This window comes from Chelonia mydas, chromosome 3 (genome assembly GCF_015237465.2).
Source record: "Chelonia mydas isolate rCheMyd1 chromosome 3, rCheMyd1.pri.v2, whole genome shotgun sequence".
Classification (NCBI taxonomy): domain Eukaryota; kingdom Metazoa; phylum Chordata; order Testudines; family Cheloniidae; genus Chelonia; species Chelonia mydas.
Window position 1 is genome coordinate 23,810,020 of NC_057851.1, and position 144,179 is coordinate 23,954,198.

Below are 144,179 nucleotides of genomic sequence, written 5' to 3' on the forward strand. Positions count from 1 at the left end.
CTCAGTGTCGCTCGAGGGAGGGGGCAGAAGCCGGAAAGAGGCAGGGCGGAGGCTTGGGGGAAGGGGTGGAATGGAGGTGGGGAGGGGGCCAAGCAGGGGTGGGAAGAGGTGGAACGGGGGGCTTGGGGGAACGGGTGGAGTGGGGGCAGGGAGGGAAGAGGCAGGGCATGGGCAGGGGTTTGGGGGAAGGGATGGAGTGGGGCGGGGCTGGGGCGGAGTGGGGGGTTGTCCTGGACCCTTAGCCCCCTGGGGATGGCTCTGGTGACCCCTAGTTCTTCATTATTTACTTTCTCCACACCAGTCATGATTTTATAGACCTCTATTTTATCCCCCCCTTAATCGTCTCTTTTCCAAGCTGAAAAGTCCCAATCTTATTAATCTCTCCTCATATGGAAGCTGTGCCATACCCCTACTCATTTTATTGCCCTTTTCTGAACCTTTTCCAAGTCCAATATACCTTTTTTGAGATGGGGTGATCACATCTGCATGCAGTATTCAAGATGTGGGCGTACCATGGATTTATATAGAAGCAATATGATATTTTCTGTCTTATTATCTATCCATTTCCTAATGATTCCCAAAAGTCTGTTTGCTTTTTGACTGCCACTGCACATTGAGTGGATGTTTTCAGAGAACTATCCACAATGACTCCAAGATCTCTTTCTTGAGTGGTAACAGCTAATTTAGACCCCCATCATTTTATATGTACAGTTGGGATTATATTTTCCAGTGTGCATTACTTTGCATTTATCAACATTGAATTATATCTGCCATTTTGTTGCCCAATCACCCAGTTTTGTGAGATCCCTCTGTAGCTCTTCGCAGTCTGCTTTGGACTTAACTATCTTGAATAGTTTTGTATCATCTGCAAATTTTGCCACTCACTGTTTACCCCTTCTTCCAGATCATTTATAAATATGTTGAATAGGACTGGTCCCAGTACAGATGACTGGGGGACACCACTATTTACCTCTCTCCATTCTGACAACGGAACACTTATATCTACCCTTTGTTTCCTATCTTTTAACCAGTTACTGGTCCATAAGAGGACCTTCCCTCTCCCCATACTTTGCTTAAGAGCATTTGGTGAGGGACCTTGTCAAAGGCTTTCTCAAAATATAAGTACATTACATCCACTGGATCATCTTTGTCCATGCTTGTTGACACCCTCAAAGAATTCTAGTAGATTGGTGAGACATGATTTCCCTTTACAAAAACCATGTTGACTCTTCCCCAACAAATTATGTTAATCTGTGTGTCTTATACAGAGGTAGCCTGTTCACAGTGAACCTGATCATAACTTTTCCATTAGAAACCTGATTTTTTTCTTCCCTCTCTCCTACACCTGAACTTTTCCAAAATTCAGCCTGCCTTGGTGCATAATGCCTATGATATGGAGAACAATTCTTCTGAGAACAGTGACCCTTTAGTAATCCCCTAATTATGTTTTCTTTCTTTCTTTCTTTCTTTCTTTCTTTCTTTCTTTCTTTCTTTCTTTCTTTCTTTCTTTCTTTCTATAGATTCTAAGGCCAGAATCTGTGAACATCCTCTGATTTCCTGTATAGCACAGGCCATAGAACTTCCCCAAAATGATTCCTAGAGCAGATCTTTTAGTGAAAATATCCAATCTTGAGTTAAAAAATTGTCAGTGATGGAGAATCTACCACAACGCTGGGTAACTTGTTCCACTGGTTAATTGCTCCACCGTAAAAAAATTACATCTTATATCCAGTCTAAATTTGTCTAGCTTCAACTTCCAGCCATTAGATCATGTTATATCTTTCTCTGCTTGACTAAGAGCTCATTAATACAGATTTATTTCCCATGTAGGTACTTATAGACTGTAAGCAAGTCAGTTTTCTGGCATTTCCCCAGTGCTCCAAGACATTGAAAACCATGAACCCAGGTTGCTTCATACATGAAGCAGTTGAGGGCCAGATCCTCAAGTGGAGCTCCCCCAATTTACACCAGCTAATTATCTGGCCCTTGATATGTTACACATAACTACTGTATACTCAAATTGTGAATTCAGAGCCAAATTATCTTCAGTGGAGTTGTTTTAGGTTCCAATGTAAATGAGAGCAGAATGTAGTCCTTGCCAGGGAAGGCATTATAGAAAGCAGACAAAGCAAATCAATGTAAACAACACTATTAAAGACAGCTTGAAATAAATTTCACTGTGACTTGTCAGAATTATAAAGCTGTGCCTAGTCACCCAGAAAATTCCTTTTAAACTCCCCACCTTCTAGTTGTCATATTAACCTTTTCTTCAGTACATTTGTGGCTATATGATAATGCACATTTGAATGTTACCACTGGCAGAGTTTGCTTGTCATTTTTTTGTTTTAATGACAAAAATGTGCACACATGTGTTTCCTGCCTGAGGTGAGATTCGCATCTACAGGATATGGAAAGTTAGCATGATAAATGTAATGATTGTGTAGAAGGAAGTGCACTCTGGTTAACAGGCATCCTATTGTATTGTACTGTCACCTGACACAATGTGCTGCACACCATTTCAGGGAAACACCAAAACAAGTCTGGTCATAAACTTCATGTACAGAAATTGGAAACTCTGATAGGAAAAAAAAAAATCATGGCTGGGTTTACTCCAGAAAAAGGCTATAGGCCAAATCCTTCCCTTAAATGCCAAGCATTCAGCTCCCATTGACTTCATTAGGAGCTGTGGGCATATGTCAAAGTGCAGAATTTAGCCAGAAATATTTGGCAGCAAATATTTTTTGTGCAAATGGACATGTACGCAATAATCCTCAAAAGCTGATATGGAAGAGTGCATTTGAACAAAAAATGGTTGCCCAAAACCTCAGTTAACAATGCTATTCCATAAACATATATGCATTTTAGAGTCCTGGTCTCTGCTGCTTTTATGAAATGTTTCACTTTGGGGTAAAACTCACTTATTATTCTTGTAAGGACTCCAGAAACTCTTCAGTGCCGCAGAACTGCTTAGGTTCACTGCACAGCAGGAGCAGAGATGAAGACTGGAGGATATGCATCCCCTGCACAGCTTAGCTCCCCATCAACTATCTATAGACTCATTTAGTGGGAAGCTTGTAATGGAGGGGCAAGGGTGCAGCCAATGACTCTACAATTATGTGGATTCAAAAGCCACAAGCCCCCAACATATGGATGCAGAATTCAGTTGCTGGATTACAACTCCTTTTGGAGTTGCAGGGCAAACCTATACCCTGCCTGTGGATTAGCAGTTAGATGTCCACACAAAGGAGTTTTTCAGAGAAAGGCCATTTACTTATTGAGCATATAATATTCTATTAAGACCCCTATATTTGAAAATTGGGCTGTGATTGTAACAGGAGTCACTGAAAACTGTATGAAAAATTGTTAAGCAAATCTGCAATTTTTGCATCTTGGAAGAATACCCACAAAGTGGTGAAAAGATTAATAAGGATTTGCTCAGGGTTATATGTTGTTAATATTTATTAATTTATATTTATACAGTGCCATAGGTATGCATAGTTTATACCTTTGTTTTAAATTCAAAATCACCAAAGGATGAGGTTGGATGCTGATTTTAATTAGTTGTATGGTGAACTGCCATGTGTCCTGGCTAGTGCAACTGTAGTGCACTGACTGTTTAAAGTTCTCTACAATTCTCTACTTACTCACATGCTTTTGTGTCAGTAAGCATTTGCAGGATACAGCCCTAAGTCAGTTGATGTCAATGAGCGAACTGAACTTTATATCCCCAATGGCCAGTGATGGGACTCTGAGTTACTATAGAGTGCTCTGAGTTACTATAGAGAATTCTTTCCCAGGTGTCTGGCTGGTAGGTATTGCCCACAAGCTCAGCAATTTGGGGTCGGGAAAGAATTTTCTCCTGGTTCAGACTGTTTTTGTTTTCTGCCTTCCTCTGCAGCATGGGATATGGGTCACTTGCATGTATAAACTAGTGTAAATGGTGGATTCTCCACAACTTGAAGTTTTTAAATCAAGTTTTGAGGATTTCAGTAACTCAACCAGAGGTTATGGATCTATTACAGGAGTGAGGAAGTAAGGTTCTCTGGCCTGGATATGCAGGAGGTCAGACTAGATGATCATGGTGGTCCCTTCTGGCCTTAAAGTCTATGGGCAGGTCTACACTACAGCCTAAGTCGATATAACTTACATTGCTCAGGGGTGTGAAGCCCCCCTCTCGTGAGAGAAAAGTTAAACGCTGTCCACACTAGTGCTATTTCGGCAAGAGACACTCTCCTGCCAACATGCTTCCACTTCTTGCTGAGGTGGAGTAATTATGTCAATGGGAGAGTGCATCAGCATAGTGCATCTTCACCAGACACGCTACAGCAGTGAAGCTGCATTGGTGTAGCTGTGCCAATGTAGCATTGTAGTGTAGACTTGCCCTATGAGTCTATGAGTTAGGAAATAATCTCTCCTGCCTCTAGTCTGTGATGCATGAATTGAATTCTATCTGATGATATCGGTCACTGAAACTGATCTTTTCCAGGCTGATAACAAGACTTGCTGCTGACTCAAACCCCTGAAAACAAAATTAGTTAAAGCAAAACAAAGACTTTTCAGACTGAGTCAGAGAATCAGATTAGCAAGCACTAAAAGATTATATTTATAAATTGTAAAATACAACTGAATGTGGGTGCACAAATGTTGGAAATCAGTTTAAAAGATGACAGGTGTTACAATAAAAAATGCATGAATATGAATTGATTTTTGCCACAGCTGCAGCATATAGATGTTGCTCGTTTTACAAATCTCTGGGTAGTAAAAAAGTATATTCTTGCAAAGAGCAGATGAGATGGGGAAGCTCTTAGTAAGAGCTGATATTCTCTCTGAACTTTGAAATTAATGAGCTATGTAATGCTGCTGGGTAGAAAGCTGTCACTAAGGATAGAGCTGTTTCACAGCAGAGTTGCTTTATTAAAAAAACCTCTTCCTTTCCATAGTCCTGATTCAGAAATGGAGGGAGGAGTTACACTGAACTTGACTGTTTAGCGGACAGTGAGAATGGAGCTATTGTATACAAAACTGAATATGCCTGTCTGTGCTTCTTTTCACAGAGCTGTACACAGCAATTAGCCTTGAAGAGAGAGGAACCCTCTAAAAAGCTGCTATGAGCTGACTGTCGGTGACTCAAACTCTGAAGAACAAAACCCTGAAGTCATAAAGTTCATAGGCCACAAGAGGTAAATATGCAATTTGTAATCCCATCCTCTGTTTTCTCATTAGCCTCAGGTTAAGCAACAGATTGCAAAAGCCATACAGCAAAGATCATGTCATCATCTATGCACTGTACAGCAATATGCACATTGGTGATGCTTGATTAATAATAAAGAGTGCCAGGGCAGCAGAGCTGGAAATGTTTATCTCATACTGTGACCTGAATTTGCTTATTTGAATAAAACACTCATCACTTCATGGATACTTTTGTATTAGGCATCATCGTTCAGGTGCATGGTTTCCTGGTGGGCAAAATGATAAAATGTGATTCAATCTGAAATGTGATGCATGTTGGGAAAAGTTATCTCGAGTGCAGATTTTCAATGGGAGGAAGAAACCTGCCCAGTGGTGATGAGAGATGTAGGGGCATAACGGATAAGAGATTTGAAATGACATTTGTCACTGCATAATTTACTCTTTTATGTTGTTTACTGTGGGTTTCTCCACATTTCTGACCCTTTAGTCTTCTAAGATCTCAGAAGGAAGGGCTCTCAGGAAACTTTCAGGGCAAAGAATGGGGTTTCTTATTTCTGATAGCTAAGCAGAAAAATTAAATACACAGAGTGGAACTTCATTCCTCCCCTGTCATCCCCACCCAGATGCTGAGGATGTTCTTATTTAATTTTAGTTGTTCCTGCTAGGGAAACCCTTTCTATAATGTATGCAATATAAGACCTCTGCACCACTTAAATCATGCTTAAGCCCTTGAAACAGGACAGGTCTACTATAAACTTACATCAGTATAACTACATCGCTCCAGTACGTGAAAAGTCAATGGGAGGACTTCTTCCTTGACATAGCTACTGCCTCTAAATAGGCTGACAGGAGAGCCCCTCCCACCGGCGTAGTAGGGTTGTCACTGAAGTGCTATAGCGGCACAGCTGCAGCTGCCCCGCTGCCGTATTTTAAGTGTGTGTAGCCCTGCCCTAAGTGATGCACAGGCCCCCTGAACAAGATGAATTCCATTCTCTAAGAATAGCTGAATGATACTGTGTTTCTGCAGCTTATCTGAAGATGAGAAGGGAAATGAGGCTCTCCCAGCTCATTCGTTTTCCCCATTGTCACTTTACAAACAGAAAAGCTGCCTCATTCAATGAATAAAAACTGTGGCTTCTTTTCCTGTCTTGATCCAGATGTGATTTATGATGCAATCAGCCACTCCCTGCTAAAGGCTGTCAAATTAGGCAGCAGTGGCTAATTTAAAAAGTCACAGGTGGAGCTGTAAGCAATCATCAGGAATAGAGGCAGTGAGGGTAATTCTGTTAAATAAAAGACCTAAAGAAGAGCTTGGGTTTTACTTCTGGGAAGGTAGGACAGTCTGAGGAAAGCTTCAGTTGCTGGAAACGTAGATTTTGGTGGTATTAAAGATATTATGACTCTTTATAGACTCATAGATTTTAAGGTCAAAAGAGACCATCACGATCATCTAATCTGACCTCCTGCATATCACAGGCCACAGAACTTCACCCACCCACTCCTGTAACAGACCCCTAACCTCTGGCTAAGTTACTGTAGTTCTCAAATCATGATTTAAAGACTTCAAATTACAGAGAACCCACAATTTATTCTAGTTTAAACTTGGAAGTGACCAGTGACCCATGCAGTAGAGTAAGATGAAAATTCCCCAGGGTCTCTGCCAATCTAACCCGGGGAAAAATTCCGTCCTGGCCTAAATATAGTGATCAGTTAGATTCTGAACATGTGGGCAAGACCCACCATCCAGATACATGGAAAAGAATTCTCTGTAGTAACTCAGAGCCCTCACCATCTAGTGTCCCATCACCATTGGAGATATTTGCTACTAGTGGTCACAGATTGGCTACATGCCATTGTAGGCAGTCCCATCATACCATCCCCTCCATAAACTTATCAGGCTCAGTCTTCAAGCCAGTTAAGTTTTTTGCTCCCAGTGCTCCCCTTGAAAGGCTGTTCCAGAACTTTGCTCCTCTGGTGGTTAGAAACCTTCACCTAATTTCAAGCCTAAACTTGTTGATGGCCAGTTCTTGTGTCCACATTGGTGCTTAACTTAAAATCATGAAATACTCTTGTTGGAACATTGCAACAAAACTGTTCTTTATTTCTTAGAATTCAGAATAACACATAAAAACTCAAAATCAGAGAGAGACAAAACAGGTGGCTCCCTAAAACAGAGAGACACAAATTACATCATCTAGAGTGGCTATCTACAGACTAACTGCTGCTAGGCCCAGATTGCACACTTCCCTACAGAGCCCCCTAGCCTGCAAGAAGGACCAGGAAACCCCCCTGAAATTTTTAACACAATTTTCAACACTAAAAAATTTATTCTAATGTAGTATTTGTATGTAATTCCCTAGGACTTTTTTTTTTAAGGTAAAAACAAATTATTATGTATAAATGTAACAACCTTCACATCACCAGCAGGGTTTGAACTGCAGCACAGACTTCTGCCACTTGAGCTACAAGACGAACTATCCAGAGCGGGGCCATCTGCTGGGTCTGGAGGGGCCATTAGTGAGAGCCTGGCCCAGCTCTCTTCCCCTCTTCCCCCACTGTTGTTACCAAAGCTCCCAACATTGTTGCTGCTTTGGCATCAGCATGTGTGGGCCTGGCTCTTTAGAATGTTCACGTTTAGTGAACATTCCATTACTATTCTGTCACATAGCTGTAATTTTCATGCAGGAGACAAGCAAGAAAAGGAAATAAATCTATAATTAATCCAAACCTGAACAGAGATTATGGGATGAGTGAAAGGTACATCTCTACCCATAGGGCTTTGTCCTTGCTGAATTTCAAAAGCCTGCTTGCAAACAATGGAGGTGTTCAAGCATCTTTTTTAAAAAATGCTATTATCTTTTATAATTAAAAGTGTTAAATCAACCAAAATATAGGGGTTTCTACCAGCTCCCTCTATAATACATATATAAAACACACACACACACACACACACACAAACAGTCTACAGACTGGCAGAATATTTGCTGATAAAATAACCATGGGTGAAATTCATATCTGTGCTGTAGGTTAGAAAAGGCCTATGCATCACTTAAGGTCTGTGACATAGCAGACACTGATTGAGTTAGTGTTTATAACTGGAGAGAGCAGGCTCTGTGAGACAAATACTTTTCCTTGCGAGCAAGTGGGCAGGATAGCAACGCAGAAGATGGGAAATGGGTAGAGCTTTAGTTCTGGCCCTCACCTCTGAAGTGCTGGCCAGCAGAACTATAACTATGCATGTGGGGAAATATGCTGCACAATAGTAAGAACTACAATAAATTATTTCCCACCCCACAGACAAGATAAAGGGAGTGCACGGGAGGAACTCAGACTTTGGCTAATAGTTCCTTCTCAGGGCACCACCAAGGGTGGCACACCTATGCAACACACAGGGATGAGTGTAACTTCTCAATCAAGAATCAAGCCTTCAGTTTTTATTGAGCAGGCATATTGAGGAAAATGTATAATATACCATTCTCCTAGATCCCATCTATAGCTCTTAGCTGTAAAAGTCAGCCATCTTGAATTCTCGTTATTCTTGCCGTAGCAAATCATTTGCATAAAATGAAAAGACTAAATTGTTAGGAATCTAAAAATATACTGTTGCCAGGATACATCTTGCTAGATGCAAATGTAACTGTGTTTTTGCAGACCAGCTAAAAATAGTTTGGTACTCAAAAAAATTCTTATTAACATTAGTGGTAAGTGAAACGATATATCCACACTGAGCTACTAAAATTCTGGCTATTTGTTGTGAGTAATATGAAAAATAACTTTTGCATTAGAAACATGGAACTATTTTACAAGGTAATTATAATTCCATTAATAACCTTTTTCTAGTGCAGGTGCCACTATAGAAGGATCATATTGTAAGGGTAAGTATTCTATTTCAACTTGTAGATGCACTTCCATGTACAATAGATTAGTCATTCATTAATGTTGGTTGCAAGGCAATATCCCCTCCCAAAGAAGCAGCAGCAGCAGCAACAACAAATATTTAACTAGCCGTATATAGTAATACTACTACTATATTGTCAATGCATACATATTTTGTAGAATCACAGCTGAGAATTAGTAAACAAAAGTGCTTTCCTAGGTTTTGATCCTGCACCTATTAGAGTCTATAATCAATTTTTAATGTGTTATGTCTACTTATTCCTGTTTATCAAAGAAAATCAGAAGAAATAGAATTATTTTTATTGCAAATAATATACTTTAGAAACGTTAAATGATTACAAATTGAACATGCACACAGGGGCTTACTTTAAAACCCTATACAAGTTAATTAACTGTCATTTCCATTGGGGAAATTGTTTAATTGAGCGAGAGGACTGAGCTAACACCAAATCAAAGATGAGGGCGATTGGAAATTAATGTATAAAAACATGCACACTGGTAGTGTGTACTGTTTAAATTGCCAGCATGTGGATATTGAATAAATCTTGCTGAATGAATTAGATTTTGCCATTTTAAAAACTGATGTTTTTAATATTTCAGGAAGGATTAATCTAACATGAATCTATACAGCCAAAAATTGTACTGGAATTACAATGTTAAATAAGGAATAAAGGGAGATGTTTAAATTAAAATAAAGGTGGTTAAAAATAGTATTGCCATGATTTCCAAACATGCAGAAAAACTTAAACTTAGATACTCAGCTGTATCCAGTTCTATGCTCATTCTGGCCCCAGCACACATAAGGCTGTTCTATCCTATACTGGCTGACTGAGGCCCCTGCAAGAGGCCACTGCCAACCTTGGACTGTCAGAACACACTATGGCCATGCCCCCTCCTCACCTCCTACACTGGATGCCTCAAAAGGAAGTGGCCTAGGAGTTTATTATGCTACCTTTGTGCCCACTGGGAACAACCTCATGCTGAAGGAAACCCCAGCAATGGAGATCCAGGAGCTCTCTGCTCCATTTGGGGAGCCAGAAGAGAGCTCAGGATTCACCCTTGTACTCAATAGGTTTCTTCCTTGACTGGAGAGATGGGATTTAACAAAAACACAGAAAAACCTATTCTTGAAACAGAAAAATGTATTACAGTGTTGAAAAAGGATACTAGATGGCAAAAGCCAATTGCTCCACATAATTCAGAGACATCAGAAAATGGATTCATCCCTCACATACAGTTCGTTGGTTTTGCACGGCCATAATTCCATCCATGGCTTCAGTGGACTTAGTCCTGATTTACATAAGTGGGACTGAGAAAAGAATAAAGCCCCTCCACTCCAGAAAACAGCTCTGGGCATGGGTTTTTTTTTTCAGAAAGGCTAAGCACCCACAATTCCAGCTAAGCTCACATGTGCAATGGTTGGCAGGTTCAGGCTAGATATTAGTATAATTTTTTAGCTTCTTTTTTTTTTTTTTTTGCCATTTTAACCACAAAATTACTGTCCTCACAGATTGAGGGAGTGATTAAGGATCTGATTCAGAGGTCATGACATTGATGAGAGTCTTTATATTGACCTTAATAGTCTTTGGATCAGGATCTAAATCTTTTTGTTAAAGTGATATTACTTCTTTTTGGCCTTCATGGAGAGGCAAAATGAGCATTAACTAGGTTGTCATTTTATTCCACATATTAGGTCTTGGCTGTAATGCTCAAGAAAAATACTCGATAATCTATTAGTTCTGCAACATCAAAAGCAAATAACTCAATCTCCCATCTGTTCTGGGGCCATTGTTTGCACCCAGATGGCTGTTGATGTGGTTTTGCGTAACGAAATATTTCAGCAAGTGCTACCCTCCAGACAGAAAAGGCTATGCCAGGTGAGTAGTCACTTGCCATGTTTTCAAGATGATGTTATGATTGATTCATACTCAAGAATTATTAAAGAGTCTATATTCCAGCAAATCACTAGATTTTTTAAAAAATCATGTTTTAGATTGTTTTCCAAATGTATCCTTAGTATCTTTTTATTGCTGGTCCCTTTCCTACTCTCATCAAAATCGATGGATGTCAAAACTCATATTGATATCAGGAGGAGGTATTGTTATGGCCACCTCCTGGCCAGGCCTGGTATTGTGATGGCCACCTCCTGGCCAGGATAGTGTAGCAGCTTTCATCCCATATGGTGTCCCCTGCCAATGGTCGCTCCATTGTTGCAGTAGTCTTTCTTAACGTAATTCACAGTGCTCTCTCTTCACAACTCAGCCCTCTAGCTAGGTCACTGTGTGTCCCCCTTGGTAGCCTCGCCGATCAGCTGTCCAGATGGTGCCCCTAACAGCCCTGCACCGCTTCCCACTGGCAGGCAGGGAAATGCAGCCCCCCACTTCTATGCTGGGTCCTAACCGAGGGACCCTGTGTACAGCAACTATGGTCTACTTGCTCCCAGTCCATATCGCTATTTCCCTGGACTCCTTCCTCCTTTCTTTCTCTATCTTATGGTCCTATCCCCCTCTGGGTTTGCCGACCTAAATTCCTTCCTCCCAGGGAGCAACTGTAGACTACTCCCTCCCCTGGCCCTGACTTCTTGCCAAACTCTGTAGCCCCAAACAAACCTCCCTTCTCCCAGGAAGTGACTGCAGATTACTTCCCCTGCAGTCCCCTTCTTTTCTTTTCTTTTCTTTTCTTTTCTTTTCTTTTCTTTTCTTTCCTTTTCTTTTCCAGCCTTAGCATGTGGGGGGTTCTAATCATCACCTACTGCAGTTTTCACATAAGCTAAAATCTATTTCCTCTCACCCAGTCTTGTATCCATAAAAAAGCAAAAGTAATGCTTTATTAATGCTATTAAACTTTCCCGGTACTTTCACTAATCTTTTCAGACTATATTCTTTCACCTTGAGGTATCTCAGTTCTTCATAAAGAATCTTTCTTTCTGTGTAATTCTCCTTGTATTGCCACAGCAGATACTCAACTGTTTCTTCGGCTTTGCATGTGTCGCACAACCAGTTTTTGTACTTGTTTAGTAATATAAATTACCATTCAGGTCACAGTGACCTGTTGGCAATCTAAATTGGAATTTCACTTCTTTTATCTCAGCTATTAAGTATGCCATTATCCTCAAGTTTCACAGAACCTTCATCCATGATGTAAAACTGGTCTTATTAATACCCTATATAGCATCAGCAATGTATTCTTGTCTGCACCCCAATTTTTCCCAGCAATACTTTTAAGCAGATGTATCCTGTCTTTTCATTTAGTCTTTATATGATCCTTCCAAGTTGGTTTGTTATCGAACATAACTCCTTAGAACTACATGTATTTTTTCTGTATAGAGATATAGGTTCCATTCTTCCCCAACCTTCTTTTTTGTGAAGATCTTTCCATTTGTTTTACCATGTGTCATAAAAATAAAGGGAAGGGTAACCACCTTTCTGTATACAGTGCTATAAAATCCCTCTTGGCCAGAGGCAAAACCCTTTCACCTGTAAAGGGTTAAGAAGCTAAGATAACCTTGCTGGCACCTGACCAAAATGACCAGTGAGGAGACAAGATACTTTCAAAGCTGGAGCGGGGGTGGTGGGGGAACAAAGGGTCTGTCTGTCTGTGTGATGCTTTTGCTGGGGACAGATCAGGAATGCAGTCTCAGAAACTCTGTAAGTAAGTTAGTAGGTAATCTAGCTAGAAATGCATTAGATTTCCTTTTTTTTAATGGCTGGTAAAATACGCTGTGCTGAATGGAATGTATATTCCTGTTTTTGTGTCTTTTTGTAACTAGAGGGATTCTCTATGTTTTGAATCTGATTACCCTGTAAGGTATTTACCATCCTGATTTTTACAGAGGTGATTCTTTTACCTTTTCTTTAATTAAAATGCTTCTTTTAAGAACCTGATTGCGTTTTCATGGTTCTTAAGATCCAAGGGTTTGGGTCTGTGTTCACCTGTACAAATTGGTGAGGATTTTTATCAAGCCTTCTCCAGGAAAGGGGGTGTAGGGCTTGGGGGGATATTTTGGGGGAAGACATCTCCAAGTGGGCTCTTTCCCTGTTCTTTGTTTAACACGCTTGGTGGTGGCAGCATAGGGTTCAAGGACAAGGCAAAGTTTGTACCTTGGGGAAGTTTTAACCTAAGCTGGTAAGAATAAGCTTAGGGGGGTTTTCGTGCAGGTCCCCACATCTGTACCCTAGAGTTCAGAGTGGGGAAGGAACCTTGACACCAAGTGAGAACTTAAATCTCCAAGTATATCCCCATTCTGAAATCCTCCTGAGTACCTCACTGGTTCTCTCCATAGCTATCCTACGTCTTCTATGTTTGGCCTATATAGCACGGTCATCTGCAAATAGGGTAATACTAATTCCTGCCTGTATATTCCCCAGAAAATCATTAATCATAATATTAAACAGAGTGGGCTGATAACACTCCCCTGTGGAGTGCCATTAATAAGTTTATAAATATTCGACAAAGCCTTGCATAATTCTATGACTTCAGAAGCGTAGGGGACAATTTCCTGGTGCAAGTGCTAGGGGAGCCAACTAGGGGGGGCGCTTTTCTTGACCTGCTGCTCACAAACCAGGTAGAATTAGTGGGGGAAGCAAAAGTGGATGGGAATCTGGGAGGCAGTGACCATGAGTTGGTTGAGTTCAGGATCCTGACGCAGGGAAGGAAGGTAAGCAGCAGGATACGGACCCTGGACTTCAGGAAAGCAGACTTCGACTCCCTCAGGGAACAGATGGCCAGGATCCCCTGGGGGACTAACATGAAGGGGAAGGGAGTCCAGGAGAGCTGGCTGTATTTCAAGGAATCCCTGTTGAGGTTACAGGGACAAACCATCCCGATGAGTCGAAAGAATAGTAAATATGGTAGGCGACCAGCTTGGCTTAATGGTGAAATCCTAGCGGATCTTAAACATAAAAAAGAAGCTTACAAGAAGTGGAAGGTTGGACATATGACCAGGGAAGAGTATAAAAATATTGCTCGGGCATGTAGGAAAGATATCAGGAGGGCCAAATCGCACCTTCAGCTGCAGCTAGCAAGAGATGTCAAGAGTAACAAGAAGGGTTTCTTCAGGTATGTTGGCAACAAGAAGAAAGCCAAGGAAAGTGTGGGCCCCTTACTGAATGAGGGAGGCAACCTAGTGACAGAGGATGTGGAAAAAGCTAATGTACTCAATGCTTTTTTTGCCTCTGTTTTCACTAACAAGGTCAGCTCCCAGACTGCTGCGCTGGGCATCACAAAATGGGGAAGAGATGGCCAGCCCTCTGTAGAGATAGAGGTGGTTAGGGACTATTTAGAAAAGCTGGACGTGCACAAGTCCATGGGGCCGGACGAATTGCATCCGAGAGTGCTGAAGGAATTGGCGGCTGTGATTGCAGAGCCCTTGGCCATTATCTTTGAAAACTCGTGGCGAACGGGGGAAGTCCCGGATGACTGGAAAAAGGCTAATGTAGTGCCCATCTTTAAAAAAGGGAAGAAGGAGGATCCTGGGAACTACAGGCCAGTCAGCCTCACCTCAGTCCCTGGAAAAATCATGGAGCAGGTCCTCAAAGAATCAATCCTGAAGCACTTAGAGGAGAGGAAAGTGATCAGGAACAGTCAGCATGGATTCACCAAGGGAAGGTCATGCCTGACTAATCTAATCGCCTTTTATGATGAGATTACTGGTTCTGTGGATGAAGGGAAAGCAGTGGATGTATTGTTTCTTGACTTTAGCAAAGCTTTTGACACGGTCTCCCACAGCATTCTTGTCAGCAAGTTAAGGAAGTATGGGCTGGATGAATGCACTATAAGGTGGGTAGAAAGCTGGCTAGATTGTCGGGCTCAACGGGTAGTGATCAATGGCTCCATGTCTAGTTGGCAGCCGGTGTCAAGTGGAGTGCCCCAGGGGTCGGTCCTGGGGCCGGTTTTGTTCAATATCTTCATAAATGATCTGGAGGATGGTGTGGATTGCACTCTCAGCAAATTTGCGGATGATACTAAACTGGGAGGAGTGGTAGATACGCTGGAGGGGAGGGATAGGATACAGAAGGACCTAGACAAATTGGAGGATTGGGCCAAAAGAAATCTGATGAGGTTCAATAAGGATAAGTGCAGGGTCCTGCACTTAGGACGGAAGAACCCAATGCACCGCTACAGACTAGGGACCGAATGGCTAGGCAGCAGTTCTGCGGAAAAGGACCTAGGGGTGACAGTGGACGAGAAGCTGGATATGAGTCAGCAGTGTGCCCTTGTTGCCAAGAAGGCCAATGGCATTTTGGGATGTATAAGTAGGGGCATAGCGAGCAGATCGAGGGACGTGATCGTTCCCCTCTATTCGACACTGGTGAGGCCTCATCTGGAGTACTGTGTCCAGTTTTGGGCCCCACACTACAAGAAGGATGTGGATAAATTGGAAAGAGTCCAGCGAAGGGCAACAAAAATGATTAGGGGTCTAGAGCACATGACTTATGAAGAGAGGCTGAGGGAGCTGGGATTGTTTAGTCTGCAGAAGAGAAGAATGAGGGGGGATTTGATAGCTGCTTTCAACTACCTGAAAGGGGGTTCCAAAGAGGATGGCTCTAGACTGTTCTCAATGGTAGCAGATGACAGAACGAGGAGTAATGGTCTCAAGTTGCAATGGGGGAGGTTTAGATTGGATATTAGGAAAAACTTTTTCACTAAGAGGGTGGTGAAACACTGGAATGCGTTACCTAGGGAGGTGGTAGAATCTCCTTCCTTACAGGTTTTTAAGGTCAGGCTTGACAAAGCCCTGGCTGGGATGATTTAACTGGGACTTGGTCCTGCTTTGAGCAGGGGGTTGGACTAGATGACCTTCTGGGGTCCCTTCCAACCCTGATATTCTATGATTCTATGATTCTATGATTCTAAGTCTCTTACCTGCCAGAACAGTCGTCCTTTTATTCTACTTCCTGCTAGTTTATACAGCAAGCCTTTCCTCCATAGCATGTCATATGCTTTTTCAATGTCCAGAAAGACAATTATAATAAATTCTCTGTTCCTCCTGGTTTTTTCTAGTTGTTTCTAGTCTTACAATATTATGAACTGTGCATATTCCATTCCCAAAACCAGGACACAGTTTATAATTTCATTTTTTCAAATATGCAACTAATCTCTCATTTATCATTCTTTCCATAATTTTGCCAACACACACGATGTGAGGACAATAGGTCTATATGCAGCAGGTCTTGTAATTTGCCAGATTCTCCTATTGGTATAACCACTGCTTGCTTCCTTTATGCTGGTAGTATTCCCTTTCCTCATGTCATTATATAATTTCAATTAAATTCTTAAACTCCCTTATAAGATTTCATACAACTGTCAAGCAGAAATAGTCAGCCATCCTGCATTTTGATGAGTCCCTTTTGATAACCCCAGATCTGGTCATCTAACCTAGCATCTTCTGTAACCTGTGCTCTGAGAAGATTCAAATAATCTATATTTCTCTCAGTTGACATAAACTGTCCAGTTTCCTTATTTCAAATTCTGAAGTATATATGTTTCTGTAATAAAGGATGTAGAGAACCTGTTTGGTGATAGCCACTTAATTTACACACGTCTGGGATTTCATTTGATGACAACAGAATCTGACACCTTCTATAATTACTGTACTAATAGATTACCCACATTCCACGAATAACTTGAATTGAAGGTATTTGAGGATTATATCCTTGGAATTGAAGATTTAAGATTTCTATAGTAAATTCAGTTTTCTTCCCCTTGAAATCTTCCTTTTTCAAACAGAACTATGATTGGCTCAGAAAGCTTAATGTTTATAACATATAGAGATTTAAGGCTTGTTTGGGGTGGATATCCCATTGCAGACAATTAGGATAGGTTCCTTCTTCTAACACATACTGACTACCAGAGAACTTCTTTATAATATGCAATCCAGCTGCCATCCAAACTCTTTCAAGATGTTATAGCAAATGAAACATCAATATAATTGGTGTTTTTCTCAAATATTTGACTGTAACCTTTGAATTCTGGTTATGAAAATAACTGGACGTTGAATTTCCCCATTTGGCTATTGATGGTATCCACAACTATGGACTAAATTGAAGAGATCTTACAATTTGTGGCTCGCTCAAGCCTCAGTGTTGGGATACAGTCCTCTATCAAGTATGTATTGGTCTCCTGTAAAGTCAGGATTCTCATAGACAACCCACTCTCCACTTAACACGTTTATGGATTGTGTCCTCAGCCATTCCAAGTGTCTCTCAAATTGGAAATAATTCCTAAAACATCAGTATTGTAACCTTTAGTCCCAAAGTATTTTTCACTGATCATATGGGGGTTTGTGAAATCTCCTGGAATAGGTTGCAGTGACTGTAGCTCTTCACTGTAACCACCCCAATCTTTCCATTCCTGGTACACACCTTCCTCCAGCAAATGATGACCTGCAAACTAATTTCTTGTAAGCAATCCAAATGCCCCCCAACACTTTTATGGACCCAACTGATGTCAATGGCAGTGTCTTCTTTTCTCCCAGTACTTCTTTTTGCTTTTCTTCCTCAGTAAGTGTGAGTATTTCTGATTCCAGTTTCATATATTTCCCTTCCAAGAGAGAGTTCTCATAAATTATTACCTTTGGTTCTCCAATGGATTCAACGTTGTGGCCATCCATTTTCAAGAGTCTATCTCATGGACCTAATCTATACTTTCATCTTCTCCCAAAACGCTAAATTAGGATATTCACCAGGCTCTAACATTAAAGGGACTCCCTTGAAACCAGGTTCTTCATAAATTAGCCCTATGCTCCAATTTACCTTTAGAAAACAAGTCTGCTGCCTTGTGCCAAATATACGTGTTTCCTCTCTGTCGTCAAAAAATGAAGTTATAATTCCTACCTCCTTCTGGTTCCCATACAAGTCAATTTGGCAGATCCTTTACTACATGTTTAATTTAACTAGTCATTGCAACCTTAGCAAATATACATTAATCTTTTTCTTCTGAAGTATTTTCACCCCAAATATTCGTGAGTTCCTGTTCTCCTTCTTCCAGATGAATAGAGGTCCTTCAAAATTTGGTTTCTCATACAGAATTCAGCTTTCACTATGTACCATTCTTGTGAAGGTTTGTTTCACTATATATCAGCATCTGGTCAGGTCTGGGATGGATTTTATTTTAGCTGTTTCCTGAAAATGCCTCCCCATTAATAAACCAGCAGGGATATTTGGTTCATATCAGCTAGATTTTAATGAGCTTGAGAAATTTTTGTCAGTGCTTTCATAGTTTGGCATTTGTAAATTTAGTTCTTTTTTGACATTATCTGTTTGCAAATATTTTTCCATATGACTTGGAACTTTTGAATCTGACAGCGTCTCAGACCTTTGAGGTATTTTGAATGATCTGGCTGCATCAAGTTATAAAGCAGGCATCCCTGGGGAGTAAGCTGTGAAAGTTGTTCTGATGGTGTTTACTAAGGTTACAAAGGGAGTAAATATCTTTTCTTTAGTTGTAAATATTAGCAAGCTTGAGAAGACAGTACTTTTTCTAGACGGAACCGCTTAATTTCACCATCTTTACCATCCTTGTTCTCTTTTCCATTTACTTCCTGAATCAGTGCAGGTTAATCTCTTTTGGATGACTTCAGTAATTTGAAAAGTGTACTTTGTTCTGTAGATGCACGCTTGGGTCTGACTCTGGCTTCGGTTTCTAGGCTTTGTACAGGTGAGTCGCATCATACGCGCGTTTAACTTATGTGAATTCTACTATACGCGCTCGGCAAAAAAAAAAAAAGATACTTGTAAATAGTGCGGGCGATTCTGCCCACCATTCCACTCAATGAATGTGAGTGCGCGTGAGATAGGAGACGTGAATCTGCTGTTCCCTCAGTTGGTCTCAGTTCCCGTGTGCCTCTCATAGAGTGAGCATCTCACCATGCTGATTGTAATTCTAGTCTTTAAAATTATGTATTTTTTGTACAACATGGCCCCTAAACACAAGCCAACTACTTCATCTGGTGCTCAACCGAAGAAATAGCGATCTGTTCCAACGCTGGAGGAAAAACTGGCTGTGTTGGACTTATTGAGAGATGGTATGTCGGTCTCCAACGTGGCGCATACATATGGCCGCAACAAATATATCAATAATAAAGCCTCTGGTCTAGATCCTCAACTGATGTAAATCAGCATAACTCAATTTCCTTCAAGGGAACTATACAACTTTACACCAGTTGAGGACCAAGCCCAAGTGCCTGATATTCAACAGGTATAAATTGATGCAATTATAGTAAATTACATGATCTGAGAATATGGTCCAATAGACATTACGCAGATTCTAGTTTGTGTGTTTCCATGGAAACACATTTGCATGTATAGTATATTGCTAATAATTGTCAATCATTTACCAACTCATTAAAATAACACGAGGGAAACATATTTCTCCTTTTCCTTTAGCAGGTTTATAATATGAACTGTGCAATAAACAAAATCTAAACTTTACTGTCAATATTAACAACATTTTACTTGTGGTTCTTCAGTTTTCTTCTTTACTGTTATCTCTATTTTAATTCAATTTCCAATTTAAAACAATATATATTTGTCTTCCGTTATAACAGACCCATATTACTGAGTATACATGTATATTTTATTCATCCATCTCAGTAAAAGTGCATTCAATTTCAAAATATTTTCTTTATTGTTAAAATGGCTCTAAAATATTACATTGTAAATGGAAATTGGTTTCACTAAGTCTGAAACCACTTCTGAAGCATAAAGACTTAAATGGAAAAAACGCTTTCCAGCACTGTATTGGATTTAAAATAGCCAGTATTAGGTGAGACACAAAAGGCCTGCTAGAGACAACTGGTCAGATTCAAAGTGTTTATTCTTCTCTAATACTGATATCATTTTGTATCTGTTGCTTCGCTAGGTGGTTTGAGTGTAATGTAGTGCTCTTAATGTCAAGGTCTTAAACTTAATACAGAAGAATGGTCCAGTGGTTATGGCCCTAGCCTAAGACTTGAAAGACCAGGGTTCAATTTCCTGCTTTTTGTGCGATCTTGGCCTCCCTGTGCCCTACTTTCCTGTCTGTAAAATGTGGTTAATAGTACTTTCTTGCCTCAGAAGGGTGTTGTGAGGACAAACACATTACAGATTATAAGGAGCTTAGACACTATGGTGATGGGGACCACTAAGTATGCCTTACGTGGATATCCTCTTAGTATCTATACCTATCCCCTACATTCATCTCATGTATTCTAGTTAGATACTGGAGAAATCTGGGGTTTTAAAAGAAAAGTTCACTCATGGCCATGATGTGGCAAAGCAAGTAGAACTATAGTAGCTTCAGCAAACTTAACATACTGCCTTTATGTGGATGAAAGGCTAGAGCAGGGGTTCTCAAACTTTTTTTGTTGGACTTCCCTTTGAAAATATTTCAGGCTGTGATGGCCGCACCCCCCCACCAAAAAAGTGATAGGAAATTATTGTACGTACTCATAAGAGCACTAAATGAAGCATGTAATCATTATCCCTGCAGTCAAAGATGCTGAAGCCTTTCAGAAAGTGTAAAGCAACAGTTTTCAGGAATAAATATGTGGACATTTAAGAAACATGGCGTTTTTTTTTGCAGGGGTGGGAGGGAATAGACAACAGGGCACAGTTTGGGGAGCTGGAAGCCTTTTCCTGTGATTTTGGCAATAATCATAACATTGTCCCAAGCACTGTGGCTTTATACGCAACTATATACAAACAAGTTTCTGGATACTTAATGCGAACGTGCTGCTTCTTTAAGGACACAATTATTTTAATCCAGGGAACTGATATCTTTACATTGTTTGTGCCCAGTATTTATTCTTTAAGTACATCAAAGCTGAAAAGCCAGATTTGCATAAGTAAGTGATTGGAAATGGGAGAAGCACTTTACTTGCTGCAGTTGAGATTTGGGTGTAGGCTGCTTTGAGAGAAATTCAGAAGTCAGTCAGAGGCTGGGATTGGAATTGGTGCTTCAGAATGGAATCACATGAGATGTCAATCATTTCCTCTTGAGTTTTCAAGGTGAGAGTTTTATTAGGAGACAACTGGCAGTCAAATAGATTCCTTATCCAATTAAATGTGATTAGGTCACAATCAGTAAAATATTTCAAAAACTGGACTCAGAGTGTAGAGACATGTTCAGTTACATGTTCTTGTATATCCCCAATAGTGACATCATTGGATGAGAATTCCAGGAGATTGTTCAGTGTTGAAAATATTTGAAAATGTTTGTTGTTGACTTGTGACTTCCAGAGATCCAGTTTTTTAGTAAAGGCATTAATTTTGTCATTGAGTTTGAGAATGTTAGTTTATTTTCCTTGTAGTGACTCATTCAATGAATTTAAACAATCAAAAATGCCTGCTAGATATGCGAGTGTTACCAACCATTTGGTAGCACTTAAATGCTTCGTCAGAGAGGAATCCACTTCAGTCAGAAAAAAACGCACTGCATCTCTCAATTCAAACAGATGAGTTAGAACCCTTTCCTGTGTCAGCCAGCAAACCTCTGTGTGCAGTAATAAGTGCTGATGCTCCAATCCCATTTCTCCAAAGAGACTTTTTAAAAGGTCATGAATTCAGTGGCTTTGCTTTAATAAAAATAACAACTGTTACATCTTGATTCAAAATTGATTTAAGATAAGGATCCATGTTCATGCTAGCAAGAGCCTCCCTGTGAATCATTCAGTGTCCACTAGGCTTCTGGGGCCACTTCTGTAAGTCTGCCTAGAAGTCCATGCTTGGTACCAGGCATAGCTTTTGCAGCATCAGTGCAGATTCCTACAGAGCTGTTCCAGTTAATGTGTTACCCCATCATAAAGGCAGTGCCTTGCAGAAGAGAAAGTCTTCTTTACCTGTGTTTTCTCCAATGTACCGAACATAGACCAGTAACTGTGCTGCTCCTGAAACATCGGTGGATTCATCAGTCTGTAAGGAAAAGAACTGCTCTTGTTAATCCTTTCCATCACTCGCTCTCATATGTCATTGGACATATTGTCAGTATGACAACTCATTGTATCATTTCATAGTGGAATAGAGCTCAGCTGAGTGGCAGAATCTTTGCCAATCATAATCTCACATATTTGTTTAGCTGCAGGAAGAATAAGAGAGGCTTTTTTGCCCTGGTGATTAAAAGTGAAACACCATAAGATGTCTCCAGAGTTTTGGCTGTCACAGTTGCTGATTTATGTATAACAGTTTTTCGTTGCTCAAGTTCATGAAGGTTTCTTTTAAAAAATTCAACATACATAAGTCACTGAATTTCATTTGGTTTTAGGCTGTTATTGCCCAAAACTTCACTGCACAAAACACGCTGGGGACTTGAATATCTTCTGAGCCAGTGTAAGTAAATCCAAATGCCAAAGAAAAACGAGCATTTTCTGTTTTTTGGGCTTTTTTACCGCTCAGAGTGGTTTCCTTTGTCAGTGAGGACCCTGGGGTTCAGAGGTGCATATGTATGTCAGTTCAGCTCTCACCCAAGGAAAAGGGCACCTTGCTTGCTCTGCCAGCTGAGCACTTGCTCTGGCTCACTGCCTGGCCACCTCGCCAGCCCACTGTCAGTCACCTTCTGCTGCCACTGGCCTCTCTGCTGTGACCTCTGCAGGTCAGTTTCTTAGTGATTTTCAGCTCTTTGCAGGCTGGGCAGAAACACTGCCCTATCAGAAGCAATTTCACCTCTCATCTGAGCTCATTTACATAACAAAAATGCTCCTCATAAAGCCTATTTAGCTCTATCTTTGAACAGTGGGGAGGAATAGGTTAAACCAGGCTGGGGACCCTTCGGGAGTGTCCACATTTCCTGGCTAGGACACCTGTCCCCACCCCTCTTACTTTCACAGGGCTCTGGCATTCAAGCCCCTGGCTTAACAAGGTTCTTTCAGCTGAAGGTGACCCCCCTCATTTGGGACAAGTTAAGCATAGTTCTGCTCCCCTTTATTCATACAATACCGACAACAGCAACACTGATAACAGCATTTCACTACCCCTGCAAGTGATTTGTAACCCAACACCAGCCAAAGTTGATTACTTTGAGCAACACTGCTCTATCTGCTGGATATCTAAGCAGAGTAGATGTGTTTATGTAAATACAGTCTGCTCCTGAAGTCTCTCCCCCGCTCCTGAAATCTCTCCCCTACCCAGCTAGCTGTCAGGGGAGAATTCATTCAAACCCTGCTTACAAATGTGTTACAAAAGGGTCACATTCCATGACAACAAGGCCATTGCTTAGGGAAGTGACACAATCAAAATGGCCTTGTTGTCATGGAATGCCCAGCTCTGAAGGCAGAGCCACCGCCACCAGCAGCACAGAAGTTAGGGTGGCTTGTTATGCAATTGCCACCTTTACCTCTGTGCTACTGCTGGTGGCGGCGCTGCCTTCAGAGCTGGGCACCTGGCCAGCAGCTGTCACTCTTGCAACCCCCCTTTTGGGCTGGGACCACCAGTTTGAGAAACGCTAGGCTAGAGAATCCATTTAGCAGCAGATCAGACCTTCCTGCCCCACCATCATACACAGACCCAAAATAGGCATCCCAAATCTTGCCTTCCCTTATCCATTAGAACTACTCCAGTACCAGCCATAGGTCTTGTCTTCACTACAGTTTTTATCGGGTTAGAATACAACTGTGACATTTGTAAAGTCTGTGCAACAATATGAATATCTTGGTTCAGTGTTGAGCTCTGATGGAAATCTGACTGCGGATGTTAGAAGTCACAGGAACAGCACTGGATGGAAATGGAGGGAGCGGATGGGAATTCTCTGTGGCAAGAATATGCAAAGAAAACTAAAAAATAATAATAAATAATAATAATAATTAATAATAAAAAAGGTTAGGTCAGCCGTGATGTATGGGTCGGAATGATGGCCAATGAGGCAGAGAGAAGAACAACTGCTTTGCGCTGCCAGAATGGGAATGCTCTGTGGGTGCTGGGTGAGATGAGGTGATAAGCTATGCAATGAAATGGTACCAGCCATGATGCAGGTAGCCGCTATTATGGAAAAGCTGAGGGAATATTGACTGAGAAGGCTGGGTCACTGCATGGTTTACTCCTCCGCTTACACTGGGCCTGAGGGGTCCCAGTGCCTGTTTCTACACCTTACACTGGGATTGGGGGGGTCCCAGGGCTTGTCCCCCCTTTACACTGGGGTTTGGGGTTTCCAGTACCAGTTCCCGCCCTTGCACTACAGTTGGGGGGAGGGGGGATCTCAGAGCTTGTTCTGCTCCCTTACGCTGGGTTTGGGGAGGGTCCCAGGGCCTGTTCTTCACCCCCCACCCCCCGGGTTTGGTTGGTCCCAGTGCCCAGTGTCTGCCCGTTAGCTCGGTGAGTGGGGAGGTGGGAACCCGCGGCCCCGTCTGTCAGGCGCGAGGAGGCGGGGCTCGGGGCGAAGTGCCCGCCCATCGCCGGCTGGGAGGCTGTGATAGGCCACCCGGCGGAGAGGGTGGAGCAGTGTGTGCCGCGCCCCCTTGGCTGGGCGGGCGCTGGGGCTGCTGTCGCGCGCGGGGGAGGCGTTGGTGCGGGTCCTTGCTGCCGGCGGAGCACCGCGGCTCAGGTAAGGGGTGAGGGGGCGGCGTCCGGGCGAGGTCCCTGCGCCCCGCGCGGGGAGAGGTGGCCTTGGGCCCGCGTCGCCGCTTGCGTTGCCCGGGAGACCGTGCGGGTGGGCGCTGGGACATGTGGGCGCACACCAGGCTACGGCTGCACTCTTCCCTGCGAGCTGCCCCCGCCACGAGCTGCCCCCACCCCCCCGAATGAGGTGGGGGTCCTGCTGGCTCCGGGCTTCCCCCCCACCTCATTCGCTGTGGAGGCGGGTGGTAACCAGCGTACTGGGCTGCTACCCTCCCCCTCCCCCCCCGCCACTTCACTGGGCTTTGGGTGGGGAATGCGGGGCTAACCCGTGTCTTTCCCCCCGGTACATTCGGGGTGGGGCGGGGGGCTGCAGGGCCCAGTCAGCTCCCCCTCCCCGCGTACGCGGGGGCCGCAGGGCCTGGTCTGCTCTCCTGGAGCACCTGCGGGGCTAGCACCGCACAGACACTTAAGCAAATAGGTGGGCAGTCACATCCCCAAAGCGTGGACACGGTTATTTCAGACTATAGCAGGTGGATGAGGCAAGCAGAAGTGGAGGAGGGGGGGAGGGAATAACGCACACGTATTTGGGTGGTTGAAGGAGTGGGTCCTTCATGTCCACTGGGCTCTGTGTTGGTGTCCTTTCCCCCCTTTATTATAGTTTGTGCATCCAGCACACTGCAAAATGTATTTTAGGCTTTGAACTCACCATTTGCCTATAAATAAGGCGAGGCAGTACCAAGCTGAGACTCCATTCATCCTCTTTTCTTTTAAAAACAAAATGTACTTTGTTTTTATTGTCCCCCTGTGATCATTGAGACTGCTCAGGCCTCACCAATGCAGGAAAGTTTTACCAGTTACATTGGGATAGTTATCTGTCTAAGCCCTATGAGGACATTCCTATTCTGGTATAAGGGTGCTTTTCTTTTTTTAGCTTAAACCTCTTTCCAAGTAACGTAAACTAAACCAAAAACTGCCTCTTATACCTGTAGTACACTCCATTCTGGTACAACTACTGGTTTTAATTCATTCTCAGGTTATACTGAAAAAAACTTTTTCTTCTAGCTGCTGTGACATCTGACTGTAAGGTGTCTTGAGAAGGCTTTTCCTAGGCTAAACATGAAAATACTGAAGTTAGTTATGAGGATGGGTGGAAAAGACTTCTGTAACATTGACTCCACCCTCCTGGTTGAATCCCTAAACACCTCTCCATATTGTGATGTATCTGATGTTGAACTGATACCACACTTGATTTTACTCATTTTTCTAATTTAGCTTTAAGGCAGTCTTCCTTTTATTTTATTGATCTGGCTTTCAATATGCTAAGCTCTCAGCATTCCTGTTTTATGTACTGACATTGTGTGTATGTTCCATAAAGCACTAGAAAGACTTTCTTTGCACTTTTTTCCCTTTTTTTATTTTTGTGTTGTCCTGTTTTTTTTATTATTATTATTTATTATTATTTTATTTTCCCCCTTCCCTTCTCCCAGCATCTCTCCATCTGCTTAGTTAGAAATGTATAATAATCTAAACCTCATTTTCACTGTGAGCTCCTACCTGGAGGAATGAAATGCATTTGTCACATAAGACTGGAGAAAAATAAAGCTAATTCCTTGCCTGTTCTGTAAGGTGTGATGTTATTAAATTTTCCTTTTTGGTAAAGTATAGAGAATACTTGTACACCAGCAGTTTTATCATTTTTCTCTTAGACATGATTTCTGTGTGATGACAAAGTTTCTTTCCTAACTCCCCATATGTTTAGTTTAAATAAATAAAACTATGAAACCCTGTAGAGACCAGGAATTTCTTAACCCTCCCAAGGCTAAACTGTAATTTGTTCGTGGGCATAAAAGAAAATTACAGATTACATGAGAGTAACATTAAGAGCTTGATTTAAACCCACAAAAGTGGAAACTAACAGTTAAGGCTAAAATTCTTCCAAACATTACATTTTTGCCTAACTACTGCAGCACATCTGGTTTATAAGATTGTACCTAAATGCAGCTAACGATATCTAAGAGTTTTAGGATTGCTTATTAATTTCTTTGCATTCTGAGTACTTCATATTTTAATTTCCTTTTATGCTACCCTCTTGTATCCTTTATGTAGTAACTCTTGAATTCCTGTTTCCTTCCACCCTCAATTTAAAAAAAGAAAAATGGAAACATTAGAAGCCATTAAAAAGTCAGTACTTGTTAGTCAAAAGAAAAAATAAAGGTAACACATAGGGGGAAACTGTAGTGATGTTGGATTAGTTGGATACCATTGCGTAGTAACCGTTGGCAAATATTGACACTGTAATGGCCATCAGAGTAGCTGTAATTGTCATAGTGCTGGGGAGATTCTTTATGGTCAGTGTGCTGAGGTTTAGAATGTCTTCATAACACTGCTTTATATGCTCTGCTTTTGTCAGGCCCAAAAAAACATGTTGTTTAAAATTAGTGTTTAAAAATACATCTCCAAAGTATCTGGGCTAAACAGTGAAAATCATTTAGACTAGAATGAAAATTTCCACCTTAAAATAGAAATCCTTTTTTGCTTATGTACGAATAACTTCTGACTGGTTAGTCCTCTCCTATCAGTCACATTTATATGTATATCTGAATATCCTGTAATAATAGCTTTTAATTTAATTTGTTTGTGTTGGGCATGATGCAGAATGCTAGTGGCCTTCTTTAAAACCGTTTTAAGACTACATTCAGAAACTCCCTTTCTGCTACATACATAAAGTTTGATCATTCATTTGCTAATTAATATTTTTCTGTTTTGCAATATTCAAAATCACAAGATTTCACTTTTCACAACTTAATCAGATTATTTAGCTGTAATTCTGATGATCTGATATTAAAATCCTGAAAATAAATTTATTATGCTAATGTTAACCCTTAACTTTAATGTCCCAAGTGGACAATAAAACATATAGTAAATATATGGGGATTTGGGGGCCAGAACCTGCTAGTGCTATCTATGTATGTAGTTCTACTGACTTCACTGCATGTCATGGTTTTGGCCCATTATTAACACTCTGCTAGTAGTAAATTTCATGAAACTCATTCCGTTTTACTCTTATTCCTGGGTATGGTGAATAGAGAAAATAATTTGAAATGGGTGAGTTAAAATATTCTATACTGAACTAGTCCAAAAGCTAAGGAAAAATGGGGTAAAATGGAATTTCTCTGAAATTATACGTATGGTGCAGGCTATTGGGTTTTTATTTGTAGTTATAAAATTCAAACTATGATAGACAATAGTTTCCATAGAAAAGGGTGAAGGACATAATACTGCGAGCCACTGAGTGACCTCCATTTCAGTGAAAATGGAGAGCATGCTTTTATTTTTCTATATGTTTGTGTAGTGCCTAATCCTAACTGGAGTTTTTTGATGCTACCACAATACAAATGATTTATTTACATAGGACAGTTTTTTGGGGGCCATATCTGATTGACTATGGGGACACTCATACTCAATTCAGGTGTTTTTAACTGTTTGTAAAGTTTTGTTAATTTTGAGTTCTAGAAATGGCCAAAACAGGGGTAATTCTTATTTTAGCCTAAATAAATATCAGTCAATCCCAGTGAGATTCATATGAATAATCAGTTTTATTTCACAAACTGCTTTAATAATATGCAAATCAGTAAAGCACTTTAGAAACTGCTGAGGTATGATTATCTAACTTTTGCTCCTGAGTTATATTGATTACAGTCATTTCTCTGGGATTTCACTGTTTGTTCGCTCTCCTAGTTTATAGTTCTGTGTGTCTCCATGCAAATCAGCTTGCAGGATTAGGGGCCTTAGTCAATAGGAATAGTCACTGTGCTTGAAGTGAAGTGCACAATAAATCTTTGCCAGGTTGAGCCCTAGATGTTTGAGAGATTTCTTTTTGTGTGTGTGCAATTGTCTATGGCAGAGATTCTCAAACTGTGGTCCATGGACCACAAGTGGTCCGCGAGCTCCATTCAGGTAGTCCGCGGATAGTTCCCTCTAAGGTGCACGCCTGGGCAGTTGCACACAGAAGAATCAAGGGCCACCCACCTAATTAGTGGAGCCGTGCAGGTGTGGCTCCACTAATTAGAGGCCTGGACCATGGAGAAGAAGCACATGTAAGGGGAGGTGGTGGCCCTGGGGGGAATAAGGGATAGGTGGGAGGGGGCAGTGGGGTGAGAAGAGGGGGTGGAGGGAATGTGGGATGTGTAGGGCTGCGGCGGCCAGAGAAAGAGGCGACTTTCCCCAGCTGCAGGGCTGTGGCTGCCGGGGAGAGACAGCCCTCCTTCCCAGCCTCAGCTCTGTGGCTGCCGTGGCAGGGGAGAGACCCCCTCCTTCCCAGCCCCAGCTCAAAGGCTGCTGCAGTGTGGGAGGGGGGAAGAGGGAGAGACCCCATCCTTCCTAGCCCCAGCTTGGAGGCTGACGCAGCACGGGGGAGAGGGAGAGACCCCGCCTCGTTCCCAGTCCCAGCTCGGGGGCTGCCTCAGCGGGGGAGAGAGGGCACATCTGTCTTATTAGAAAGATAAGATTACTGATATTAAAATATGAGTTGTGCACTTTTATTTGTAGACCAAAAAATGTTAAAGGTTTTTTTTCTCTCTATATAGAGCTTTTATCCAAAGTGCTTACAATAGTTAACTGGTGGTACAAACGACATTTGGAAAGATCATTAAGTGGTCTGCTGAGACCCTCAGAAATTTTCAAGTGGTCCGCCAAAAAGAAAGTTTGAGAACCACTGGTCTACGGTACAATTCTGCTAGTATTGTAGGCCATTCTACCCAAAACTATCAGCAGTCCTGTTTGTTGTGGCACTTTATTGTGGGAATAAATATTGGCTCAGTTTGTGAATGTATTCCTCCTTCAGGGGTGGCCAACCTGAGCCTGAGAAGGAGCCAGAATTTACCAATGTACATTGCCAAAGAGCCACAGTAATATGTCAGCAGCCTCTCATCAACTCTCTTTCCACCCCCACCCCCGCTCCTAGAAAGTCCCACCCACTGGTAGCCCTGCCAATCAGCGCTTCCCCCTCCCTCCCTCCCGATCAGCTGTTTCATGGCATGCAGGAGGCTCTGGGGCGGGAAGGGGAAGGAGCGAGGGCATGGCAGGCTTGGAGGAGGGCGCAGGAAGGGGTGGAGTGGGGACAGGGCCTGTGGCAGAGCCAGGGGTTGAGCACTGAGCACCCCTTGGCACATTAGAAGTTGGCACCTGTAGCTCCAGCCTCAGAGTCGGTGCCTGTACAAGGAGCCGCATATTAACTTCTGAAGAGCTACATGTGGTTCTGGAGCCACAGGTTGGCCACCCGTGTCCTACTTTGATCTGGAGGACAGTATTGATGTGGCATGAGAATGATTGATTGTATAGGTTGTGGAGTGTGTTTATCAGATTCCTGGGTTTAGTTCTCTAGCGCTCTGTGGTGACTTGTCAATTAATGAGTCCTAATTGGGCCTTAGATTTTGCATTCATAAACCTTCCTACTCCATTTGCTCCTGGGGGAATTCTGCACCTAAAAATTATTTTTATATATATATATATATATATATATATATATATAATTTTTATATATTTTAAAATTCTGCATATTTTATTTGTCAAAATAACACAATATAATCATGCCGGTTTCAATTATTTTGGTAATTTATTTCAAAATATCTTTCAGCAAATATGTTCATAACAATACCGACCAAATAAAAAGTTTCTAGTAATATTTTTTTTTGACAGATTTCTTACTAGGCACATTAATACAGAACTTTTGAGTAATTTAAATTACAATACATAACTGTATTTCCTTCACCTGTCAGAAGCAGTGCAAAGGCTTGGGGGAGTCAGGGGTAATGGAGGACCTCAGAGAGGGAGAAGGAGCCTGGAGTGAACCTGGAGGGTTGTTGGGTAGGGGTGGGAGAAGTATGGAACAGGTTTTTTTGGGGGGGGAGAGAGAGGTGGGATTGTGAGGGAGTTGGGAAGCCTCCCCTATGCAGACCCTGGCTGAGCCCAAGCCGCTCCCATTCAGTCAGGCACATGTGCCCCAGTTCCCACACCCCCATGGGTCTCTGCAGCCTCCTCCCCTATTACCATGTGTCCCTGCAGCCCCCCCCCCACCATGTGACCTTGCACTCCCACTCCCATTCAGCCCCTGGCTCAACGCTGTCACCCCACAGGCTCCTGAGCCTATGCCCCAATGTGTTCTCCCCCCCCCCCCCCGCCCCAGCCATTCTGAACCCCAGTCCATGACCTCCCACAGCAGCCCTGTGTGCCCCACTCTGTCTGTCGTAACCTGGCTCAATGGGCAAGGTGCTGTGATGAACTTCTACTCCTGGGAGAATTCTGTGCAACTGTGCGCACACAGATTATTTTTGCCCAGAGAAAATACATTCTGCCCCAGAAGTGCTGCAGTTCTTCCTTTTGCTAACTAGAGGCCGCTGTGGTGCCAGAACAGCTGGCTGAGTTCATGCTGCTGGCTGTTCCGATGCCAGAGCAACTTCTGGTGGGCAAAAGACAGAAAGGAACTGCAGCACTTCTTGGGCAGAATGTATTTTCTGTGCGGAAAAATATTGCAGGACAGATGAATTCTGCACATGCGCACTGGTGCAGAATTCCCCCAGGAGTATCCATTATACTGTTGTGGTGTTTCAGTGTTCTTAAGGGGGGGATTGTAGGCATACATTGGCGTTTTAGGACATAGAAGGTCCATGGTATACTGTAGTTCCCTGATGCTTTCATTTTGAAGCAAATTTATGTGTAATGCATGGTTTGGAGGTTTTCTTAGTAGGAGTTTTTTGTGGAAAACATGGCATTTTTTCTCTCTCTCTAGATTACCTTGTAGGGGCATTGTGCTTCAGTAAGTCTAAGGCAAGACTTGGCCAGATTATGACAAGATCATTTGTATATCAACTGACTTCTTTTTTTTTTTTTTCCTTGAAATTTGTTTTTAGTGAGAGCTCTGGGTAAGAGCACAGTTTGAGCAGTGTAATTCAATCATTGATGTGTAGGTTGAACATGGCTGTTTGGATTGATACCATGGTCCTTTCTCCTATGTGTCACTTGAAGGCATGTGTTTGAACATGTAGTATTTTGTTTCACAGAGAATGAATTGGTAATATGCTAATTAATCCACCATCATTTCCATTTTCCAGAAGCCCAAAGGTCCATCTAGGTTGTCACATTGAAGAAAAGCTCTGTGTAAGCTCAAAAGCTTGTCTCTCTCACCAACTGGCACTGGTCCAATAAAATATATTGCCTCACCCACCTTGTATCTCTGATATCCTTGGACCAACACAGCTACGACAACACTGCATAGATTGAATCAAAGGCTTTTTGGGGGAAAGAGAAACTTGAAATACACTTCCTGATTTCATCTTTTTTTTTTTTTTATATATGTTGATTACCATTCTGTAGTGCAAAGATAGGGAGAATCTATTCTGGGTTTTGTGTAGTCCGATGATACTGGCTAGTCTTTTGATGATGATCAAGTAACTTGAATCTCTTACTGACATTTCTTCTAATACAGAAGAATCTGTTTTTGAGGGCTGAAGCAGTCCCAGCATGGTGGTTAGCCTGTCTCAGATAAATGGACTCCAGAACTATGTTGAAACAGTTCCTATAAGTCTTCTAGGTGTGCACAGTAATAAGATTGAATTTTTCCTTTGATATATTATTTTCTGTGGATTTTATTTGAAATAATAGATTGCAATGGAAATGTCTGAGGACAGGTTACATAGGCTCCAAGGCCAGAAGGGACCATTATGATAATCTAGTTGGACCTCATGTATAACATAGGCCACAGATCTTCTCCCAAATAATTCCTAGAACATATCTTTTAGAAAAACATCCAATCTTGATTGAAAAATTGTCAGTGATACAGAATTGAATATGAACCTAGGTAATTTGTTCCAGTGGTTAATTACCCTCACTGTCAAAAATTTACACCTTATTTCCAGTCTGAATTTGTCTAGCTTGCAGCTACAAGCCTTTGGATTGCATTATATCTTTCTCTGCTAGGCTGAAGAGCCCATTATTATATATTTATTTCTCATGTAGATATTTATAGTCTATAGTCAAGTTACCTGTTGTCCTTCTCTTTGTTAAGTTAAATAGATATGCTCCAGGAGCTCAATTGCTATAAGGCATATTTTCTAATCCTTTAATCATTCTCATGGCTCGTCTCCGAGCCCTCTCCAATTTATCAACATCCTTCTTGAATTATGGGCATGAGAACTTGACACATTATTCTGGCTGTGGTTGTACTAGAGCCAAATGCAGAGGTAAAATAACCTTTGTACTCCTACTCCAGATTCTCCTGTTCATGCATCCCAGGATGGCATTAGTTCCTTTGGCTACATCAAAAAAGTTATCAAGTTAGACAAGATCTATTTTTCCATAAACTCATGTTGATTACGTTAATTCCATTACTCTCCTTAAATTCTTATTAATTGAGTCCTATTATCTTGCTGGGATTGATGTCAGGCTGATGGGCCTATAATTACCGAGGTCATCCCATTTACCCTTTATAAAAATTGACACAATATTAGCTTTCTTCCCGTCTTCTGGAACTTCTCCAGTGCTCCAAATCTGTTTGAAAATCATAATTAATCTTCCAATGACTTCCTCAGCTAGCTCTCTTAAAATTCTTGGATGCAAGTTATCTGGACTTGCTGATTTTAAAAATGTGTCTTTATTAGCTTTTGTTTAATATCCTCCAGAGGTACTAGGATGAAGGATGTAGGATGAAGAGTATTTTTCTTATATGATGAAACTACATCATCTTTTCCCTCAAATAGAGAACAGAAATATTTACTGAACACTTCTGCCTTTTTTGCATTATTAATAATAATGTAGTGTTGTTATGGACCCATATTATTGTCAGGTTTCTCTTGTTCCTAATATATATATATATATATATATATGTATATATATATATATATATGTATATATATATATATATATATATTTTTAAAAACCTCCTTATTGTCCTTAACTCTGCTGGTCATAGACTTCTTCTTGTGTCCCTTGGCTTCCATAATCAGTTTTCTATAATTTTCTAACTTCTGGTTTATATTCCTAACAATGAGCTTTCCCTTTCTTTTGTTATATATTATTTTTAATTTTTTTGTAGCTGTCTTCACTTCCCCTCTAAGCCAGATTGGTTTTTTAACCAGCGCAGTCTTCTTCCTTAATCATTGGATTGTGGCTTTTTGGGAATCTAGTAAGGTGTTCTTAAATGATTCCCAATTATCATTCACATTGTTCTGAGTCAGTTCTTCCTTCTAGCTATTCGGCTCATGATTGTTTTCAGCTTTGTGAAATTGGCCCTGTTAAAGCAAAATAAATAAATAAATATAAAAATTAATTACTGGGTTGGACTCATTCTGCTTGTACATTATAAATATGATTTATACCAAATTATGATTACTTGTACCTAAGCGAACATTAATTTTTTGTTCTGTGATCATCTCCTTGTTAGGACAAGTTCTACACTAATACATTTTTTTCCCCATGTTGGCAGTACAATTTTGTAGTTGGGAAATTTGTAATCTGTAATGTTTAGAAGTTCCGAAGAAATTTTAGTACTGGCAGCATGAGACCTCCAACATATATCATTTAAATTGAAGCCCCCCATGATCACATACCTTTTCTCCTATGTATTATGGATAGGGTGCATAAGGTGGCGGTTAGCCTTTTCCCTATTGCGATTTGGTGGTCTGTTAGAACATTGATGCATAAGCATTCAAGATCATTTTCTTTTGAGTTATCAGTGACTTGGAAACAGGGAGGAAGGATTTTCTCATAGTATTTAATATTATTTATTTAAATGGCTTGTTTCTAGATTGGATCCTTTACATAAAATCTGGAAGTTGAAATTGCTAGGATTGTTTCTCTTCTGAGTTGTCATTATTTCTAGAAACTATTAGTGGCTAATGCTTCTTCAGCCTGATAATCCCCTCCTTCAGTGTAACTTGATTTCCTCTATTAGTGTATCATTATTATGTAATTTTGTAGTTCTGCAGTTCTCAAACTGTGGTGTAGAGTAGACTGCTGGTGGTTTCCATAGAGGACGTTCTGTGCTGCTTCAGCCTTGTTTTCAGATCTGAAGGGCTGGAACAGCTGGAAACAAGGCAGAGCCACCATAACGGATTCCAGTAGAGGCTTGTCATAAATATAAAGGGAAGGGTAAACCCCTTTAAAATCCCTCCTGGCCAGAGGAAAACTCCTCTCACCTGTAAAGGGTTAAGAAGCTAAAGGTAACCTCGCTGGCACCTGACCAAAATGACCAATGAGGAGACAAGATACTTTCAAAAGCTGGGAGGAGGGAGAGAAACAAAGGGTCTGTGTGTCTGTCTTTATGCTGCCTTTGCCGGGGATAGACCAGGAATGGAGTCTTAGAACTTTTAGTAAGTAATCTAGCTAGGTACATGTTAGATTATGATTTCTTTAAATGGCTGAGAAAAGAACTGTGCTGAATAGAATAACTATTTCTGTCTATCTTTTTTGTAACTTAAGGTTTTGCCTAGAGGGGTTCTCTATGTTTTGAATCTAATTACCTTGTAAGGTATCTACCATCCTGATTTTACAGAGGGGATTTCTTTATTTCTATTTACTTCTATTTTTATTAAAAGTCTTCTTGTAAGAAAACTGAATGCTTTTTCATTGTTCTCAAATCCAAGGGTTTGGGTCTGTGGTCACCTATGCAAATTGGTGAGGCTTTTTATCCAACATTTCCCAGGAAAGGGGGGGTTGTTCATTGTTCTTAGGATCCAAGGGTCTGGGTCTGTAGTCATCTAGGCAAATTGGTGAGGCTTTTTACCAAACCTTGTCCAGGAAGTGGGGTGCAAGGTTTTGGGAAGTATTTTGGGGGGAAAGACGCGTCCAAACAGCTCTTCCCCAGTAACCAGTATTAGTTTGGTGGTGGTAGCGGCCAATCCCAGGACAAAGGGTGGAATATTTTGTACCTTGGGGAACTTTTTTGACCTAAGCTGGTAAAGATAAGCTTAGGAGGTTTTTCATGCAGGTCCCCACATCTGTACCTTAGCGTTCAGAGTGGGGGAGGAACCTTGACAAGGCTCCTCCTGCATAGAAGAGGAAATGGGAGCTGTTTTATGTTCATCTACATTACATCTTTAATATCAATGATGTAAGCTCTAGTATAGACCATGCTTAGGCATTTTCAGCACTGTCTCAGAGTTGGGTTTCACAACATGGTACTGAAAATGTCAGACGCTGTCTACTCTAGTGCTGGTACTGCTGCTATCACCAGTGCAACTGTATCTGTGCTGGAGAGTGTGTATGAAATTCTGTAGTGTAGACAAGGCTTCAGGGACAGGAACTGTCATCTACCAGCTAGAATGGAGCTACCAATTGTCTCAGGAGCTCTCAGTGAGACAGGAACAACCCCTACCACTACATAACTCTCTTGTGGCAGTCCCCTTCTTCCTGCACATAGTTCTGGGTGTGGCAGGTTAGTATTGCAAGGGAGTGGAGGAAGAATCAATGAGTTTGGAGAGAAATAGTTGCACGTAGCAAGGGGAAAAAGTGTGACTTCCCTCCAATAAAAGGACAAAATAACAAACATAGCAAACACAGTAAACAATATCTAAATACTTTCCTAATGTTACATTTCCATATAAACAATCGTAATTACCACAAGGACAGTTAGTGATTACAAATAAGATCAGGACTGGGATATTGGAAAACAGGGTCCATGAGACTCTCTCAAAGGTAGTCCATTTGAGAACCCCTGTTAGTGTGATCAGTATTGAACAGATTAGTGTCTATATGGTATATGTCTTGAGGTTCTTTATCTTTTTCCTTTATATTGTTGCATCAAATATTACCTCTTTTTTTAAAAAAAAATTTCTGTTGTGTGCTTTTAATCATTTATGTTGGTTGATTTCAGATCTTGAGGTGAGTTTAGGCTATATTGTTTGATTAACTGATTAAATTTTCTATGAGTAGAGAGGCTCATGGTTTGAATATTTTCCTTTTAATTGTATAGGTTTTGTGAACAGATCATAAAGGTTTTAGGTGTGTGGCTAGTTGCTTATCCATTAATATAATGGGTGTAAAACCATTTAGTTACATTTTGACAAGCATGGTTGGGATTGGACTATTTATTTGTTCATTATGTCATAGATAGTTGCACAGGTCTTTTACTGAACTTAAAGTAAATCTACCTAAAAAAATTCCTTTTGTTCTGCTACTGAAGAACGCTGTGGGCTGCCAAGTCCTTGCAGTCACCACAATTGTAGTAAATGTTTATACTTTTGTGAAAGCAGTTATTCAGTATGATCTGTTTTATTTATAAATCAAAGGGTTACTGTCAGGTTAAAATTCACATTTTAAGAAGCATATTCCTTGCTTATGTTTGAAATAATATTTGATTATCAAAACAAAATTAAAAACACTTGTCACTATTTATGCTGCTAAATGCAAAGAGCAAATCCTATGGCTATAAAAATTAGACTAGTAAGTTTTCTAACAAATTTCACTTTTAGGTTCTCATGTACTAGCAGTGATAGGCTCGCAAAAAAACCCAAAACCAAGTTGTTTAAAAATGGTCACATAACCCTGCATTTTGAATCGTATTTGACCCAACAGTGTCCCTTGTTAAAAGTTTGCATTTCTTTCAGTTAGTTTTAAGGCTGTTATTTCAAATGCTTACACATGTTCTTAACTTGGCCTGTGATCCTGCAAACACTTACACTTGATTAACTTTGTTTGCTGCATCAGTGCCCAAGAAAGCAGAGACAGCTTAGTTACAATATTAAGTGAAAATAGCTGAGTCACAACAGGTGGATTTTGGATCTGAGTCTGCAGCTGACATCCTATGGGGCTGGTGAGTAGGTTGGACCTAGAAGTAATCTGTATAAGCAGCTGTAGTTATGCAAATGTGTGCATGTCAGGTGCATCATCTTATGAGTTGGGCCAGGCTTCCTAATTGTTGTATGAGTTACTGAGGCCCCAAACTGAACTTTGGCTTGTTAATAATGCAGAACAACAACACTCATTGAAGGCATGCTACAACAATGTGGAAAGGCATTTGCCTTTCTACAGTTTGGAGCCTTAAGAGGTTGACAGTGTTTTCTAGAAGGCCAAAGTTTTGTAACTTACATTATTAGTCTCTTTTCTGGTCCTTTTTTGTTGAGCTGCATTTGTTCAACAAGAGGATGTGGAGGTAGACTCCAAAACATTATAGAACACATATAGGAATGTAGCCTAGTAAATACTGTATTACACAGTTTTGTATTTTACTTGCAGTTCTGAATCATTGTCAGTACATTTGACTCCAAAAGATAAATTCATATACTAGTGATATGGCAAATACAAATAAATGTCCTGCATCTTTTAGTTCTTTAAAGTGTAGCCCAGAAACCATGATATATTTTGTGACAAGTAACTGCGTATGTATTAGCAAAAATGTTGATTTTTGTGTTCTACGTTTGTGCTTTCAGTGTATGCACTTATTTTTTTTTTTTCCACTGAGATAAGGATGAGTGAATAGGAGAGCAGCTCACAACATCCTTTTTTCATATGTCGGTGCTGAAGGGAGCAGCTCTTGTAGTGGTGCTGACTTCCTTCTATTCTTTTGACCATAAAAGGAGAAAAACGCTACCATATGATTTGCACTGGAGAGAATCACAAGGCAAAAAATGCATGTTTTAAAAATCGCTTTAGGAAGTTTATTCTGTTACATTGCTTGCTGTATTCTATTTCATGTTTCTACTTTAGTAAAAATGTCTAAAGTAACTCAGATCTGAGGTCTTTTTATACTCCTCTTCCCTTCCCCTCCCCCCCCCCCCAGGTTTTGTGCATCTCAGTTCTTAACAATTTTTTTAAAAATAGAAAGGCCATATTACTGGTAAAGTGAAGAACAGCTTTAATTCTTCCTGGGAATATTTGATAGTAACATCTTCAATGAACATCTGCAGAATTGAAATATATTTTGTTGTTCTGATGAATTTTTTTGTTTTTTGTTAAACAACTTTGAACTGAGGCCCCAATTGTTCTTTCTTTCCCTTGATGAGAGAAGATTCTGATGGGGAGCTGGGTGTAAAGAGGGTGGGAGGTAAATTCCAGCTCTTTCACCAACCCATTTCTAAACCTTGCAGAAACATTTCTCCTGGGGCTGAAAAGAAAAGCTTTCCAGAGCATTTTCCCATCCTGTGTCAGTGACTACACACACAATCGCTCAAGAATCACTTGGATTTTACAGCGTACCATACAGTTTTGTCAATAGCATTGTTGTTTTGGCTACTTTAAGCTAAAATAGACCAGCAATTTGAAAATATGTAGCAAAAAGCTGGGATTGTAGATTGGCAGCTGTAGAAAATCCTTCCATTGTGTGAATATTTGTATACTGTCAAAAAATTGCACATACGTTGCACAGTGGGGACCAGATTCTTTGCTGCCTTGCAACCCTGTGTAATCATTTACACTTATGCAAAGTGGGTTAAAGCATGTTTTTTTGACTAGGCCAATGATACTCAGACCTCTGTGGTTCAGGAGCCAAATTAATGATCAACATTACCCAAAAGAGCTACAGTAGTGTGAATTCATTGTTTCATTTACTTTAGTAGTATATATTTAGTGTGTGTATAATAAAAATTCTCAAAGTAAAATGACTGACCAAGTATTATTATTTTAATCACTTACAATTGGTTAATAACATAGTAAAAGCATCCTGATCGGTTAATAAAATCACCCAGAGTTTGAATATCACATGCTGCAAATAGCCGCAGGAGATGCATTGAAGAGCCTCTCACTTAGTCTGAGTATCTCTGAAATAGGCAGCATTTGATACCCACTTTGTACCTTGTGTAGCCATTTATGTAAACCACTGGAAAATCACACCACTGGTGATTAAAGAGCCATTGTTTTGTTTCTTTTAATCACAATCGAGGGGAAACTATTGTATTAACTATGAAATTAAAATCTTAAAAATCTTGAGGTTGGTGCCTTTTCTTTAGGGGGAAAAACGTTCTTTAACAAATTGATATTAACAAACAGTTCAGACTAGATAATCCTCTTTAACTGCTATTGTCTACATTTAGTAATCTGTTTTTGAAACAAGTGAAAACATAAGTAGATGTCACCCCCGCCCCATTATTCATAAACAGTAGCAAACATACAACCTCCTAAAAATTGGTGATTTTATTTTACATTCTCATTAGCTTCTCAAAGAGATCAAGTGTCCACTCCAGATCCCCACATAACAACCAGCCATCCTAATGAGTGGCAATGGAAGGCCACACGGTCAGCTGCTCTGTATTGGCGTATCTTCATTGAAGCTAGTGGACCTATGCCAATTTACAGCAACTGACAATTTGGCCCAGAGTCTCTTCTGGTATTGGAAGCAATCCAAGGTGATTAGAATGAGGAGTCAGATGCTCAGATACAATAGAGGTGGGCACACTAGTTATTTTTATTATTAAACAGAGATTGAGAATTTCCAGGCTTCTAGGATAGAAGATGTACTTAAAATTCCAGATATTCCCCAAAGTGCCAAAGAGAGACTGTTGCCTTTGATCACTGCAATATGTGGATTGATATACACTCGCTGAGGATCAGGACCTTTTAACTTTTATTATCTAACAAAATATAGCAAACCTCTAATAACACTTTTGACGAAATGTAAAAAGGAGCTGCTGAGTACCCCTGTGATATACCTGGAAACTCAAAAAGATACTGTCTGCCGTGTCCCTGGTTAATTTTCAGAATTGTTGCTTCTGGAAAGCAGTGTCTCCAGAAATGGAATTGCAGCAACCCCCACTCAAGAGTATTAAAATCACACTTTTCAGGAAATTGTGATTCACAAACTTCCCATTGATGCTGTGGGGTAACCTATGACCGGTTTATCTTTAGACTTCTCAAACGATTGGCTATAGGCATCCAGCATGCCGACTATGGCTATTGGAGGAGGCCTTCTAGATAATTAAATTGAAGGCCGCAGCTTGGCAGCAAGGTGATAAGTACACTCATAATCAGCTGAAGCGAAAATTTAACACCTTACGCTCCACAATCGCGAGGCATATTATAACCAAGTGGCGGATGATGTCGAATTTGGCTTAGCCGGGGTGACTTGAAGCCAGCATTCTGTGCCATTTGCAACCTCAGCGGTCAGGATGTAGTCACTACAAACTGCATCCTGAATGACAGCCAAGGCCACCCATGTAAATCGGATGATGACCGTCTCTCACGGTGGGTGGAACATTATCACAGCGTCCTGAACCATCTTCCAGCTGCTGCTTATTCAGAGTTGGATGATCTGGCAGTCACTGCTGTTCCAGATCCAGACATTTGTACTGATGCATCAACATTGGATGAAGTGAAGTGTGCCATCTCTAAACTGAAAAACAGACATGCAGCCAGTGCTGATGGCACCCCCTCAGAGCTGCTAAAATGTGCTATTGCTTCTATAGCAGAATCACTTCTGGCCATCTTTCGTCTGGTGTGGAGAACTGGAACCCTGCTAACTGCCTGGAAGGACAGTTTTATGATTTCACTCTATAAGGGCACATGTTTGTCTGGGGAACTAGATGTCAGCACCTTTTACATCAGTGTCTGGTGTTAGGCAGGATTGTGTTCTGGCCTCTGCACTCTTTTGTCAGGCAATGGATTTCATAATGCAGCATTCTGTCAGGTCCATAGCCACTGAGATCGGTGATCTCTCGCTCATAGACCTTGACTACGCTGATGACGTTGTTCTTTTAGTACAGAGCCCTGACAGGTTTCATGAGGCACTCCAGCATATGGAAGAGGAGTCAGCGAAGATAGGTCTCCATGTTTCGTGGTCAAAGACAAAACTGAAAAATCTAGGACCAGGTCGACATGCGACTCCAATCTCTTTGAACAACGAAACCATAGAATCAGTTTCTAGCTTTTGCTATCTGGGTTCTGTACTTACCAGCTCCTCCAATTCTCACGTGGAATTTCTCCATCGGATTGGCATCACAGCATCTGCCATGGGCCGTTTACAATGGATATGGAATCAGCATCTTCATCTTAGTATGATGACCAAATTCAGTATGTATTTGAGCTGTATCCTTCCCATACTGTTGTTCGAGTGCATGGCACAGTGTCCATGTTTCGCAGACTGGACAAACCTGGAGACTTTCCACACAAAATGTCCATGTCGTATACTGGGCATAAAGTGGAATGACTTCATCTGTAATGCAGATGTTTGTTTGTTTGAGTCTACAGACTGCTGGGACTATTGTCAGCGGGCGACACCTTATGCTTTTCAGACGTGTCGCAAGGATGCCACAAGACGTTCCAGTGAATGCCATTCTCCAGGTAACTTGTAACATCTGGGATAAAATTCCACCAACTGTGGGGTGGAGGCAGAAGCAGACCCCCTAGTACTTGGGTTCATCAAGTCAGTTCTGATGTTGGACTCAGGCTGTCAAGCCTTTGTTGTTGCACAGGAACGGACCAAATGGCGAATGATTGCTACGGCCAATTGGCTAAGCGTTGAAGAGAAGAAGCCGGCTGTAGGAGGGATTCTAGCCACATTTAGAAAGTAAGAAGTGTTATCTGGAAAAAAACTGTTAGTATTAAAAATAATTTGAGGGACTCAGTATTGTGTAAGTGGTCTCTTTTGGGGCATGTTTTATGTACAGCCAGCCTTTTGAAAAAGGTTTCTCATTTAAAAACCAAAACACTACTAGTCACTTCGAACTTTTAAATAAAAATCTGTTAGCAGATGAGATTTTTACCCTGCTCTGTGCAGAGGATATGCATGCTGGCTAGAGTCCAAATTTATCCCCATCTTCAGGTTTGCTTTGTAGTTAGTTAAAATAACAGCACCAACACACAAACGTAACCTTAGTGTGGCTGTTCCTAGGGTTTCCTCTGCAGAATCTCACTGCTTTTTGGAGATGCTCTTACCCCTTTTTATTATACTAAATTTAAACCAACTGGACAAGCTTACCTAACCTCAAAGATTTGGCAAAAATACCTCTACTTCTTTAAGTAGGGTTCATGCTGTTGGTATCCAAATGACTTAACAGAAGACCCCTAACGACAGGTGCAGGATCTCCCCTACGTTCCTTTACATAATAGTTAAATAATACATGTCTGGTACGGCCAAATCCTTACCTTATTGAAACCATAAATCTTTACAACTTCAACATACCCTTAAGAGCTTCTATCTTTTTGTTTTCTGAAATCAAAATACAGAAAATGTAACTTGTTTTTAGACCATGAAACTTGGTACCTTAAGTAATGAAATTCTGAATTTTGAGGTAATTTTGTAGTGCCCTTATTCAGAATCTGGTGTTTTCTTTATATTGCATACTACCTTATTTAACCATTCTGTTTTGTCTGTGGTCTGCAACAGTCAAATTTTGCAGTCCTGTGTTTAATCTACTTTGCTTTGCTCTGTACATGTAAGTACTTCACTATTTATGCTCTGCTGAATACTGATCATATGGCTTTCGTTATTTCTTAAACAGTGGGAAACTTTCATTGTAGCAGCTGTGTATTGCCTTAAGTTAAACTGGGTGCAGAGTAAGACTGTTCAGAAATCTGTGTGTAATAAGCTTGGCTCCAGGCAGGTTCACTTGACTGTTCTGCTGAAGATACTGAACTGATTCCTCCTATGCTTCATTTTAAAGTGCATTTTAACCAGCATTAAATTGAGTTGCTAGGTGGCACCAAAATAGTAACAAAACTAATGTGTGATGTTTGTCCTCTTTGAGTTACCCTTAATTTGGCATAATGCTTTTGCTAAATTTGAAAGTGTAGTGATATTGCATTGTACTGGCCTTACAGTGAAAGAGAAACCTACAAGTACATGGCAGCTGTGAGAGAGGTTTCAACATACTCTGATGTATGAGTCTGATGTAACAGTTACTTGTACATATCTTTTGCTCATTCCTACTTAGGACAGAATACTACAGAAAGGGTAATAATTTTAATAACATACTTTAACTATTTTCTTGTTTCTTTGTAATCTATCTGGGGCTCCACTGCAGCCACTTTTAAAGTTGTATTGAAAGTTTATTTACAATTTTGTATGTAAAGAAGACTATTATGTTAAAAGTACTCTGCTTTAATTGACAACATAAGAATCTTTGAGGAATATTCAGTTCTTAGAGATTTTGCTCCCCTCTCTCACTGTGCAGTTTCCCAATGGTTGGCATTTTTCTCTCAAACAACCCAAATGTTACTCCGTGGGGAATTCTGCACCACTGGACAATGCAGAATTTTGCAGAAATTCATGTTGTGCATGCAGAATTTCCTCTTTCCTCCCACAGAAATGGGTTGCAGAGCTGCTGGCCAACACTAGGGGCCATTGGACCTGGCAGAGCCCCGCTCGTAAATAAAAGACACTATTGGGGGAGAGCAAGGGAGCTGGCGGGTTCCCGGCAGCTGTAGGTCCCAGCATGACCCGAAGGAAGGAGGCAGCGGCGCGCAGGAACCTTTGTGCAAGCCTGGGACCAGGATCAGGCTGTTTCTCCCTCTGAATCTCTTGGCTCTAGGAGGGTAGGGGGTGTGGGTGTCTGAGTGGGACAGATGGAGCTCTGCAGCTGGCCTCTGGGAAGTAGAGGGTGTGAGCGTCTGGGCCAGGGGCCTGCAGCTGGTCTCTGGGGGGAAGGGGGCTGTGAGTGTCTGGGCGAGGGGAAGGGGTGGCTGGGCTCTGCGGGGGAAGGGGCGTAAGTATCTGGCTCCCCAGCTGGGCTCTGTGGGCGAGGGGGAAGCAGAAGCTGGGTTGTCCTAAGGCAGGGGTGGGCAGACTTTCTTTTTGAGGGCCACCTCGGGGTGCGAAATTGTATGGAAGGCTGGGTAGGGAAGGCTGTGCCTCCCCAAACAGCCTGGCCCCCGCCCCCTCCCACTTCCCGCCCCCCTCAGAACCTCCGACCCATCCAACCCCCCCTGCTCTTTGTCCCCTGACTGACCCCCCCCCCCCCTCCTATTACCCCCCACCACTCTCTGACCCCCATCCACACCCCTGCCCTCTGGCAGATTTCCCCCCCAGGACTCCCACACCCTATCCAACCTCCCACATTCCCCCCCCCCCCCCCCACACCTCCTGCTCCCTTATCCACCCCGCTGCCACTGCCCCCTTACCATGCTGCTCAAAGCAGCAGGAGCTTGCAGCCTTACCGCCCGGATGGAGCAAGCCGCGCTGCCGGTGTGGCTGCAGGGGTGGGGGGACAGCAGGGGACAGGCCGCGGGGCTAGCCTTCCCGGCCAGGAGCTCAAGGGCCAGGCAGGACTGTCCCGCGGGCCGTAGTTTGACCACCTCTGTCCTAAGGGCTTCTTTAATTCTCTAATCCTGTCGGAATTTTTGTGTGTGTCTGTATTGTTACAGACATACTTGCTGACAGGTATTTTGAAATAAATTGCCAAATAATTGAAACTGGTGTTGTTATATAGTGTTACTTTGACAAATAAAATTTGCAGAATTTTAAAATATTATGTGCAGAATTTTTAATTTTTTGACACAGAATTTCCCCAGGAGTAAAATGTTTCTTGCCTCAACAACTTTTGCCTTGCAGGCCGTTCACACATTCATTGCTTGCTTTATGAAAAGTATTTCCTGACATCTGTTTGCACTCTTCTTTAAATTTTCATTTTATGCCTCTGCACAGATAATAAGACAGTGTTGTGGTGGCACGATCTGTGTCACTGCCTCTGTGGTTTTTATATGCTTCATTTTAAATTGCTTCCTAACTCTTTTCTAGATATATAAACCTCTCCCTGATCAGGCCTTACATTCTGGAAATCCACCTCATCACTATTTCTTATGGTATGTCTACACATCCCACAGGAGCAAGCCTCCCAGCCTAGGCTGACAGACTCGGGCTAGCAGAGCTCATGCAAGCGCTCTAAAAATAGCTGTGTAGCTATTGCTTTGAAGTTGAGGCTCAGGCTTTTGAAACCACCCCCATTCATGCTTCAGAGCCTAGTTCCAGCCCAAGCCTCAATTCAAACATGTTAGTTATTTCCTGTTAAATTCCTTTTGAGCATCTTTTTATTCCTCTGTTCTTTATAAACGTATTGCCTGTGATGTACCCTATTCCAGTATCAATCATACAGCAGCTGTTTGGTTTAATTCTTTGTGCATTTAAACGTGGGGATTTTTTTCTTTGACTGCAATGAATTTAAAGATTTCCAGCAATGGCTTTTTTAATTCTTGGACAGGACTTGAAAAATTTGACACCTACCAATTTGAAGATGAAGGCAGCTTGAAAATATACCGGCGTTTTCATACAAATCTCTACTCCCTCCAAAACAAACATATCCTGAGCATTTTAAAGGAATGAGACCGTTTTGAACTACAGTATATTTAATTATGACATTATTAGCCTACTTTCAATTTAGTGGAAAATTAAATGAAACATTAAAACTAACTTACTAAGTCTCCCTTTCTGTTTTTGTGCCTTCTTTCCCTTACTGACATCAGTCTTCTGTTTTCTTTCATGGAGTACTAGGTTGCTGTTACGGCTGTAAGACTGATGATTGTGACTTCTGCAATTATAAGATTATAGTCTTTCACCTTGATCAGCTGCTTTTAAGCAAGAATCTGACAAATTTAGCTCCATATGTGTCCAAGTCATAAAGAGTGTTTTTTAAAGTTAGCTAACCACTTTTAAACAATTTTTCTACAAAATGATTTATATTCTCTCCCATGGCCAAACCATGACTTTTTTTTTTTCTCATTTTCCATAGCAAACAATTTGATATCAAAATACCGTGTGCCAGACCTCTTTTCTAAACTAAAATTTTGACCTTTTCCCCATGACAACCGGATATAATTGTGCTGTATTTTTATTTGCATAGTTTTCAGTTCGTCCTCTCTTTTTCGCATGTCCTCCTACAAAGAGCTTGAAAAAGGTCCCAAATGCCTAATAACTGGAGGACTATGTTTTTAAAAGGAGGTGCTTCGCTGCCCAGTGGTAATACCCATTTGAGAATCCAATGTTCCCTTCCTTGGTCAACTGTTGGGTAAAGGAAGTGGTCCTGGATTACTACCAGGTTCTGTCCCTGGAATTTGCTTTGGGGCAGGAATGTCTCCATTTTCACATGTTTTGGTTTTTAAGTTTCTGATAAACCTGAAACCCCCAGCCATCCTCTGGCTACTGGAAGGGGGAAAGGACATTCTTCTTGTTCCCTTCCTCCCCAATGTGTCCTGGCCTGGCTGATGAGAGCAAATATGGTGGTAGCTATTCTGCTTCTTCCTCGGGATGTTCTTAGCCTTCTGCTGCAAGAGGGGAGTGTCCAATACTGTATCCATCCCATAACTCCACTTTTTCTATTGTCCTCACCAGTGAATAGCTTCAGTCAATGCTGTTGTTTGATTATACTATGAGAAGCTGCAATGACAAGCAGAATAAAATTGCCCAGTGTTTTGTCAGTTTCACTTCTGCCTTCATGGTTCTCAATAGCTGCAATGGAAACTGACAAGACTCTGGTCAGCTTTAACTGTGGTGTAACATGGCAAAGCTCTGAAACTTTTTATTTAGCACCTTTAAAAATGCATTATTAATAGTCAGCTTTCATGTTCTGAGATCAATGACTCTTTACTTGAGATGTAGGTTCCTTAATGATGAATTATTGTGCAACACTTTTGTGGCGTGAGCTAAACCCTATCTAGCTATGCTTTTTAATGTATCTCAGTTTTCCAGAAAATGGTTTCCGCTATTAATTCTCAGCATCTCTGAAAAATCTGCTGTTGAGTGCTGTAACCTACTGATGCCTTCAAAATTCTTACTAGCTATGATATTCCAAGACTTTTTTTGAGGCTGGCATAGAATGACTAATTAGAATGACTGATTGTTTTCTCTCATGCAGTAAATTCTTGGACTCTGGTTAGGCGAAAGGAGACAGATTCATTCATTCTCTCTCTCTCTCTCTCTCTCTCTCTCTATTTCTATCATGGGGTTTTGTTCGGGTGTGCAGACGTGCAGGCAGAACCATAACACTCTAGCAATGGTGCAGGAATTGGCGCCACTGCCTTATGAAGCCCCACTCGTGTGGCCCCCAGACTCACTGCTCCCAGAAAGGGTTTTTCCCTGCTCTACATCAGCTTCCCTTCAGAAGAGATTCTAAAAGGGCAGACAAGCCACTGAAGGAAAAACTACCAAGGCAGAAAGAGCCTAACCAATTCTGCTTTGCATGATGGGGGATGGGTGGCTTTTTTATCAATAATGGTTTCTTCCTTTCCTCCATATGGATCTTTGTTTTCAAGTGCTCTAATTAGGAGGCCTTTGATCCTATCATGGAGCAAGATGAATGGGCAGTTGCTTCATGTCTCTAGTTAGTTCCACTGTGGCTCTCTTTCGCACCATTGCTGAGCTGCCTGAGTTCCTGTTCCAGGGACCCTCATCTACCCACTTGCCTCTTCCTGGTATAAGTCAGCCTTCATTTATTTTTTTTTTTTATTTTTTTTTTTTAATGCCTCAGAAATTCTTTTAGTTGAAAGGCAGTGTTGCACCTGAAGTGCTGTAGTGGTTCTATTTGTTGAGCAGGTGTATGGCTATCTTTCCCCCTCCTTTCATCTCCAGTAAGAACTGATTAAATACCCTGTTGAATTCTAAAGATTTGAGGCTTCTTTCTACCTACTATTCTCTGCTGAGGTCCTAAGCTTGCTTTAACTCAAGTGTCATGGTCATCCTCCACACACTCTCTCCATTGCCTCAGAACAATAAACTGCTTCTATTAGGTCACTGCGGGCTAGAAAACACAAAATATGGCAATCTTTTCAGAGAGTTCTCCAACTTGTGCAGCTCTTCCAGCTTTTCTGCCACTCATCTCTAACCAAACAGGAACTATTTTTTAAAAAGTTAAACTATTTTCCCTTCAGAGTTTTGAAAACAAAATTCACCTTCAGGCAGAGATCAAGCATGAAAAATTTCAGAGAGTGAAAACCTGTGATTAGATTGGAAACAGTTACTTTAGATTCTACTGTAATGACAGCTATAGAAGTGTAGCTCTGGGATTTCAAGAGTCAGGTTTTCTCCCAGTAGCTTATTTGCTTGATTACCTCTGCCTCTAAACTTGCACAGCAGAGGGAATAGTAAACCTGGATACTTAGAGAAGAGACTTCTCTTTTCTACTACCATATTAGAAATATTGTGGTTATGGGTGAACTGGCATTTGAATTCCAACCTTTTGTTTAGTGGCTAGTAACTTTTTTAAGTTGACTTTGTGCCTGTACTAGGAAAAGCATGAGCCTTCAAAAGTAACTTCGTAAACAAACAAACAAAAACAACTATGCAGCTGTTCTTGAGTATGGAATGAATGGTGGATTTTTAGCCATAAAAAACAGAGATTGATACGCTAGAAATAACCCTGGTGTGTGGTTACTTTGTTTTTCCCTAATAGTGATGTGTGATTTTTTTTATTATTATTATTTATTATTTTTAAAGCTTTGGTAATCTTCTGAAAGTATGAGAGCCAATCTCAGAAATCTTCCACTATGCAAAGGATTTTGGCAAAAGCAGTTTGTTTACGTAAATACTTGTTTTAAATGAGTATAGGTATTATGACGAGCAGCTAAATTTTACAAGGCATGTGTCTCACGCATTCCCATAATTTAGTTGAATTCTTAACATAATGCACATGCCTCAGCTGCATGAAAACAACCTGCATCAATTTTGGCAGCAATTCATCAATTTAATCCCAACTAATGTGTTGAGACAGTTCAACAATAGTTGAATATTTGCATGAATAAAAATTCAGATTAAATATTTAAAAAATTCAGCTCCGTCACACCTTTAAAATTGTTGTTCTAAGTCTGTTTTAACAATGTTCCAAATTTCACTTTTTAAAGAATGAGTAAAGGCTTTCTTTGATAACCCAGTTTGTTTTCTTTTTAAGGTAGGGAAGTGTCATCTGCAAAGTTGAAGGAAAGGAAAAGCATAGTGATTCTGGGTGTGATTCCTGTGCGTTTTATGTGACGGATGGATGCAGAGTTTCTAAGTCCATTATTCTAGATTATTGAACCTGAACTGGAACTACTACCTTACTAGGTAAGAAATTGCTAAGTGTGTGAGTGATTTATATGCCTTCCCCTTTGCAGTGTTTAAATGAAAGTAAATATATATTCTGAAATGTAGCATATTGTAAACTTGTAGAGTGTGTATTTTTGTTAAATGTGTTTGGCTTTATTGGAGTGCCTGCACTTTGTAAATGATTGGTACAGTGTCCCCATGAGAGAGACAACAGCAACAGCTCTGCATGGACAACTTTGAAACAGCTGGTCGTCAAAGTATACTGTGGAAATTGTAGTGCCCAGCATGTTAGAGCACTGTAGATTTATACCCCAGCTTGTGATGCTCTAAGTTGCCTTATAGATAATCTCTTGGTCTCCCTCCAAGAAAAGACTTTTGAGGCATCATGAATGAGAAGGGAGCCTGGTCTGAAAGACCCTACAGACTCCATGGTACTCTCTCCTTGACGATGACTTCTCCCATCACACTTCTCTGTGGGGGAAAGCCTTGCTATTTGGCTACTGCTGTTCACCCTTGAGGGGAACAAAAACTGAAGAGGAAAATATAATGCTCCTGTTAGCACTATTAATGATGTACAAGTTCTTGATAGGAAATGTTCTGGATCTCTAGGGCAGCATGTCGCAGAACTGTTCTCATCAGCTCTGACTCAGACAAGCTGCTCTTCACCAGTTCTTATTCTTAGCTTGTTTGAAAACTTTGGCAGATGTGGGTGTTTGAAGCGGACTGTCCCTCAGATAGTGACTCCTTGTCAAATCCTAAAGGGAGGGACAATTTTTTGTTTTCTTTGCATAGTGTTTATTTTTGTGGGGCAAGGCTCATTAGAGGAAATCAGTTTGGGCTAGTGGTTCCTAGCAGAAAGAAAAAGAGACTGCAGCTGTGTGGAAATGAGTCTTTAGGATAGCTCTTCTCTACTCTGTCAACAGGACAGCTGTTTTGCATTATCCAGCATGGTATGCTATGAGCAAGTGACTCCCAAAAGAAACATCAAAGAAAAATCAGTGTTATGAGCAGAAACAAATCAGTTCATCACATCAGAAGTTTGCATCATTTGGGGATATCAACAAAACAGATTTGGTTCAGCCACACTCAGATAAACCCAGGAACTCAATGCTAATATTATAGATGTGATGTAAAAGGAACAGAATAGAACCACCAGCAAATTTAAGGATTCACTTTTTTAAGGCCAGAAGGGACTAAAATGATCATCTAGTCTGACCTTCTTTATAATATAAGCAATAGAATTTCACTCGGTGAGTCCTGCAGTAGAGGGAAGTATTCTCTACCATGTAATATGACGCCATCAAGTCCATAAGTAAATACATACTGAGGTGCCGTCAGTAATCAACATAGATGCTTTGGCATTTGGGTCTCACTTATTTTTCTTTCTTGGCCCACATTACGGGGGTCCTTCATGAAAGAATCCTATGGGATTTAACAGAAAATTATTACCGGCAGATTTCCACAGGATTTTTTTTTTTAAAGTATAAAAAGACATAAAAGTTTAGAAAGGGTATAGAGAGGATATTGCCCTCAGTTAAATTCTAGGGCTCATGCTTCTTTAAGAGAGGGAATGGGGGCTGGGCAGCAGTGCAGCTCATGTGCTGCTGTCACTTTCACAGGCAGGAGCTGAGGGGCTGAATAGCCAGAAGCTATTGCTCTCAGCTGAATGTGGGAGAGGAAGTTGAGTGAGCCAGTGAATGAATGGCTGTAGGTGGAGGGGTGTGTGTGTCTGTGTAGGATGGAGAAAAAGAGAAGAGGGGGGATTAATTAAGGCACAGGACAGAGATCTTTTGCTGGGGGGGAGGTGAGGCGAGAAGGAAGAGGACTAAGGTGAAAGTACTGTTGAAAGAGGAAAGGATATAGGTGGGTGAAGGAAGAACAAAAACGAAGAGGGTCTAACACAGAGAGTCTGATCTATAATAAAATGTGGAGTAAAGGTGGGAAGGGGTAATGAGGAATAACAAAAGCATAAGATATAGTTAATAACCGGTTTTTTAAAGTTTATTGAATAAAGTTAAACAGAATTCTGGTCAAATACAAAACACTATTGTCTTTGTTCTGTTAAGTGTCAGGGTTGTGGCTTATAAAGGCTGTTTTGATACAATTATTTTTTTTACTTGAGATACTGATGTTGTGAAAATTCTGCAAGCCCTGATTATTTGTTAATTTGTTTCCAATAAATTATATATCTAACACTTCAGTAACTTCTTACCAGATGACACATAAGTGTGTGTATATGTTGTCTACATTTGCAGGAACTTGTTTTAAGTTCTAAATGAGTTGCTGATTGTTTATCTGAACTTTCATAGTTTGTTGGATACTTTTCTTACTCAGAGGTGTGCTCATGAAACTTTGAAGACTTTTGCCACTTCACTCCATTTGCTACCAAAAGTGGGTTCCAGTAGAGCTATTTGCAAAATGAAGAAAAATTGCAAAAAATAAATTTGAAAAGCAGTTTCTACTTGCCAGGGTTTAAAAAGAACCTTTTGTGTGTGTGGTGGTGGTTTTTTTTTTTTTTTTTTTTTTTTTTAATTGGCAAATGAAAACTTCCAGAGCTATTGTTACCAAACACTGTGTGGAACTGACGACACTTTGACATTGGGGTTTTTTTTGCAGTTTTTCTTAATGAAGTATTTTGTTTGAAAGTTTCAGTTTTTACCTTTTTAAGAATCTTAGTTTTCCAGAAATACATATTAAAGAACTGGTGAGAGAACTACAAATGCATTATTTTTTTTTATTATTTTTTTTTTACCATCTGAGCCCAGATAAAGTGAAAAACTAGTCCCTTTCTCAAAGAGCTTACAGTTAAAGTATCGGACAAAAAAGAATGTTTAGATACCTTGTGCACTGTTTACAATAGTGAGATCAAGATTAGTATAATCATTGCATTGTAAGATTTCTGGGGCAGGGACTATTCTTCTTGTTCTGTTTGTACAGTGCCTAGCATGTTGGACCCTGGTCCGTGACTGGAACTCTTGGGTGCTATTTCAATACAAATACATAATAAATAAGCAGCTTTCTAGTCACACCCACTGTCTAGTCATTGTCAAATGTTCTGTCAGCATTGTGACATAAGCGAGTCTTAAGGAGAGTAATGTCATTGTAATTCCTTGTTATGTGTTTCTTTGGAGGAAGGATTTTGCAAAAAGGTGTAGGATTTTTAGAAAATGGGGAGGCACAGACTTATGCTCAATTTTATCTTCTCTGCTAGGTTGTTTCACAGTCAAGTGCCCGGATTGGAGAATACCTTTGAGTCCTTTGAGAGTATCACCCTGGCTATACTCTTAAGACAGGAGCTGTCTCAGTGGGCATGAATGGAGAGGTGTTCTCTGATGCAGCTTGTGCCCAGCCTATTGATGGCTTAAAGTATTATGGGTAGGGTTTTCAAAGGCACCTTCGTGACTTAGGGGCACAAGTCCCATTGAGTTTTCATGCCCCAAAACCAGGGCTTTGAACTGTCACCAGAAGCAAACTGAGAGGCCTTAGGGAGTGAGTACAGTGTAAATTTTTTTTTAAAAGAACTCATTTTTGTTGGCCTGGTGTGAACTCTGCTGTGCCTACACACATCAGGAAAAATTCATTTTTAAAAACAGAATGGCCTCACTCCTGCAAGCGTTTAAGCATGCAAATTTAGCTATGCACATGCTTATGTATTTCCAAAATTGGGGCCTAAATGAGGTAATCGTTATCTAGGCCACAAGTCAGATCCAAGACTGCACTCTGCTCTTGTACATACTGATGCAAATTCTCCACTGCCTTCTGTTTGTGCCTAGTGTAGTCATTTACAATTGTGCAAAATGGACATAAAGTGCTACCAAAACCAAATAGTAGTGTTTCATGCCTACTTGCACTCACTCTTCGCAGGGGTAAATGACTACACGAGGCAAATCAGGCCCATTCAGAGGCTAAACTAATTCTAATGAACTAGCTCTTTGCCTGTAAACACTGTGAGTGCATCTTAGTCTGAAAATACTTCACTCTAAGTGTAGTATAATAACTTTTGGAAATACTAAGGGCAAAATCTTCAAATATTGCTGCCTTAAATTAGGCATCTAAATAGCTGGCATGATTTTTAGAGGTGTTGAGCACCCACAACTTGAATTAGCCAGAGCTGTGAGTTTTCAGCACTTACTTACAGATGCCTTGGTGTGCATCTAGGTTTCTAAATTTGAGGTATCAATGTATGAAAATATTATACAGTCCTTGGTTGAGCACTCTGCTTCCATTGTGCTAATTTCAGAGTGGTAGCCATGTTAGTCTGTATCAGCAAAAACAACGAGGAGTCCTTGTGGCACCTTAGAGACTAACAAATTTTTTGGGGCATAAGCTTTGGTGGGCTAGACCCCACTTCATCGGATGCATGGAGTGAAAATACATGAAAGGATGGGGGGTTGCTTTACCAAGTGTGAGGTCAGTCTAACGAGTTAAATCAATTAACAGCGGGATACCAAGGGAGGAAAAATAACTTTTGAAGTGGTAAGAGAGTCGCCCATTACAGACAGTTGACAAGAAGGTGTGAGTAACAGTAGGGAGAAATTAGTATTGGGGAAATTAAGTTTAGGATTTGTAATGACCCAACCACTCCCAGTCTCTATTCAGGCCTAATCTGATGGTATCCAGTTTGCAAATTAATTCCAGTTCTGCAGCTTCACGTTGAACTCCGTTTTTGAAGTTTTTGTTGTTGAAGAATTGCCACTTTTAGGTGTGTTGAGTGACCAGAGAGACTGAAGTGTTCTCCTACTGGTTTTTGAATGTGTTATGATTTCTGATGTCAGATTTGTGTCCATTTATTCTTTTGTGTAGCGACTGTCCGGTTTGGTCAATGTACATGGCACAGGGGCTGCCACATGCTGTTTTTAAAAATGGATTTTTCATGATTTGTGTAGGCACAGCAGAGTTCACACCAGGCCAGCAGCCTATTTTACACATCCACCTACCACAAACATTTAGTGCACATGGGCGAATCTGCAACCAATTCTTCACATCAGTTAATTCAAGAGCTGTTTCAAGAGATTCCTGGGTGTTTTTAAACCCGTAAACCTGAACCAGAGTCTAGCCAGTCCCTGGGTTTCTAGGCACGCTCTCAGAATACAGATCTTCTATATGATACCCCCTTGAGAGAGCTGGAGCCTGCCTTCCAGCTGCCTACTCCCTCTTGGTCCAGCAGGGAGCAGATTCCTCCCTGCTTAAACACCTGCTGTCCCAGATTCCACCCAAAAGGTGTGAAGCATCTCGTTTATAGTTTAACTCTCTCAGGGGCAAACAATGGTAGAGAAGCAGTTCTCTTATAGAAAGACTCTCTGCACAGTAGCTCTCTAATACATTTATGCTCTTTTACTTAATCATTTAATGCACAGGAGAGTGCAGATCATAGAAAACAATAAACACTGCACTTGTGTCCCAGCGTTCCTCACTAGTTCAGGACAATTTTTGGCCTGTGGCAGGTTGTCCAGAGCTCTTCTGCTTCCATGCTAGTGCATGGTTCATGGCTGCCACATGCTGGATTGCTTTTCCATTGTGGACTGGAGAAAAATGGCCCTTGTGCAGACCAATTTCTGCTCTTTTTAAAACCTTCTCCCTTCCCTCCCTCCCCGATTCAGATGACACCCTTGACCAACTTTCCCACATGACACACCCTGTCAAATGACTTTGTTGCCAAGATGACCTCCACCTGGCTATGTCTGTCCTGGGCAGGAGTCAGTCTATCTAGAGTGGATAGACTTCCAGCAATTAATACTTAGTCAACTATCCTCTATTGGTCAGCCCTGTATCTCTGTGTATTGGGGCTTCAGTCCACTGTGGAGGTGAAGAGGCAATAGAGAGGGTGAAAAGCTGCACATTCAAAATTAAGTTTGCAGCCTCATGCAGATATATAGTTCATAATTTTATAAATCGTACAGACAGATTCCCAAATTATCACAGCATGATATGACATTTCTGTTTTGCATCTTTTTCATGATTGCTTTGTGCCTGGACATTTCTGCCATGTATTTACAATTGTGTTCACTGAAAGAATAACCTGGTAGTGCCAGGTTACTAATAAGCTTGAAACCTGTTAGTTAAATTGGAATAATGCTTAAATCTTTGACATTCATAAATGAAATTGGTTATCCAAAATACTGTTCTTCAGTCTATTCATTTTTAGGAAAATATATGCATTGTGTTCAGATGATGATTTTTGCTGTATTGCTATAGTTGAGTAAATAATGCCACTTAGTGGATGACTGCTATCACTACAGCCTCTTATGAAGAATTAAATATGGTTCTTTATACTAAAAAGAAAAGGAGTACTTGTGGCACCTTAGAGACTAACCAGTTTATTTGAGCATAAGATTTCGTGAGCTACAGCTCACTTACGCTGTCATTTTCTTTTATTTCTAGATAGAATATGCTAAAAGTGTCACTTTTTCAAATGACATTACACAGGTCCAACACTCTGGTAAAAGGAGAAGATGGTATGAGTGGAGAAGAGGTTTGGAAAAAAGTAAAATTTTTAGAAGTGCAGGATGGGGATGGAAATAGTTCTTTCAAATTCTAATGGAGTCCTCCTTTGGTTTGCTATGAAATCCTAGAGAGGAATTGAATATATTTTTTTCTAAACACAGAATTGTGTGATAAGATGCAGATGCCCTATTAGAAGTATGTTCTCTAGTACTTTCCACTGCCCAACAAAGTAATAACCTATACCAGTGTATCTGAGCAAGCTATGGTATGAGATTTTGGATGTGTCAAAAATCATGATGAAAGTAATTAATTATTAATAGATTAAGGCCACTTTTTGAGGAAGTAGCAGGTGAGGAGCAGTGCGGCTTTAGACCAGGCAACGGTTGCATCGATCAGATATTTATGCTCTGACAGTTATGGGAGGAGAGAGAAGGGACTTAAGGCTGTTTGCTGTTCTCCTCTACTTCCTGAAGGCATTTGATTCAGTTTGGAGGTAAGCATTATCGAAAGTAGCAAAATCCTATGGCATTCCAGATAAGATCATTGTAGTTATAAAAGCTGTATATGAAGACTCCTGCACTGCTATAAGAATTGGCAGAAAATGAAGCCACTGGTTCAAGTCAAAGTTCAGTGTAAGACATTGGGACAGGGAATCATCATTGATTTTCATTGTGATTTTTAAACTGGATGAAAATGGAAAAATGTTGGAGGGTGTGACATTAGATGACCTAGAGTTGAGCTCCTTAGTTTGTGCATTGTACAACTGGGAGGCATGCTTGTTTGAATTCATGATACTCTTCACTCCTCTGGAAAATTTGTGTACTTGACTTGTACTTGCAATAAATGCCGAGAAGATTTAAGTGGTTGCATCTTGGAAAAGGGGCAGTAGACAGTGTTGAAATACAGCAACGGTGAAGTCATAAACAAGTAAAATCTTGTGTACCTAGAAAACTTGGTTAGTGCCAATAGCTCCATAAAGGTTCTAAGGAGTTGGGCCACAGCTTCAAGTGCTGCATAGACATTGACAAAATAGTGGCTGCTATAAACATTCATTTTGCTTCCAAAGCATGCTGACAGTATTATGCGATAGTTTAGAAGCAGCTGCTTTAAATGAAACAGACATCATAAGGCTGGAAGTAGTAAAGATGAGGTGTGGAGGTTTTTTGTTTGTTTGTTTTAAAGATGGCTGATGTAAAATGTTCTGATTTTAAGATAAATTATTAGGAGCAGAATACAGTGTGAAATCAGGATATGGGATTGGCGATAATCAAAAAGATTAGGATGGTGAGGAGACGACAAACATGATAGGAAGCCAAAGAAAATAGTGCAAATGCAACCGGTGTGATGGCAGGACACTATATGCAGGGACACAACCAGGGTGGACTTATCGGAGGAACAAGCCAGGACAGGAATGAATAGTGACTCTTCACAGCTCCCCTTGTCTGCAGAGATGCTTTGGGATGAAGGAGAAGCATTCTGCTTTTGACCTTGTGCATCAAAGCCACTCGAAGTGCATTCTATTAACATACACCCTGATATGACTTGTATTATTGGATCATGGCTTCTGAATTTTAAAGCTAAAGTCTTAAAAAATCTGGATGTATGATTAGACTCATAAATCCTTTTTTTGGTGCTGAAATAAGTGACCTGATCTTTCTGCAGTGCTGAGCACCGAAAAACTCTCATTGCCTAGCTTAGGCACCCACTTTTTAAAAAATTGTAAACTAAATGTTCAAAAACAAATAGAAGTTTGGATGGCCTCAATGGAATATATCTCTTACACTGTGAAAAAATGATTCCTAGTAGAAGGGGGGGGAGCAAATAATAAGGGGATGTTACACTCCTTTTCTCTACTGTCTTGAATATATTCATGTGTGCTGTTGTCTGGACCCATTCTCCCTAAATACATTTCCATTGCTTCTCACGAGCCTGGCTGTTTTGTTTTTTTTCTAATTCCTTTAGTGGGCTTTGGAACAGGCCCTGGGTTTCAACTGCAGAATTTTTAATGCATCAACAGGAAAGAACTCAATTTGATTTTCAAAATCCAGGATGAGTTATTGATTAAAGATTCCCGCCACGCCCCTAAACTGATCAAGATTGCTGTGGAAGTTACTTAGGCAAAAAACATATAACTCCATATAATTTTTAGTCTCTTCAGAGTATGTTTTCATACTTCAAGCTTTTTTGACAGTTGTAATACAGTAATAGTATGGAATGTTTGGAATAATACAAAATACTTGAAATATGTCTCTTCCTTGTAGTTGCTCTTGAAAACAGCAGAGGGCACTATATAATCAACAAATGTCTTATTCCGAAGCTTGTTTTATCCCTTTTTCACATGAAGCCATATTGAATGAGCAAATGTCTATAGACTGGTCTGTGAGTTTTAAATGTCTCCTTCACAGGAAATCCACTGAGTAGCATTTCAGGGTTGTCAAAACAACTGCACAATGTCCACTTTTGTGCATGTGTTTAACTTTTCTCACATCACTGAACAATACTCTGTTTTCTTTGTATAATGGAGCTTTCTGGTCATGGGCATCTTGTAATATGAAGGGAGTAAACTGAGAATCATAAATGGGTTTATATGATTAGTTACTATGCAAATTTGACCTAATAGTAGTGAATTGATCTAAAATAGTAGTGTATAACAAAGCTGAACCTGAACATAAGCTCTACTGTGTATCAATTGTATTGTCTTAATAAAAAATCACTGTGCAATTTTCATAGCTAAATTAACAGTAGTGTCTGATAGTGATTTGCCACAGTTAAGTCTGTCCACATATTTTAAATTTCCTTTACCGTTTTAACAAATTTAACTTTTGAATTGCTAAATCTCATCGTGTGCTGTGACAAGATGCTTTGTATTTGATCAGTTGCTGGATTTTTATTTCCAGACCATCTGTGGAATTGTTTAACTGCCTTCTTCACATTGCAGATTTTCTTTTATGATGACTTTGGAAAAATAAGACTGTAAGATCTCCCCCCCCCCCCCCCCCCCCCCCCCCGCATGAGCAATCTTGTGAAGCTGATATTTTACATTCTATTTTATTAAAGAAGATTCAAGTTTTTTCTTTCCTAGCTAGGAGTTTCTAGGATGTCTGTTATTAGAGCAGTTCGATCTTTATTTGGATCTTTATTTTGCCCTTTAAGGAAGCTAATGTGGCAATTAGCAAAAGGTGATATGCAAGGAGAGAAAAATGGCCCTGAGTGTTTTTGTTTTGTTTTGTTTGTTCTTCGACTTCTCCTGTCTTCAGAGTGCATGCATGGGGAGGTCTGCTTAGGCTGATATTAGACAGGATTTGAACTTCCAGTGGAGAAGACTGAGAGTTACTAAAGTAACAGCAAAAGAGTCAAGAAAATTTAAATTTGAACAACTGAGGGTGGGGTGGGGGGGAGAGTTAAACTGTCTAAAACTTGGAGGTAGGGTGGAGGGGGCTGTTCTTAACTGTTTAACTTGAATGGCTGGCTAACATTTTGGAGGAAGAAAGTCCTAAAGATTCAATATCTTGGTCCCTAGATTAAAGTGTGATCGTTAACAGTATGCACCTTTTTGAGACATCCAGTAGGTATTCATAGAATTGGAAGGCACCTCGAGAGGTCATCTAGTCCAGTCCCCTGCACTCATGGCAGGACTAAGTATTATCTAGACCATCCCTGACGGGTGTTTGTGTAACCTGCTCTTAAAAATCTCCAATGATGGAGATTCCACAACCTCCCTAGGTAATTTATTCCAGTGCTTAAACACCCTGACAGGAAGTTTTTCCTAGTGTTCAACCTAAACCGCCCTTGCTGCAGTTTTAAACCCATTGCTTCTTGTCCTATCCCCAGAGGTTAAGGAGAACAGTTTTTCTCCCTCCTACTTGTAACAACTTTTTCTGTACTTGAAAACTGTTATGTTGTCTCTTCTCCAGACTAAGCAAGCCCAATTTTTTCAATCTTCCCTCCTACGTCATGTTTTCTAGACCTTTTAATCATTTTTATTGCTTTTCTCTGGACTTTCTCCAATTTGTCCACATCTTCCCTGAAATGTGGTGCCCAGAACTGGACACAGTACTCCAGTTGAGATCTAATCCATGTGGAGATGAGCTGAAGAATTACTGCTCTCGTCTTGTAAAACTGTAGAATGCTGCTTCTAATATTTCTGAAGTAAAAAGAAGAGGGTAAAACAAAACCTCCTTGTATTTGTTATTCATATCTTATTTTTAAAAAAAATCTACCTGGCCTATGGTAATGCATGTTCTTAATGCTGCTTCCTTAATCTCTCCACCGTTCCCAGTCCTTCTTAGTGCTAGTTATACTTACTGCTGCATATTGATTTAAATTAGGCTGTAAACTCTTCAGAGTAGGTCAATCCTTTTACTTTGCTGGTACTGCACAATGGAGCCCCAATCACTTTTGGGGCTTCCTTACATTAATGTAGTATACATAAGAAAAAATAGGAATGTGTGTTCGTGTTCTCTCTCTCTCCCTCTCTCATATCTTTCCCTTGCTGTCACTCAGAAATAGTGCCAGGTCTTAAACTAACTAATTTGAAACTGCCAGGTGAATTAGAATCTTAATAGTAGCAGTCAAAATATGTATGATCTAAGTGCCCCACTAACCTATTTGCAATGTTGTAGAATAATACATTTTAGTCACTGGAAGTGTCAATGGAATATGAAAGGGTAATATTACACAGGAGTCAATGACCATTGTTACTTTGTGTAACAGAACTATCAAATATAGTCACCCCCATGCATATTAAAATACTTAAACCGACTTTATAAAGTCTTTAAAAAGACTTAACATTTCATCCTTAATCACAATGTCTTCAATATTATTGCATACAGTGTGTCAATAACCACTATTTCAGAATTCTGGTGATATCACAGAATTTCTTGTCCAAATAAATTGCTTGCTTAGCATTATAAGATAGCATTTGTTTTCTTTTGTCAAGGTGGAATACTTGCAAGTATTAGTTCAGATTTGTGCTCCATAGTTTACCTTATTCATAAATACTACAAATAAAAAAAATAATAATATACATGTTCAGACTGGGGATAATACAAGCATTAGCTGCTTGGTGCTGACATTTGAAGTGCACATCACCAATTACCTCAGGATAAATATGGCAGGTTTGATTGAAATTAGATTTGATATTTTGACACATACATAACAATGGTGATAAAATATTTATTCATTTCTGTAGAACTAGGGTAAGATTTCTCTCAAAGCTCTAGGGTATGAAAAGGCTCTTTTTTTTTTTTTTTTTTTTTTTTAAGCATTTGTATTGAATTTGCTCTGAGTACAGTTCAGTATACTCCATAAAGCACCATCAAGAGCTTGAATAACAGATAAGACAATCAATGGTGGACAAAAAGTTACATTATTAAAGTACTCCTAAGTCCTTCTGTTCCAGATTTTCTTCTGCATTTGTATACTGCATCTGATCAGCAATGATACACTTGCATTTTCTACCGCTGCATGTTCTATAGGATATTTTCCAAATAAATCACTTCAAACAGTTAAACTTGCAAATTTGGGGGGGGGGGGGGCATTTATTGAGATGGCTTCTCTCTTCTTTCACTGTGATCTTGTTGTGGGTTAAGTGGAGGAACATCCTGTGATATCTTCTGTAAGACTTATCCCTGGCTGAAGAACAGCTGACTCAAACTCAACCCAGGTCTACACAATGCGGTTACATAAGAACGGCCCCACTGGATCCATCTAGCCCAGAATCCTGTCTTCCAACAGTGGCCAATGCCGGGTGCTTTAGAGGGAATGAACAGAACAGGTAATCCGCAAGTGATCCATCCCCCATCTCCCATTCCCAACTTCTGGTAATCAGAGACGAGGGACTCAATCCCTGCCATTGACGAACGTATCTTACGTGATCTGATTTGAAGGGGGGGGGGGACTTTGAATTAGGCAAAACATTGTATTCCTTTTTCTATCAAAGGCATCTTCCCCATTTCTCAAACTGAGCCAAAGCCTTGACATTCTTCTTTGCTTTCCTCTTAGTTTGGGTGACCAAATAACATTGATGATGGGATTAGGAGAAAGAACCTCTTTCACTTCCTGTCTGCCTGCGTACAAACTTTACCTCTTCTCGTAGATGAGCATGTACGAACTTAATCTATATGTCCATCAGATTGAAACTGGGTACACGGTACACAAAGCTGATTGAGGAAGCAATGAAGAACCTGTGCAAAATGTTCCCATCCTGCCATCTCAACCACAAATTTATTAGTCTGGTGCTCCAGTGCCTCCACTGGCTTCCATTCCACTTCTATTAACTGTGTAAGGTCCTGATCCTGACCTGCAAATCCATCAGGACTAAGATATGTCACAACCTCATTTCCATGCCATCAGGATAGCTCCTTCTGGGACGCTGCAGCCTCCGAAGCCCAGGACAAAGTATGTAGGAAGTCAAGATAAAACATACATGGAGGGGGTTGGATGTGGAACAAAAAACATTAACACTAGACAAAAGACTTCCAGTTCAGAAAAAATTAAGGTGGTATAATCTGAGGTCATCCCTTTTTATTTCATGATTTTGGTGAGGTATCTTTGGAGTGTGTATTTCTGTCGTTGCAGGCTCTGACAATGCTGGCCAGCTCTCTGGTGTGATGGAATCAGGGGAATTATTTATCATAGTGGGTTATTTATTACGCAGTGATATGTTAATCCCTTCAGATCTGTAGAATGCTTCCTATAGTTCTCTCTCCTGATTGTATGCCAACAGTCTACTTGTGGATTCCAGACTTGGAGCATTATCGGTCTAGCTCTGTATTATGGCAGTTCTCTCCTCTTTGAACGGTTACTCTTATATTTGGGATTGTTTGCAACTTGCTCTTTAGCAATGATGTATGTCTTGTTCCATCCATTCTTACTCTCCATCTTGTGGCCTACTCTGTGCAGATCACATAGCCCTGCTTTCCTTTTTTCATTTGTTATTTTGTTGTAATTCAGGTATGTTACACCCTGCTACCAGTTAATGTGTGGGTAAATCTTTCCCAATTATTATTGATTTTAGTTTTTGTTGTGAAATTATTTATGCAGTTTTTTTAAAAGGATATGTTTATGGGTCATAGTGGGGCTGAAATGACTGGCTTCTTTGGGAATGTGTAATAGTGTTGCCTTTGGTGTGTAATCAGAATGATCAGTTTGTTGCTGAGGATAGGTGTAGGTAGTGCAGTATGAAAGTTCTCTAGGAACAGCCTCTAACCTTATCAGAGAAATGCACGCTCTTTATATACTGTAGGATTAGTTCCAGTGATATTCTGGTGACCTACTATGGCCATTCTTCTGTCTCTTATAAGGTCACCCACCTCTGTATGCATGTTTCTTCAGCTATATGTTGATTACTAAGAGCGATCAATAACAAGTGATCTGGCTGCTTTTATGTCAGGAAAAAATCAGTCTCGTCTTGGGGAGTATTTCCGTCACACACGCATTTTATCCACTCCATGTTCTTTGTCGTCTGTGGTCTCTTTCTTGAACCTCAGCTATTGAAGACAAAAGGAATCAATATCCCTTGTTGGATTCTGTTCAGAATAAATTGAGAAATTCTACTTATGCTTCAGATTTAATACAACAGTTTTGAGGCAAAAAAGCCTTTTTAATGGATTCTAGAGGGTAAATCAGTTTCAGGCTTATAATGAAAACTTATTTGCAACCTTAGCTCTTAAGTGTCTGCTCTAATAATGTGACAGACTGAAATTTCAATCTATTCACTTGACCACTAATCATTGTAGCCCAGAACTACAGCTAAAATTTCAGATATCTAAGCCGTTTGAGATGGGTCAGATTGGAAGGTGCGGGGGGGAAGGTGGTAATACTCTTGCAAGCTCTACCTACATAAGTCTAGGAAGAAAGAATGTAGGCCATTCCAATGGGGGGGGGGGGGAATATACTGGAAAGCAGTGACTCTAGGGAGTAGGAGTAGGGGAGGCGATTTTACCTGTGTTTATAGCATTGGTGAGACAATACTGGAAAGCTCAGTCTGGTTCTGTCATCATTTTTAAAAGGGTTTTGAAAGATTTGGAGATGGTGCAGGAAAGACCCATGGAAATGATTCAAAGATGAGAAAAAATGCCTTGCAGTGAGAGACTTAAATTTCTCTGTTTAGCTTATCAGAAAGATTGAGAGGCGTCTTGATTACAATTATAAGTACCTTAATGAGGACAAAATATCAGGTACTAAAGTGATATTTACTCTGTTACAGAAAGGCTATACCAAGAACCAATGGCTGAAAGTTAAAGCAGAAAAATTCAAATGGGAAATCTGTGCAGAAAATGTAATAGTGAGTGTTTAACCATCGGAACAAACTATAAACATAAAGTAATGGATTCTCCATCTCTTGACATCTTCAAATCAAGACTGAATGCTTTTCTGGAAGATATGCTTTAGCCAAACATAAGTTATTGGACTTAATGCAGGATAACTGGGTGAAATTATATGAACTGTGTTATACAGGAGGTCAGGCTAGATGATCTGATAGTTCTTTCTGGCCTTAAACTCTGTGAATATATGAATAATTGCTGATTATCAAAATATGATTTTGTGTGGTCTCTGAGTTCCTTGAGCTTGGCTTCCCTTGAATGTGCTCATTGGCTTGTTTACTGGGCTTCTTGACTGACTGGTGTGTGGGTGATGAAGCTCAGGCGAACACTATCTGGTTGTGCACCAGAATAGACATCACTTTCAGTAAACTGTGAAAATCTGATTTCCCTCCCGCCCATTCTTTCTTACATGAGGCAGAATAGATGTTGGTGAGTTATACAAAGAGGTTGGTAAGAGTTTGAGAACATCCTTCCACAATCTAGTATTAAGGCACAGAGTTTGTAGATTTTTTTTTTTTTAAATCTTTCTATTGTTCTCCTTTGCCACCTGCCCCTCCCCCTTCCCAGTAATCGTTAAACTTTCAACTAAACTGAAACTAGAGCTGGGAGGGAAAGTTTTCCCACCTAATTTTTTTAGGGCAGGTGATGTAATGATCACATTTTTCCTTCATTATTACTTGTAGCACATTGGTATATTTTGCTTCTGATATATTAATTTATAAAATTAGAAACAAATTTTATTTTAAAACAATGAAAACAAAGTAAATTTTACATCGTGCCCTGAAGGCAGCCATACATGTGAGAGCAAATTCTCAAGACTGGACGCTCTCCCAAAGACCCCCAGTCCTGCAAAGATTTAACTATTCCTGTAGTTTGACTATTTAGAAGTAAATATTCCTGTATAATTTAGCTATTCTGGTCATTTTCCCCCATGCATGCAAGGCCTGAGGCAGTAAGTGTCCTCCTCTCCCCCCCCCCCCCCCACTCCATCGATTTCAATGAATGTAGAGAGACAAGGTGAGTGAAGTAATATCTTTTATTGGATCACCTTCTGTTCGTGAAAGAGACAAGCTTTCAAGCTACACAGAGATCTTCTTCAGGTCTGATCCCAGATATGCGCTTATAAACGGGCATAACAACATAACCTCCTCAACCCTCACTGCTTTTTATTATGACCTCTCTGGTTTTATTGTTTTTTGTTTTGATTGTTTTTTTTGTCTAGAGCTTCAAAATGGAGCACTTAAGGAATAAATTGGGATTTGATAACTGTCCTGAAATTATGTAAATGAAATAGAAAAGATATTTTTCTTATATGCTTGTGTAAATTCATAACTAAATTTGAACTGTTTGGAGAGCTGAAGAAAGCATAAATATATAGCTGACATTCTGATGTCAGCACTTCATTGATTTAAAGTATACCACTGAAAAGTAAGTTATTTCTAGAATTTTAAGTGGTTTGGACTCTAAACAGAATTTGGAACCCCATTTAGGAGTATTACAGTACACACATTTTAATCATGTGTATGTTGAGCTGGAGCTCATCTTTTAAACTGAGTCCACAGTACTAGAGAGCAAATACTTTCCAGGTTAGTGAAATGGAACATTGTGCCCTTCTAAAACTAAACTAATGATTATACATGATTTGCTAGTCTATCAGCTTTTCACTTGAGTATCTACTCTGTGTGATCGAGGAGACAAGTTATAGTCACACCCCCGAGCTGAAGTAATTAGCTGCTATTTTGTAGAGTTCACCATTACTACAAAAGATTCTTTATCAGATTAAAGTTTACAAGCAAACTGGTTTCACTTCTACATGTTCATTCATGATAAAGCTTAAAATACTGCATTTGAGATTTTCCAGTGGAAGTTATTTTGTAGAAATTCTGCATTTTATACCCTGAAATATGGTAGAGCAGTCAGCTCTCCACACAAATGTATTTGTCTGAGGTTTGAGCTAGAACAATTGTGAAATATGAGATGTATTAACATGTTGTATTTATTAACTGTTAACACTGCTGTTGACCCTATGCTAGCAACACTCATAGCTTCCCCTGCCCCAGTAAGGATCCTGAATAGGCCTTTCCTATATTAGAATGTTTCGACTGGTGGAAACAATGTTGAAAATTGTAGTTTAATGTAGCTCAGAGAGTTACAGGCATTTTTAACATACTGTAGTCAAATATTATATGCACATAAATTTTTTGAGTGACTTTGAGTCAAAAACTAAAGGCAGGCACCCGGGGGGGGAGTCCTGCATTTTTTCTTTTCTGAAACACCCTTCCCCCTCACCTCCTTGTTCAAAACCTTTCTATTCATATCCCTGAAAACTGTGGTAGAACCTTGCTTAGGAACCTTGCTTATAGTTAGCTGTCCCTAGCACAGCAGTGGGCAAACTTTTTGGCCCGAGGACCACATCTGGGTATGGAAATTGTATGGCGGGCCAGGAATGCTCACAAAATTGGGGGCTGGGGTGTGGGAGGGGGTGAGGGTTCAGGCTGCGGGTGCGGGCTCTGGGATGGGGCTGGATATGAGGGGTTGGGGGTGCAGAAGGGTGCTCTGGGCTGGGACCGACGGGGTGGGAGTGGGATCAGGGCTGGGGCAGGCGGTTGGGGCATGGGAGGGGGTCAGAGGTGCAGGCTCCGGACAGCACTTACCTCAAACAACTCCTGGAAGCAGTGGTGTGTCCCCCCCCTCCAGCTCCTCTGTGGAGGCATGGCCAGGTGGCTGTGTGCTGCCCCATCTGCAGGTGTCTCCCCTCCCCCCACCCCAGCTGCCATTGGCCTCAGTTCCCAGCCAGTGGGAGCTGCGGGGGCGGCGCTTGGGGCAGAGACAGTGTGCAAAGCCCCCTGGCTGCCCCTACATGTAGGAGCTGGAGGGGGGACATGCCACTGCTTCCAGAAGCCGCGCAGAGCCACGGCACGCGCAGAGTGGGGCACGCCCCCGACCCCGCTCCCTGGCTAGAGCGCCAGAGCAGGGCACGTCCCATACCCCGCTACCCAGCGGGAGCTCAAGGGTCAGATTAAAACATGCGATGCGGACGGGATGTGATGCGGCCCCCTGACCGTAGTTTGCCCACCCCTGCCCTAGCGTGATTTCATCCCTTCTGGTGTGATAGTCTCACACTCTGCCTGGTCACGTGCCATCTGAGGCACACTGCGCATATGCTAAGAAGACTGTGCCTAAAATCCAAATCGAACTTCAATAACTTATTGGCTTGACAGGCTTTGTGAGTGTTTCCAACAGATACACAATGTTTCTTATTCCTGAGATTTATGGGATTTTTGGGATTTGGGATTTTTTCCTTTGTAATTAGGAAGAGCTACATTTGTTTCAGATTGGGATACCAGGATGGATAAATGGATAGATGCTAGTTTCTCTAGAAGGATGAAGGTGACTACGTTAGAGGTCTCTCCCAACATTTCCAGAATTAAACCAGTCTGCCTGAAATTTCATGTATATGATCTTAGCTCAACATAGGTTCTCTTCCCCCCCCCCCCCCCCCCCCCTGCAAAGTCTAAAGCAAATCTTACATAGAGTTTTTGGGAATTATGAGTATTCAAAGATAAGGTAATCTCACTTTTTCAACACTATCCTAAAGTGTGTTTTGGTTTCTCATAGCTCCAAACTAACTAACTTGGTATATAGAGACTCCCAACTTGTTTTTAATCTTTTGCTTTTTGTGAGAACTTGTGATTATGTTTAGTTTGTGAGGATGATTGTAGGTGGAATTTAGTTCTTTAAAAGCTTCCATTTATGTTGAGCTACTGTGGTGTGTATGCACATAAAGTACTTGTCTGAGTCTAAAGACTGCTGCCAAACAAATCTACTAACTCCATCTGGTTTACTGTTCTCATAGTGGAAGAAGTGGAGTGCTATGTAGAAGGAAAGAATGGGCCCAATGTGAAGACTGGGAAATAGGATGTTTAACTTTTTTTTAAAATAGTTGAAGTTGAATTTTCCATTTAATCCATGAACAGAAACCGTTAAGAGGATGTTGAACATTGTATTCTAGTCTGTAAGTTCAATAATTTGGGACAAGATTTTGTTCAATCCCATATCTCTTCGGTTTTTATTGTCCTTTTGATTTTAGTACTACAAAACAAGGAGCAACATTGAGTAATCAGCGTCACCAAATCTTCTTGATATAGGAGTTTTCATGTTTTTGTTTATGTAGCTTTAGACACCAGTGGTAGAGGATGTTGAAGTTTCACCTTCTAGAACATCAGAAGTGGTAGCATGACCATCAGCAGTGATCACTATGAAATCACTATTTGTTAAACGATTCTTCTTTATGACGGGGAGCAAATGAAACTTGAGGTCAAAATAATTTAATTACCTGACTATTCCAAATGGGGGAAGGAAGATACATTAAAATGGAAGTTCAGGTATATGTAACTTAAGTCCAGGAAAATTTACTTGCATGAAATGTATTTAGAATTTTTTTCCTTAGCCCTGGAGTGCTGCACTACGGTGTATTCATAAAATATCTAGGGTGAGAAATAAGAGTTTTAGTCTCAGACTAGCGTGTTTGTTTTTTGGAAAGGGAACTGCTTTCTTGCTGTTTCTAGCATGCTATCAACCAAGCCAGTCTTTGGATGTAGTGCTGACTTTGGAACTAGAAGAAATTGCTTCATCAGATGCTGTCTGAACAGTGAGGTAAGACAAAATTTAAAAGGAGTTGGAAGTGAGGAATCCAAAGTGAGACTAACTGGGTCATGTTAACTGTTTTCTTAAAGCAAAGGTTCAATAACAGTGTATTGCTTCTTCCATGATTATGAAAAGGAAATTGCGATCTGCATATTGTTTCTTCTGCATGATTCTGGTAGCAATGTATTACCATTGTTGGGATGAAATGTTAAATTACTAAAGAAATACATGATTTAGTACTGTATAAACTAATTTTGGTTCCGTTTGCATTTTGTTCATTTTTATAATCAAATTGGAAAGTTAAACTCAGTAGTTATAATACAGACCTTGCTTTGAAAGTTTAAAAATAAATCTTTGTTTTTACATATGAGCTGGTATAACTTTCTGAAAAAACTGATGTTCACGTTTTAATATTTTGAATGCAAAATGTTGCTAATTGTAAAGGGCTTGACAGTCTGCTCGTTAGAGGTGTTCTGGAAAGGAAACTTCTGGATAGTTGAATTCCATGAAAAATATACAACCGTTTAAAGCCTGATATGGCTTCCTAGATGAAGTGAGATCATATATCATTGGCTGTTAATTTCATTTATAACACTTTATGAAATAAACAGGGCTGCTTTAAAATCCTAGAAACATTCCACTACAAGGCTATTCCTGTTCTTCCTTGTCATGGAAAAACATCCTTTAAATGTGTAACAGGCAGGTGTCATGTCACCTTTCATTCCCAAGGTTTATAGGACCATTGGAAAAAACCTCACTCCTCAAATTGGGTATATGAACATTGTATGTGTGCTTAGTAAGTCAGAGTCTTGTGTGTGGTCTAATACTCCTTTAAATGAAGAAAGGAGGAGGGGGAGAGAGAGAGATTAAACTTAAAAAACAGATGACTATCAGGTGCCAGTCCGAAGATCTATGGATGATAGGGTTTGACAAACATATATGCCATGCTAAAATTGTCATTAATGTAGTGCCTCACTTATCTTATAATATAGTACTTCTCAAAAAGGTAATTGTGTAGATGAAGGTAAAGGGGAAATATTGCGGTCCTAGATTGCTATGGGCTTTGTCTAAACATGGAAGTTTTTCATATTAACTTAGTTTAACACTTTTTCTCTCCTATTATAACCCTTTTTCAGTTTAGCTTGTCTCTCTCTCTCTCTCTCTCTCTCTCTCTCTCGGGAAGTGGGGTTAAACTAACCTGAAAAAAGTCTTTTTATACTCTGCCAGAATAAGAGTCTCCATATAGAAAGATTATACTGGTATAATTGGTAAAACTTTCCAGCAAAGACAAGGCCATACAGAGGTCCTCTTTCATCTCTGTCAATGAGACACTCCACTTTTTCAGGAATTTCTGTCAATTTTTCTCTGACAGTGGGAGTTTTTTTCATTAAGATGGGGCCTGGGTGTTTAAGTCGCTAACAATGCATATGAGGTTTAAGGGGTTATCCATTTAAAAAAAAATAATTATACTATAATGAAGGGGTAAAGTTCAACAGTTTTTGTAGTAGTGCTTATGATGATGATGCTATTTAGAAACACAGAGAACTGTAACTTTTTGGTTCTGTTCCTTAGATTAATGGATGGTGGGTTTTTTGTGTTTTGTTTTTTTTCAATAGATGACTTCTTGGGTTTCTATTTTTAAATACAAATCCAGGACTGAGACCTTGTTTTTCTTTGGAATATTCCTGATTCAGCAATTGGGAGGATTCACAACCATTCAGGGTTTGTCAGTTCTGCAAAGTGAAGTAACTCCGACGTATCTTCGCCTAAATGTAAGGGTCAGTACAAATGCATGTACCCTGACTGCTGACCGTCTGTTTCTCGATCAGAGGTATTTCCAAGTATAGACAAGGCCTCACTCTTTCCGCATTGGTATGTAAATAAATACCACACAATTAATAATAAACATTTTCTGTAAGGTCCAGAACTTACCATGAAATTTAATAGATGTTGCAGACTGTGTCAAGCCCTTAGTTTTAACTTTCTAATTTTGCATATGCAGTATAATTATTTTATGATTTTGTTGCATTCACTAGGTTTGCTGGGATGGGTAATCTTCTTAAGGTCCTTACCAGGGAAATTGAAAACTATCCACATTTTTTCCTGGATTTTGAAAGTAAGTTCAAAAAATTACAATACAATGAGAGAATCTTTTCCATGACTTAAAAGCTAGTAGAGAGAACTTTTTAATGATCAAATATAGTGGCAAGTTTCTAGCAGAATCAGAATATCCAAATCTATGTCTAAGGTCGTTCATTCACTCAGGATGCCTGTTCTCTTCCTTTTCTGTTTTTCAGTAACCACATGTGAAAGCTTTTTAAAAGTACTCACTTGCACAGAACTTGATCAAGGGGCAAATTTTTTCCTTGACTTTGAAAGTGAGCAAAACTTCTTGCCTGGCTTGCCGCCTTTATTCCTAATAATTTTTTCCTAATAGTATATGGATTTGTGCATCATACAATATTTCAAAAGAGATTTGTAAACAAATTCATGTATGCTTCTGTTTAATATTGAATTGCGATAAATACTTGTAAAACATTTTACTGTAAAATGGCTAAAATCTTGTTGGGAAAAAGGATAAAGGTAAGAGTAAAGTCTCGTCCTGACTTGGTTTCAGTACACATCGTATCTATCCTAAAAGTAAACACACAAATACTAATGTTTCTGATGAAAGGCTTTGATTGCCTTAAACTTTTTTTAAGGATCATGTGGTGGTGGTTTTTTTAAAATAAAACCACCAATATTTTATTTTGTTACTTCGTCATATAAAAGGTGTTTTTTTTTAAAATAAGTACCAAATATATCAATAACTACAACATAAATTGTTCAGATGGCACTTTTCTTTGCGTTGTTCAATACTGAATAAACTGGGTTATTTTTATAACTCCTAAAAATGAAAATGTGGTCTGTATATAGGCTTTATTGCATCTCTTTGTCACACATCCGTCAGCTTGCAAAATGTAATGTTACATGCTAATTTTCTCACCACATCTGTACCTTGATGCAAGATAATTCATTTTTTACTGGTTAGTTCTCCTGCATGTATTCTAGACATTCTCTTGAAAACTCGCCATCACCTTTTTAAACATAGATTGAATCTTAATTCTGCTACTTATGTTAAATGCCTTTTTAAATTATACCAATGCATGTTGGCATGGCTTTTTTTCTTAGAGTATTTAAATACCTTTATTAAACAATGGTTCTGGCAGAAATAATTAATTACAGACTTCTATCAAGTTCTTTTGGAAGAATGACAAGGACAATTTCAGTATGAGTCCAAATTTGTACTTGTCCTAAAATACTCTGCTTGAAGAATTTGATATCCACCTGTTTTCTAAAGTCATACTTTTAAAAGATTAGATCCACTTAAAAAAAAATCTAGTCATTTATTTTTAATTCTTAACAGAAAAACAATGGCATTATTTACACACTCAGGTCAACATGTTCTTAAATCAGTGCCTGTTCAAGAAACCACTTGAGTATGCTTTCCTGAATTGAGGCTACAGCTTGGAAATAGTGTTATTTGGACATACAACAATTTCCCCTCCCAGATCTTAATTTACTAAGTTATGAAGAATCATGCTGGTACTACTTGTAGAGTTTAATCTGTTAGTTCCAATAAATAAACAAATAAATAGCGCAAGTAGAAATTTGAGTTTGTAAGCCTTGCATCCTCTCTCTTGTCCAATTAATGTAAATACTTTTTATTGTAAAATTGGGGTGTCAAACCTTTGTCCCAAACCTTTGTAATCCGGTCTATCAAACTTTAGAGTATTCTAATTGAGCTCTACACCTGCCTCTATGCTTTTATAGGGGCATTTCACTGCCTTGGGGATGCACTGTTCAATCTGTACCATCATGTCATGGATTGGAAAAAACGATATTTCTGCCAGAACTGCAGACTTGGCAGAAGACAGGTGGTCTGGCTGTAGGAGGCCTTGAAGGAAAAAATACCTATTTTTAAAATCTTGGCACTGGAATTGGATTTTCCTGAAGTATGTTGCCAACAAGAAATGAAGTGGGGTAATGCAGAGAACACCCACTCCCCAAGGACAGCGACTAGTAATTATTATTATAGGCACATGCATACACTTGTCTGCCACTCGCAACTATGGAGGAGCAAAAGTGCCTACAAATTTAAATTAGTTGACACTGCTGAGTGAAAGGTTAATAATTCTGTGGTTTTGTTATTACTTTTAAAGGTACTACATGATTGAATTGGGTCAAGTCTAAAATGTATAAAATAAATACATCAGAAGATTCCCTTAGCTGCATGCTTGAATGTACTTTACATTTACCCCATTATAGCATAAAAAAGAGGCTCTTAAACTAATGTGCATGCATAAGAATGTACTTGAATTCTTGCTGGACTTGTTTTCTAACTTCCTGTATTCTTAAGGTTTCTAGTTTTAGGTTTAAGTCAATTAAAATGCCACCAAAGCTGACACTTCAGAAGGCTTTTCTAAAATACACACTAACCAATATCCTCCCCCAACTTACTTTTTTTGCATTGTTGAATTTTCTCTGAGGGGGTGAGCATATTGTAAAGTTACCGGGAACTCATCCACCATACTTCTGGACTTGGGAAGTGGCCCAGTTTATTTTGATACACAGTGAAACAAGATACTGCCCTTCATGGGAACCTCCTCGCTTTAGAGACCACCCTAAAGAATTCCCAAATGTATGCCCTGATCCTGCAAGCACTTTGCTCATTTTTAAGTCTGAGTAATGCAGTCAGTTCTATGGGACTACTCACGTAGTGGTAAACACATGCATAAGTGGTGGAACACTGGGGCTATATTGAGCACAGTTCTGTTCCATGCTCATTAAGAGACCACCTCTGTTCTGCAACCAGTTGTTGTTGGTCCCTTGCATGATTAAGACTGTCTTCACTGTATTTCAATAATAAGATAATTTTCACTCAGAAAATTAATTTTGCCTAAAAAGCAAACAATAGAAACAGGAAAAAATAGAACTGTCTCTCTCTCTCTCACACACCCCCCACAAACCCACCCACCCTCTTTTATAGCCTCTGTGCCCCCATCACTCCTCATTATTTATATAGGGGCAAGTTTTCAATTGTATCTTTACATTTTATTAAGATATAATATATATTATAGCTGTTCTTCTCAGAATATAGTTTTACATCGGAAAACAGTTGAGTTCAATCATCTTTCAACTTTTTATGAAGTTAACACATTTATTTTAGGACTATCTCTCAGAACTCTTTCTACACTTCATTGTGTGAAACACACAGGCTTTGTGTCACAGACCTTCCTGTTTATCACAGGTGCACAATAGCCAAGCGATGTGTCAGGATGGTTTGGAGATAGGGGATGCATACAGTGTATGTGTAGTCTTGGTTTTAGATTTATAGTTCTTAAAGTGAGATTGTTATGTAGCAATTAAACAACAAAAACAATTTTCACCTCGAGTGTTGTCCAACATATCTGGTATGTAACTTTAAAAGTGCTGAGACTTTAATGAATCTGACCATGTTCTACTGCTTTAGAGATTATGATGAGAACCAGTAGGGAAGGGCTAATAAACATTAGATCTTTGTTACTCTAAATGTGTCAACTGAAATCATAAACCCAAACCAGCTCTGTATTCCTCAAGCTTAGGTAATCATCTAAGTCCAGAAAGGTCTTAGTACGCTTAACGTACTGTAATGACATGTCTGATTTACTGCCCTCTTAGTCAATATTAGTTTTGTTTGGGACAACTGCCTTTGATTGTATTGTCCCCAGATTGGAATTTCTGGCATGACAGTGTTTTTCCCTGATTCCAAGGCTTTGTATTATCTTGATAGTCTATGGTTTGAGGACCTCCAATAACTGGTAATATTGCCAGATTCCTCAATGCATTTCTCCCTTCCTGACACCATTATTTCTTACCTGGCTCAAGCCAGTTGCTCTTCATCCACCTGCTGACCTCTCTAGGCACTGGGACATGTTGGTGATGGCACGGCCTGCCTCCTCAGAGAAGGAAATAGACAGCGGAATGTCACCAGCATCAGAGGTTCTGGGGTCTTCAATATTTGCATAACAGAGCTTGGAGAAATTGAGTGCATATTGAGCCTTGCAATACTCCCTGTGCTAGTGCCTTGGTGCCCAGGAATAAAGGCCAATCATGATCCCCTGGGACCTGTTTGATAAGACTGAATGAAACCAGTAGCATGTTGTCCCATTTGCTTCTGCAAGATCTTGTATACATGTCATCTGCATAGTGTGATAAGCAGTACCAAAGGCTTCAAAAAATTGGAGTGGCCTTCCCCCCCCTCCCCCAACTTCTCATTGGTTTTGTGTAAACAATGAGTACCGGCAGAACTATTTCAGTGCCATATCTAGATATCCGACAGCTGATTTATGATGACTTCAGGGATGCTGGCAGAGAATAGATACCAATGGAGCTTGGGTGTTACCACTGTCTCAATTATCTTACCCTCAGCCTCCTTTTCTTGGCAATGCAGACAAGGATACAGGAAATGTATGACAAATCAGGATGCTTTCAAAGTGGTAACATACATTCATGCTAAAAGCCAAATCCTACCCCATACATTCTATAATGGAGTGCAAATGGCACTCTCCAATGCATTTGGACCCTTGATGTATTAATGCTGTCAAATATGGAGGAGTCCATCGTTAAGGTAGTGTTGAGCTTTTCACTTAAAGCACGACTAAATTTGCTGTGTTTCACATATTAATTATTGAATTCAGTCTCAAAATTTAACACCACTATTGTTCAGGGGAGAAGTAAATTTTATGGAACATTTTCTGGATAAAATACTTGCCAACTTCTGTAGAGAAAACAGATTTTTTTAAATCAACCATCTATGAAATTTTAGCCCTAAGTATGTCTGATATTTCTTGTTAACTATAGCTACACAATCACAGTCACTACAAACTGCAGAGTTCACATACGTTCTACACCAGTGTCTTTTCTCAGGCACGGGCCACCACTGAAATTTTAAAATACAAACAAATTAAAGAAAGTTATTAATCATAAGAAGCGTTATTTCCACCAAAAGAAGCAGATGGAACTATCCCACTGTAGGATTACTTCTGTTTTCAGGGACTTTCTTCCTGGCTTTGCTGCTTGGCCTGTCTCCCTGCTTCCTATCTCCACTCCTCCGAATTCACTAGCCTGATCATGGGGATGTAGACTGAGCTGTGGCATGATGAAAGTAGAATGACATACATGCAGTATTACTTGATACGGCTGCTCCCCAGCTGTGCTGCTTAATTTGTCCCCTGTCTGCTTTAAAATGATGTGGCATCTTTTGGTTTGGCTGAGTAGTCCTGCCTGTAAACAGACTCAAGCCAACCACCACTCTAGCCTTTCTCTAGCTCCCTGGCCCACCCATTCTGGGCCCCCGGCAAATGTGATCGCTTCCACCAATGAATGTCTGCACCTGACACATCTGCTTGGTTCCAAAAGACTGAAGCCCCTTTCTGGCAAACTACAAGTGGACCCGAAGAAAAAAATTGCCTCTAGAGTTTAGGTGATGGCCTGTGGTGCACACTGTCTTTGTAAGAATCTCTTCCTTCTCTGCTCACTATTAGATGGTGTAAAAGATCAGATAGAGAAGGAGACTTGCAAATGAATATACCTGAGGAGCAGAGCTTAATAGCTCAGGTCCTGAGGGTACTCTTCCCTCTGTTGAACTTCCCATGGCTTGCTGAAGAGGAGTCCCAATGTGACACACCTGAGCATGTTAGCTGCACCCTACAAAGGTGGGTGGGAGGGGAGCGCCTCTGGAACATGGCTGGAGGTTAAATGATCTTATACTAAACACACTGCCACTCCCAATTATGTTGTTAGAAAACGGGCTGAAGTCTGGGTTGTGTGTGTGAGAATCAAGATATGGGTTGAGGACAAATGGTTGAGCTGAGACTGTGTAAGGATGTAGGTGAGCAAGAAGCATGTGGACAGGGAAGAGGGTGTCCTGTGCTAAGTCATCAGTAAATGAAGGGCTTCCTAGAGTATCTACAAAGCAGCACATGGAGAGCTCTTGATATGCCAGTGCCTCAGTGCAGACATTCCAAATTCATACGTTATGGATGTAACATGTTGTTACAGGTATTTCTACTAACAAAATATCTTAATCTGGCCCAGGTCTGAGTTCATGTTTTGTATGAGTGCTCTCTAATCATAGAGTGTTTGCATTCTGAGTGGCTGTTATAATTGAAAGAGTTTGTGGTATAGCTGTGGAGTTTGTTGTGCAGCAAATTGTGTGTTTGTGTGGTAAGACCTGGGAATTAAGGCTGGTTTGATATGACTATTTGCTTAACTGATGATTTCCTTGATTATTTTTAAGCCGTTGTGTTAAGTGGGATGTGCATTTGAACATTAACTCCGTTGGTTAAGATTTTTGTTGATAACCAGAAGTACAAATAGGTTTCAGAAAATATGCACATATATCTAGGTAAATAAGGACAAGTTGGTTACTTATGTTAATTTTCTCAAGGCTGCAAAGATTCCTTTTCTTGTTCAGCATATATTTGATTATACTGTATTTTAAATCAAATCAGTATTGGTTATCTCAGTTCATTCAGTATCAAATACAACGTATAAAATGGGTCAAATTAGCTATCCGCTTTCTTAAACTTTTTTTTTTTTTACCAGATTCATGGATGAATCTTGGATAAATGTAGAAGAATGATAATCTGCATGTATGCATTTACAGGGTTTTATTCCAGGCACATATCACCTGTGTGCCAGGGCAGCTAGATCTCTACAAAGTGATGCTTCTGGTTAAAAGGGGCAGTGTTTTAGCTCAGTGCATTCCTTCTTTGGGTTCTGTTTTCCTACAATTATTAAAATGAAGTCCAACTGAGGCAAAAAATGTTTCAGCCATTGCACAGAATAACTGCTCTTCAATAGCTTCCTTGGGTGTGAAGTTAATGTGCAGACAAACATACAGCACTGTGATTTGGGAAAGCAGTCTGGAGAATGTTACCGTTTTTAAAAAACGGTATTTGGGGACAGCAAATTCTGTTTACTGCATTTTGTAACTTAACAGGACACTGTACTCTCAAAATGTAATCTCTGCATCAACTCAGAAATATATATCTTTGTAAATTATCTTGCAATTCTTCACTAGCCCTCGGGATATATCAGCTGAAAAGTGGGGGGTATGTGAGATGACATATCACTTCATGTCATGGATACAAAATGTCACACTCTATTGCAATCCCTACTGCTTTCTTTGGCAAACCAATATTTTTGAGGTAGTGCAGCTCATCCCTACAGCCAGCTATCTTCTCCCAGCAAAGTAGCATGTTACATGTTTGTTAAATGCTGATTCTCCATAGCTGCTGTTTCTGGGTTGACCAGTAATTCTATAATTTGATACAGATTAATAGTAGGACATCTTCACTTTAGGATTTGAAAAATCCTACTATGTAATTTTCAATTAACAATACATAAGACTCCAGTCTACTTCCAACTGCTCTTTCTTTTCATCAGTTGAAGGATCTCACTATTGTCTCAAACATCTATCACCAGCCTGCTCTTTTCATCTTTTTGTCCTAAGTGTTTCGAACTCTTTTGACATAAAATTCTTGACTTTCTTACTAGGGCTATTTGGGAAAAAAAATGAGCTGGGGATTCTTGAATATTTGTGTGAAAATTCATTCTCTCTCTCTCTCACACACACCCCCCCACACACACCCCCCCACACACACACACCCACACCTTTTTAATTCAAAATTTGTAAAATTTTGACTAGCTCTACTGTTGGCTGAAAAATAGGTGAGAAGGATGGAAATCCTCTCAACTTTTTCTTTATCCAAATTTTGAAATTTCATCAATGTCAAAAATGTTGACCAGCTCCATTTTCTTACATTTCATCTGCTTAGGGATTTCAGGTACAGAAAAATCCTTTACCACTCTAATAATTTTTTTTCATGTAACCAACTATGTGATCAGTTTAATTTTTCTTGACAAGGAAGTATACTTCTAAACTGGAGCTGGAAGTAGGAGCTAAGGAGGTAATACTTCTCTGTAATATTGTCTTGCAAGCAAAGGGAGTTCTGCATACACAGGAGTAGTTTTCCTGAGTTGGGCAGGTACTGTGGTGATCAGTGCCATAAGAACCTAGACAAATTTTTTTAAAAAAACTAGACAGGCAAAAATTAAAGCTGTGAATTGCAGCACATATCTCAATATAATAGCTGAGTAGATTCAGCAGCTTCCATCATCATCTTTCACTCCAGACTTGAAACCAAATAGCAGTGCCCAAGACAGTCTCTCCAGCAAATGATATTCACTTCAGGAAGCAAGTCTTATCTCCTGAGAGTGGGGGGAAAAAGTAATTTCAAAAGCCCTTCTGTAAGAGTAGGATGCAGACCAAATAAACATAAGCCATATCACTTTGATAAAGGACTACAGGTATAATCTTTCTTTACTTCCAGCAATAAAACAAATGAGCATTCTTCTTGAAGCACGAGGCATTGGTGATGTGGGCATTCTCATTCAAACAGATTTGGACTTGAATTGATTAGACACCTCCTATACTTCTTCCCCTTACCCCATCAAATTTTGAGTTAATAGGTAAATGATACAGAACCAGAATCTTAACTTCCAATTGGTCATGTGAATCTTAAGTATCACAACTAATGAAAACTTTTATTATCACTTATGGTGAATTTCATGATGTGCATTTTGTTAATTCAAGGGGCACTGTACTGTTTGGGTCTGACCATGTTTAAATTAATGGCTAATAGACTGAATCCTGAGTACCTGAGGCTATTCTCAGCAGGCTCTGAATTTTCTCTTTCTCATAAAGGATTTACTGCTAGAGTTTATTGCTGCCCGTGGAGGCCCTTCTTCAGGGGGTACAAAGAAAGCTGAACAAAATATCTTTCTGGGAATTCTTAGGGAATACTTTGGAGTTTTCTTAAAGCAACAAAAACAGTCAGTTTTGAACTTTGAAGGAGTTCTGTTTTGTAGCAGCTTCACAAGTTATTTTGGAAGTTTTTTCTTGAGCAGGTCTTCTCTTCCATATACTGCTTCTCTTCTCTCCCCCTGCCCTTAAAATACTTTTCAGTTTCTAAAAGCAGGGGCTCTTCCAAAACGTTCAGTTCCAAATGGTAAGTTAAAGAGTGCCCTACAGAACTTGACATTCCATTTTTGAACTATTAGCCAATATTTGTTCTGATTCTATTCAGGTGACTTTCAAAAATTATGATTAACTTTGGAACAACAGAGGAGAGCATTTGGGACTGTTAGTACAAATAACCATTTTATTCCCAAGAGATGCTAAACCTAAGATCAACACTTTCGAAGTAGATGGTCTTAGGTCTGTATTTAGGCACCTAAGTAAGCAGCCTTTTTCTTCTTCTTCTTCCTGGCCAATTATAGTTGTGGGTGTTTAGCATGTTTGAAAATCAAGCTGGCTGACTAGCTGCCTAAATGGGAATTTATGTGCCTAATTTGAGACACAAGGGTCTGAAAATGTTGACCTTCCTGAACTCCTTTCTTTTTTTTTTAATTTTATTTTAAACACCCCGACTGGTATGCTATCATCCAAGATACTTTTTATTCATATCCCAGTGATTTCCGAGCAAAAAAACAGTGGAGCTTCAGTTCAATTCAGTTAGAAAAGTTATTGGGTCTCAGTTAGTCAGATTGTCAGCTAATTACAATTTGCAGAAATAGTCATAAAGCTTCCAAGGATCCCCTCTTCGGGCTAGCTACCAACTTGACTGTGGTCAGATATTGTCAGCGCCATTGCTCGAAGCATTTGCAACTTCTGGATGGAGAATCAAGTTTCCTGTTAATACATGAATAGAGGCATCAACGATTAGAAGAAGTAGTCGATATCTGTAGTACATTATGTTCTAAGAACTTAAGACAGTTGGAACTTATGCTCCTCCTATTCCCCTCAGATCTGCAGAGTGAAGGCCTGAGAGCATGCGGATGCTGAATGGGTTTGACCAGGCCCTTTGCTTAGGCATCCACTTTTGCAGCTTCACACTGGGGAATGCAGTTCTCCCATGAATCCCAGGTTCTGTTCCTTTGCAAATGCATTACATCCAGGAAGTAATATGTGTTGTGAGGTTGACACTCCCTTAATGGCCTATTGGGTATGTCAAGGTTCCTCCCCCACTCTGAACTCTAGGGTACAGATGTGGGGACCTGCATGAAAAACCTCCTAAGCTTATCTTTACCAGCTTAGGTCAAAACTTCCCCAAGGTACAAAATATTCCACCCTTTGTCCTTGGATTGGCCGCTACCACCACCAAACTAATACTGGTTACTCGGGAAGAGCTGTTTGGACGCGTCTTTCCCCCCAAAATACTTCCCAAAACCTTGCATCCCACTTCCTGGGCAAGGTTTGGTAAAAAGCCTCACCAATTTGCCTAGATGACTACAGACCCAGACCCTTGGATCCTAAGAACAATGAACAATCCTCCCAACACTTGCACCCCCCCTTTCCTGGGAAATGTTGGATAAAAAGCCTCACCAATTTGCATAGGTGACCACAGACCCAAACCCTTGGATTTGAGAACAATGAAAAAGCATTCAGTTTTCTTACAAGAAGACTTTTAATAAAAATAGAAGTAAATAAAAATAAAGAAATCCCCTCTGTAAAATCAGGATGGTAGATACCTTACAAGGTAATTAGATTCAAAACATAGAGAACCCCTCTAGGCAAAACCTTAAGTTACAAAAAAGATAGATTATGATTTCTTTAAATGGCTGAGAAAAGAACTGTGCTGAATAGAATAACTATTTCTGTCTAACATGTACCTAGCTAGATTACTTACTAAAAGTTCTAAGACTCCATTCCTGGTCTATCCCCGGCAAAGGCAGCATAAAGACAGACACACAGACCCTTTGTTTCTCTCCCTCCTCCCAGCTTTTGAAAGTATCTTGTCTCCTCATTGGTCATTTTGGTCAGGTGCCAGCGAGGTTACCTTTAGCTTCTTAACCCTTTACAGGTGAGAGGAGCTTTCCCCTGGCCAGGAAGGATTTCAAAGGGGTTTACCCTTCCCTTTATATTTATGACAGGGTACTTCTGCTCAAGGAAAGTACCAGGGCTATTTAAAGTTCAAGAAGTTAGCATGCGGGTGTTGTGAACTTCCTAGACTCTGAAAAAACAGACATGCAAGTTCCTTTAACATACATAAAAGTGCTTTTAAGTAGCAATAATTTCTCCCTTACGTGTTCCTTCATCCTTCAAAAAAAAAAAACCTCATGAAAGGTGCATTCGTCCTTGAAAGACCAACAAGTTTAGAAGGGAAAGCTGCGTTTGGAGTTGGAACCAGAAAAAGTGAAACCACTGCCTCTTACTTTTTTGTAAACACCTCAATGAAATGCCTTTGCTGAAAACATCCAAAATAAATTCTCCTTGCACATGATCATACTCATGAAATCTCTGGTGACCTGGTTTCATTTTCACTAATTTAGAAGGTAGGAAACTCAAAATCGAGTTTATAAGGAAAGCTGGTTTAAATCTTAACCATAGAGAGGTTAACAGCTCTACCCTAATACTTTTTTTGGGAAAAAAATCATTGCATTTAATGGTGTTTGGAGTCCTTTTAAGTATAGTATTTGCTGTAACAAGTAATGCTGGGAGAGAGGGGTATTCAAGCTCATAAAATACCTTTTGTATAATTGCTTTTGATAAATGAGGGTGGGGACTCAATGTTACTGTGACGTTAAACTTAAAGACATGACTACAGCATACATACAGTATCTTTCATTCTATGCTTTTTTCTGTATTATTAGTGCTGGGTGATGAGCTATGCATTACAGCTGTGCAGTAATGGGCAGTGTTGACAAGATGGGCTCAAAGCAGTGCCTTCAAGGCATCATGCTTTCTTAATGTTCAGGTCAGTCAAAGCCAGACAGGTGTGATGCTTTTGGCAGATATGATGCCTCACCCAGTGACATGCCAAGATTGGTCTGCTTCAAGAGGAAACATTTTAACTTGCATTTGGCTTCATTTTCAACTCCCTGAAGAGGCCACCCAAGACCTTGCATTACCCCAGCCTCATTAACTTCAGTGCCTTTGCTCCACATCACAAATTCTTTGGGACAGCAGGATATATTGATTGGCTTTATATTGTCCTCATGTCCTATAATTTTAGTGATATCCCAGGTATTTGCACCAGCTTCACCACAGAGACAATCCTTTGTATATTTGACTGATAAGCAAGGTGCTGCCTACAGTGGCTTTTGCACAGCTAACGTTGATGCATACTTGGCAGTTGCTACACTTCCAGCAATTGCATGGTCTGAAACATCATTTGAATCAGGGATGTTAGACTCTGAGGAAACTGAAGGCAAGTTGGGTTTTTTCCCCTCTCTAAAGAAGGAGGAGACACAATGATTTCTTCCCCAGAACATCTGACTCCAGTGTTAGTAGGAAAATGGCCTGGATTGTCCCTTCTGCTTCAGAGCCATTAGGACCCCGTGGCGGGCATTTTGAGGAGTACCTCAAGAGGCTGCTCTTACAGATAGCGTAAATGATTGCCACTGTCCTGTTCATGACTAGTTGGTTGAATAACAACATCCTTGCATCTCCCTGTCTATCTCTAATGGGGCTGATGAAGTATTTTTTTTCTCAAGAGGTTACAATAGTTATGCTTTCCACCTTCCCCATGACAATTTGCTGGTGGAGGCTGTAAAAGGCAAAGCCAATCTGGCCGCTTTGGAGGCTCTAATACAGGATTTACCAGTTGGTAGTGCTGGCAATTCATATTAGGCAAGCATCACTTGAAGCTGGTGATGTCTATTTTATTTCCTCCAAGAGAGATGCAGTAAACTTTCAATGATAACCAGTGAGCATATAGGCAACGAGACTTCACCAGCATCACTTGAAACATCAGCACCTGATGTGTCACTGAAGGCAGTTGTATCTAGAATGGGTGCTAGTTGGCTCTCTTGGCTGTGTTCAGACTTTTACAGTAGAACTCAGAGTTTTGAACACCTTGAGAATGGAGGTGGTTCGTAACTCTGAAATGCTTGTAACTCTGAACAAAATATTATGGTTCTTTCAAAAGTTTACAACTGAACATTGACGTAATACAGTTTTAATTAATTAAAGTCTTGTATTAATTTAGGAAAATAGAAGTGAATTATCTGGGCTGTCACAGTTGTCCTAACTAGAGGGAATTTGATGGATGGGGCTGTCTCCTGCTACCAGGGACTGACAGGTCTGGTTCTACTCTCAAGCTGCAAGGAGGCTGAAGTAGCCATTGTAATGGATTTTTGGACCTTATTACTCAAAGAAGGGAAACTTTCAGCTAAGCACAGTTAGGTTGTCCTAGTTTCTAATTTATTTACTTCTGAAAAATGCCTCTAACTTTTTTCTATGCAATGTTGTTGTAGCCATGTGAGTCCCAGCATGGTAGAGAGACCAGTTGGATGAGGGTATATCTCTTATTGGACCAACTTCTGTTGGTGAGAGAGATAAGTTCTCGAGCTTACACATGAAGAGCTATTGTTCAGGTGTAAGCTTGAAAGCTTGTCTCTCTCACCAACAGAAGTTGGTCCAAGAACAGAGAGTACCTCACCCACCTTCTCTCTCAATATTTTGAACATTTTGAGTGTATTGACTTGAGGGGGGGGGGGAAATTGAGCAAAGCCACTGGTTCTGATCTAAAGCCCACCAAAATCAATGGGAATTGACTTGGATCAGCTTTTGATCAGAGCCTGATTCTGATCTTCCTTTCTTTGATGTAAAGGAATAACTTCTTTGAAGTTAGTGGAGTCAGACCAGAATAAAATCAGAATCAATTATGACTGATCCAATTGGAGTTAACTCCATAAATGGAACTGAATTATGTTGACATTCATATTTCATTTCTAATGTGACATTGTGTATTTGCTCTTTATGTTTCTTAGATGCACAGCCTACAGATGGAGAAAGGGAGGTATGGAATCAGATCAATGCAGTTTTACAGGATTCTGAAAGCTTGCTTGCAGACCTTCAGGCTTACAAAGGAGCTGGACAAGAAATAAGAGATGTATGATAATATAGCAATGACATTTCTCTTGAAGAAACATCAAGTAATAGCCTGCAGTATTTATTTCTACTTTGCATGCCAGATAGTTCACAAAAGTTATTTTATATTAAAAGTACTCAGTAAAACTGTACTTATAAAATACATTAGATATTTAGAATTTACATTAACTCTTTCAGTGATAAAGAAAAGGAGTACTTGTGGCACCTTAGAGACTAACCAATTTATTTGAGCATAAGCTTTCGTGAGCTACAGCTCACTCAATGATAGGTACAGTACGGTCAGTGGTGTTTCATTTAAACATCTTAATGTTAATACGATTAAATACTGTACTTTGCTTCTGAGAACACATTTTATGTACCTTTATGGGGGAAAAAATTAACGTCCATATTTAGAAAAAAATTCAATATCATTAAGGCACTGTAAAATTAGGAAAAATGCAAAATAGTTTCTGTTCTATGTAAGACTGTCAAATGACACCATAAAAATACATCACAATTACAATTCTACAGATGATCGTCTAAGGAAAAGCTTCTGAAATGCTCCAATTATCTGCTAGCATTCAGAATTGTATCTATCTACTTTAGCTCTCACTTGACCTGGGGTGTTTTCCAGGTTAGGGGTGAAGGTCTCTGATACAAGATCTTCATGATTATCATTAGTGAGAGCAGTTGGTTACCTAACAGCCAAAACCTAGTTCTAAAGTAGTGACAGAACTCCCATTGACTGTGAAGGGCCCAAGCTTTAACCCTGTAAACCCTTTTCAGTGTGAGTGCAGTACAAATGGCCTTCGTTAATGTTTCTGCTATGGATAATTTGACCTAAAAAGAAAAGGAGTACTTGTGGCATCTTAGAGACTAACAAATTTATTTGAGCATAAGCTTTCGTGAGCTACAGCTCACTTCATCGGATGCATGCAGCAGAAAATACAGTGGCGAGATTTTATATACACAGAGAACATGAAACAATGGGTGTTACCATACACACTGTAACAAGAGTCATCAGGTAAGGTGAGCTATTAGCAGCAGGAGAGAGGTGGGGGGCGGGCGGGGAACCTTTTGTAGTGATAATCAAGGTGGGCCATTTCCAGCAGTTGACAAGAACGTGTGAGGAACCGTGTGTGGGGGGGAGGGGGGTAATAAACATGGGGAAATAGTTTTACTTTGTGTAATGACACATCCACTCCCAGTCTTTATTCAAGCTTAAGTTAATGGTGTCCAGTTTACAAATTAATTCCAATTCAGCAGTTTCTCATTGGAGTCTGTTTTTGAAGTTTTTTTGTTGAAGAATTGCCACTTTTAGGTCTGTAGTCGAGTGACCAAAGAGATTGAAGTGTTCTCCAACTGGTGTTTGAATGTTATAATTCTTGACATCTGATTTGTGTCCATTTATTCTTTTACATAGAGACTGTCCACTTTGACCAATGTCCATGGCAGAGGGGCATTGCTGGCACATGATGGCATGTATCACATTGGTAGATGTGCAGGTGAACGAGCCTCTGATAGTGTGGCTGATGTGATTAGGCCCTATGATGGTGTCCCCTGAATAGATGTGTGGACAGAGTTGGCAGCAGGCTTTGTTGCAAGGATAGGTTCCTGGGTTAGTGTTTTTGTTGTGTGGTGTGTGGTTGCTGGTGAGTATTTGCTTCAGGTTGGGGGGCTGTCTGTAAGCAAGGACTGGCCTGTGTCCCAAGATCTGTGAGAGTGATGGGCTGTCCTTCAGGATAGGTTGTAGATCCTTGATGATGCTTCTGAAGCATGCTCCTGTATGTGGGTGCTACATTTTGAATGAATAGTTTTAAAATAGTTCCCAGGACTTCACTAAATGATACTGTTTCTACCACAGCTGAAACAGATGCCTTGATATTTTCGTTTTGCTATTTTTTAAAAAGCCCTTGACCTTGTATTTTTGGCTCTTTTTTTTTTTTTCTTTCATACAACAGCTTTTGTCTTACAATTGTTCTAGATCTTTTTCAAGAAATATTTTAAAAACTACCATACTGGAAATCTTCCTATATTTATACATGCACAAAAGCCTGGTTCTTTATTCCAGTGTCATACGTATATTTACAGTAATATTGTCATTGCAGGCAATACAAAACCCAAATGATATCCAACTTCAAGAAAGAGCTTGGAATTCAGTGTGTCCTCTGGTTCTGAGGTTGAAGCAGTTTTATGAGTTTTCACTCAGACTAGGTGAGTGCCTCATATATTTCTTTTAACCGATATTATTTTCATATACAGATATGCAAAGCTTCTCTTTTTCTGAAAGCTTAGAGCAGTGGTTCCCAAACTTGTTCCGCCACTTGTGCAGGGAAAGACCCTGGCAGGCCAGGCCAGTTTGTTTACCTGCCGCGTCCACAGGTTCGGCCGATCGTGGCTCCCAGTGGCTGCGGTTCGCTGCTCCAGGCCAATGGGAGCCGCTGGAAGCAGCGGCCAGTACGTCCCTCGGCCCGCGCCGCTTTCAGCAGCTCCCATTGGCTTAGACCAGCAAACCGCAGCCACTGGGAGCCGCGATCAGCCGAACCTGCGGACACGGCAGGTAAACAAACTGGCCCGGCAGGGGCTTTCCCCGCACAAGCGGCGGAACAAGTTTGGGAACCACTGGCTTAGAGAGTTGTACCATTAATTCGACTATAGTGCCTAGATTTCTATCTTCTGTGAAGCCTGTAGGTTCTGTTTTCACAGATCTGAACATAAATATATCCAGATGTAATTTTTGGAATTTATTAAAAGCAGCATGAAGCCATATGCGTTAACATTTATGGTTCTAGCCAGCCCTTGATTATGTTTTCACTATCAGTACTGGTCAATTTCCTGAGCTTAGAAAGAGCTGGGAAAGAGGGTTTGGGTTAGGACTCCTGAGTGGAATGGGGAACAAGTATAGACAACCTTCAGGTCCACTACGCTGAGTTTTCCCCTCCCAAACCCTTTGTAGGAGATTATTCCTGCATCCTGTATTGCCAGGTCCTTCACTTTGCACTCGTAATCCTCATGTTGGATCCCAGTGGCATCAGTGACGAAGGTTGGATTCTTTTTGGCAGAGTCCCATATTGAAGGGTGGGGGTGACCATTAGGGGAAGTAAGGTGGATGAGAAGTCTGAGGGACTGGATGCAATAGATCTTTCTTTAGCATTTGTGTATGGGAAGGACTGTCAAAAAATTAGGGATGTGGAAGGTCTCTTTTGAGAGAGGAGAGAGAAGACCAAGATGATGTGAAGAACTGGGAGTGATGGCAGAGAGTGAGGAGCCAGTTGGTGGTGGTGGTGGTTGTTTTTGACCCCCATCCCTCATTTTAGAATCCTAAGGACAATTACTAATTATGTCCTTAGGGCTCCGCAGTTTACAGAGGGCCTTTCTTCTTGAAAAATTCTTATTTAGAAATCAAGTTTGTTACAAAAATAGTTATACATATGGCATAAAACATCAAGATACAAATTGACATTGTGTCAAAAATGCAAAAGCCATGACTTACTACACATTGTGCTTTTTATCTTCCTTAGAGAAAACACTACAGAGCTTATTAGAATCATTGACCTGTCCACCCTATACTCCAACTCAACACCTGGAACGAGAACAGGCTCTAGCCAAGGAGTTTGCAGAAATCTTACATTTTACTCTCCGCTTTGATGAACTTAAGGTTAAAAATATTTTTTAAATATACACTGAAACATTTCCTTGCATTTTGAAGTGTGTTATATACTGATTCTTTTTATCCATTAAGATGAGAAACCCAGCCATTCAAAATGACTTCAGTTACTACAGACGGACAATAAATCGCAACAGAATAAACAATATGCATGTAAGTAAATAGAACTTGGACTTTTTGTTTTCACTCTGGAGTTTATGGATGTGCATTCCCACCACTGGTGGTAACGTTTTTTGCAGTGGTTTACAAGCTGCCTACATTAAAGGCCATATTGTCAACTCCTTATATTGGTGAGCAGTTAATCAGACAAGTTGTACCATTGACTGTAATGAGACTACTCACGTAAATAATGGCTCACTGGTGTGAGTATGCAGTTTATCTGTTTCTCCCTGCTGGTAACATTTTTGAAAGGAGTGTCATTTATTAACTATTTTTTCTTCATATTTTCATCAGATAGACATTGAGAATGAAGTAAATAATGAAATGGCCAACAGAATGTCTCTATTTTATGCAGAAGCCACACCAATGCTCAAAACACTCAGCAATGCCACAACACACTTTGTATCAGAAGTAGGTGATAAGATTTTTTGCATTATTTTCTAACATTTAGTTGTACAATTTGGTTTAATGATCATGGTTGTGTTTAATTTTTCTAGAACAAAACCCTACCGATTGAGAATACAACAGACTGTTTAAGTACTATGGCCAGTGTATGTAAAGTAATGTTGGAAACACCGTAAGTTTATTTATCAGTTCAATATTTTTTTTTGGGGGGGGGGGAGGGTTCTGTTTAAGTAGCCATCTAGCATGTGAGCAGTTTTTGCAAACTAAGTCTAGTATGTATGCCTTAAATTAAAATATCTTTCTAATATCTTAGATTTTTATAGAGCAACCAGCCTGGTAGTTGCTCTATAAAAATTTAAGATAGATATTTTAATTTAAAGCATATATACGAGACTTATGAGTAGACAAAGAACTAATATAAGCAAGTCATGCCTCCTGTCTTGACTAGTATGAATATTTTTCATTAATAAATTAACAGTTTTGCCCAGGGAGGTTCACAGCATAAGGCTCTTATTCAGCAGAGTGTTAGAATTGGTACGTAGACTTCAGTGGGACTACTTGCATCCATAAAGTTATGTGCATACTCCTGTGTTTTGCTGAAATTGGAGGTCTGATTTCTTAGAAGATTCCCAAACAATTGTATATGAGGTAATCTTCCTGTAGTTGATATCACACAACCAGATATTTCAGTCTGAGCTATGACATTTTTATAGACAAACTGGTGGAAACAAAGATAGTCTTTTTGGGTGGTGGTTAGGGTTTTTGTTTGTTTCTGAAAATACTGGAGGGTCTAGAGAAGTATATATTCTATTTCTTGATCAGGGAACTTGTTTGTTTAAATTGAATCTACATTTTGCTGTAAATCAGCCAATGGAGAGAGTTTTCACTCAGTTGTGATGTTTGGTCAAATCTACCTTCATTGCAACAGTTTTTATATAAAATTTATCTAAATAGATAGAAGATAAATAGAACAACAACAAAAAAAGACATCTTGAAATGCTCCTCTGCTTTGATGCCTACAAAAACGGCTGTGATATGACCATGGCTTACCAAGTTGATCCTAGTCATTTGTTACTCTGTGCTCCCTCCCCAATTTGTTTGTATCCATAACCTATTCAGATTAAGGAAACTCTTGGAAGTAGAGACCATCTTCTCATTATATGCTTGTACAGTGCCTAGTACAATGGGTTTGGTCCTCTAGGCATTACCACAATATAAACAGCAAATATTATCAGTACCCCCATTGTAGAAGAGAGGGATGTAAATAACAGAATAACTGATTTTTTCCCAAGCACAGGACCCCGTTGTACGTTAGCAAGGAGTACATGTGTCCAATATTCTGCAAACATTAATTCAATCCTCATAATACAGCTGTGAACTCCTAGATCAATATTTTCACATTGGGAAAGCATAGCTGCAAAAGAAAATGCCTAAAGCCATATAGGGAGTTGGTATCCGAGCTGAGAATCCCTCTGCTCAGTTTCTGTACTCAGCTGATAAGAACAAAGGGAGAGTATACTAAAATGACAAAAGGAACATAGACTATATTGTCTTTACCTTTAACTCAAATGTCATTACTCCTTTTAGAAAGGGACTATTACATAATTTTACTGGGTCCAAGGGATTTATTTAAATAAAATAAGCTAAAGATTGTGTGATGAGGAAGCCAGTGCTTATTTTTTGGCCTTTTTTAATTGTAGTTTAGTTGTAGTTTTTGTTTTGTACAATCCACCTTTATGAAAGGAATCCTTTAATTTTACTTACTGTTATGGCTTCTGCTGCAGTTTATCTACCAGTTCTGAAATGTCCTGGCATGATGCTTTTAGGCAGATGGTGGGAGGAGATATTGAAGGTCAAAGAAGGTAATAGTAGTACATCTCCAGTGAACTCTCCTTTCATTTACCCTAACATTCCAGGAGGTATGACATACTAAAAATTATCATTGTCCTAGGAATTGAATTAACAAAGCCTTAAATATGATAAAATGTAAGATACAATATTTTATTCTTACTGATGGGGAAAAAAAATCTTGTGACCTTTTTTAATTCATCTTCCCTCTGCTCCATATTTCATATCTTAGTGACCCTTAATCTTAGTTAAGGGTTATTACCGAGGGTTGTGGTGGATTCTCCATCACTGACAATTTTTAAATCAAGATTAGATGTTTTTTCTTAAAAAGATGCTCTGGGAATTACAGTTAAACATGTTCTTCGTTCAGAAGAGAGCAAGAAAAAGTAACTTATGTTAGGTGATTCAACTTTTGGTTGCCCATCTTGACATCTGATAGGAAGCTGATTTTCATAAGTGTTGAGCATCTGCCGCTTTATTTTGAGTGCATCAAATTTTTCGTACCCATCTTGACACCTTAATCAGTTGCTTTTCAGAATTTAGGCCCATGAGCTTACAGAAAGAGGTAGCATAATTAAAGAGAATTTTAAGGGATTAAAATCATTCAGATAAAGTGGCTAATAGGTGTAATGGAATTCCAGTTGATAAGCTAAAGGGGTGTTTGTTTTGTATTTGCTGGCCACTTGGTTCAGGAGCAGATGTTTTCACTGAAAATATGCCTATCCCTAGACTAGTTACAGTTATTCTTCGCAAGAGACTGTATTGCCATCCTGGTACAACTGTTGTTTTTTAAAGACAATAAAATAAGGAATGGGACATTTTCAAAATTGCACAGCTTTGTCCTGTCTGCTTCATATAAGTTTTACCACTGACTTCATTAGAAGCAGAGTTAGGCAAATGCTGATTGCTTTCAAAAATACCAACTGAAAACTTTTTTAAAAGCATAATTTTAACATTGTTTTTTAAATCATAAAGGAGACAGCTGAATACTTATCAGACATTTCCCAATGTCAGTGCTCATAGCTGGTTTCTGATTATATGCTATTATTGTTACTACATTATTTAAACAAGAAAAAATAGAGTTCAGGAACTCAAAGTAAAGGAATTGTGAAGTACAGCTTCTAGTTTTTGGAAATTAACAAGGTTCACCATTCTCCTATTGGTGACTTTCATTTAAGAAATCAGCAGAAAAGTCGCCAATTAAAACAATAAAGGAGTTAATCTGAACCTCTGATGTAGGTAGTGGTTGAAAAATATAGCATAGACTGGTCTCAGGCCTCTTTTTTGCTCAATTCATTTTTCATCTCCCTGATGATGATTTCAAGGAGTAACTGTTGCAGTGACTGTTTTAACTTTGCCATCCACATATAAGGGTATGTCTACGCTACGAAATTAGGTCAAATTTATAGAAGTCGGTTTCTAGAAATCGTTTTTATATATTCGAGTGTGTTTGTCCCCACAGAAAATGCTTTAAGTGCATTAACTCGGCAGAGTGCTTCCACAGTACCAAGGCAAGCGTCGACTTCTGGAGTGTTGCACTGTGGGTAGCTATCCCACAGTTCCCGCAGTCTCCGCTGCCCATTGGAATTCTGGGTTGAGATCCCAATGCCTGATGGGACTAAAACATTGTCGCGGGTGGTTCTGGGTACATATCGTCAGGTCCCCGTTCCCTCCCTCCCTCCATGAAAGTAGCAGCAGACAATCGTTTCGCGCCTTTTTTCTTGAGGAAATGAGATTCAAAAGTTCGCGGTTCTTTTCCTGTCTGCCTGGCCAGTGTATCTGAGTTGAGAGCGCTGTCCAGAGCGGTCACAATGGAGCACTCTGGGATAGCTCCCAGAGGCCAATACCGTCGAATTGTGTTCACAGTACCCCAAATTCGACCCGGCAAGGCCGATTTAAGTGCTAATCCACTTGTCAGGGGTGGAGTAAGGAAATCGATTTTAAGAGCCCTTTAAGTCAAAAAAAAAAAAAAAAAAAAAAAAAAAAGGCTTCATGTGGACAGGTGCAGGTTTACATCGATTTAACACTGCTAAATTCGACCTAAAGTCCTAGTGTAGGCCAGGGCTGAGGCTTCCATTTGAAAGGCAAATGAAATCTTGATAGGAATGTTACCTGTTCACTACTCATATTTAAACAACAGAAATAGCTTTACTTTGAGTTCCTATAGTTTTGGCATTCTAATAGTGAATAATGAGCACTGTCTATCTTTATAACCTTCCATATCTGTGGAGACCTCCAGCAAATGTCTAAAATTCAGGGTTTGATAGAGATGATAATATGATCTTTGAAGAGGTAGTGGAAGATTTTACTGTACCATCAGTTGTTTTCTGTTTTTTTCCTCTCTCTCCCTCTAAACTGCCAAGTTGATTGATTCAAGGATCATTACTGGTGTTGGTTTCCTTAAAAGCTTATTGATTTACACTTTTAATGCTATTATATCAGATTTGGGATTTCCATGCACTAATACTCTAGTTTGAGAATAAAGTTCTCATGTGAAACACATGAAAGAATAAAATTGTGCTATGCAGAATCAGTCAAGATTTTTTTTTTTTTCCAGAGAATACAGAAGTCGGTTCACCAGTGAAAAGACTCTTATGTTCTGCATGAGAGTAATGGTGGGCGTTATTATTCTCTATGATCACGTTCATCCCGTGGGAGCTTTTTCTAAGACATCAAAGATTGACGTAAGCGTAATTTACAAAGAAGATTTTTTTTTAATGCTCTGTACATTTGCTAAATATTTATCTATAGATTTCTTCCATAGAAGTTTAGGCTTTTATACGACTCATTTTCAATTGTTTTCGAATTTTGTATCAGACACTGGTGCTCATTTGTCGTGTATTAAGCAGTTCTGTTGCTTTACTAGCTGTTCTATTACAGTAAAATTGCAGTGTAGACATTCTGGGATAAACTAACTTTGTAATTTGTCAGTTCTAAAACTCACTTTTTGGAAGTGTTTTTAATCTAAATAACCAGCTATTCCATGTGGTTACTAGTTTGGCTGAGACCCAAACTAAGCCTAAAGTTTATCTGTTTAATGCTGACTTAGAACTTTTAGCTTAAGTTTTGGTGAGCATAGTAATGAAGTGAAATCAACCTTTAATGCCTTGCATATATACAGGGAAAAAGTACCTACCTATTTACCCAAGGTGCTTTGGACAAATTTAATTCTACAATCAGTTAAACAGCGAACCTTCAACAAAACTAAACTGCAACTGACAAAAGAAAAAAAGTTTTCCCTAGCAGCTTCCCCTCCCACATACAAAAAAATTTGGGCATCTGTGTTTTTTTTATAATATTGGTGATATTAGCTTTCATAGTATATTTCATCTGTTGATCTCAAAGCACGTTACAAAGACTCTTTCACTGACTCCATATTACAGTGAGGAAATTGAGGCACATATAGGCAAATTGACTTTCTCAAGGTCACAGAGCAGGTCAGTGGTAGAGGTGAGACCAGGTTTCCTGATTCCAGTGTCTTACCCAATGGACCATGCTGCCACAGAAATACAACACTTGAAATGTTGCCAAAAGCCCAGTTGTATATGATTAGCTTCCCTAATATATATGATGATTGTTTCACAATACTGTTATCAAATGAACGTGGATCATTTACCTGGCACTTTATTATGTATTCTAATCCAAGTTTATAACAGTGTAGGTAGCTAGATACAAAGTAAAAAGGAATTGGCAGGCAGGAGATACTCAAGTCAGTTTTTAGAGTGTGCAAAGGGGTCCCAAATCTTAATTTCAAGCGTAAAGTGCATGTCCTAGTATGAATACTTCCAGTGTTTCAGACTCGTCTATTCAAATGGAAGGTCAGTTTTCTGTAGAAGGCAATTCTCCTCTCCAAGCCAGCAATCTCTTGGGAAAAGTTTTGGCGCACTCTACAGACAGTGGAGAAAATAAGCCCTTTCTTACCCTCTGAGTTTCCTAGGTTCTGATTGTCTCTGTTCTTGAAAAAAGCTGCTTTCCTGCCGAGTAACTTGGGTGACTGTTTTGGGCATAGCTTCTGCCTTAAGCTGCACCCATCTATCTGTGGATTGCTGTGAGCTCGACTGGATTTTCCATACAGGGAGAATGAGTAACTGGCTAATGTCCATTTGATTACTCAGTGAGTAAAGGCTGAGACAGACATTTTCCAGATCATCTTGTGCAGCTAATCCATAGACCTGGCACTAGTTAAGAGCATCTGGGAAGTGCTTAACTGAACCTCCATTTATCCACCTACAGATTTAGACACACATTGTTATCTCAAATTGAGAGGAAAGACTGACCTGTGGTTAAAACTCTGCAATGGGTCTCGGCAGTAGAGCTGTCCAGACAATTCTGTTTCCCAGATTTTGAAGTTTTGAAATTTTGTTTTCATTCTGCATAGGAACAAAAACAAAACATTTTAAATGTTTTTGCAAAAAACAAAATTGTCCGGGGAAACAGTAGGGGTTTTTGTATGGCCACCACCTGGTGGTTAGGATAGTGGCTGGGGATGTGGGAGACCCAGATTCAAGTCCCTGCTCTGCCTGATTTTGAAGTGATCTGGGATGAAAAATTTTGTTTGGAATCAGGTGGGGCAGGGACTTAACCTGTGTTTCCCACATTCCAGCCAGTGCCCAAACCATTAAACTATAGTCTCTTCTCTCTCTCTGCCCCCCCACCCCCCAAAATAAAATAAAATAACCCTTTCCTAATTAGAGTTTTAGAGAAATACACATCTCCATAATGTGGTATTTAGTTTAGTTGTAATCGTGTCGGTCCCAGGATATGAGAGACACAAGGTGGGTGCAGTAATACATTTTATTGGACCAACCAACATCTGTTGGTGAGAGAGACAAGCTTCTGAGCCACGCAGAGCTGCTTTTCTCTGGCACGGGTTGTAGGGCTTAAAAATTGCTATGTAGACATTCCGGCTTCGGCTGGAGCCTGAACTCTGGGACCCTCCACTCTTGCCCATTATTTAGTATAATGACATTTTACTGTTCATGTTCACTGGCTGTATGAGACGTATCTGGAAATAAAGCTGACCTGTATTGGTTAGGTTTTTATCTGTTTTCAGATACTGCAAATTCTATATTGTTCAATAGTCATATGCTTCTGTTTCCAGATGAAGGGGTACATAAAAGTTTTAAAGGAACAGCCTCCTGATACCGTGGAAGGCCTTCTGAATGCTCTCAGGTATGTACAGGGGTAGATAGAAGAGTATAGTGTGAAGTGCTCAGGCCATATGGTAAGGGGGCAGGGAGGCATGCACAGATCTAAGGTAAGTAGATGTACTAAACGAGGATTCCAAAAGAGCAGAATATATTTTGATTATTTCTGAGCAAAATTAATGAGACTGTTTTGAGAGCATGGAGATGAAATGGATGAATGGTAATGGAACCACTGACTGTCTTCTATGAAAGTGTTAATATCCAACCATACAACTACACCATCCATTTTAGAGTTATGTTCCCAGCAGTAGCTTTGTTTTCCATAGGGAAAGTGAGGAAACTGTTTAATATACATAAACCTACTGTGTTTAGTAAAACTTCATATTAATTTGCAGAACTGCTAACAAAGCTTTGAGGATGTCCTAATTCATGTTCATTATTTGTATATTACACTTGCACTTTGTATTCCTAGGTTCACTACAAAACACCTGAATGATGAGTCTACTTCCAAGCAAATTCGAGCTTTGCTTCAGTAGTCCCTTCTGAGACAAGTGGATCTATGTATTGATCACAGAAGATGTGTATGTTTACATAATTTAATACAGATTGGTGTTAATACTTGTGTGTATGTTCTTCACATCACTGAAATCTATGAATCTTTAGTCATAATATGACTGACTTTATGTAGCACAATCTCCATTTACATGTCCGCCTTATCTTTTTACATTTTATTTCAGCTACATCTATAACAGTCTGTTGTTGTCTGTGTTTGTTTAATCCAAAAAAGCCGCCTCTTTCACAGAAGTAAGCAGTAGTAAGGACAAAATGGACTAAACCCTAGGGGTGAAATCTTGCAGGAGAAATTTAATATGAATTAAAATAAAAGTGAAATTGTCTCATTTTCTTTTTTAGTGGCTGTTTAGTTGGAAATTTAGTTTTACATAAAGTTCTCCATTGAATTTTTATGGAATGAAGGTCATTTGAATGTTCAGCACCATTGCATGAGACGCAACATGTTTTGTATTAGGCAGAAGGAAAAGTGGCCACTTACTGCTCATTCTTGCCTGGCTGCTAACAGCCAACAAATTCTCTTGCCAAAGAAGACATTTTGTCTCTTCGGTTTATGATGTAACCCTTTCCATTCCACAGTTGAGAAATTAATATCCTGTTTCAGGTTTAATGTACTTACTTGTAAAATGCAGTTCAAGACTATCCTCCGATTCAGACAACTTTGTATTACTGAAGAAGAAGAAATACTCTTAGGCCTAATGCCTGAAGCTTGGAGAATAATGAGGAAGTACTAAAGCTTTGTGTACACTTGAAATCTTATGCCAATTTCCCAAATGAAATCTAAGGATCTGTCTATACTGAAATAAAACATCTGCAGCTGGCCCAGGTCAGCTGACATGGTCTCAAAGGGCATGGGCTGCAGGCTATAAAATAGCAGTGTAGATGTTGGGTCCTGGGCTCGTAGAGTCCCAGACCCTGGGTTCTAACCCAAGCCTGAATGTCTACACTGCTATTTTATATCCCCAATCCCCACAACACGGGTCAGCCACAGGTCTCTTTGTAGTGTAGACATACCTTAAATGGGCAAAAAGCCTTTTTGCTGGTATAACTGTCTGTACTAGAGCCTTCTGCTGATATAAAAACATTGTAAAGACTCTCTCACCCCTAACTGACATTATTATACCAGCAAAAGTTTCTAGTGTAAACCTGGTCTTATTAGAGCAGGAGTGATATAAAGAGGGTTTGATTGTGTTTGGGAGTTGAGCTATTTGTAATTGCCCTTAAAGTCAAACTCCTTTATAGGACTTCTTATCAGCCAGTACCATGTGAAAACTGAGAAGTTTCAGTTGCTTACTTAGCTGTTGTTTTCAAATGTGACTTATACTTTCAAGAAGCTGAGTTCCTCACTGAGTTACATTTGTTCTTATTTTCTCCAGTCGAAGGAATAAAGGTCTTTTGCAAAAACCAGAAAAGTGCTCTTTTGAGTGTCTGAGTGACCTGCAGCAGCTGTGAATTTTCTAGCAGAGAGGATCACGTTTTCAAAAACGTGCACTAAATTTTGCATGCTTGGCTTACATGTTGCATGTAAACTCTAAGGCATATGCATAAACCCTGATTTGTGTATCCGTATATATGTCGGAGTTTGTGTGCAGTCACTGGAGTTTTCATGAATGTTCTTCAGAAAATGTGGCCCTTTAATGTTTTCGAGGTGTAACGCTGCACGCTAGAAACTGTACTGCACTGCTACAAAGTTACTTATCAATGTCAGTTCCTAGGCAGTATTTAGTTTGCAAGCTCTTTGGGGTAGGGGATTGCCTTCTGTTTTATATTTACACAGCACTTATTACTCTGAGGTCTCAATTCTGATTGGGGCCTCAAGAAGCTAACGTAATGCAGATAATAATCTTTCTGATTCTACTATACAGCTGCTGCTGAGTACTCAAGTGTCATCAGAAACAGTTTAATATAGGGATATTTACCAAATGTTCTTGAAAAAAGTACTTTTGCCATTGTCAGCTAAATGGACTATAGATTCGTAGTGGATCTGGTAGATTCTTTATTTGCTAAATTTCCTAAAGTTAATACTTGCCTATCTGTAATTATAATTGTTAAACATTGAAGTCTTTTAAGAGCCAAAAGAGGAGAGCTGTATAATAAAGAAAAATGTAAACCTGAAAGCATTCTTAAAGTTGTCATGCGCTGTTTGCAAATGTCAATGCATTTCTTTGCCTGGTGTGACGGGGCTATTTTGTACAGAAGTTTGTTTGAAATAATAAAAAGTTTGGTACATTCACAGCATTTGGATTGTGTGTATTTATACAGTGGGTAATAAGAAAGGAGGATATGGATTGACATTTGAAAGTTCCATTCAGTATCCCTAAATATACCCAATTTATAAATGTTATACTTTTTATACCAGTAATATTATAGATACTACAGTTGTTAGACACTTGAACAGCTCTGCTGGTTGAATCTATCCTATATAATTACTCTTGGGGAAATTCTGCACCGTTGCGCAGTGCAGGATTTGCGCAGAAATTAGTATTATGCTCAGAATGTGTTTCTCCCCCCCTCCCCCAAGAAATGGGCTTCAGAGCTGCCAGCCGCCACTAGGGAGCACTAGATCCAGCAGAGCCCAGCTCACAAATAGAAGACGCTGCTGTGGAGAGGGAACTGTAGGATTCCTGGTAGCTACAGTTCCCAGCATGCCCTGAAGGAAGGAGGCAGCATGCAGGAAACTCCATTCAAGCCCAGAACCCAGCATCAGGACGTTTCTCCCTCTTGGATCCCTGGGCTCTAGTGGGATAGCAGGCGCGTGTGAGTGTCTGGGTGGGGGTGGCACACCTGAGCTTTGGGTGCAAGGATTCTAGGAATCTGGGTTGGGGGAGGTCCTGCAGCTGGCCTCTGGGAAGAATGGTTGTGAGTGTCTGGCCCACCAGCTGGGCTCTGGGGGTGGGGGAAGAGGGTAGAGAAACAGGAATTGAGTTGTTGTAGGGGTTTCCTTAACTCTCTGCTCCTCTGGGAATTTTTTATATCTGTATTGTTAAACATAGTTGCTGATAGGTATTTTGAAATAAATTACCAAAATAATTTAAACTGGAATGATTATATAGTGTTATTTTGGCAAATAAAATCTGCAGAATTTTAAAACTGTGTGCAGAATTTTAAATTTTTTAGCAGAGTTTTTAACTTTTTGGCGCAGAATTGCCCCAGGAGTATATAATATACCTTTCTGTGTGGTGGGCATTATACAAGAAAAAGCCTCCAACTTTTACCTTACATTTTTAATTGTTTTCAAGTGGCTTGACATTTGATTACTACTGCATCATCCTATATTATAACAAAATAAAAACTGGCTACTATAAGCTCTGAGGCAATGCAGAGTCTTAAATAGCTTACCATGGTTGGAGAAAGTTCAAATATTTAATTGAATCATCATTTTTATTTGCTGCCCAAATGTAGAGTCAGGGTCTGTTGTGCTAGGCAGTGTACACATGTGACCATAACTTTCTACCACTGCCTATGGCAGGGTGTGGTGCATTCAGGCTGCATGTTGAATCTATGTGGGTGGCTAATCTCTTTTGAGGAGGAAAATTCATGATAGAAGCAGTAATGTGCACATTTTTCCATCTGTATCCATCTCTCATTTTGCCCTCAAACTACTGCCCTTGGAACAAAGAGGCTGGAAAGTCAAAATGAATCTATTCAAACATTTTTTTCACAACCACATATTGTATATACCAATTGAAGTGACCAAGATATATTTAAAGGATTTGGGGTGGGATTTTCAAAGGAACTTAAGTGAGTTGGAGACTCAACTCCCACTGACTTTCAGTTTGCAGCTGGGCATCTTAAGTCTGAGGTGGTTTTGGAAGTATGCCTGCAGGACAAGAAAGGTAGTCTATAGACACCTGGATGTTAAAGTCCACCTGTGACCGGAATCCCAGGGGAGTCAGCTGAGGTCACTCAATTAGGGTGAACTGCAAAGAACGAGGCAGGCAATCCCCAAAGCTGGTGGATATTCCAATACTTAGATTTACCAAGCCAGCACAAAACAGCTTCTGTTATACCTCACTGGTTACTCAACAAAGCAGTTCCCTTAAAGCAACCCAGCTTCAGGCCTCCATCTACTCACCCAGGTCAGATATAAGGAGGATTAATGAAAATCTTATTCATTATATAGAAAAGGTTCAACCAATCCCATAAAATGGGACACATTACCTCCCAGGTTAATGAATATTCCAGATCTTACCCAAATACATGCTTACAGGCAATTCTTATTAAGCAATCTAAAATTTATTAGAAAATAAGAGTATGGTTAAAAGATCAATATACATACAGACATGAGTTCAATTCTTGATATTCAGATTCATAGCAGAGATGGTGAGCTTTGTAGTTGCGAAGAGTTCTTTTAGAATCTAGTCCATAGATTATAGTCCAATGTCCAGTATCATATGCAGGGTGTTCCAGCTTAAATGGGGTCTCAATTTTGCAACTCAGACTTCCCGTGATGAAGCTTAAGCAGATCTGAGACAACAGGATCAGGACCCCAAGGGTCTTTTATACAATGTTCTAGCATCCACTTGACCATATGGTCCTGGGTAAACAATAGGCAGTCAGAGAGACTTTGAAGTAAGTTTACTTCCTAAGCATCGCCCAGTAATTATTCACACAGATTAACATAAGGCAATTTCCTGTTTTTTCACCATTCACAGATTATTTGCTATACATTTCAAAGAGAGATGAATACAGTGACATCCTATGTTTACAGTTCATTTAAATGTTAAGATGTTCTTTTGATCTCTGAATTAACAGAGTACAGCATAGACCGGGACTGTTGATTATACTGTTGACCACTACCTATATGTAAATACACAAACATTATCTCCCCATATGTCTAAGGGCTGAATTCGAGTCCTTCATCCTGCAGGACGCTTAACCCTTTCTAGTCCTGTGTCACACCACCATTTATCATAGAACAAGTGCAAGTACTTACATATTAATTAGAGCAGGGACTGAACCTCCATCTTCCAGGTGATGCCCCTAACCACTGAGCTATAATCATTCTCTCACTCAATGACTATTTAAGTATTTCATACAAAGTAGAACAGCTTCAACAGGAGAGACCCATCGCACAATATCCTACAATGCAGTAGTTAAAGAACTCAGCTGGGAGACGGATTCATGTCCTAGCTCTGAATCTGTCCCTTGGTCTCGTATCATGGGCCAGTGTTCTAAGCAATAACCTAAAAAAAGGTATCCCGCACTCCTCCTCAGCTGTTTTCTGTGGGCCTGATCTAGTAGGCAGCCATGCTGGGACTTCTTTCTCTCTCTCTCCTGTTCCCATCAGGTCTCCCTTCTCTTCTATTGATCCCAGACATTCTTGCCTCATGTAGCTAATGCTCCAACTCTCAGGTGCAGTGAGTCTCAACCAGGATTCCTGGGTTCTCTTCCCAGCCTTGCCACTGACAAACTGCGGTAAACCACTCACCCAGTTTCTGCCCCACTTAAATAAGTTGAGATTAAAAGACAACTTGCTGCTGCATCTTTCCAAAGGAGTTTTATTTGACCAAATTAGAATCCAGGTTTTAGTTCACAGTTCAGTGTTCAGGAGACTAAACAGTTGTGTGCCAGAGCCAGAGACCAGGAAATATTATGGAGCAACCAATGCCTGAGGCCCCTATGGCAGCAGGGAATTGATTAGATGACCTGCTCAGATAACCCTTGCAGATTATCAGTGCTCCATGCTGCAGAGGAAGGTTAAAAAGTTGCAAGGTTCCTGTCAATCTGAGCTGGGTGAAAATTCTTTCCTGGTACCATATTGGGTAATCAGTGTGAGCCGGAGCATGGGAGCATCTGCTAAGCATCTGGGAGAGAGGATTCTCTGTATGTCCTTGGAGCATTGGTTGATCTCATCCTGTGGCCTGATTCCAGCTGCGGCCAATATCTGATGCTTCAGATCAGATGAAGTTTGAGGGGAAAAAAAGACCCAGAATGCAGCTGGCCAAATGTGAATCAGGGTAAAAATTCCTTCCTGACCCTTGCAGGTGACCTTCTGAAGCCTGAGGTTAGATTGTAGTGATTGACTAAATGCAGAGCTGCAAGTGTTATGTACATGATGAGGGCAATTCCTGTTCTCTCCAGAGCCCATGAAGGGAGGGAATGAACAGGGGAAAGGGAAGGAGTTATGGCCTTTATTTGGCAGTGAAAATGGGAGTCGAGTTATGGCCTTTATTTGGCAGTGAAAATGGGAGTCAGGAGAGGGTAGGGACAGTCCCTCCAATGAACTCTGCGCTAACATAAAACAAATCCAAACAGGAAAATTCCATGTGATCTTCCTTCCGTTGTGTGAGAGCAAAGCACGCTCACTGTACTGTCCCGTTATGGAATGATGGCCTTGCTGATGGGCTCCAATCGCTCGTCCGGCTCCCTCTCTGTGTATAGACTGAGGATTCTTGTGCTGAGGACATGTGGAAACAAATTACATTATTATAACAAGAATGCTAAACTTCTATGCGACATTGATTGGTTTGACACTTTGGGGTCCAACCCAGACTAGTAAGGGGTTTTATCACTGCCTGCCCTGTATATCAGAGCCCTGACACCAACAGCATGCTCACAGCACAGTAGCATCATCCTGGTTTCCACTAGCCTGGTTACTCCTTGCAGAGTGACACCAACTCTCTCCCAGTTCTGAGTTCTCCCCAAGAATGTCTGTTTCTGCAGTGCCCAGCCCTTCCTACTGTAGCACCCACAAAACCTTCTCAACTTTGCTGTTCCTTTCAAGAGACTGTACACAGCAGCGTATTAAGTGGGATTGACAAATCCTCCACTTCAGTCAAAGCACTGAGTTGGATTATGGTAAAAGTAAAACAATTTTATTAAGAAAAGGACATAGGTTTAAGTGATACCAAGTATGAGGAATTGGTATAGAAAGCATTGCAAACAAACAAAGGGAAAAACACATTTCTGAGACCAAAACTCAACAACCTCGAGTCATTTGTTCAAAGAAGTTTTTCTCACCAGTCATTCTTCCAGCATGGCTACCCTGTTCCTCAGCCAGGACCCAACACACAGTGCTCAAAGCACTTGGTTTCTGTGACTCCTCAGGTGAAGGCTAACTATGGGGTTTGTTCCTTTTCTTTTTATAGTAAACCTTTGAAATGTATTCTTTGAAAAATAACCTCAAAGGTTCTCACTCCTGCTGGAATGTAGATGCCATGCTGTGTTTTTCCCTGCTTGATAGCTTTGTTTACCTTATGTGAAAAGGTGCCTTCATTGTTTCTGATGACCAGACTGGTCAGACAAGCAAATACACATTCCTTTGTCTAGGGCAGACTGACAAGCAATTCACAAGCCCAAACGCATTTAAAAAACATAATTCTAGCATCTAGTTGTACACACCCTATTCATACACCACACAATGATTTTCAGGACCAGCATGTTACTAGTTCATATATGATACCTTTCTTGACACCTTTTAGATACAAATTATGACAACACTGTGTTAGGTGTGGTGAATATGTCAGGCCTGACAAGAATTGCTGACACAAACTGGTGAAACACCAGTTGGCCCCTGTATCAGAACTGTGTCTTTCCTTCCTCATTCAGACTCCCGTTGACGGTGATGCCATCCCCAGTGGGCTATTAGTAATGATATAACTGGCGAAATGGTTGCTCCCCGGTCCATGGGGTCAGGCAGGACCAATGAAACTGAAGGAGAGAGGCTGGATCTGACAGAACCTCTCAGGGTTCAGTGACACCCCTTTATTCAGGCAAACTGTTCTGAAGAGCTTTTGACAAATTCAATTACGGGATTTTTTTTCAGTAGAGCTCACCGAAAATTGAATTTCCATCTTACGGGAAGATCAGATATTTTGACATTTGTCTTTGTCCTAGAACAGGATGTAAAGTTGAAGTAATGAAATATTTTGAAGAAGAAAAAGTTCCCCAAAAGTGTTTACTCAGACTTATCATAATATTGCATTTCATGTTAGTTTGGGATTAAAGAACATCTCCTTTTGGTGTAGTAGTGCCTCAAGAGAGTTGTAGTTTGGGTATCTTTTACTCCCACTCTCCCTTATGGGGTTTGCTCCCTCACGTCTCCCACAGTGCCACCGAGTGAGGTATTGTCAGAGCAAGGATTAGAGTTTAGGAGTTCACATATTCTAGGCCTCTCACAAAACCACCTCTTGCCAGTATTATAGTTGTGTATGCTGAAACAGTTACATATATTCCATGGCCAATGGACTGCTCGGAACTATATGATTGTATGGGCGTGGGAATTTGAAAAGCCAAGTCCTGGAATGCAGAAGAATTCCAGGGCCCATGGTTGTAATTACAGGCAACACACACTACAATATGGGAACCAGTGGGCTGAAACAATTATAAGATTTCCACTTGCAAATAAGTGAATGAAAACCATTTTAGTTGCATTGAAATATGACTCCAGTTCTCCTCAGAGATCATTAGCCAAAGCAATAGTCCACTCTAATGGCTCATTTACAGACTAAATACAATAATCTGTGACTGCAATATTAACAAAATTCTTTAAGCCTGATTCTATCATCACATCAGTTTTACACCAGTGTAACTCAACTAATTCCAGTAGAAATAATTCTAATAGATGCTAGTATAAATGTTACACTTTGTGTTTTCTCACTCATGATCTTCCTCTTTAATTAAAATAATGAGGAGTCCTTATGGCACCTTAGAGACTAACAAATTTATTTGGGCATAAGCTTTCGTGGGTTAGAACCCACTCCATGCATCTGATGAAGTGGGTTCTAACCCACGAAAGCTTATGCCCAAATAAATTTGTTAATCTCTAAGGTGCCACAAGGACTCCTCGTTATTTTTGCTGATACAGACTAACACGGCTACCACTCTGAAACCTCTTTAGTTACTTATTACTAATAAAATCGAGGCTTCTGTTAGTGCAGATCAATGTAGAACATGAGAATCTTGTTGAAATCTTCTACTCATAATCCGTCTGTAAATGGAATCTAAAAATTAACAGCCAAGAAAATGTTTCAGAACAATTAATAGATGTTTCCCAAAATGCTTTATTTGCTGAACTAGACTGAATAAGGCTGAGTTTAATGAAGATAATGATGATAATATCCTAGACTTTTTCCAGTTGATCTAAATTTAGGGCCAGCTGATGTAAATTTGGGAAATGCTTTATTTACCCCACTTTGTAAAATTGTTAAGCAAGACACAAGGTTAAAAAATGCCCTGTTTTATAATATTGCTTTTTTTTTCTTTTGCCTTCAAATCCTGTTTTTTTTTTTAGTATCTCTGTTATTTATAATAGATTGGACAACAGTAAGATTACCATGTCAACGCACACTTTTATGTGGTTGGGTGCTAACTGCAGTAAGTGTTAATCTCCTTTCAACCAGAATGATTTTCTAATTGAATAGTTTGTTTGGGCATTCTTAATTGGGCACAGAGTGATCATTTTACATTTTCGTAAACTAGGTCACAGGCAAAGAGTACAGCAGCTCAGCTCAGCACATTGGAATATCTTAGGCTGAGGACCATGGGTGGGATCCACAAAGGTAGTTAGGCTGAGAATGATAGCGCCTAACTTTTAGGCACATAGAAAAATCACAGGAACAACACTGTAATCCACAAAGCTGAATTAGGCACCTAGGCTCCCAATACTATGAATGGGGGGAAATCATGCCTAAAAATGCAATCTGCAAAAGCCAGCCCACTAGATGGGAAGCCACCAAGCTCATCAATGGGGGATACCAACCAATGGAATGTGAGCAAACCTAATTCCAGGCTTCAGGGAGGTGCCTAGCTACCTGGAGTCAGTGCCTAAGGTGCGTCTTGAAGGATGAGTTAGGAGCCTGCCTTGCTCTACTTGAAATGGCCAGAGAAGGTACCTACCTTATAACATTTAGCTCAGTGGTTAGTGCACCTGCCTGGGATGTAGGCGACTCAGGTTCAAATTGCCCCTCTCTACCACAAGGGAAGAAAGGATTTGAACTGTGATCTTCCACCTCTCAGCGGAGGGCTTTACCCATTGGGCTACAGATTCATACCCATTCTTCCCCCAACCCTCAACAGGAGAGACTGGGGGAGGCCCACATCAGAATATCTCAGATCCCTCTCCTGAGAGATGGGAGACTCCTGTTCAAATCCTTTCTCTCCCTTAGGTGGGGTGTGGGGGTGAATTGCACTTATGTCTCCCATATCCCAGGTGAGTGCTCTAACCATTGGGCTAAAGGTTATAAAATGGGCACCTTCTCCGGCTGAGTTTTGAATAAACCCTGATCTGGTAGGTGGGCGCGGGGCACAACTACCAAATCAGACCCCACCTGAGACTTAGGCGACTGAATCCCTGTCTTTCCCTGGGCTGTGAATTGCTCTGGGGCTTAGGCAGGAGAGAGGCATCTGGACATCTAAAGGGAGGTAGGACCGTGCATACGTAAAGGCTGAACCATAGGTATCAAGGAAACTTTTACTTGAGAACTTGGGCACTGAGTAAGTATAGGCACCTACATGATTTGGCAGGAGTGTTGTGGATTGCAGTGGGGCCAAAACTGTGACTTAGGACCCTACACCTGAGACTTAGGCGCCTAAGTGTGTGGGGTATGCCAAGGTGCCTTTGTGGATCTGGGTTTGTGGGTGTGTGTGTGTTGAATCCCTGCTGCTTGCTTGCCAAAGGACTGAGCCTGCACCTGTCCATGTAACTGGCAACGTTCCCTTGACTTCACTGAGTAAAGGTCTGAGCCCTAGAATTAGACAAAAAGTTTCCGTTTCAACTTAATTTATATTGGAAAATTTAGTTTTTGACTCAATGAAAATTTTTCTTGAAAATATCTGCTCTCCTCCATGGTTTTATTTGAAAGCTTTTTTTTTTTTTTTTAAGTTCTCAGATGACTTTGGGTGAACATTTTGGGGTTTTGGTTGCCGAAAACATTTCAGCAACTTGTCAACAAAAAGTTGAGATTTTCTAGTGAAACTTTTGACAAAAACAAAAAAGTTTTTGTCAAAGCTTTCCGGGTGCTGGAGGGAAGGAAAATACATTTTTTGACCAGCTGTATCGAGTAGATTACCTGCTCTCCACCTCCCAGCCATCTCCATTTACCACCTCTGCTGCTAAAAGTTCACTAACTCTTCTCTTCTCTGCTGTAGTTCATATTTTACTCCTGTTTAGTTCTGTTACAACTTTTTCCACATCTGAATATTCCTCAACTATATGAACAGCACCTAGATCGACCTATCACACGATTCACCCATCGTTAGGTCAGACATCGGTTAAAACATGTATGTTTTAACTTGTTTGTGCCCAACCAACACAAGCTGGAGCTAATTGTATTACAACCAAGTTTGCCCATACCTGAATTAAACTCACTGTTTTATAGTGCACACAGAGATAGTAGTATAGAATCATAGAATATCAGGGTTGGAAGGGACCTCAGGAGGTCATCTAGTCCAACCCCTGCTCAAAGCAGGACCAATCCCCAACTAAATCATCCCAGCCAGGGCTGTCTCAAGCCTGACCTTAAAAATATCTAAGGAAGGAGATTCCACCACCTCCCTAGGTAATGCATTCCAGTGTTTCACCACCCTCCTAGTGAAAAAGGTTTTCCTAATATCCAACCTAAACCTTCCCCACTGCAACTTGAGACCATTACAACAGCCTAGATCCATCCTCTTTGGAACCCCCTTTTAGGTAGTTGAAAGCAACTATCAAATCCCCCCTCATTCTTCTCTTCCGCAGATTAAACAAACCCAGTTCCCTCAGCCTCTCCTCATAAGTCATGTGTTCCAGTCCCCTAATCATTTTTGTTACCCCCCGCTGGACTCTTTCCAATTTTTCCACATCCTTCTTGTAGTGTGGGACCCAAAACTGGACACAATACTCCAGATGAGGCCTCACCAATGTCAAATAGAGGGGAACGATCACGTCCCTCGATCTGTTCCAGTTAAATCAAGCATAAGTACCCTTGCAGAATCAGGGCCTTAGAAATCATCCTCCCCAACTAGGGTGATGAAATAGCCCAATTTTATAGGGATAGACCTGATATTCAGGGCTTTGTCTTATATAGGCACCTATTACCCCCCACCCTGTCTTGATTTTTCACACTTGCTATCTGGTCACCCTATCCCCAATAGAAGAATTCAGAAAAGCAGACTTTGACTCCCTCAGGGAACTGATGGGCAAGATCCCCTGGGAGAATAACATGAGGGGGAAAGGAGTCCAGGAGAGCTGGCTGTATTTTAAAGAATCCTTATTGAGGTTACAGGGACAAACCATCCCCATTTGTAGAAAGAATAGTAAATATGGCAGGCGACCAGCTTGGCTTAACAGTGAAATTCTTGCTGATCTTAAATACAAAAAAGAAGCTTACAAGAAGTGGAAGATTGGACAAATGACCAGGGAGGAGTATAAAAATATTGCTCAGGCACGCAGGAGTGAAATCAGGAAGGCCAAATCACACCTGGAGGTACAGCTAGCAAGAGATGTTAAGAGTAACAAGAAGGGTTTCTTCAGGTACGTTAGCAACAAGAAGAAAGTCAAGGAAAGTGTGGCCCCCTTACTGAATGAGGGAGGCAACCTAGTGACAGATGATGTGGAAAAAGCTAATGTACTCAATGCTTTTTTTGCCTCTGTCTTTACGAACAAGGTCCGCTCCCAGACTACTGCACTGCGCAGCACAGCATGGGGAGGAGGTGACCAGCACTTTGTGGAGAAAGAAGTGTTTCAGGACTATTTAGAAAAGCTGGACGAGCACAAGTCCATGGGGCCAGAAGTGCTGCATTTGAGAGTGCTAAAGGAGTTGGCAGATGTGATTGCAGAGCCATTGGCCATTATCTTTGAAAACTCATGGTGATCGGGGAGGTCCCGGACGACTGGAAAAGGGCTAATGTAGTGCCCATCTTTAAAAAAGGGAAGAAGGAGGATCTGGGGAACTAAAGGCTCATCAGGCTCTCCTCAGTCCCTGAAAAAATCATGGAGCAGGTCCTCAAGGAATCAATTCTGAAGGACTTAAAGGAGAGGAAAGTGATCAGGAACAGTCAGGATGGATTCACCAAGGGCAAGTCTTGCCTGACTAATCTAATTGTCTTCTATGATGAGATAACTGGCTCTGTGGATGAGGGGAAAGCAGTGGACATGTTATTCCTTGACTTTAGCAAAGCTTTTGACACTGTCTCCCACAGTATTCTTGCCAGCAAGTTAAAGAAGTATGGGCTGGATGAATGGACTATAAGGTGAATAGAAAGCTACCTAGACCATAGGGCTCAATGGGTAGTGATCAATGGCTCCATGTCTAGTTGGCAGCCAGTATCAAGCGGAGTGCCCCAAGGGTCAGTCCTGAGGCTGGTTTTGTTCAATATCTTCATTAACGACCTGGAGGATTGTGTGGATTGCACCCTCAGCAAACTTGCAGATGACACTAAACTGGGAGGAGAGGTAGATACGCTGGAGGGTAGGGATAGGATATAGAGGGCCCTAGACAAATTAGAGGATTGGGCCAAAAGAAATCTGATGAGGTTCAAAAAGGACAAATGCAGAGTCCTGCACTTAGGATGGAAGAATCCTATGCACCGCTACAGATTAGGGACCGAATGGCGAGGCAGCAGTTCTGCAGAAAAGGACCTAGGGGTTACAGTGGACGAGAAGCTGGATATGAGTCAACAGTGTGCCCTTGTTGCCAAGAAGGCCAATGGCATTTTGGGATGTATAAATAGGGGCATTGCCAGCAGATCGAGGGACATGATCATTCCCCTCTATTCGGGGAGGCCTCATCTGGAGTACTGTGTCCAGTTTTGGGCCCCACACTACAAGAAGGATGTGGAAAAATTGGAAAGCATCCAGCAGAGGGAAACAAAAATGATTAGGGGACTGGAACACATGACTTATGAGGAGAGGCTGAGGGAACTGGGATTGTTTAGTCTGCAGAAGAGAAGAATGAGGGGGGATTTGATAGCTGTTTTCAACTACGTGAAAGGGGGTTCCAAAGAGGATGGATCTAGACTGTTCTCAGTGGTAGCTGATGACAGAACAAGGAGTAATGGTCTCAAGTTCCAGTGGAGGAGGTTTAGGTTGGATATTAGGAAAACCTTTTTCACTAGGAGGGTGGTGAAGCACTGGAATGCATTACATAGGCAGGTGGTGGAATCTCCTTCTGTTAGAGAGCTTATTCCTTCACTCTCCCACTTCCCTGGTCCTTCTCGCATGAACAGAGAGCAACAATACCCGAAGTCCGAAGGTGCAAACAACTGGATGTTTATTGGGGTGAACTTCCAGCAAGCTTAAATACAAGTTCCTTTTTCCTTAGTATCCTCCTTCCCAGCTCTGACACCACAGAGCCTTACACCTGTGTCCCTGTTCCCATTTCTCCCTTTAGCCAAACAGGATTCCAGTTTCCCCACTCCCATTCCCTGTTCCCATCTCCCCATTTAGCAAAACATGATTCCAATTTCCTTACCCCCATTCCCTGTTCCCATCTCCCCCACACCCACTCACCCAGGCCCTCTCACTTCCTCATTGACTACAGATTATATAGTAAAACTTGAGTTCTGCTTAGCTATACCTTAACCAATCATTTTGCTGAAATTTAACTAACCAATCCTAACATATTGTAACATGATTATGTAACCAGTTATATCCCACCACCTTAATTAGTTTACACCCAGCAAAATTAATTATACAGCAGACAGGAACAATCACAGAACCAGATAGAGATTATACAGACAAACAATAGCAAAGTGGGAACTATAATGACAAAACAATACAGAAGTGAGGATTTCACATCCCAGTATTGATAAGTGAGTTCTTGCCAGACAGGATGCTGTTTCCTTTTACATTTTCTAGGCACTTCCCTTTCTCTGGAGGTGATAGGCATTATCAGGACAGGATTGTATTCAGGACAGGATTGTATTCCTAACAGCCCAATAGCACCTTATTTCAATGTGACTAGTTGGAATGTGAGGATGTGACCGTTCGCTTCCTAGCTTATGGCTGCCTCTGCTGCTTAGCCAAAGGCCTTAGCCTAAGCACAGGGCCTCAGACTGTCACAGTAAGAAAAGGCCCTTACACCAGCAGACAGTGATTTTGATTCTTTCTTTTATACTTCTAGAACTAGCCAAGTGATAAGAATACCCCTAAATTCTTAAAGTACAGGCCTTTACAGACAGGCCTGAATATCTATATCCTAACACCTTCCTTAAAGGTTTTCAAAGTCAGGCTTGAGACAGCCCTGGCTGAGATGATTTAGTTGGGGATTGGTCCTGCTTTGAGCAGGGGGTTGGACTAGATGACCCCCTGAGGTCCCTTCCAACCTCGGTATTCTATGATTCTATGATTTCTAACATAGGATTCCTTAGAGTGGACGTGAACCAGGATCTTAGATGAGTTTTACAGAAAATAGTATATCTGGTCTCAGTTACTGATATTTGGCTAGCTCAGTTTATGCTTTCTAAGGTGATAGATGCGATGGTGAGGTCAGCCATTTAAACGCTTGTAAAAGTAATAACTAATTGTGGAACAAAACCTTTGTGACCCCAGACCAACCTTATTAGGATTTACATTAAATTCTTATTATGTGTATTAGATTAAAAGTATGTATTCATTATGTTGATATTTTGATTGCCTACATTTTTATTGAAATATTTGTTCATAATAATATCTTAATATGTATACCCTTAAAGATTATGTCCAGCTCCTAGCCCAGCCAATTCTATGTAGCTGTGTTTTAAAATTACAAAGTAAAGGCCACATTTGTTTAACTTAATCTGTCAAAATGACATTTGTTTTATTAATTAATGAATTAAATAAGCTAATGAAGATTTCTTTGTTCAATGGTTTCATGTTAAGGCTTACCATTCTGATGATGTCTTGCATAGCTATGATTATTTTAATTAATTTAGTGGGATATGCATTTACGCTTGAATAATTAATCTTTATTTTTATCACTCATGACATAATTGCCCAGATCCTCAACTGATGCAAATTGCTCTTGTGCCAGTGAAGTGAATAAAGCTATTTCAATTTACATTTGACCCAAATAATTTAAGCTGATTTGAGGTCAAACCAGCTACCACCAGTCTTTTTTATTTTACAGTGGCAATGATTCATATCAGAACATCTAGAGATAATTAAATGTCAAGGATTTTACATTTGGTAATGAATAGTAGATAGGAACCCAATAAAAAAATAAAGAGCTACTCCCCTTTATAAGTGCATTGACCTTGTGGCTCTGCCTGCTTTCCTGCTGTTTGTTCTCAATGGATTTTTTATGGTGCTAGCATTAAGATAATACAGCCAAAGTTATATAGAAAAGAGAAATTAATGACTTTAATAACTGATGGCCCGCTCTGAATAGTCAGAGTCTAGTGCACATGAGGATGTGTGGGGTCCAATTCTCTCACTTACACCCATTTTACATAGTGTAAGTTCCTGGCTTCATTGAAATCAATGGCCATTTGGCCATTGACATCAGTGGTAATGCTCTTGATTTATACTGGTGTGAGCGATATCAGAATTAGATCTTATGGCTCCAGTTTTGATGTGACTAATGATCTCCTTTTTGTCATTTGCTTTTTAACAGATAATAAAACAATCTTGTTTCCATTGTTTAGGTTATATGAAGTTTTTACACTATTAGACTTTGGAATGAAAACTAGGTCTTGTGAGAAAGTGCTAAAGCATTTTTGCCTTCAATAGGTTTGTCTAGCTGTAACTGAATGGAACTTAATAAACAAGTCTGTGGATAATGCACAAATCGGAATAAAATCCAGCTCACAGTACATGTGTTGGCTACACAAAGTGAACAGGAGTAAAATACAGCAAACATTTAGGACTTGCCTACATGCACATTCAGTTTGTGGCAAGCTGGGGTGTGAATCTGCTCTGCAGTAGTCTGCTGTGGACCAACTGACCACCTGCACCCTTCTGAAGCACATTAACAGCTCTTTAGAACACTTTGATCTAGTCATCTTTGAAACAGGACTGGCTCAAAGTGCTCTAATGAACTGTTAACATGTGGGGCACACACACAACTAAGCCAAAGAAGGCTAGTGTGAGGTAGATTCGCACCCAGCTTGCATTGAACTAATTGTGTAGAGAAACTATGATGAGGTGTCCACTCCACACAAGGCAGAGATGGTTAAAGTAGGTTAATTAATCTGATAGGCTGCACCTGGGGAGAGCCAGCCATTGAAAGACTGATTGGGCCATTGAAAGACATAATGGAGTCCAGCTGAGGAGGAACAGGTGGGTCTGCTATAAAGCCAGGAAGTTGGCAGTAAAAAAGGCTGTAAGGAAGTAGTTTTCAGTCAACCTTTAGGAGAAGAGAGGTGTGTTTTAGGGCTTTGGAGTTGAGTAGTTACTCCTTGGGATTTGGGCTGGTAAACCCAGGGAGGGAGCCAAAAGATGTAGGAAGGATTCCGGGGAAAGAACAACAGGGTTTTGGGAAAAAAACAGACTACAGTTGCTAGACACAGAGTCCCTGGGACGGAACCTGTAATAGAGGGTAGGCCTGGGTTCTCCTACCAGCCACTGGGCAAGTGGTACAGACTGGGCAGTGGAGAAGAAGACTGCCTGGGACTGTTGTCTAATAGGACTTCTCTACCCTAGAAGAGAAGGACTATTGTGACCTAGCTGGAGGGCCAAGCCATGAAGAGAATACCTTGAGTCACAGAGAGAGATGGCAAAAAGGGATATCAGCCCTGAAAGGAGCTGGTTCCCCAGAGCAACCAGGAGGAGGCACCATAATGGTCCTGTGACACAAGTCCTTATTTTAGCCACTACAGTCAGTAGCTATTATTCTGAATTAGGATTGTAATTCAGTATAGGTAGTATTCTCAGTGGAAAAAATACAATTAGGTAGCTTTCCGCTTTGACCAGCAAAGGGAACAAAAATTTCAGTTTTGCTTTGTCAGAAAAAAGATTTAAAATGAAATGAGAATTTCTGTGGAAACTGACCTTTTGTGTGAAAATCGAGAATTGAGTGTCAACAATATTTTCATGGAAAATATTGCTTTTGAAGAAAGCCCAGTCTGTAACCATAATATCTTTTCCATTAAAATTTTTCAACGAACACTAGCACTTATGTAGCTCACATTTATTCTGCAGAATCTAAGATGTCACTTTTTATAGGAGTGAAAGCTTCTAGTCCTCATGGTTGTGGCACAAACTTTATAAGTGCTCTCTGCCTGAGTTTGCTAGGAGTCTGAAACAATGGCTCTGTCAGGGAATATATAAAACATACCTTCAGGACACATCTATACATACAGTGCCTCTGCATCACATCTGGTGAAGACCCTCTATACCAATGAGAGAGAGCTCACCTATCGGCATAATAAAACCACCTCTTTGAGTGACAGAAGCTATGTCAGCGGGTGAAGTTGTCATACAGACAAGCATTGATGTAGACAGTACAATGTCGGTGAAACTTACGTCTCTCAGAGGGAGCGGTTTATTCACCTCCCTGAGTAACCTAAATTATGCCAACATAAGCTGTAGTGTAGACACAGCCTCAGCTAATCTGCAAAGCTTCTTGCTTCTCTTCCTTCAAATCCCTCCCCAAGAATCAATCAGGTATGGTGCCTACAAGTAATCAGCCATCAAGTTATTAAGCTGAGTGAAAGTTGCAGCTTGCTTTCTTTTTACATATCGTAACTGAAGAATAACAAGCGGAAAAGAAGAATCGATACTCCTTAGCAGGATAGGGGATGCTGAATTTAGACTAATTCAGATGAGGATTCTTTCATATCTTATCAGATTCAGTGTGAAACAAGAGTCAAATAAGCAGGCACAGCTCCCAGTGAAATAGCAATTTTTATCCTAGTGCGGAAAGTCTCTTAAGGCTCTGTGTGTGCCTGGGAAGCTCATTTTTCATGGGGTTCTTGTTCCATTGTATTACACACTATGGTAATTGTAACTGCCTCTTGCTGGGTGTACTCCTTTGACATAGCTTTTATTGACTTCCCAGGTCAAGAAGCATAAAAATGAAAGATAGTGTTTTAACCCCTGCAGTGGTGGCCACTTACCTCTGTGATCTCTAAAGCAGTATGAAAACAATTCATGGCCAGAGTGCTGGTAGGAGAGCAGTTAAAAAGACATTCTCTCAACTACTTTTTAATGGGATTTAATATTATTTTTACTAGCTGCCTCCTCCTCCCCCACTTAAAAACTTGAAAATAAAACCCCTTTCCCTGGCCTATTCTCCCCTTGTCATCTGGTGCAGGGTTTATTTCTTCCAAGCCCTCTTTTGCAGTATGTCCAAGGGAACTGAAGTGAACCCTTGGAAGTCTATACTTCTGAATGCTGCCAGCAAAAGACATCGCATGAAATATATTACGTATGATTCCCAGCACAAAGGGGGAACCCTAACTGTGGTTGTTCCCTGCTTTGTTTATGCACCAGTATCAGCACAATTCTGGGAATGGCCCTCTCCTCCTGGTCTCCCAGCAGACTCAGAGGTGGCTTTGTCTGGGTCAGCATGGAAAAGAAACCCCCTGGCCTCTCTACAGACTTAGACCCTTGTTTTCCTTGTTTTCCTAGACCCACTCAGACCCTTGTTTTCCTCCCCTCCTCATGGGCCCCTCCTCATGGGCCTGAGGAGGATGGCTTAGGCTGATTGGTTCGGCAGAAGGATTCAGCATAAGTCTATTGGCTCCTATGCACCCAAGGGGAGGATTTATAAAACCTTTTGCCTCCTTGGGATTACAATAGGACTGGGTTTTTTCCTTTGCTGTGAGCATCATGCTAGTTGCCTTTTCGGGGGTGGGAAGGGAATTTTTCCTCACTTCCAGAATAGTCTGGGAGGGGTGGGTTTTTTTTGCCTTCAACTCAGCAGCCCAGAGACCTGGTGAGTAAGTGAGGCTGTAATATTCATTTTGTTGCAACTTGGCATGTGCCCACTGCAGGTACTTGTTCATGAAGGGGTTGGAATTAGAAGTGGATTAGAGGAAGACATCTCCTAAAGAAGGTAAGGAATGGGGTTTTTCCTCACCCCCTTAGTCTTCGGATAAAGGGATGGTAATAGGGGCTCACCAATGGTGCTGGGACCAGGTTAATAGGGTGTGGGACTGGTGGCTGCCACTCTAGCAGATCGAATGTATTACAAAGGAAGGAGGACCTGCACTGGATGAGTTATGCTGGATAGTTGCCAAATGCATAAATTAATAAAATGGCAGCCCAGTTAAACCACATTCCTGGCATCCTGTTGTGCTTACTGGGTCCTGTGATAACTGCCCCACCTCCAGCACAGCATAGGGAGTACATCAAAGATGTGAGAGGATATATCAAGGGAAGAGCAGAGCTCTGTTCCACCCTATTGATCCACTGGCATATGTTAGAACTGTCTCTAAGATCGACTGGCCCATCAAATCAGGCAGCCATAACTAGCACCATGACAACTCTTGCCCTCTCCTCCATAATTTCCTCTCATAATAATCCCTCTGTTCATTCAGATCCCCCCGGTGTGTGTCAATGGGAGAGACTACAGAAACAAAGCTCAATAATAATGGGGAGTTTCAACCATCCCCATATTGATTGGGAATATGTCACCTCAGGATGGGATGTAGAGATAAAATTTCTAAACCCCATTATAATGCCTGCTTCTTGGAGCAGCTAGTCCTGGAGCCCACAAGGGGAGACGCAATTCTTGATTTAGTGCTAAGTGAAGCACAAGATCTGGTCCAAGAGGTGAATATAACTGAATTGCTTGATAATAGCAACCATAATGTAATTAAATTTAACATCCTTAAGAGGGACGGAGAGAATACCAAAGAAACCCACCACAGTAGTATTTAACTTCAAAAAAGAGGAACTACACAAAAATGAGGAGGCTAGTTAAGTGGAAATTAAAAGGAATCGTCACATGAGTGAAATGCCTGCAAGCTGCATAGAAACTACCAAAAACTTCCTAACAGAGGCTCAAACTAAAAATACATTTTTTTTTTAAATTTGGAGTAAGAGGACCAAAACTAAAGAGCAGGGTAAAAGGTGATCAGAAGCAAAAAAGCATCCTTTAAATATTGGAAGTCGAATCTTACTGAGGAAAATACAAAGGAGCATAAACTGTAGCAAGTCAAGTGTAAAAGTATGATTAGGCAGCCAAAAAAACAATTTCAACGGCAGCTAGCAACAGACACAAAAACTAACAGCAAAATATTTAAGTACACCAGAAGCAGGAAGTCTGCCAAACAATCAGTGGGGCTACTGGACGATCATAGTGGTAAAGGACCACTCAAGGAAGACAAGGCCCTGGCGCAGAAGTTAAATGAATTATCCATTGCAGAGTATGTGAGCAAGATTCCCACATCTTCACCAGTCTTTATAGATGACAAATCTGTGGAACTGTCCCAGATTGAGGTGTCAACAGAGAAGATTTTTTGGAACAAACTGATAAATTAAACAGTAATAAATCACCAGGAGCGGAGGGTATTCACCCAAATATGAAATGAAGAATTACGAACTGTGGAATGTATCCTATTGTTTAAATCAGCCTCTGTACCAGATGACTGAAGGATAGCTAAAGTAATGATCATTTTTAAAAGAGGCTCCAGAGGCAATCCTGGTACTTATAGGCCAAATTCACTACCAGGCAAATTGGTTGAAAACTCCAGTAAAGAACTGAATTATTGGACACATAGATGAACACAATTTGTTGGGGAAAAGTTAAGGTGGTTTTGTAAAGTAAAATCAAGCCTCCCTAATATATTAAAATTCTTTGAGGGGATTAATGAGCATATGGACAAGAATGATCCAGTAGCTATAGTGTAGTTGGACTTTCAGAAAGTTTTTGACGAGGGCCCTCACCCAAGGCTCTAAAGCAAACTAAGCTGTCATGAGATAAGAAGGACAGTCTTCTCATGGATCAGTAACTGGTTAAAAGACCGGAAACAAAGGGTTGGAATAAATGGTCAATTTTTGCAGTGGAGAAAAGTAAATAGTAGGGTCCCATGGGGATCTGTACTGGGACCTGTACTGTTCAGTATATTCATAAATGATCTGGGGAAAGGGGTGAGCAGTACGATAGTAAAGTTTGAAGACAACACAAAATTATTCAAGATAGTTAAGTCCAAAGCTGACACTGAAGAGTTATAAAGGGATCTCACTAAACTGGGGGACCGGGCAACAAAATGGCAGATCAATTTCAATGCTGATAAGTGCAAAGAAATACACACAGGAATAAATAATCCCAACCGTACATAAAAATGATATATTTTTTTTAGACGTTACCACTCAAGAGAGAGATCTTGGAGCCGTCATGGATAGATCTCTGAAAACTGCTCAATGTGCAGCAGTAGTAAAAGAGCGAACAATGTTAGGAATCATTAGCAACGGAATAGACAATAAGACAAAAACATCATAATGGCACTATATAAATCCATGGTATGCCCACGCCTTGAATACTGCCTGCAGTTCTGGTTGCCCCATCTCAAAAAAGGCATATTGGAATTGGAAGAAGTACAGAGAAGGGCAACAAAAATCATTCGGTGTACAGAACACCTTCAGCACAAGGGGAGATTAGAAAGACTGTGACTCTTCAGCTTTGAAGAGATGACTAAAGGGGGATAGATACAGGTCTATAAAATCATGAATGGTGTTGAGAAAGTGAATAAGGAAGTGTTATTTACCCCTTCACATCTTCACACAAACCAGGGATCACGCAATGAAACGAATAGGCAGCAGGTTTAAAACCTAAGGAAGCACGGTGGATGTTGTCAATGCCAAAAGTATAACTGAGTTAAAATAAACATAAGTTCATGGAAGATAGTCCATCAATGGCTGGTAGCCAAGATGGTCAGGGACACAACCCCATGATAAGGGTAACGCTAGGCCTCTGACTGAAAGAAGCTGGGACTAGATAACGGGATGGATCACTGGATGATTGCCATGTTCTGTTCATTCCCTCTTCAGCATCTGGCACTGGCCACCGCCAGAAGACAGGATACTGGGCTAGATGGACTATTGGTTTGACCCAGTATGGCCGTTCTTATGTTAATTCTAGCTTTATTATCTTTTATTGACAATAAATAAATAAGAGATCCACTAAGATATGTCCATGCATAATTGGAGCATCTGTTTGATGGTAAAACTGCCCCCTCTGTCCTTTCTCACGCTGTCTCTTCCTTTCTTTTCCATTCTATTCAGGGTCTTAACCATCCTTATTATCATCATGTCTGAGCACCTTCCTGAAATGCATTAAATGATGTGACTACCATGTGGCTCATTCTCTCCCCAGGGAGAGAATTGTGTGCACAGGGAAGTGGGGGTTTTTTGTTGTTGGAGATGTCTTGTTTTTTAGTTTTTCATGTACATGCTACTCTGCATATATGTTAGGAAGGCAGGTCAAAGAGGTGCACCTTGGACTTGCAGCAGAAGGAGGGGAGGATTGTGATGAGAGTTTCTGTGAAATGTTGTTCCACAATCTGATCTCCCTCTGAGGAAGCTGTCTCCTGCACAGATAAGCTATATTCTTATGGTAGAAAGTCCCATTGTGCCCAAAGAAGCAGAGTCATTCCACTATGGTCCTCATTCCAGAGCTTTGGTTGATCTTTTAGATATGCTGGCCCAGGCCATGGAATGCCTTAAAATAAGGATTGAGATCTTAAACTTTAATCTATATGCATAAGAAGCTAGTATAGATGGCAGTAGACAAGCTTGATGTGCTGTTGGTAGCTTGAGTAGCTGAGGAGAAGTGCTGCTCCATTCTGAGGTAGTTGGAGTTTGCTAAGGGTTGACAGCTTCACGCCCAGGTACATTGCATTGCTGTAGTCCAGATGGGAGGTGACAAAGATGTGTATAACAGGATGGGATGGAATCTCCTTCCCTAGCCACGTAGAGATGGTAGAAAGCATTACGTGCAGATGCTGCTATGTGACAGCTTAGCATCAATGAGGAAGTCAGGGACACATTTAAATGACAGACTGAATTAACTGATTGTGGGTGTGCAATCAAAGGAAAATGTACCATGACTGCAAACTCACCTACACTGGTCACCTTCACTCACCCTGGTGTGTCTGAAACTTAGGCCCCTCTCCTGCAAGCTGATGGATGGACCTTCATGACTATGATTGGATTAGTGTTTAACCAACAGCACATATTAACAATTATAATACATAGACACCCTCCCCCCCCAAATGATTGGTGTATATGCGCCTAGTACTCTGAGCCCTACCAGGCTGAGGTGACAGCAATTGCCAAAGCAGAAGCGCTTGGATCACAGTGGGAACAACGGACAATAAAGCCAGTGACCTGGCTCCCATGTAGCTGTTTCCTTAGACTCTGATCTAAAGCCCCTTGAAGTCAATGTGTTTTGGACTGAGCCTGTTATGAACTTTAAAAAGAAAACACAACTAAAAAGCAGTTATTTCAAGTTCTAACATTTTTGTTTATTCTTCATGTACCCCAATAAATCTTCCTTTTTCTCTCTGGTGGCCACAGGCTACCTGACAGGCTAACCAGCAAAGCTAGCTTCTCCAGAAGGGTTCAGCAGTTCATCCTTACTGGGTTACTTGGAACTCCTTTTCACTTACTCTCTCTGGGTCTCTCTTCCATCTGTGTCCGCTTTGAACAGAGATCCTCTCCAATGCTACTATGTTTTAAGACATGCTCCATTTGCAGCAGCACAAGTTTTATAGCCAGCCATAATTGTTTAGAGCTGACCAAAAATACCCCAAATAGCAATCTGAACATGAATGTGTACACTCATCACACATCATAATTTTAAGTATCTTTGAGAATTTTTCTGGTTTAATAAAAGAAATAGAGAAAATCAGTGAATCTATTTTTCCCATCAGCAAAGAGAACACATCATAGCAAATAATTAAGGAACTATGCTTATTCCTGATTTAAAAAACAAACAAACAAACAACCCACTATATCCATGCCTACAGCATTCAATAGAGTTGCAAATATTGAATAAAATGTTCTGAGAATATTTGAGTTTCAAAATAAATTGGCCTCAGTCATTTTCATGCCCCTTGTTGCATATGCTTTGCTTTATCTTTCTGGGAAACAAGTTTACTGGTAGGAATGTCTGTGGATAGTGTTATGGACTCTGTGTTTTTTAGAATATTCATAGAAAGTTAATTTTATTTTTTTAATTATGAGGAATTGCTCCAAAAATCTGATTCTAAGACTTCTGCTCATCCTTTCAGGGAACAGGAAACATCTCATGCTGTCCGACTTGAAATTTGAATATTGGACATTTGCAATAAAATGCTCACAAGCTACCGTCAAATTATTTATTTTAAAAAAGGTGAATAATTTTGAATTATGAATTTTGAAGAAAACTATGATCCATTGATGGACAAATTGCCTTACTGAGATTAAACACTCAGATCTTATATTCGCTTTCTGGTCAGCCTTCATAGTAGAGCTGGATGAAAGTAGAGCCCGATCCAAAGCCTGTGAAATAAATGAGTTTTTTCCATTGACCTTGTTTGGATTGGGATCAGGTCCTCAATGAATTTTGCATATTTTCCAGCAAAGTTCCCATTAAAAGTATGGGAATTTGTTTGAGTAAGGATTGTAAATTGGGCCCATGCAGTCTAAATAAGGTGTTTACCATGTTGGTAACTTCCTTTCATTGGGTCACATTCTGCTCTGACTTAGGCCTGTCTCCTACAAACCTTTTCTTATTGTAAAACTCCTGCAACTCATGGACCATATTCTCTACTGAAATAACCCCACTGAACTCAAAGTACTTACCCCAGCAGAGAATTTGACATCTTGACTAAAATATGTCAATACTCTTATGAGCAAGAGGTTGGCAATGAACTCTGTGTCAGTCATATGGTATATCATATATACATATATCATAGCATAGAGCAGGGTAGAATGCGGTCCACTGTAAAAAAAGAAACGTTTGCTACAGATGCTACTGAATATTATACACTATGATCTATAGTCTCACCTACCTAAGCCTTTGATTTTTCGTCAGGTTTTTCATTGAGTCAGTTTTCTCCTTTATTACCAAATGATATTCCCTGTCAACTCAAATGTGCTTCCTGCAGTTATTTCTTAGAAGGGAAAAATAGCAAATCATAACTTTTCACTTAAGAGTTTCTGCTTCTAGTCAGATCTGCTTTTCTCTTATGTAGAAGGAGGGGGAAAAAAGCCATTATGTTATCTCATGTTTCAGCTCAGTCTAGCATAGCTTTGCTTAGGGGGGAAAGAGGTTGAAGGAAAAAAGGAAAATGTCAAAAATGAATAATAAATGGTATATAAACAGAAGCAGATTTTCTGCGATACATTACCCCTGATAAACTTGATAATGTTTCCCAAATGTGTTGACTTGGTTCAAAGCCAAGTTGACTGGTCAGGTTTTATGCGCTATTTTGAATTTTTACTGCTTAAAAAGCTTGACATCATCCTGTAGGAATTCCCTCCTACTGCATAGCTGCATCTAGTTATTTGTATGTTAAAATTCATCTTTATATTGATTCATATAAAACATGTGTTACCACAGAGGCAGCAAAGAGTCAGAGATGGGTGGGTAAAACAAGCAGGATTTGCAACGAAACCTTTTTTTTATTTTTTAAATGAAATATGTTTTCCTTTGAGGTCACTCAACTGTTTGATATTGTAGACTCGAAGGTCTTTCCATTCAGTAAACTTTCCTTGCCCTTTATGCAGTGAAATCTGAATGTGAAATGTGAATGCAAGCAACTATGGACAGGGGAACATAGAGACTTTTGGGTTTCACCAAGCCTTTAGAGCTATATAATAAACTCGGGAGGCTTTGCAAAACCATTTAGCTTTTATTTAATACATAGAAACAAAGGGCCTGATTCTTCTCCCCTGCCAGCATTACACCAATAAAACTCTGTTAACCTGAGAAGTTACTCCAGAGTTACGTCAATGTAAGTGAGGGTAGTTAGATTCAAAGTAAAAAGAAACTTGCTCTGTCTCAGAAGAAAATATTAAAGGGCTACAAGATTTTAAAGGGCATTAAAATGGACCAAAGACACAAAGGAGATACTGGTAGTAGAAAAAAGTAGCACCATCAGTGTGTTTATATATAGTGAAAAGGTTGAAATCAATTGTAATATTGCAAAAACAAAAGGGACCCACACACTAAAATGTAGCCAATTTAAAATAGAAAACTACCTTAATGTCATATGTAATTACCCTGTAGAACTCACTACAATAGGATATTCTTGAGGCAAATAGCTGACTAAGATATTAAAAAAGGATAAAATGTTTAAATGAATAATGGTAGCCCTAGTAACTACACATGCTATCAAGCAATTAAAATATTAATCACAAATGTGCTGTTAAACAATAATAGAATACCATTTATTTGAATATTTTGGATGTTTTTCTACATTTTAAAATATATTGATTTGAATTACAACACAGAATACAAAGTGTACAGTGCTCACTTTATATTTTGATTATAAATATTTGCACTGTAAAAATGATTAAATAGTACTTTTCAATTCACCTCATACAAGTACTGTAGTGCAATCTCTTTATCATGAAAGTTGAACTTACAAATGTAGAATTGTTTTTGAATGCAGTTATATTTTTTGTACATAAAACAGTGTAAAACTTGAGAGCCTACAAGTCCACTCAGTCCTATTTCTTGTTCAGCCAATTCCTACGAGAAACAAGTTTGTTTACATTTACAGAAGATAATGCTGTCCACTTTCAATTTACAATGTCACCTGAAAGCAAAAACAGGCATTTGCATGTCACTATTGTAGCCGGTACTGCAATATATTTATGTGCCATATGAGCTAAAGATTCATATGTCCCTTCATGTTTCAACCACCATTCCAGAGGACATGCATCCATGCTGATGACGGGTTCTGCACGATAATGATCCAAAGTAATGCGGACCAACAGATGTTCTTTTTCATCATTTGAGTCAGATGCCACCAGCAAAAGGTTGATTTTTCTCTTTTCGTGGTTCGGGCTCTGTAATTTCTGCATCAGAGTGTGGCTCTTCTAAGACTTCTAAAAGCATGCTCCACACCTTGTCCCTCTCAGATTTTGGAAGGCACTTCAGATTCTTAAACCTTGAGTCGAGTGCTGTAGCTATCTTTAGAAATTTCACATTGGTACCTGCTTTGCATTTTGTCAAATATGCAGTGAAAGTATTCTTAAAATGAACATGTGCTGGGTCATCATCCGAGACTGCTATAATATGAAATGTATGGCAGAATGTGGGTAAAACAGAGCAGGAAACATACAATTCCCCTACAAGGAGTTCAGTCACACAAATTTAATTACCACTTTTTTTTTTAATGAGCGTCATCCGCATGGAAGAATGTACTCTGGAATGATGGTCGAAGCATGAAGGGGCATACGAATGTTTAGCATATCAGGCATATAAATACCTTGCGATGCCAGCTACAATAGTGACATGCAAATGCCTGTTTTTGCTTTCAGATGACATTGTAAATTGAAAGTGGGCAGCATTATCTTCTGTAAATGTAAACAAACTTGTTTCTCTTAGCAATTGGCTGAACAAGAAATAGGACTGAGTGGACTTGTAGGCTCTCAAGTTTTACATTGTTTTATCTACAAAAAATATAACTGCATTCAAAAACAATTCTACATTTGTAAGTTTAACTTTCATGATAAAGAGATTGCATTACAGTACTTGTATGAGGTGAATTGAAAAGTACTATTTAATCATTTTACAGTGCAAATATTTGTAATCAAAAACAAAGTGAGCACTGTACACTTTGTATTCTGTGTTGTAACTGAAATCAATATTTGAAAATGTAGAGAGAAATCCAAAAATATTTAATTTCCATTGGTATTCTATTGTTTGTTTGCACTCTTAACGCTGTGATTAAACAGCCATTAATTCACAGTCCTAGTAGTTAAATTACATATGATAAATATTATAACTATGCACCATCATATTTTCGGGCAAAAGCTTTTCACAGAGGTCAGGCAGCACTTCCCCAGGATACCGAATCACACAGTTAAGTAAATCATGGAGATGTTATGCTTTGCTTTGAAACATCGGGTATAAACATCTTAGGTATATTAGGCTAGATGTACCACTGCTCTGTGTTGATATGCCAGTTTCCATATTCCTATTAAAGTAATTTTAAATTCTTAAAAAGCCTCCTGTCCTTTAATGATTTGGAAACAAATTACTAAAATAAATCCAGAGCCTGCTTCCATTAGCATCAATGGCAAAACTTCCATTGACTTCAGTGGGAATAGGACTGGGTGGATAGGACCCAACCCTGAAATGAACTTAGCATGAAACTCATCTGGAAGGTACTCAGATACTATGATAAGAGTAGTACAAGAACTAGAATAGCCCACTTGGAGCTCATAAGAGAACTGCTGATATAGTTTGCATTCATATTTTCACCAGGAAAACAATATGCAAAGTCTCTTTCTGTAGTTACTTATTTTAATAATCATAAATGCCAGTTTTTCCTTTTTTGGTAACTTTTTGATCATTTCCCCTAAAATGAATGACCTTTGTAGGAAGAAAAAGTAAGGTAAAAGGCATACTGTATTTTAAAGAAAAAAAATGTAAGCCAATAAAATTTCAACAAACTCTTTTAAATTAATGCCCAATGCCCACTGTGTTTTTGAAAAGTGGTGACAGTTTGCTCTGCAGAAAGTACTGCTCTCTTTCCACACTTTTACAGCTTCCATCTCTTTTTTTAAAACTGGCAGTAGTGGTGAGAAATTGGGGCTTAGTAGAACCACCTTGGCGCCTGCAAATTCTAACATTGTCTGAGCCTTTTAAGTGGGGGCAAAAAAACTAGCCACTCTTATCATTTAAGCACACAGAACTCAACATTGAACCCATTTTAGTCAAACTGATTTCCATAGGAGCAGAAGCAGGACCAATATATACAACTTTCCCTTCATGATTTACAATATCCATCATTCAGTTACATCTTTTTTTCTTACACACACAGTCTTACTTTCCAGGATTGTGCAAAACACTGACACCTAAAACTGTAATGAGTCATATGACCAGGAGGTAGAACAATCATTTACATACTGGGCCCCTGTTTATAAATACTGGACTGAAACAACATATCTTGATTCGTACATGAATCCCCTGCAGCACTGAACAGGTGCATCGGCTGAACAGTATTCATCACTGTGAAATCCTAGCATATCTGACAACATATTGGCATCTGGGCAGGGTGGACATTCAGGATGCTTGAGCTCAGATTTCAAAGGCAGGAAGAGGGAATCCCTCCTTTTAGCAGCTGTACGTAGTACAATATACCGTATATAACTAGAATATTATCGGGCTAGACTAACTGTACAGTGTGCCCTGAATAGAGTGTGGTGCCTAACTGTACCTCCCCAGAAAAAAGTACAGAATGAACTGACACTCACAGTTGCGCCCCTGCCCCTTGCTGAAGGGAATAAAGTGGAATAAGCTACTTTGTCACTTTTCATGCAGCAGTTTATTACCCTGATCTGCTCAGCCAAGCATCTCCCAGACCTTGCCACTCTTTGCACTTCTTGACCAGGGAGTATCAGGCAAGTGGCTTTTGTTCTCTACCCCACAGCCAGAGTCACCATCTGAGCAAGCTGGAGTAAAGAAGTAAGGGAGGTCTCACACCTCACTTCCTTCGTACTCCCTTGTGTGGTTGAGCAAAGGTTCCAACAATATAGCCCAGAGAGTCCTTTCCTTTTTAAAAATGTGTTTAGTGCCAAAAATTGCATGTGACTGTACAGAACAGACAGTCCCCACCCAAAGTGCGACCTTTCTCAAATATCCATTCAGAAGACTGAATGCAAGTGGGAAAATCTTAGCTGGGGCTCATTACTATTGTCTAATATTACTGCTAAATTCACTTCTTGTGAGCATCACTGATGGGCCTCAAGATGTGATTGCTTTTTACAACACACTTTGCTTCTGTGATGACTTTTGGGCTCACTCTGCACCATCTTGCTCCTATGTCTGTGTAATATTTGTGTCTGAACTGTTTCGCCCCTCTAACTATATTATAAATCCCCTAAAACAGGGACCATCCTTCAGGGCAGCACCAAGCCCTTGGCCAGCACTTAATAAATAAATTAATATTAATATTTACACTTTTAGAAACAGTCTTATTTACTGTCTCCAGTTTTATTTAGTGTATTTCCTTTTTCAGTTAAAAAGTATGAAGTTGAACAGTTAAGAGTCTTTGACTGGAAGCATTGCTCTAACACACCTTTTTGTACATTCATAATTAGCCAAATACTAGGATCCTGGTTCAGGTTCTACTGAATCCTTACTCAGGCAGAACTCCCACAGAAGAGAGTGGGAGGTTGATCAAGACAGTGACTTTGGGGCTGGGTCTATGCTCTGACACCTCCCTCAACACCATGGTACCTGAGCACCTCCCAATAGTGCATTAAGAGGCATGGTGAACATCTATCACATGAGATATGTTGTCTTGTTCCTTCCCAGGAGGGAAGGGGGGAATGTGTGGGCAGTGGAGTATTTTGTTTTCGTAGGGGGTTGGGGTGCTTTTTAGGGTATTGCATTTCGATGGCATTAAAGCCAGTGGAATTACACTAAAATCTAACTGATGTGAAGGAGAAGAGAATCAGGCCCATTAAACTGTGTTTACAGAGGGGTTTGGTTAAGGAAAACCCTTCACTGAGCCATACGCACATCATCTTCTATGGAGTGTGGGTTGCATAAAGTTTTATTGTTCCCTGTTCCAACTCACTCAAAGGTTGTTTTCTCTTTTTTCCACCCCACCCACCCAATCTTATATGCTGCCTGTTCTCTTTTTTTATTCTTACTGCTGCTGTGTTTCCTTTTTTGGCCTCTGGGCAGGATGTAGCAGAGCCTGGGCTCCCACCCCTCTGCACATGAACAGCATATCTCTCTTCTAAAACAGCCTGCAAGCCACAGGAATGCATCATTACATCAGCACCAGGCAAGGCCTACCAGTTTCTCTAAATAGCTCCTTATATCCCTGGCCGCTGAGCAAACCACAGGGTGGTGAGGTTGGTGGTTTAGCGTCTAGCCTATGTCAGCAGTAACTCACATGCCCTTGCTTTTACTCTATAGGTACATTAAAAAAGATTCCCAGAAAATAAAAAAGCCCTTCATATCGGATTCAGTGCTTGCTTTCAAATATAGTTGTGCTCAATGACTTAGTCTAAAGAGGGAAAGATTTTTTTTTTTTTATTTTTTTCCAGGTCAAATCAATGAGTGCAGAGATGAAAGTAAAGATTTGTTCACATAATTTAGATTTTATACTGCATCCATGCTTACTAAATCCATCATTATAGTTACTGGATTTCCTTTTATTTTTGGATTGATTACTTTGACTGGTAGATAATAATAATTATAGGTTTGGCCTATAAGGATCACATATTTTACAACATTCCCACTATCATGTCCTTTCTTAATCTCCTCTTTTCCAAACTAAACATACCCAGTTCCTTCAGCCTTTGCTCATAGGGCTTGCATTCCATTCTTTTGATCCTGTCACTCGCCTCTGGATCCTTTCCATTTTCTCTGTATGCTTTCTATACATCAGTGACCAAAGCCGGACACAATATTCCATCTGAGGCCTAACCAGTGCTGAGCAGAACAGTACTATCACCTCCTGTGACTTGCATGCTATGCCTCTGTTAATTCAACCTAAAATTGTATTTGCATTCATTCTCTTACCATGTATACTTCGGTCATATTTTCTCCTTTCCCCTGGACTTCTACTCCACATGAATAAAGATGAAAAATTTGGGGCCTGGATTTCAATGGATAGATCTGTTGTAGATAATGAATTCCATAACTTTCATTACAGTGTACCAAAACTTCATTGGAGCAAAAGTCTCAACTTATTATTTCTGTCTATATAAACAACTAAATCCAAAATTTAGGTGTCATAGGCATACTCAAATCCACTGTTCAGCTGCCTCCTAATGTCCCATAGGTGTCTAAATTTATGCTGGTGGTCGTGTGAAAGCCACCTAAGTCCTGAAGTTACTCCACAGCTAGCAAACTCCTTGGAGCCCTAGTTCATGCCTAAGCCTTGGTGGGATTCTCAGATTGGTTGTTTTCCCCAATCTATCTCACCAGTAGGACCTGATCAGGCAGGCATGCTCAGAGCACACCTAAGGAGTACAAAAGACAGCTGGAGTAATCAAATCAGAAATTTTGGGGTCTGTCTGCAGGGGTTTCCCCCCCAGAATATCCAGTGGCCCAGGGCACTGACATGGCAGACCGAGGTTTGAATTGCTACTCCGCCTGATTTCGAGCAGGAAATTGAGCCAAGGTTTTCCACATCCCAGGGAAATGCCCTGCTCACCAGGCAACAGGATATTGGAAGGGAGAATCTCTCTCAATCTCTCCTTTTGGAACTGTTCCGCTTAGTATAAGTAAATAAATATTACCATGGCCACAAATTCCCAGCAGAAACTTCCATTGGCATGAGGAAAGATTGAGCATAGATATGCTGGATCTGACTTATTTTTCCTACCCCGGGATATGGGGTGGAGAGAGTGACTGATGGAGCTATGCCAATTTTCCACAGGCATAGGATCCATTAAGGCAGCAGTCTGGACACAAGGGTCGATCCTGGGGCCGGTTTTGTTCAATATCTTCATTAATGATCTGGAGGATGGAGTGGATTGCACCCTCAGCAAGTTTGCAGATGACCCTAAACTGGGATGAGTGGTAGATATGCTGGAGGGTAGGAACAGGATACAAAGGGACCTAGACAAATTAGAGGATTGGGCCAAAAGAAATCTGGTGAGGTTCAAGAAGGACAAGTGCAGAGTCCTGCACTTAGGATGGAAGAATCCCATGCACTGCTACAGACTAGGGACCGAGTGGCTAGGCAGCAGTTCTGCAGAAAAGGACCTAGGAGTTACAGTGGATGAGAAGCTGGATATGAGTCAACAATGTGCCCTTTTTGCTAAGAAGGCTAATGGCATTTTGGGCTGTATAAGTAGGAGCATTGCCAGCAGATCAAGGGACGTGATTATTCCCCTCTATTCAGCATTGGTGAGGCCTCATCTGGAGTACTGTGTCCAGTTTTGGGCCCCACACTACAAGATGTGGAAAAACTGGAAAGAGTCCAGCAGAGGGCAACAAAAATGATTAGGGGGCTGGAGCACATGATTTATGAGGAGAGGCTGAGGGAACTGGGATTATTTAGTCTGCAGAAGAGAAGAATGAGGGGGGATTTGATAGCTGTTTTCAACTACCTGAAAGGGGGTTCCAAAGAGGATGGGTCTAGGCTGTTCTCAGTGGTACCAGATGACAGAACAAGGAGTAATGGTCTCAAGTTCCAGTGGAGGAGATTTAGGTTGGATATTAGGAAAACCTTTTTCACTAGGAGGGTGGTGAAGCACTGGAATGCGTTACCTAGGGAGGTGGTGGAATCTCCTTCCTTAGAGGTTTTTAAGGTCAGGCTTGAGACAGCCCTGGCTGGGATGATTTAGTTGGGGATTGGTCCTGCTTTGAGCAGGACCAATGGACTAGATGACCTTCTGAGGTCCCTTCCAACCCTGATATTCTATAATTCATCATTGGGGCCAGCCTTCAGAATCTGAGTGTTGTAACTAGCTCCCCTGATTTCCTCCCTCCACTCAGTTCAGGAGAGAATCTGGCCACACCAGTACTAATACTATCACTGCCACTGAACCTGTGTTGCCTTGGCCAAGTCACCAGGAGCCACATTTTCACAAGCAACTGCTTATTGGGCTGCCTCCATTTCTTGGTGTCTAACTTGAGACACTTCATTGTAGATTTTCTGACGTGCTGAGGATTTACATTTCCTGTTGACTACTTAAGTGAGTAAAGGTTTGCAGAATCAGCTCCTTAATTCGTCCTAGTCCTAGAAACATGGAATAGAACCTTTATTATACATTTTCCAACCCTGGTTCATATAAGAATTTATAACCTATGACCCCAATGGGCACTAGGGAATGAATAATATTTACTTATTACATTTTGTTTTAATGATGCTTAATGCAAGGCTAAGGTATATTTTTGGTCTGTCTGGAATGAACAATCTACACCATTTCCAGGTTAATGCACAAAGCCTTCATACGGAATCAAAGGGGGGCCCATTATCCGTTCATGTTTAGAAGTGACTTCAGTCAAATATGAATCTATCTAATCTATTTATAGGGAAATTATAAAGGTAACCTATATATTTCAAACTCCACTTCCTGGCATACTCAATAGTTCTGTCTAGACTGTGGGTTAAAGAGGGGTGGGATGGGGCCAGCCAGGCCAAACTAAACTCTGCTCTAAAGATTAACACTTTCTTTCTTATAGAAATCTGGGAACTGAACTAAATCCTAGATGTCCTCTAATGGTTTCATAAGCATATTTTAAACTATCAGAAGCAAACCACTGATCATGATGCAAGAACATAAAAGGTTGTTACAAGGAGGAGGAAGAAAAATTGTTCCCTTTAACGTGTGATGATTGGACAAGAAGCAATGGGCTTAAATTGTCACAAGGGCAGTTTGGACATGAGAAAAAACTTCCTAATTGTCAGGGTAGTTAAGTACTGGAATACATTGCCTAAGGAGGTTATGGAATCTCCATCACTGGAGATTTTTAAGAGCAGGTTAGAAAAAATACCTTTTAGGGATAGTTTACATAATATTTAGTCCTTCCATGAGTGCAGGGGACTGGATTAGAAGACCTCTCGAGGTCCTTTCCAGTCCTATGATTCTGATATTGAGGTTAATTAATCCATGTGTAATGTACATCAGTTTTTCAATTTCAATGTGTACAGCAACAAGGTGAATATTTTGACCTATGAAGACAATCTGGTCCTGATCACAGATAATCCTGAGAGTCTCTTCCGACAGAGGAGACATCTGAGCTATTAGTAATTAATTACTAATTACTAGTTACTCAGGGAACAGATGGCCAGGATCCCCTCGGGGACTAACATGAAGGGGAAGGGAGTCCAGGAGAGCTGGCTGTATTTCAAGGAAGCCCTGTTGAGGTTACAAGGACAAACCATCCCGATGAGTCGAAAGAATAGTAAATATGGCAGGCTACCAGCTTGGCTTAATGGTGAAATCCTAGCGGATCTTAAACATAAAAAAGAAGCTTACAAGAAGTGGAAGGTTGTACATATGACCAGGGAAGAGTATAAAAATATTGCTCGGGCATGTAGGAAAGATATCAGGAGGGCCAAATCGCACCTGGAGCTGCAGCTAGCAAGAGATGTCAAGAGTAACAAGAAGGGTTTCTTCAGGTATGTTGGCAACAAGAAGAAAGCCAAGGAAAGTGTGGGCCCCTTACTGAATGAGGGAGGCAACCTAGTGACAGAGGATGTGGGAAAAGCTAATGTACTCAATGCTTTTTTTGCCTCTGTTTTCACTAACAAGGTCAGCTCCCAGACTGCTGCGCTGGGCATCACAAAATGGGGAAGAGATGGCCAGCCCTCTGTGGAGATAGAGGTGGTTAGGGACTATTTAGAAAAGCTGGACGTGCACAAGTCCATGGGGCCGGACGAGTTGCATCCGAGAGTGCTGAAGGAATTGGCGGCTGTGATTGCAGAGCCCTTGGCCATTATCTTTGAAAACTCGTGGCGAACGGGGGAAGTCCCGGATGACTGGAAAAAGGCTAATGTAGTGCCAATCTTTAAAAAAGGGAAGAAGGAGGATCCTGGGAACTACAGGCCAGTCAGCCTCACCTCAGTCCCTGGAAAAATCATGGAGCAGGTCCTCAAAGAATCAATCCTGAAGCACTTACATGAGAGGAAAGTGATCAGGAACAGTCAGCATGGATTCACCAAGGGAAGGTCATGCCTGACTAATCTAATCGCCTTTTATGATGAGATTACTGGTTCTGTGGATGAAGGGAAAGCAGTGGATGTATTGTTTCTTGACTTTAGCAAAGCTTTTGACACGGTCTCCCACAGTATTCTTGTCAGCAAGTTAAGGAAGTATGGGCTGGATGAATGCACTATAAGGTGGGTAGAAAGCTGGCTAGATTGTCGGGCTCAACGGGTAGTGATCAATGGCTCCATGTCTAGTTGGCAGCCGGTGTCAAGTGGAGTGCCCCAGGGGTCGGTCCTGGGGCCCGTTTTGTTCAATATCTTCATAAATGATCTGGAGGATGGTGTGGATTGCACTCTCAGCAAATTTGCGGATGATACTAAACTGGGAGGAGTGGTAGATACGCTGGAGGGGAGGGATAGGATACAGAAGGACCTAGACAAATTGGAGGATTGGGCCAAAAGAAATCTGATGAGGTTCAATAAGGATAAGTGCAGGGTCCTGCACTTAGGATGGAAGAATCCAATGCACCGCTACAGACTAGGGACCGAATGGCTAGGCAGCAGTTCTGCGGAAAAGGACCTAGGGGTGACAGTGGACGAGAAGCTGGATATGAGTCAGCAGTGTGCCCTTGTTGCCAAGAAGGCCAATGGCATTTTGGGATGTATAAGTAGGGGCATAGCGAGCAGATCGAGGGACGTGATCGTTCCCCTCTATTCGACACTGGTGAGGCCTCATCTGGAGTACTGTGTCCAGTTTGGGGCCCCACACTACAAGAAGGATGTGGATAAATTGGAGAGAGTCCAGAGAAGGGCAACAAAAATGATTAGGGGTCTAGAGCACATGACTTATGAGGAGAGGCTGAGGGAGCTGGGATTGTTTAGTCTGCAGAAGAGAAGAATGAGGGGGGATTTGATAGCTGCTTTCAACTACCTGAAAGGGGGTTCCAAAGAGGATGGCTCTAGACTGTTCTCAATGGTAGCAGATGACAGAACGAGGAGTAATGGTCTCAAGTTGCAATGGGGGAGGTTTAGATTGGATATTAGGAAAAACTTTTTCACTAAGAGGGTGGTGAAACACTGGAATGCGTTACCTAGGGAGGTGGTAGAATCTCCTTCCTTAGAGGTTTTTAAGGTCGGGCTTGACAAAGCCCTGGCTGGGATGATTTAACTGGGAATTGGTCCTGCTTCGAGCAGGGGGTTGGACTAGATGACCTTCTGGGGTCCCTTCCAACCCTGATATTCTATGATTCTATGAATTACCTTTGAAAGTCATGGAAGATGGGAGGAATTTTGGAGGACTGGAAAAGGGAAAATATAGTGCCCATCTATAAAAAGAGGAATAAGGACAACCTTGGAATTACAGATCAGTCAGCTTAACTTCAGTACCAGAAAGATAATGGAGTAAATTATTAAGCAGTCAATTTGCAAACACCTAGAAGATAATAAGGTGATAAGTAATACTCAGCATGATTTGTCAAGAACAAATTATGTCAAACCAACTTAATAGCTTTCTTTGACAGGGTAACAAGCCTTATGGATGGGGGGAAGCAGTAGATATGGTATATCTTGACTTCAGTAAGACTTTTGATACTGTCTCGCATGACCTTCTCATAAACAAACTAGGGAAACACAACCTAGATGGAGCTACCATAAGGTGGGTTGTAAAACTGTTCCCAGAGAGTAGTTATTAGTGATTCACAGTCAAGCTGGAAGGGCATATCAAGTGGAATCCTGCAGGGATCAGTTTTGGGTCCAGTTCCGTTCAATATCTTCATCAATGATTTAGATAATGGCATAGAGAGTACACTTATAAAGTTTGCAGATGCTACCAAGCTAGGAGAGGTTGCAAGTTCTTTGGAGGATAGGATTAAATTTTAAAATGATCTGGAGAAATGGTCTGAAGTGAATAGGATGAAATTCAGTAAGGACAAACACAAAGTACTCCGCTTAGGAAGGAACAATCAGTTGCACACATACAAAATGGGAAATGACTGCCTGGGAAGGAGAACTGCAGAAAGGAACAGTGTAACCCTGTTGCAGAAAAAGCAAACATCAGTCTGGGATGTATTAGCTGGAGTGTTGTAAGCAAGTCACGAGAAACAATTACCACACTGATTAGTCCTCTACTGAGTATTGTGTCCAGTTCTGGGTGCCACATTTCAGGAAAGACATAGACAAATTGGAGAAAGTCCAGAGAAGAGCAAGAAAAATAATTAAAGGTCTACAAAACATGACCTCAGAGGGATGACTGGAAAAAATTGTTTGTTTAGTCTAGACAAGAGAAAACTGGGGGCAGACATAACAGTTTTCAAGTACATAAAAGGTTATTACAAGGAGGAGGGAGAAAAATTGTTCTTATCCTCTGAGGATAGTACAAGAAGCAATGGACTTAAATTGCAGCAAGGGAGCTTTAGGTTGGACATTAGGAAAAACTTCCTAACTGTCAGCGTGGTTAAGCACTGGAATAAATTGCTTAGGGAGGTTGTGGAATCTCCATCATTGGAAATTTTTTAAGAGCAGGTTAGACAAACACCTGTCAGGGATGGTCTAGATAATACACACTCCTACTATGAGTGCAGGGGACTGCAGTAGATGACCTCTCAAGGTCCTTTCTAGTCCTACAATTCAATGATTCTAATTAGGACTAGAGTGAACTGTTAGGTCCAGCCCCATGTGTAGCAGTATGTAGTTGGAAATCCCCAGCAGAAGCATGGGGAAGTAATTGTGCCTCAGAGATACTCCTTTTTGAAGCTCCCCTTATCTGCTGTGGGAAGAGTATGCTGAGTCAACTCTTAATCAGGCAGAACATGTCCCTCCATCACAGCCAACCAGCTCTACTATCCAGTGGGTGGGTGGTTGAAGACATGGCTCTGCCCTGTCCCATCTGCTCCCTGTCCACTTGCACACAGGAAGGGGATGGTGGCATTAGATGTGTAGCTCCTGCTTTTCCCTTTTCCCCACTACTCCTGGACCCAAGAAGGTGCTGTGTGGCTATACAGCAGTGTTCGGGGGCAGGCAGAGGGAGTAGGTACTGTGTGGCCAAATACAAGCAGTGCACAATCCAATCATCATCATAATAATAGTGTATGATATGTTATTATAGTACCTTTTAATTCAAAGGATCCCTCTGCAGTTTACAATATTCACACTGAACACAGCAGTGCTTCAGTTAGTAAAAAAGACAGCAAACTCCTGAGAAAGTGATTGTGTAAGCAAGGCAATAGAGGATAGATGGCCTTGTGATTAAGTCACTAGAGTGGGACTCGGAAGATCTAGGTTCAACACCTTGGTCTGCCACAGGTTTCCAGTGTGACCTTGGGCAAGTCGATTAATGTCTCAGTACCCTAGTTCCTTGTCTATACATTGAGGAGAATACTATTTCCTTTCTCACACCCTTTCTCTATCTTGTATGTTTTGACTATAAACTCTCTAGGGCAAGGAGTGTCACTTACTGTGTGTTTGTACGCTAATTAGGAACATGGCACGGTCATGGTGAGATCTTGTATTATACATAATAATGTGTGCACCTCAAAAGGGTTATTTCCTTTCCTCCGGCTGACAGCAGTGAGACCTACCCATATCCTCTCACGTCCATGTTTATGATACACAGGATGGTCATCCCATTAACCACTCAAATGCAGGCAGCCTTAGCCTGAAACATGGCAGCCAGTTAACAGCAGGCAGCAAGCCACCCAACACTTTAGGACACAAAGTGAAGAAGAATATGAATTCAATTAAGATTGCAGTGATTGTGCTGCAACTGTTTTTTAATGTGATTTTTTTGAGCAACGGATGCTGTAAGTTACACCAATGTAAATCTGGAGTAAGCCCCTTGGAGTTAATGGGGTTTGTCAGGGTTTCCCCCCACCCCACTCTGAACTCTAAGGTACAGATGTGGGGACCTGGATGAAAGACCCCCTATGCTTTCATTTTTACCAGTTTAGGTTAAAACTTCTCCAAGACACAAATCCCTTTCCTTGTCCTTGGACTGGTATTGCTGCCACCACCAAGTGATTTATATAAAATATTTAGGGAAGGGTCACTTTTGGAATCCCTAACCCCCCAAAATATCCCCCCAAGCCTCTTCACCCCCTTTCCTGGGGAGGCTTGAGAATAAACAACCAACCAGTTGCCTTAGCAATGTGAGCACAGACCAGACCCTTTGTTTTCAGGACACTGAAATCAATCAGGTTCTTAAAAGAAGAACTTTATTTAAAAAGAAAAAAGTAAAAAAATCACACCTGCAAAATCAGGATGGAAGCTAATTTTACAGGGTAATAAAAAGATTCAAAACACAGAGGATTCCCCTCTGGGCTCAGCTTCACAGTTACAAAAACAGGAATGAAACTGCCTCTGTAGCACAGAAAAATTCACAAGCCAAAACAAAAGATAGCCTAATACATTTCCCTGTCCTACTCACAGTTTCTGTGGTTTTAGATGGATTATTCGAGGTATATTTTCAGGAGATATTGTACCTGCTTGGCTTCTCCCTCCATCCGGAGAGGGAACAACATACAGAACAACAAACAAATCCTTCCCCCCCAGATTTGAAAGTATCTTCTTTTTTCATTGGTCCTTCTGGTCAGGTGCCAACTAGGTTATCTGAACTGCTTAACCCTTTACAGGTAAGGCAATCCAGTACAGCTGCCAAGGATACATAAACATTGCTACCCTTCCCCTTATATAGGGTTACACTATTTTGACATCAGTGTAAGAGGTATGAATCTGGCTTTATAATTCTGCAGGTTATCCTGTTGCTTAAGCGTCCCATGGAGGGAAACCACACACCGTGTGCAAGATGGTCAGTCTGGTGCACAGCCTAAGTATGCTAGTTGCAAGTCTCCTTTCAGAGTTCAGCATAATGATCTAGGTGTCCAATACCCTATAGGGTGCAGACCCAGTCACACACCACTCTGTGATGAAATCAGTACCAGGCTTAAAAGAGGTGGAGAGTAGGGTATGGATGCCTCCAGGGTAGGTAGAGTGGCCTCAGCTCACCTTGTTTGGAGTTAGATACTGCAAGATTTTTTACCTTCAGCCATAAATTGGCCGTGATCTGCTTTTACATATCAATTTGGCTTGCTCATCTTCCATTGAAACTGCTGACCTACAGTCAAATTCAGCAAGATGTAAGGGCACAACTTAAACACTGCCATGGGGCTGCATGCGGCAGAGGCCAGTGGAGCAGATGAGCAAGGTGTCACTGTGCTCCCCGTGCATTGCACAAGGACTCTTTATGCACAGAAAGGCTAAAAGTGCAGTGATGGGGCAGGCTTAGGGTGTGTGGGGGGAGCATGGACAGGTTCCATTACAGGAAGGGGGAACATGATGGAAAAAGTTTGGGGACAACTGCTCTAAGGGGTAGAATTTAGCAAAAAAAAGATCCTCTACCAACACCTCCCCCACTCTCCTTTTGTGACTGCGTAATGCTGTATTAACAGATACCTGCACGCCTAGCTACCAGATTATAACACCTTCATTAGACAAGTGGGTTTTGTGTACATACATTTTCCCTCTTACAAGTTCAGGTGTTAGAATCTAGGGTGTTCAAAACATGCACACTTTGATGTTATTATGTACACACAAAAGAAGGGTTGTATCTGGGAATAAGGCCCTTGATGTACACCGGGCCTAAGATTTGTAGTTTTGGAGTATCCAGGTGGGCATATTTTGCAGCGCTAGTCAGACACACTCAAACCAGGAACTTTCCCATACAGAATTTTGAAGGGTGTTTTTACTATACCTTCTGCTTGTATTCTTCCAGGACCCTGTGCTCCAGTCTCATGTGTCATTCTTTGCATCAGATGCACATCTTGTGCCAGATCCACAGCTGGCATAAATCAAGATAGCTTCATTGAATTTAATGGGATTATGCTGATCTACTCCAGTTGAGAATCTGGCTTTAGCAGTATAGCATTCAGTTCTGAAGAGTATGTCAGTTTATAGTTTAATTGAATTCTCTGTGCAGCAATACAGGTGCCCTAAAAACATTTTTGGTGTTAGACTATAAAATAAAACAAAATGACAAAAATCAACAGGGCACAGGAGGTGACAGATTTTATGGACTTTGATTTTTTTTTTTTTTTTGCCATTACTTTGGAGGATAGAGCTAAAATTTAGAGGGATCTTGATAAACTGGAGAACCAGGCTATAGTCAACAATCAAATTCAACAAAGACAAATGTAAATTACTACACTTAGGAAAGAAAAAACCAAATGCACAAATGCAGAACGGGGGGGAAACTGGCTTGGCAGCAGCACTACTGCGAAGGATCTGGGAGTTGTGGTGGATCACAACATCAATATGAGTGAGCAATGCAATGCTGTTGTGAAAAAAAAAAAAGCAAATGCAATTTTAGGTTGCATTGACAGAGGCACAGCGTGCAAGTCATGGGAGGTGACAGTACCATTCTACTTGGTGCTGGTTAGGGCTCAGATGGAATACTGTGTCCGGTTTTGGTCAACAATGTATAGAAAGGATCCAGAGGCAAGTGACAAAGATGATCAAAGGGATGGAATGCAGTCATATGAGCAAAGGCTGAAGGAACTGGGTATGTTTAGTTTGGAAAAGAGGAGATTAAGGGGGTGGGGGCATGATAGCAGTCTTCAGAGACTTTAAAGGCTGGCATAAAAAAGATGGAGAAAAATTGTTCTCTTTAGGCACAGAGGGCAGGACAAGAGGCAACAGGTTCAAACTACAGCATAGTAGCTATAGAGGAAAAACTTCCTAACTGTAAGAACAGTACGACAACGCCTAGGGAACTTGTGGAAGCTACTTCACTTGAGGTTTTCAATAGGAAGCTGGCTCGCCATCTGTCTTGGATGGTTTAGACACAACAAATCCTGCATTTTGGCAGGCGGTTAGACTAGATCAGTGCTACTCAAAGTGGTGGTCCGCGGACAGGTGCCCGTCTGCGAGCCATCGGCTGCCAGTCTACGCACACATTGGAAAAAAAATTGCCGGTCCCCCACATCAGATAGCTTGAGAAGCACTGGACTAGATGACCTTCATGATCCCTTCTAACCCTATGGTTCTATGATTCTGTGATGGGTTTGGGAGTCAGGGAAATATTTTCCTAAAGCGGTTCCTGGCAGTGAAATCAATGGGTGTTAAGCCTCTAAATACCTTTAAAAATCTGATCCTAAGAGAGCACTGAACTCACAACTGCTGACACCATCAGTGGCTTGCCTGATGAATAGGAACCCAAAGCACCAGCAGCCTCTTCCTCCTCCTCCTCCTCATCATCAAAATGAAGATAAATGAAAGGGGATTAAGCCCCACATTAACATTGTGCTTAAACCAAGTCAATAGCAGCCAAATACTTCAGATTCCCCAGGAGCTACAGTCAGATACTGCAGGATGGGTTTTAACTTCATCAACTTTAGCAAGGCAATAAACATTTTTATACATTTTGGTCTCTCGGTCCAAACTTCATGTATAATGATTTTAAGAAAAGCATTGCAGATATTTGGGATCACATATCCGATCGTCCCTAGGGGCACTCTCAGACATAAACAGAATGGAAGCATCCTATGTTCTGACCCTTAGAGTAGGAACAGCAGAAACCAGGGATGGATAAACCACGCACGGCATTTAATCCACTGAATAAATGCTACCTGGTATACTGGCTGTTCTGTTCACCTGTCCTTGCTCTTACTGACAGCTGCTGCTGTCATCAGACCGGAACTAAGTACATTGATCTGCTAATCAGTGCTTCTAGCTGGATCTGGTTGAAATGCGATTGTGTAGGTTGCTTTCGTAGTTTGCTTGGCCAGTTCTGGGGGCATAACAGGCGATGCACTGCCAAGACTCTGCTTTCTCGTAGCTTCTCCTTGTCCTGACGTGCATCCCTATGGCCACATAGTCTTTGCACAACCCTGAGACCAGGTTCTGGGATTTGACCAGGTCCCTGGTCAAACCACTGAGTGCATAAGGGGAGGACGGTGTCTTGACTCCATGTGTCTACCTCACATCAGTGCAAAGACCAGGGACAAACTGGGCCTCTTCTAAACAAAAGCTAGATACCTCACTTCCGCCTCCTTGTGCAGTCTTATAAACAAGACGACAAAAAAAAAATCCTTTTGCAGATCACTCTTCATAAACAATTGTAAAGGTAGGGAAATATCATCTCTGCTTGTATCTCATCCCTCCAAATTATTCTCCTTTCTCTTAGATATTACAATGCCTTTTTATTTCAAAGTCACTGTCAGGTGCTAAATAATATCAAGCTGACCAGGAGCAACTCAAATAAGAACTTGAACAAATCCAAATGTCAGCTAGTGAAACACCCTTGGTATTCAGTATCCTGCTTTGAAAAATTTTGTCCCCTAGTTCCTGGTAATTTATACCATGCATGGCATAAAAAAACATAATTCACAAGATCAATAACAATCTGAGAATGTGGAAAACATAGGACCAAATTCTCAGTTGATGTAAAGCAATGTGATTCCATTGAAATCAATGAAGATATGTCAATTTCAACCAACTGTGTGGGGTGGGGGGGAAACGTTTTGGGGAGATCAGCACAGGGTTTAATAAACAAGTGCTAGAAAGTTCAGTGTGATTTTGGGGGATTATATTCTCTCACCCCTTTGCCACCTTAGTTTTCTTTGTCCTTAACAGTTCTTGGCAGTCCACAGAATCATATGCACTCCACATGTGGGAGCATAAGGGTGAGGAAGGAGAAAACAGCTTTCAGCTCCCTGCAGCAACCTGTTCTAATTGTGCTTTCTCAGCATTACTCAGTATCATCTGCTGCAGAACTGTGAGGTCATCCTCAGAGACATTCCACAATAAGGCTGCTGGAGGTTTGTTCCAACCCAAGGAAAAAACATTTCCAAATACCACTCTGAGGTTTCCCTGATCAATGTACTTAGAGAGAATTGTAATTCCATCAGGTAAAATAAATCTAATAAGATTTAAAAAAAAAAAATCACGGATGCAATTGCTGCCTTTGCATTACTAATGAGAAAACTGTACTTCAGGGACTAAGAGAACTGAAAAAAGCCATCAAGTATGGATGGGCCAAATCTAGTGAAATCAAATGCTGAAATCTGAATGCTTGTATGGGAAGGATTTTGTTATCTTAATCTTTGGCACAAATGATGATGCAATTCACCTTACATTGGTACAGATTTCATAATTTTAAATAGGGCGTAATATGTTATAGTAATAAGTTAATGTTATTAGTAACAAAGGTAAAGATGGGGAAAATACTGCTCACCTCACTCATGTGAGTGGTTTCAATTAAGCTATTGCAATTTTCTGTGTGCTAAGTGAGCTGTATTAGGCTTGGTCTATACTTAAAATTTGTATCAACATAGCTACGTCAGCCTGTGGTGTGAAAAAATCATAGGCAGCAGTCACATAACCCCCAGTGCAGACCCAGTGAGGCTGACAGAATGGTGCTTCTGTTGACATAGTTAATGTCATCTGGGGAGGTAGAGTTCCTGCACCAATAACAACCCCCCGTCCCCCACAAACCGTTCTATCTGTCTGTATAGGCTTGATGTACACTACAGGGCTCTGACAGTATTGCTCCTCTGTTGCAGTCTCTGTAGTGTAGACATACCCTCAGACTAGTTTTATATTGTAACTACATCCGATAGTCATGTTCACTGTGTCCCTTTAATTAAGTAACAATAGTGAAGCAAACCCTGAGATCCTGACTCAGTTCTATGCAGTCCTTACTGAGGCAGGCAAACTACCATGGATTTCAGAATCTAACCTAGTAACTTTATACTGGGCTATTTCAGTGGCAGTTCTGTCTGCTGAAGAATATCAAGACAGCTTGGATTCCAAAGGACTTTAAAGACTGTAGACCTGATTTAGAAAAAAACAACCTCTCCTTTTGCTCCTGCAAACAACTTTGCTCAACATTTATTGGTGAGTGAACACTGGGGGAAAGGGAAGACGAGTTGAGAACCTCTTTAAAGATCAAGTCCTCTCCATATATCTTTAATATAGATAGGATCCCTGACATATTACTGAAATGCCTCTGAGAAGGAACACATCTTAGGTATTTATACCATTACCGTAATATCTGAGCACCTCAGAATCATTACAAGTATTAATTCTCACAACACCCCTGTGAGGAACAGAAGTACTATTATTCCCATTTTGCAGATGGGGAAATTGAGGCAATGAAATGACTTTGCCCAAAGTCACACAAGAATTATTTATCAGAGCAGAGAATTGAACTCAGATACCTATCTCCTCAGCTAGCAATGTAGCTACTGGACCATCCTTCCTCCAGAGACCAATTTCTCCAATTAAAATCACAGTTTGGTAGAACATGATTACCCAGATTGGAATTTTACCAGGCCTCTGATCTTATGAAAAGTGCCATGGGCAATTTTTCATGAGTGCCGTTGTCAGGGCCTCAGATTTACAACTGTGCCATAAGAGTACACCTCCAGTCCTACAGCTCCCTTGACATCATATTGGGGAATTAGGCCCTGATTCAAGAAAGCTGTTAACCATCCTCTTGCCACAATACTGACTCATGTCATTCAATTTACCTGAATAAACTCACTGATTACTTGCATAGGTACATACTATCCAGGGTGATAAAGGGTTGCAGAACTGGGCCCTCCATGAGAAGACTAACACATAAGTCAACTCTACCAGCACCTGAGTTTTCTAAGGACTGACCAAGCCCAACTCTGTTGAACTTCTTTCAGCGGCATTGGAGGTGGCATGGCTGCAGGCGAGCTTCTAATTTCAAAATACAGTTTTATACAATTATTGAAGGTCTATGAAATATAAACATCGGCACTAATGGCAGAGGGCCACGTTCTTCATACAGTTGGTCAGAAACAGCCCTGTCAGCCTTT

General features: G+C 40.5%; 2 protein-coding genes and 2 pseudogenes across 11 annotated transcripts; 2 read left to right on the forward strand and 2 right to left on the reverse strand.

The window, feature by feature from the left end:
* Window positions 1-16,339: 16,339 nt before the first annotated feature.
* Window positions 16,340-16,890, reverse strand: LOC122464842 (annotated as a pseudogene).
* Window positions 16,891-16,932: 42 nt separating this feature from the next.
* On the reverse strand, window positions 16,933-18,754 carry LOC102929810 (annotated as a pseudogene).
* A 5,741-nt stretch (window positions 18,755-24,495) lies between these two features.
* CYRIA (CYFIP related Rac1 interactor A) lies at window positions 24,496-98,949 on the forward strand. 10 transcript variants are annotated; one of them, XM_043542242.1, is made up of 14 exons: window positions 24,496-24,597; window positions 49,406-49,557; window positions 68,854-68,966; window positions 70,994-71,073; window positions 71,255-71,335; window positions 84,819-84,940; window positions 87,027-87,132; window positions 88,440-88,576; window positions 88,661-88,738; window positions 89,039-89,155; window positions 89,242-89,321; window positions 93,555-93,681; window positions 96,099-96,169; window positions 96,617-98,949. In XM_043542242.1, exons 4-14 carry the CDS (start codon window positions 71,004-71,006, stop codon window positions 96,678-96,680), a joined length of 1,053 nt encoding a protein of 350 aa, XP_043398177.1. In that variant the 5' UTR covers window positions 24,496-24,597; window positions 49,406-49,557; window positions 68,854-68,966; window positions 70,994-71,003; the 3' UTR covers window positions 96,681-98,949. The 10 variants fall into 10 exon arrangements, with proteins under 10 accessions (XP_043398177.1, XP_043398179.1, XP_043398176.1 ...); XM_043542244.1 differs by lacking the exon at window positions 71,255-71,335; XM_043542241.1 differs by lacking the exon at window positions 68,854-68,966.
* Window positions 39,730-42,704, forward strand: LOC122464919. The gene is made up of 2 exons (XM_043542246.1): window positions 39,730-41,873; window positions 42,005-42,704. Exons 1-2 carry the CDS (start codon window positions 41,117-41,119, stop codon window positions 42,052-42,054), a joined length of 807 nt encoding a protein of 268 aa, XP_043398181.1. The 5' UTR covers window positions 39,730-41,116; the 3' UTR covers window positions 42,055-42,704.
* Window positions 98,950-144,179: the final 45,230 nt, after the last annotated feature.

Coding starts and splice junctions, on each gene's coding strand:
- CYRIA (XM_043542240.1), top strand. Junction 71,074..71,254: donor TTTTTTCCTGGATTTTGAAA/GTAAGTTCAAAA, acceptor TCTGTTTTTCAG/TAACCACATGTGAAAGCTTT. Junction 89,156..89,241: donor CAACACACTTTGTATCAGAA/GTAGGTGATAAG, acceptor TAATTTTTCTAG/AACAAAACCCTACCGATTGA.
- LOC122464919 (XM_043542246.1), top strand. CDS start 41,117: ATGTCAGCACCTTTTACATCAGTGTCTGGTGTTAGGCAGGATTGTGTT. Junction 41,874..42,004: donor CAGTGAATGCCATTCTCCAG/GTAACTTGTAAC, acceptor GTTGTTGCACAG/GAACGGACCAAATGGCGAAT.